General features: G+C 43.6%; 3 protein-coding genes and 2 pseudogenes across 4 annotated transcripts; 3 read left to right on the forward strand and 2 right to left on the reverse strand.

The window, feature by feature from the left end:
- Nucleotides 1-16,220: 16,220 nt before the first annotated feature.
- Nucleotides 16,221-19,984, reverse strand: LOC139385859 (2-acylglycerol O-acyltransferase 1-like). Of its 2 annotated transcripts, none has more exons than XM_071131130.1 (6): nt 19,628-19,984; nt 19,311-19,489; nt 18,425-18,629; nt 17,958-18,132; nt 17,156-17,355; nt 16,221-16,484 (listed from the first exon to the last, which is right to left on the reverse strand). In XM_071131130.1, the coding sequence occupies exons 1-6, from the start codon at nt 19,722-19,724 to the stop codon at nt 16,330-16,332; spliced, it is 1,011 nt and encodes a 336-aa protein (XP_070987231.1). In that variant the 5' UTR covers nt 19,725-19,984; the 3' UTR covers nt 16,221-16,329. The 2 variants fall into 2 exon arrangements, with proteins under 2 accessions (XP_070987231.1, XP_070987232.1); XM_071131131.1 differs by having other exon boundaries at nt 17,964-18,132; nt 19,628-19,969.
- A 6,984-nt stretch (nt 19,985-26,968) lies between these two features.
- On the forward strand, nt 26,969-41,259 carry LOC139385756 (phenylalanine--tRNA ligase beta subunit-like; annotated as a pseudogene).
- Nucleotides 41,260-43,400: 2,141 nt separating this feature from the next.
- LOC139385757 (sphingosine-1-phosphate phosphatase 2-like) lies at nt 43,401-62,240 on the reverse strand (annotated as a pseudogene).
- A 5,077-nt stretch (nt 62,241-67,317) lies between these two features.
- On the forward strand, nt 67,318-68,153 carry LOC139386087 (RING finger protein 228-like). Its single transcript, XM_071131509.1, has one exon. It carries the CDS (start codon nt 67,392-67,394, stop codon nt 68,136-68,138), a length of 747 nt encoding a protein of 248 aa, XP_070987610.1. The 5' UTR covers nt 67,318-67,391; the 3' UTR covers nt 68,139-68,153.
- Nucleotides 68,154-78,360: 10,207 nt separating this feature from the next.
- On the forward strand, nt 78,361-108,379 carry LOC139385531 (paired box protein Pax-3-like). The gene is made up of 9 exons (XM_071130659.1): nt 78,361-78,445; nt 79,170-79,405; nt 79,657-79,783; nt 80,266-80,409; nt 98,244-98,443; nt 100,809-100,974; nt 101,190-101,407; nt 106,618-106,905; nt 108,356-108,379. The coding sequence occupies exons 1-9, from the start codon at nt 78,361-78,363 to the stop codon at nt 108,371-108,373; spliced, it is 1,482 nt and encodes a 493-aa protein (XP_070986760.1). The 3' UTR covers nt 108,374-108,379.
- The last annotated feature ends 35,800 nt before the right edge of the window (nt 108,380-144,179 follow it).

Genomic DNA, 144,179 nt, shown 5'->3' on the forward strand with positions numbered 1-144,179 from the left:
TGCTTCCCAATTGCTGGTGCTTCTGTTTCTACATGCACTTAAAAAAAAATAAGTATTGATCCTCAATGTTTATATTATGTTCTCTTGTGTAATAGTTTCAATGATTTCAGTATGCGTTACACCTGTGCTGGTTGCCATCTCTTTAGTTTGAAGGCGTTTCCCCTGTGCTGGCCCAGGTGCTATTTAAGAGTGGCTGGCTCAGTGCTCTAGTTGTCTTGAGAGATGTTGGTACTCCCTATTTGATTTCTAGAAAAACACTCCTATGTCTTATCTTCACTGTTTTTGTTATGCTTCCTGTCTTCACATGGTGTGGATTTTAATTTTGTTTGTCTCTTATTGGTCAGATTTAGGTTCCAGTTGATGATGCTAGTCAACTTTCAGTGGACACTCCCATGAGTGTCTTTCAGAACCCCTCCTAAAACCACACCTGTTTCGTTTTGGTTGTTGTCAGTGACTCTTTATTAGTTCCCCCTTCTGTTTGAGTGAAATTATTTGGTTGTCTTGCTGGGGAATGTGACATTACACTCAGTGTAAATGTCCATTGGGATGTGGGCAGGGTAATTGTCTGTTGTTGACCCTGAGGACATGTGTATTTGCATATTGAATGAAGCCCAAATTGAGCAAGTTCCCTTTTATAAGTACTTGGGGATTTGCATTGACAACAAGCCCTCTTTAAGAACACATTGAAAACCTGACAAAATAGCTGAGAATTAAGATCGGTTTCTTTCATAGAAATAAATCCTGCCTCACTTTGTGAAGGAAGATTATTCAAGCAACGCTTCTCCCAGTACTTGATTATGGTGATATAATCTACATGCATGCAGAAGCCTCTGTTTTAAAATCTTGAGATTCACTCAGCACTGGGTTTTATCACTGGGGACCATTTTCGTACACATCACTGCATTTTGTATAGTTCTGTTGGCTGGGAGTCTGACTACCAAAATCTCCCATCATTGTCTACTTTTTCTATATAAAGCAGATCTTCAGACACCCACCACCTCAGCTCACAGAATAATTGGAGATCCAGCACTTTCAGACCCACTCTCTGGACTGGCTGGTTCTGGAGGTTCTGGGGTCTCAACTAACCTGGGGGGGAAATGCTTTTACTTTTTATGCCCCCAACTCATGGAATATCCTTCAGGCCACCTTGAAATTAGACTCAATGGTCTCCATTGGACAGTTTAGATCAAGTTCAAGGGAGGTGATGTGTGAGAGTTGTGTTTGTTTTCATTAATCTTTTTGTGTTTATTGTATTGATATTATTATCTTACACAACTTACTACACAATGTGTGTTCGTGTTCACAGGGCTCCCTTGGAAATGAGACCCTGGTCTTAATGGTGACCCACCCTGTATATAAATAGTGAAGAGAACAGGGCCCAAAATCGACCCCTGCGGCTCACCTTTCATAATATTGAGGAAACTAGATTGGTCGATAAGCACACAGTGTCCTGTCCGGTAGATAGTTCTTGAACCAATTGCAAGATACCTGATCTAGGCCTATTTCAGACAACCTTTGGACAAGTCATAAATGGTCAACCATATCAAAACGCCTTCGACAGTTCGATAAATAAGGCAGCACAATGACTTTTATGATCTAAACTACATAGCACATCACCTAAGACAAGTGTAGCTGCTGTTACAGTGCTATGTCCAGGTCTCAAACCAGATGGGTGCTCATTAAATATAGAATGAGAAGTTTAAAAAGTTTTAAACTGGGAGTTAGCCAGGGATTCTAAAACTTTGGCAAGGCAAGATAGCTTGGAAATTGGACAGTAGTTATCCTGTTGAGAAGGATCTCACCTTTGTGTAAGGGGAGGACCTGTTTCGTTTTTCAGAAACAATTATCAAGTAAATCATGTAGGTTAATGATTCTGCAATAAGTCAGCCCAAGTGGATTTTTTTTTACATTGATCTTCAACAAGGAATTTAGTACATTAGACATCAAATGTTTGAAATGAAAGTGAGGAACGTGTATCAGTGAATATATCATCACTGCAACCTGGCTCAAGGTGAGTAAAGAACTCCCTCTGCTGGAAACAGAGTTTTCAGAAGCTATTTTATCAAATAGGTGGCCAACTGAGGCAAAGTGGTTATTAAAAGCACCACAAATGTCCATCTTATCTGTTATGGGACAAGAGGCTGTCATAACCTGCTGGGGTAATGAGGGGTGGAGTTTTGTTCCAGAGATTTGACTACCTTCCAGAAGGCAGCTGGATTACCACCATTCTCAGATACTCAGTTCAATAAGTATGTCTGTTTCTCTCCTGAAGTTTCTCTTATAGTTCATGTGTGAATCAAATCAAATCAAGTTTTATTGGTCACATGCACATGGTTAGCAGATGTTAATGTGAGTGTAGCGAAATGCTTGTGCTTCTAGTTCCGACAGTGCAGTAATATCTAACAAGTAATCTAACAATTCCCCAACAAATACCTAATACACACAAATCTAAAGGGGTGAATGAGAATATGTACATGTAAGTACATGGATGAGCGATGGCCGAGCGGCATAGGCAAGGTGCAATAGATGGTATAAAATACAGTGTATCCATGTGATATGAGTAATGTAAGATATGTAAACATTTTTAAAGTTGCATTATTTAGAGTGCATTGTATAAAGTGACTGGTGATCCATTTATTAAAGTGGCCAGCGATTGGGTCTCCATGTAGGCAGCAGCCTCTGAGTTAGTGATTGCTGTTTAGCAGTCTGATGGCCTTGAGATAGAAGCTGTTTTTCAGTCTCTCTGTCCCAGCTATGATGCATCTGTACTGACTTCGCCTTCTGGATGGTAGCGGTGTGAATAGGCAGTGGCTCGGGTGGTTAATGTCCTTGATGATTTTTTTGGCTTTCCTGTGACATTGGGTGTTGTAGGTGTTATGGAGGGAAGGTAGTTTGCCCCCAGTGATGGAGAGCCTTGTGGTTGAGGGCGGTGCAGTTGCCGTACCAGGCTGTGATACAGCCCAATAGTATGCTCTCGATTGTGCATTTGTAAAAGTTTGTCAGGGCTTTCGATTGCTCTCGACTGTGCATCTGTAAAAGTTTGTCTGTGTGGGTGGACCATTTCAGTTTGTCTGTGATGTGTACGCTGAGGAACTTAAAACTTTCCACCTTCTTCCTTCGATCTGGATAGGCAGGTGCTCCCTCTGCCGTTTGCTGAAGTCCATGATTATCTCCTTTGTTTTGTTGACGTTGAGTGAGAGGTTGTTTTCCTGACACCACACTCCGAGCGCCCTCACCTTGTCCCTGTAGGCTGTCTCGTCGTTGTTGGTAATCAAGCCCACTACTGTTGTGTCGTCTGCAAACTTTATGATTGAGTTGAAGGAGTGCATGGCCACGCAGTCATGGGTGAACAGGGAGTACAGGAGGGGGCTGAGCAAGCACCCTTGTGGGGCCCCAGTGTTGAGGGTCAGTGAAGTGGAGATGTTGTTTCCTATCACCACCTGGGGGCGGCCCGTCAAAGTCCTGGATCCAGTTGCACAGAGCCGGGTTGAGACCCAGTCTCCAGCTTGATGATGAGCTTGAAGGGTTCTATCGTGTTGAATGTAGAGCTGTAGTCAATGTACAGCATTCTTACATAGGTATTCCTGTTGTCCAGATGGGATAGGACAGTGTGCAGTGTGATGGCAATTGCGTCGTCTGCGGACCTGTTGGGGCAGTATGTAAAATGAAGTGGGTCTAGGGTGGCCGGTAAGGTGGAGGTGATATGATCCTTGACTTGTCTCTCAAAGCACTTCATGATGACAGAAGTGAATGCTACGGGACAGTAGTTTAGTTCAGTTATCTTTGCCTTCTTGGGTACAGGAACAATGATAGCCATCTTGAAGTATGTGGGGACAACAGACTGTGTATAGTGAGTGATGGAATATGTCCGTAAACACACCGGCCAGCTGGTCTGCGCATGCGCTGAAGACGCGGCTAGAGATGCCGTCTGGGCCTGCAGCCCTGCGAGGGTTAACACGTTTAAATGTTTTACTCACGTCAGCCATGGAAAAGGAGGGGGGGGGGGGTGCAGTCCTTGTTAGCGGGCCGCGACAGTGGCACTGTATTATCCTCAAAGCGGGCAAAGAAGGTGTTTAGTTCGTCTGGAAGCGTGACGTCGGTGTCTGTTACATGGCTGGATTTCTTTTTGTGGTCCGTGATTTCCTGTAGACCCTGTCACATACGTCTCATGTCTGAGCCATTGAATTGCGACTCCACCTTATCCCTCTACTGGCATGTTGTTTATTTGATTGCCTTGCGGAGGGAATAACTACACTGTTTATATTCAGACATATTCCCAGACCTCTTTCCATGGTTAAATGCAGTGGATCGCACTTTCAGTTTTGCGAATGCCGCCATCCATCCACGGTTTCTGGTTAGGGTAGGTTTTAATAGTCACAGTGAGTACGATCTCCAATGCACTTCTTTATAAACGCACTCACCGAGTCAGCGTATTGGCTTTGTCGTTGTCATTGTTTTGGGTCGACTACTGGAATTAGATCCATTGTCTTGGGTGGTGGTCCGAATAGAGGATCCGCTTCGGGAAAGTCGTATTTCTGGTCGTAATGTTGGTAAGTTGACGTTACTCTTAGATCCAATAGTTCTTCCCTGCTGTATATATAATAAGACTTAAAATTTCATGGGGTAACAATGTAAGAAATAATACATAAAAAACTAAATACTGCATAGTTTCGAAGCAAGGCTACCATCTCTGTCGACGCCATACTGCATATATGTCAGAACTAGGGATTAGCTCTATCCTTTACCCCTAGTTTCCTGAACGGTGCATGCTTATCGGCAATAGAGTTGAGCAAAGAAGTAAAACAATTTAGGGCCTGATCCCATCTCCCATTCACACAATCCCAGATCAGACAAACATTGTTGCTCATTTAAATTCTTGTTATTTCTCTTTGTAATAATGCAACGGCGAGATTTAGGTAGCTTTGCATCTCTTATGCAGGCAACGGGACAGTGGTCACTTAACTCATTAGCAAAAATGACATTGGCTGTAAACTTATGATGGGCGTTAAAGAGTATAATTTTGGGGGCCTCCCGGGTGGCGCAGTGGTTAAGGGCGCTGTACTGCAGCGCCAGCTGTGCCATCAGAGTCCCTGGGTTCGCGCCCAGGCGACGCACAATTGGCCTAGCGTCGTCCGGGTTAGTCGGTCGGTAGGGATCTCCGGTAGGGATCGCGCACCAGCGACTCCTGTGGCGGGCAGGGCGCAGTGCGCGCTAGCCAAGGTTGCCAGGTGCACGGTGTTTCCTCCGACACATTGGTGTACTTCCGGGTTCCGGGTTGGATGCGCGCTGTGTTAAGAAGCAGTACGGCTGGTTGGGTTGTGTATCGGAGGACGCATGACATTCAACCTTCGTCTCTCCGGTGTTGTAGCAATGAGACAAGATAGTAGCTACTACAACAATTGGATACCACGAAATTGGGGAGAAAAAGGGGTAAAAAATAAATAAAATAAAAAATAAAAAAATAGTATAATTTTCAGGGTGTTTAAGGTTTGGGCGGGTCGGTTCAGTTATCAGCTGAGTTAGATTTGTTAAATGTCCATTGGGGTGGGGGCAGGGTAGAACAGATAGCTCACTAGCTCACTAGCTCACTGGCTATTCAGCAGACTTATTGTCTGGGGGTAGAAGCTATTTGCCAGTCTGTAAGTTTTAGCAATGCACTGCCCGCATCTGAATGAAGGAAGAGCGAGAACAGGCCGAGGCTGTATGGCTGTATCAAGATGGCAAGACTCAAGTATAGGGACCACGTGGAGGAGCAATTCATGGCTGATGATCTTCTTGGCCTTCCTGCGACACCTGGTTTTTGAAAGTGTGCACCCAATGGTGCGTTCGACCCTCTGCGGTCAGCGGCGGTGGAGCTGCTGTACCAGGCTGTGATGCAGCCCGAAAGTATGCTCTTGATGGTCCTCCTGTAGAACACTGCGAGGGCCCTCTGGGACAGGACACATTTCGCTGTTGCTGTCATGCCTTCTTCACCACGTGTCCGTGTGGTTTGACCATTTCAGCTCCTCTGAGATGTATACGCAGAGGAACTTTATATTATAAGGCGGTGTTGGTGTCCGTGAAGTGATTTGCAATTGTTAATTGCAGGCAACGGGACAGTGGTCACTTAACTCATTAGCAAAAATGACATTGGCTGTAAACCTATGATGGGCGTTAAAAAGTATAATTTTGGGGGCCTCCCGGGTGTTAAAAGCCCCTGCCAACCCGCTGAATTGCTCCTCCACGTGGTCCCTATACTTGAGTCTTGCCATCTTGATCCATCTGCATAGGTCGTATTTGTACTGTTCGACCATAAAATTGTCCTTGGTCACCTTGCCATGTTTATAAGCAACATCTCTCTCCTTCAGTTCCTGACAAGGCTCCCATTAATGTAGAGTTTTTGATTCTGATAAGTTTTGAAAGACACCACCGGCATCACATCATCCATGCATTTTTTTATGAATTCGATGACTTTGTCGGCGTATTCATTGAAGTTATCTCCAGAGGCGACTCGGAACGTATTCCAGTCCACGTAATCAAAATCTTTGAACATGAATTCTGAATGGTCAGACCAGCTTTGTACAGACCTGACCACCGGAACTTCCGTCTTCAGTCTCAGACGGGTAGGAGCAAAATTGAGTCATTGTGGAGTTTTGGTGTCGGCTTGACTCCCAGGCAACTTACTGAAGAAGCTAGCCCATGTTGTTCTGCCATCACCGGGAAGGTCGGGTGGAAGGTGAGTACCCAGCGATTCATATTCCAATAGTTCTACTCGGGTGTATGAAGTAATGCACAAAACAAATAGGGTAAGAACATTTTCAAAAGTAGAAACCTGCAATGTTTTGTAGGAGTTCGAGGCCATCTTAGCCTTCTAACGTCTCCTACGCGCCTGGTGAGAATTGTAGAGGGAAACAGAAAACACGTAGGCCTAAGTGTTCATGAGAGTCTTACCTTTCAGAAATGGTGTCATGGCTACTACGTGAGTGAAGAGCAAAATAATCTACTAGGCTCTACTGTAGCCTATATATGGTGCTCTGAAGATTTCCGAGTTGCGAGTTTCCAGTTGTTTTGAACCCGGCAATAACATGCTAGCAAAATGCTCTGACAGTCCTGCTAATAGATGAGCAAACTCGACTAATGACCCACTGGGCAAAAACTGGTTGAATCAAAAGCAAATTCCATGTCATTTCAACCAAAAACGTAAATGTGACTTTGAATCAACGTGAAAAACTTATTTAATTTGCACATTTGCACCCAATTTATAACCTAAATCCAATGACAGGATGACAATTTTTGTTGATTTCACATTAGTTGACAATTCAACCAAATGTAAATCAAAACTAAACATTGAACTGTGCCCATTGGGGAGCACTCACCTTAACTTAGCTAGCATTTCACAGCCTAATTGTAACCAAATATCCAAAGGGAGATTCAGTGGGGAAAAAATCGGACATTGATTGATTTACCAAGACATGTCCCCTGCTTGTCTCAAAGCAACGCGATGTCACTGTCCCAATCAAAAGTGTGCTAAAATGATCACCTAGTTGACAACACGCAACAATTGCTTAACATATTTTTTTTATAACGGTTGGTTGACTTTGGGAGTTTCACATAGCCCTAACCACGTCTCTATGAACTAACTAGCGGCGCGTTCAGTTGAGTATACATTTTTTTTACACCATTGCAGCAGCACAAAAGATTTAGGGCTGACCCAAAATCATTCTGTGCTAAAGCCCCGAAGCATGGTCCTGGTGATGTCCTATCGTCAATGATGTGTTGAATCAAATAATGCATCGAAGAGATGTTAAAGGCCCAATGCAGCCATTTGTATATTAATATCAAATCATTTCTGGATATTAAGTACCTTACTGTAATAAATGTCCATTAAAATGGGAGAGAATTGCTTTATAGCAAAACTATTTCTTAAGCAAGGATTTTGCTAGGACTGTCTGGGAGTGGTCCAAGTGGAAGGGAAACTGAAAACTTATTGGAGGTTTGAAACTCTTGTTATTGGTCTATTAACCAATTTACTACATGGTGATGTCACCATGGAAAGTCGAAACTCCAGCCTATGCAAACCTGCTGATTAGAAGGTCCGGTGTAGAGTGTATTTTCAACCAGCAACTATCAGGAAATAACACATATTTTTTTTAATCACACTTATACAGTGTTAGTTTAATCAGCTGTTGTACAATATGATACAAAACACAGGAAAAACAGAATTGTGACTGCACTGGGCCTTTAAAGGTGAAAGTAAAGAAAATATGTTATGAATAAATACATTACAAGAGGACAACTCGCAATCAGACAAAAATAGCTATGTATTTACACAAAATAAATAACATTTAGACTTTAAAACACAGTTATGCACATATCAGGCCTATAGCCTACATTAATTTATTCTCACATGTATAAATATATTAGCTTACTCAATCAATTCCCATTTTTGGGGAATTTAGTAATATCTTTGAGTAACCTATGACGTCTACACTTTCCACAGGAATCTGCATGGCCATGTCATGATCCACTGGGTCAAAGAGTGAAACACCCTCCATGTTTCTAAATGTTCAATCTCTTACAATGCAATGCAATGCTGATCTGATCCCATTTCCAATCCCTAATTAATGCCATTAAACAAAATCTCACAACACATTGCCTTCGATCTTACAACCTGTATGTAGTATTGTCTATTTATTATACAGATTTATGTCAATGGCATAGCAGGGGTTCATTTTAGCAGCATCCTCTCTGTGCAGTAGCTCAGCCGGTGTGGTCTAAATTTAACCCTAATGTCATGTGACATGAATGTCTATTTTAGCATTGCTGCCTGCTACTCACAGGCAGAGAGAAAGAGAGATTGGGAGTAGAGAGAAACCTGACACTCCCCACGACCACAGAGAGACTAGCACGCAAACATCACCCGTGCAGTCCTACAAGTGTTCTCTTGCTGCACCAAACACAACCATTTGTGCCACGAGGTCCCATAAGGTTAGCAGGAGGAAAGAGCTGGTCATGAATAGAGCCTGATATCAAATGATTTTCAACCAACTGTACAATATTTCCCTGCACTATATGCCTATGCCAGAGTATGTGAGCGGAGCGTGCACAATTTGTCTAGCCCCTTGCTTTAGCTACTGTCATGGAGGTCGCTAAATGATTTCATAAAGAAACTGATAAAACACACAGGTGCAAAATCATGGTGACTTACAAACAGGGATGGAGCCAGCGGAGTGTGATTGAGATGTCAATCAGCATCAAACTGCCAATCAGATGTCAGGGGTGTTCAGTGCCACCCCAAAATTCCATTCGCTACTGGCAGTTTGATGCTGATTGACATCTCATTTGCATCATCACCGGACCCCAGAGCAGTTCCCTACCTGAGGCTAGTCAGAGTCAGTGTGGTCAGACTTCAGAAAATATAAAAAACTATCGGCCTTTATCGAATCTTCCATTCCTCTCAAAATTTTAAGAAAAGGCTGTTGCGCAGCAACTCACTGCCTTCCTGAAGACAAACTATGTATACAAAATGCTTCAGTCTGGTTTTAGACCCCATCATAGCACTGAGACTGCACTTGTGAAGGTGGTAAATTACCTTTTAATGGCATCAGACCGAGGCTCTGCATCTGTCCTCGTGCTCCTAGACCTTAGTGCTGCTTTTGATACCATTGATCACCACATTCTTTTGGAGAGATTGGAAACCCAAATTGGTCTACACGGACAAGTTCTGGCCTGGTTTAGATCTTATCTGTCGGAAAGATATCAATTTGTCTCTGTGAATGGTTTGTCCTCTGACAAATCAACTGTAAATTTCAGTGTTCCTCAAGGTTCCGTTTTAGGACCACTATTGTTTTCACTATATATTTTACCTCTTGGGGATGTCATTCGAAAACATAATGTTAACTTTCACTGCTATGCAGATCACACACAGCTGTACATTTCAATGAAACATGGTGAAGCCCCAAAATTGCCCTCGCTAGAAGCATGTGTTTCAGACATAAGGAAGTGGATGGCTTTCTACTTTTAAACTCGGACAAAACAGAGATGCTTGTTCTAGGTCCCAAGAAACAAAGAGATCTTCTGTTGAATCTGACAATTAATCTTAATGGTTGTACAGTCGTCTCAAATAAAACTGTGAAGGACCTCGGCCTTACTCTGGACCCTGATCTCTCTTTTGAAGAACATATCAAGACCATTTCAAGGACAGCTTTTTTCCATCTACGTAACTGCAAAAATCAGAAACTTTCTGTCCAAAAATGATGCAGAAAAATTAATCCATACTTTTGTCACTTCTAGGTTAGACTACTGCAATGCTCTACTTTCCGGCTACCCGGATAAAGCACTAAATAAACTTCAGTTAGTGCTAAATACGGCTGCTAGAATCCTGACTAGAACCAACATTTTTTTATCATATTATTCCAGTGCTAGCCTCCCTACACTGGCTTCCTGTCAAAGCAAGGGCTGATTTCAAGGTTTTACTGCTAACCTACAAAGCATTACATGGGCTTGCTCCTACCTATCTTTCTGATTTGGTCCTGCCGTACATATCTACACGTACACTACGGTCACAAGACGCAGGCCTCCTAATTGTCCCTAGAATTTCTAAGCAAACAGCTGGAGGCAGGGCTTTCTCCTATAGAGCTCCATTTTTATGGAATGGTCTGCCTACCCATGTAAGAGATGCAAACTCGGTCTCAAACTTTAAGTCTTTACTGAAGACTCATCTCTTCAGTGGGTCATATGTTTGAGTGTAGTCTGGCTCAGGAGTGGGAAGGTGAACGGAAAGGCTCTGGAGCAACGAACCGCCCTTGCTGTCTCTGCCTGGCCGGTTCCCCTCTTTCCACTGGGATTCTCTGCCTCAAACCCTATTACAGGGCCTGAGTCACTGGCTTACTGGGGCTCTTTCATACCGTCCCTAGGAGGGGTGCGTCACTTGAGTGGGTTGAGTCACTGATGTGATCTTCCTGTCTGGGTTGGCGCCCCCCCCCCCCCTTGGGTTGTGCCGTGGCGGAGATCTTTGTGGGCTATACTCGGCCTTGTCTCAGGATGGTAAGTTGGTGGTTGAAGATATCCCTCTAATGGTGTGGGGGCTGTGCTTTGGCAAAGTGGGTGGGGTTATATCCTTCCTGTTTGGCCCTGTCCGGGGGTGTCCTCGGAGGACCTGAGCCCTAGGACCATGCCTCAGGACTACCTGACATGATGACTCCTTGCTGTCCCCAGTCCACCTGGCCGTGCTGTTGCTCCAGTTTCAACTGTTCTGCCTTATTATTATTTGACCATGCTGGTCATTTATGAACATTTGAACATCTTGGCCATGTTCTATTATGATCTCCACCCGGCACAGCCAGAAGAGGACTGGCCACCCCACATAACCTTGTTCCTCTCTAGGTTTCTTCCTAGGTTTTGGCCTTTCTAGGGAGTTTTTCCTAGCCACCGTGCTTCTACACCTTCATTGCTTGCTGTTTGGGGTTTTAGGCTGGGTTTCTGTACAGCACTTTGAGATATCAGCTGATGTACGAAGGGCTATATAAATACATTTGATTTGATTTCACAAGGACCAAGTCTACCACCACCAGGTCAGAGCATCTAGATGATTTTGTCAGATTAAGCATCACTTTAAAATGTTGGTTGTTAATTCATGTGTGTTCTTGTTTTGATGGCTGTGGCATTTTTATTGTGATTATACACTAATGGTTCTAATGTTATTTTAATGTAATAGATGTATCGAGGGATGACACAGAGACCTCTGACTCTGAGTAAGACAGTGAGCCAGAGCTGCCAGGAGAGGTCATCAAGCCCCTCCCAACTGCATCAAGGGATGACACAGAGACCTCTGGCTCTGAACAAGACAGTGAGCCAGAGCTGTCAGGAGGTGTCATCAAGCCCCTCCCAACTGCATCAAGCACCAGGTATGCTGTTCCAAAAGGAACCAATGGTAGGACAGGCCTATACCTTAAACTACACATTTTAGTTAGCAGCTGTTAGTATCTAATATTGTGGATCCACTAATTATACATTCCATAGAGATATGACACATTATTTAACGTGTTTTTCAGACATTTCAAGATCCAGAGAAGAGGGTCCTGTACAGCCGTGTTTGAAAACATTTCCCAGAACTCAGCATGGTACTAGGAAAGGGGTTTTCAACAGCTCCTGGTATAAGGACAATTCATGGCTTGAATATTAAGTAAGTCAAGATTTGACTTAGTTTTACCTGTAGGCATTTTTATCTGCCCAATACACCTGAATCTGCCTTCACATCACAGTCAGGTTTTTGTAACTGGAAAAAGGCACCGTCTAAAGATTCTGGGTTTAAGCTCCATTCGAAGGCAGAGCATCATATCAATGCTATGTATGCTTGGAATCAGCATAAAAGGGCTATTGACAGCAACTCATCAATGTTAGATGTCATAAATGAGGACCGGAAAAAGAAAGTGGAGGAAAACTACTTATATTAAAACAATTGCAGATGTGCTCCTATTAACTATCACTCAAAGTATAGCGCAGACAGGTCATCGAGAGTCTTATGACTCTCACAACAAGGGTCATTTTTTGACAATCTTAGAAGAAATAGCAAAGCATGACCCTCTCATAAAGAAAAGGATGAATGCATGTGGCAATGCTAAGTACACAAGCCACCAAATCCAGAACAAAGTTGTTGAGGGCTTAGCTGAGATGGTACTGTAATGCCTGTCGTCGGAAGGAGTGGACCAAAGCGCAGCGTGAAAAGTGTTCATGATTTTTTTATTATCAAAAAACAATCGAACAAAGTAACAAAACGAAAGCGAACAGTTCTGTCATAACAGAGACTAAACAGAAATAACTACCCACAAACACAGGTGGGAAAAGGGCTGCCTAAGTAAGATTAGAATGCCCACCCCAAATCACACCCTGACCTAACCAAATAGAGAAATAAAACGTCTCTCTAAGGTCAGGGCGTGACAGGTACAAAGTCAAATAATAAGAGAAGTAAAAGAAAGTGAAGTTTTTAGTGTAATTGCAGATTAAAGAAAATATTTAAAGAAAAGATGATAAATGTCTTCAGTTGTGAGGTTACAACGGGGCCGTCCACGAAAGCTTTTTACACTTTCAGTCAGCTGAAAGCTTATATGCAGAAGGTCTCACAAAAATGATAATTGATTGCCTTGAAAAACATGGTCTGGACTACAGAAATAATCTTGTGGGGCAAAGCTATGAGGTGCATCTGTCATGAGCGGAAAGCATTCTGGTGTGTCTGCATGGATTAAAAACAGTGCAAGATTTGCATTTTATGTGCACTGACATGCATTTTGCTTTAATTTGGTGCTGTAAAATCAGTGCCTGAGGAAGTTAACGTTTTTGCTCTCCTGCAGAAGCTTTATAACTTTGTATCTGGCTCGTACGTTCATCTCAAGTGGCTTGCAGTTCAGAAAGAGCTGTACCCACAGCAGCAGTCCAGGGAACTTATGGATGTAAGGTGGGCATGCAGGTACATAGCATGCCATAAGGATTCCTGCAGTTCTGAGAGTGCTTCAGGATATCACACTTGAAAATAGTGGTGATAGATCAGTGGAGGGAAGGGGCCTTCTTTCTCAGAGATTTACAATTCATAGGGGTTTTGGTTACCTTTTGTAAAGTGCTTGGTGATGCCAAATGTCTTTCTGACATGCTCCAATCAAGCTCTCTTGACCTAGCAAGGGCTGTGGATCTAGTAGGTGCTCTTACAGACACATTACAGGACTACAGAAGTGAGGGTTACATTGGATAACTATGGAATGGTGAGAGCTTCCAAAGAGCTGTCTTTTATCAGGTGCTTGACAGTCTCACAGCTGAGCCGCAGATGCGTTTTCAAAGAACATTTGCGAGATAATGCAAAGGGGTCCAGTCTCTCAACCCAAGAGAGAAAAGAGGAAGGGACAGACCGTCTACTCTCTTTGACTTTGTTGTGTTTCTAGAACCTTATAAAGAGGTATTCCATGACCTATTTCCACTTAGTAAGATTTCTGTTGTTACTCCAGTCAGCAGTGCTTCTTGCGAGAGAATCTTCTCAGCTTTATAACTGATTAAAACCCACATTAGGACAACAATGGTTGATGACAGGTTAAGTTACTTCAGAATTATCAGTGTTGAGTCAAGGAGGGCACGCACCCTCAACATGGATGAGTTTGTGAAACACTTTGCCAGTTCTCACCAGAACTGCAGAAATATGCTGTTTTAAAATCTACCTAGGATAATTTGGCACTTAGGCGGTCCCTCTGGTCATGATATAAACCTGCACTGTGTACTAGCTAGTACACTGACATTCTAAAATTATAAATCCAGGGTATCAAGGATATCATGTCACACATATTTAATTTGGTCTTTATTAGGCCAATTCCAAAACTTTTCTTTGCTATTAGTTAACATAATATATATGAGCATTAATAGTAAGTTTGTAATATTGATGGGCACCAACATTATTTTTGAAGTCTGTTTCTGCTTGATATCTGGTATGTCAAATTGCAGTGTTTTTTTGTAAATTTACTTTTTTGTAAATAAACTATGCAATTTATGTAACACACAAATGCATCTTATCTCCTTGGTGCTTGAGCTTTATTTTTGGGAAAATATTTAGGATGTTCAACACTTATAGATCCAGATGATATATTCATGAAAACAGAGTGACCCAAGTCTCTCCAGTATGTGTGTGTGTGTGTGTGTGTGTGTGAGTGTGTGTGTGTGAGTGAGTGAGTGAGTGTGTGTGTGTGAGTGAAATTGAGCTGCAGTTCCGAGGTAGAGACCCTGACTATTCATAGTATTTTAAATAATTCTAGTGAAGTAACCCTTTTGGACCACACTATCTGCCACATTGAAGAACTCTGGGTTAAGTGAATTATCACTTCTACCTCTAATCAGCAATCATATGATTCATTCATGCTCCTTAGATGCCAGGTTAGGGTTACACAATAATTTACTGTCATGGTCTATGGACACCCTGAAGTAGCCTTGGACACCCCCTGGCCACCCTGAAGTAGCCTTGGACACCCCCTGGCCACCCCATGTAGAAAACTCTAGTTACGCCACTGCTTGCAAAGATGAGGATCCAAGAGCAAGAGAAGGAGTGAGGTGAATCATAGTGGAATCTGAAAAGACACGTATCCCGAAAGCATGATGGTGTACTTATTACTACGTGCACATGCTAAACTAAAATCAATTAATGAGCTGGGTAGCTAATTAAGTGTGTCATTGTAGCAAAGTATTTATAAACTAAAAATCAGATCTCTTAAAAGTTTCTTTCATTTTTGTTATATTATCTATACAATAGGCAATAATTGATTTTGGCCCAATAGGTCTGGCATATTCCAACTTTCAAGGAGCTTTCTGTTTTTTAATTGGGTTATTTTGCCTAAAAACATTTAGGCCTGCCTATATATATTTTAAAAAGAATCTGCCTCCCTGCCAGCCTGGCATAAGTGGCCAAAAGGGTGTTTAGCATTCCCAGTGGCTCTGCAAGCATGGAGAGAGGATATTCTCCGCTGCTGGCCTGCACCATCACATGAGCCTAAAGACATAGACTGGCCAAACTCCTTTCTAAAAATGAATTCAAAGCCACTGAGACTAATAAAGTAAATCAGCCTATATGCCCAATTTATAGACTATAATGATTTAATACAACAAAATGTTTTTTAAATGCTGAGCATCCCTCCCAGCCTTGACTCCCTCCCAGCCTTGACTCCCTCCCAGCCTTGTGTGTTGCACTCGCAAATGCTTCACAATGTATTTCTTTGTACCCTATAGCCTTGAAATAATTGAAATAAAATAGCCTAAATAATACATTTTCGTTCCTTCTTAGACTCTTTGTCCGGCTCCTGACCTATTTAGAGTGTTTATATGTTGTTTAACATGACATGTAGCCTATTTGAAATGATTCTTATATTCACCTTTTCATTAAAATACTTTTCATTCAAGTCATGTGGTTTGGTTTCAATACTTCAAAACCAAATGGTAGGTCTAGGTAGTCACAAAAATAGATGGGTGTTGGCTAAATTGTGATTTTAATGAACGTGAAAGGGTTTTTAGAGAGCGGGTGGAAAGGAGATGGAGCACCAGAGCAGTGCGCAATGAGTGGGATTTCCAACGCTCAACTCAGCTGACCTACTCTGGGCCTATGGTGACTGTATAAGAGAGCAAAGGATGAGAGCGATGGCCGTTTGATTGTGTATATGGGTGTTCACTGTACATGTGTGCAAGAATGCACGTGTCCATTTCCCATGTGTGCTTTTGTGTATGTTTGCACTATGTTTGTTTGAAAGTCTGTATCAGTGTGTATTGATCAGGAGCTGGTTGAATGGTCCAATCCTACAGTGTAGTGCTATCTGACTTAATTTGGTCTGGTCAGGTGAAGATGAGGTGCTGGTGCTCTAGGATCCTGTACTCAGCCTTGTGCTGCTCAAACAGCTTAGCCAGCGCCTCCAGGTAACAGCCATGCAGCCTGTCTACCTCAGCTGATGAGGGGCTCACGTTCCTCTCCACCACTATGGGCTCTCCCACTGAGAAAGAGATGGAGGGAGGAAGGGAAGGAGGGAAAGATGGGCCAAGGGTAAATGGAGGGAGAGAGAGAGAGAGAGAGAGAGAGAGATAGGCAGTTGAGAAAGAGAGAGTAAAAATACAGATGGGGTTCAGTGAGAGCAGAAAATGAAAGGCAGAGGAATTACAGAATGTTCAAATGTAGTCACTCAGAGGAGGAACAGGAGAGAAAGGGGGAGAGAGATAAAGGAAGTGAAACAAAGGGCAAGACGGAGGACACATGAGTTTACAGCTCTAAGGTGATTTGATTGGCTGTAGCCCAGTGACCCTTCACTGTGGACGGCTCTGTTCCAGCTGGTCACGATGTCTTGGCTGACCCCAGCTGCGGCCACGGTTACAGTTACCCTTAACACAGTTAGCTATGAACCAGTTTACCAGTTTCCCATATATGTCGGCTGTTCTCCCTCTCCCCCAGTGAGCTTTTATTTTGCCATCTGGCTGATGACTAGCTAACTATAAGATTTCCTTCAATCAGAGCACTGTGACTGCACATTGTTTCTGAATGTTGTTTGTAAATAGTTTAAGGAATATGATTCCCCATAGACACAAATGGATCATATTTTAGTCTCTTATTCCTCGTCACCTCTCTCTTCCCATGACTTTCCACCCATATTGTCCCCCATCCCCCACTCACCAATGGTGTAGATGGGTTGTCTGAAGGGCATGAAGCCCAAGCTGTACTGGAAGACCCCCCGGGCGTGGAACAGAGGCAGGCTGAAGCCCAGGGTCTTCCTCATGCCCTCCTGGATGGTACGGACCAGGGAGCCCTTCGGGTTCTTCAGCTGATTAAACAGATCATTCTCCCCAAAGGAGAACACTGGCACCAGATGAGCCCTGCACACAGGACAAGGTGAGAGAACAAGTCAGAATTTTTTACCAGCGGCATAATTCCACTCTTGACCGCAACCTCATAATTTGATGTTTGTGGTTGTTTGCAAAATCAATGTGTTTCAATGTGATCTGATCCTTTTCAGGGTTTTTTTGCAAAAGAAATCTATGTTCCTGTCATTATTGCTCTCACACCAATCTATCTAAAGTGGAATGTAGAGCGGCTACCATAATCCTTCTGACCTGAGTGTATCCTAATTCTGTTTTTAACAACTAAATGCCCCGTCAAATGAGTGATTCTTTCAAATCTCTGAGCGGAGGACATACATCAGTTAATCATGCAGGTGTGTGTGTACTGTAATATTGCAGTGCTTTTCCTTTCATCTCAACACATGGGTCATTAAAAGCCCTGGGGTTAAGATTCATAGTTCACTTTATGGCCTACAGTACATTCAGTAATGGCCCTTATGGGGGAGATTTCAGTCAACATGAACATTTATAATACTTTATTTAAAACGAGATGGTTATAGATGATGAGTAGATTGACAGGAAATAAGCCAGGAAGGATGCATTTTTAAGTGTACAAGCAGACCCCAACAGAGACTCACCCACACCTGAGAGCAATCTTGACAAAGCCCTTCCTGTTGAGGGCCTCCAGGATGAGGCTCCCAGGCCTGGCCTCCAGGGACTCTGCCGTCCCGCCAATCACTATGATTGACACGTTGCCCCCTCCCTTCTGGCTCAACACATGTGTAAGACTCTTCTTGGAACAAGAAACAACCCCTTATGGGAGGTACAGCACAGTATACTTAGAACAAATTTGGCCAGGAAAAAACTTTCACAGGGCAGAGTTTATTTGAAAAATCTTACAATATCCACAATATGAAGAAAGAATTGTTGACAAACTAATACTGCACTACAGTGTGCGACACAATGTTTGGACCTCAAAATGCACTCCAGTATTTACCTAACCTTGAAAGCTCACTGATAGTGTTTAAATGAGAAAAAACAGAAGCATTGTGGTGGAATGCATCTGATGGCTATGGTTCATAAATACATCCCTAACAAGGTTCACCTGAGGACATAAGGTACTCCCGGAAGAATGGGAAGCCGAACCAGATGCCGAGGGTATGCAGATAAGGAGTCATTCCTGGATAGAGCTCTTGGAAACCTGTGTATTCTGTACAGAAATTGCCAAACGCTCCGGCTACCAGGATTCCGTGAGGATGGAACCCCATCAGGTAGTTCCTCTCTGGGTCTAGGTCACATGTCTTAATCAGCTGACCACAGACACAGACAAGACATGAACAGTGAGAGGACAAAGGATAAGACATAGGTTGAGTTCCTGCCTGACTAGATGCGCAGATGTTGCATTGCGTCATCCAATGGTCGTGTGCTACGTCATCGACTGTGCAGTCAGGCATCTGATGGTTATGTCATATGATGTGGTTAGCTGATATGTTAAATACCTATCCAGGCCTTGTAAGATCTGGCATACATCTGCAATGTAGTCGGGCAGGAACTCAATCTCAGAATGGGTGGATGTGACAGGGGCTGGGTCTTTAGCCATGGGATCACCATGATGTATTGGCCAATGACCACTTTACAATGGCTTTGACCTATTTGAGCTATTAATACACCAAAGGGCAGTGGATAAAGAGTGGGTAGGCAGTCATGAGACTGTCATGTAGGCAGTCATGAGACGTTTGAGACAAACGTCCTCAATTACATTTATCATTCAGTTAATAGGTGTTTGCATACAAATTGTGATATTATTAATTCAACATGGAATTCAATCAGTAATTCTGAGTGTCATTACACACAGGCTGAAGTCTAAATTATGCAAAGAATGGTGCAATAACCTATTACTGTTGATAATAATGAGGCTTGATATTAGTTGGCCTCCATGCATCATTAAATGCATAGGCTACACAATCAGAACACGTCATAAGCCTACTTACGTGGATGGGGAAATAGTCTCCAAAGTGTTTCCACACGGTCCAGTGGCGTACCCAGTCAGACCTGCGGCCCCCAGCCTGAGGTGTGTCCCAGTCCAGGTAGAGCCACAGGGCATACAGAGCAGCCACGTGCCAGTATCCATTCAACACGATCACAACATACACACAAAAACAAAACTGAGCTAGACAGACAGGACAAGATGGAAGTGAAGAAAAATATGGGCATCACATGAGTAAGCACTGATTTTAATTGACCCCAACCCTGGGCCACCATGGTTATGATTTGCTGAAGATGAGGTGTGCATAAGCCTACCAGTTACCTCCAAAGAGAAAGCAGAAGACCCATTGAAGAACTGCAGCTGTCTGTAAACATCGGTTGAATGGGATATTCAAAGGTGCAAGCTCTATCTTGACCATGTCTGCGGTTCTCACTCCCGGCTTCTAAAAGGTTCCGCAGTCTTGGGCACAGAGCAGGGGAAGGGTCACTATCTTATGCCCCTGTCCTTGTCAAAATCTTTTTATACTCAGCAGCTTTAACAAGGCGGTCATCCAAGTTCGTGGCATTTTGGCGAGACTTCATGCGCAGGACTATTCAAGAAAAATACAAATGATAGGCTATACTCATTTTTGTGTGCCTGGTCTCTTACCATACACTTGACTTTATCAACTTCCAAAACACTGCTCTAAATGGGCTGCTATATGATTGCATATCAGGCTTTCACCTACTCTTGTTTCTTTGTTCTAGCACCATCTTGTGGAAAATGTCATTGCCCATTTGATACATGAGGCATATTTGATCAAATATAAGTTTTGTAATGGTTAGGTTGTTACGAATGCACTGATATGCATGGCATTTCGGCAACTTACCCAAAATGACTTTACATTGGGGTTGTGCCGGTTGTCATATAGATAGTTGGAGGGCTCATCATGGATATTTTAGCATGGACATTGCCCTTGAGGGCTTCCACCGTTTTAAAGTAGTCAATTGGGTGGGGATTCCAATGAGTTGAGCGCCATCAGCCAATGAAGAAGAAGAAAATGGCCTACTTTAAAATGGATATAGCATCAATAGTGCTGCCCATGATGTCACAGATGCTATAATGGCACAGATACAAAGATGGGGGACACATATGGGACACATATTTACATTGCCAAAGCAAGTGAAATAGATCAACAAAAGTGAAATTAACAATCAGAAATGAACTGTAAACATTACACTCACAAAAGTTTCAAAAGAGTAGGGACATTTCCAATGTCATATTATGGCTTTATACAGTGTTGTAACAATGTGCAAATAGCTAAAGTACAAAAGGGAAAATAAATAAATATGTGTTGTATTTAAAATTGTGTTAGTACTTCAGTTGTTGCTCTTTTCTTGTGGCAACAGGTCACAAATCTTGCTGCTGTGATGACACACTATGGTATTTCACCCAGTAGATATGGCAGTTCACCAACATTGGATTTGTTTTCTAATTCTTTGTGGGTCTGTGTAATATGAGGGAAATATTTGTCTCTAATATGGTCATACATTTGGCTTGAGGTTAGGAAGTGTCTGAGCCCGGTGCCTCCCACCATTAGCTCTGACAAATTGAAAACCCTAGTCATTGACGACACCATTACCCGCAGTATTATACTTAAAAAGAATCAGCCAGTGATCATATATTGTATGATCCAGAAGGCAGGGCTACCGACATAAAGGTTCATCTGAAGATGGTGCTGGCTGTGGCTTAAACTGGCGAGTGTTGACTATATCGGGATATTGTTATTCACATCGTCACTAACGATGTTTGGATTAAACCATCAGCAACCTAGCTTCAGCATGTAATTTAGCTAGAAAGATGTGTTGGCATCGAGTAATTGTCTCTGGCCCCCTCCCAGTTAAGGGGAGTGATGAGCTCTACTGCTATGCCTTATCTTGGCCAGGTCGCAGTTGCAAATGAGAACTTGTTCTCAACTAGCCTACCTGGTTAAATAAAGGTGAAATAAAAAATAAATACAGCAGACTCAATCGCTGGTTTAAAAATGTTTTCTGAACCTCCCAAAAGATAGTGGAGGACTAAGCCTTGCCTGCTGAGGAGTGATAGATTCCATCCAAGCTTGAGGGGGGCTCTCCTCTTATCTATCAACGTAGACATGGCTCTAACGCTCCTAGCTTCAGTGGTAATAAATTATCAATATGGACACTTACAACGCTGCGCATTGGTCCTCCTCTTCTTCCACCAACAACGGCCGTTACAGAATCACCCACCACCAAAGGACCAAGCAGCGTGGTAACGGGCAGCATCAGCAGGAGCAGCGCTATAAGGAGGAATGGACATGGGGACACTCTGGACGGCAAGGGTTGCTACACATGGGAGGAGATCCTGGCTGGAAAGGATCGCCTCCCATGGGAACAGGTGGAGGCCGCCAGGAGAGCGGAGGCAGTAGGTAAAGGGAGCCAGCGCTTTGAGGGAACACGGCTGGCAAGGAAGCCCGAGAGGCAGCCCCAAAAACGGGGGTGCACACGGGGAGTGTGGCTAAGTCAGGTCGCCGCACTGGCCTGGCTACGGGGAGCAATCAGCCAGGTAAGGTTGGGCAGGCTCGGTGCTCGAGACCTCCAGTGCGCCTTCACGGTCCGGTCTATCCGGTGCCACCTTCATGCACCAGCCCTCCGGTGGCAGCCCCCCGCACCAGGCTGTCTCTCCGTCTCCTTCCTACAGGTGCTCCCGCCTGTCAGGCGCTGCCAGAGTCTCTGTCCAGTCCGGATCTGCCAGAGTCTCCCGTCTGTCCTGAGCTGCCAGAGTCTCCCGTCTGTCCTGAGCTGCCAGTCTCCCGTCTGTCCTGAGCTGCCAGAGTCTCCCGTCTGTCCTGAGCTGCCAGGGTCTCCCGTCTGTCCTGAGCTGCCAGGGTCTCCCGTCTGTCCTGAGCTGCCAGGGTCTCCCGTCTGTCCTGAGCTGCCAGAGTCACCCGTCAGTCAGAAGCTGCCGGAGCCGTCCGTCAGCCAGGAGCTAATGGAGCCGTCCGTCAGCCAGGAGCTGCCGGAGCCGCCCATCAGTCAGGAGCTGCCGGAATCACCCTTCTCTCCGGAGCTGCCAGAGCCGCCCGCCTGTCCGGTGCTGCCGGAGTCTCCCGTCCGTCCGGTGCTGTCGGAGTCTCCCGTCCGTCCGGTGCTGTCGGAGTCTCCCGTCCGTCCGGTGCTGCCGGAGTCTCCCGTCCATTCGGGACCTGTGGCTAGGGTCCCCAGTTCGAGGTCAGCGGCGCTCTTAAGAGGCCACGGAAGCAGGCTAAGAGACGGACAAGGACTATGGTGGAGTGGGGTCCACATCCCGTGCCAGAGCCACCACCGCGGACAGACTGTTTCGGCTGTGGCTATGGAACACCGATCTGTTCACAGGACATGCTACCCTGTCCCGGACCTGCTGTTTTTCAACCCTCTCTCTCCCTCCATCTCTGTCTCTACCGCACCTGCTGTCTCGACCTCTGAATACTCAGCTATGAAAAGCCAACTGACATTTACTCCTGAGGGAGTTGCACCCTCTACAACCACTGAGATGATTATTTGTTATTTGACCCTACTGGTCATTTATGAACGTTTGAACATCTTGAAGAACGATCTCGCCTTTAATTAACAATGAGCCAAGTGGATAAGAGTGTTGGTCCAGTAACTTAAAGGGTTCTGGTTTGAATCCCAGAGCCGGCATGGTGGAAAAATCTGCATTCTGCCCTTGAGCAAGGCAGTTAAGCCCCAAAAACAACTGCTCTCCAGGCATAGACATTGATTACAGGAAAATTATTTTGGCATTTGTTCAATTAGTCAATTGTTGACATAGTCCCAAAATGTTCTACTTGTCAGCAATCACGTTTTCAAGATATGTAACTTTCAAAATACAGAAATCATCCCGGTATGATGCAATTTACATCATATGATGCATAACGCAGCAACACATGATGCAAAATGCTCATACAGGGAGCCTGGTTCCTCTCTAGGTTTCTTCCTAGGTTCCTGCCTTTCTAGGGAGTTTTTCCTAGCCACAGTGCTTCTACATCTGCGTTGCTTGCTGTTTGGGATTTTAGGCTGGGTTTCTCTATCGCACTTTGCTAAATCTGCTGATGTAAAAAGGGCTTTATAAATACATTTGAAAGTTACATTTCTTGAAAACTTGTTTGCTGACAAGCAAAAGATTTTGGGACTATGTCAACAATGGACTAATGAAACAAATACCAAAAAATTGATTTGGGGTGAAGTTTTCCTTTGAGGCAGCCCCCACACCTATCCGATTCAGAGGGGTTGGTGTTGATTGACGTGTACTCTGAGCATACGCTGACCAACTGGCAAGTATCTTCACTGACATTTTCAACCTCTCCCTGTCTAAGTCTGTAATACCAACATGTTTCAAGCAGACCACTATAGTCCCTGTGCCCAAGAAGACTAAGGTAACCTGCCTAATTGACTACCGACACATAGCACTCACGTACGTAGCCAAGTGTTTTGAAAGGCTGGTCATAGCTCAAATCAAGATCATTATCCCAGAAACCCTAGACCCACTCCAATTTGCAAACCTCCCCAACAGATCCAGAGATGATGCCATCTCTATTGCACGCAACACTGGCCTTTCCCACCTGGACATAAGGAACACCTATGTGAGAATGCTATTCATTGACTGCAGCTCAGCGTTCAACACCATAGTGTCCTCAAAGCGCATCACTAAGCCAAGGACCCTGGGACTTAACACCTCCCTCTGCAACTGGATCCTGGAGTTCCTGACGGGCCAACCCCCAGGTGGTAAGGGTAGGTAACAACACATCCGCCACGCTGATCATCAACTTGGGGGACCCTCAGGGGTGCGTGCTCAGTCCCCTCCTGTACTCCCTGTTCACTCATGACTGCATGGTCAGGCATGACTCCAACACCATCATTAAGTTTGCAGATGACACAACAGTGGTAGGCCTGATCACCGACAATGTCGAGACAGCCTATAGGGAGGAGGTCAGAGATTGTGGACTACAGGAAAAGGAGGACCGAGCACGCCCCGATTCTCGTTGACGGGGCTGTATTGAAGCAGGTTGAGAGCTTCAAGTTCCTTGGTGTCCACATCATCAACAAACTAACATGGTCCAAGCACACCAAGACAGTTGTGAAGAGGGCACAACAAAACCTATTCCCCCTCAGCAGACTGAAAAGATTTGGTATGGGTCCTCAGATCCTCAAAAGGTTCTACAGTTGCACCATCGAGACTATTGCATCACTGCCTGGTGTGGCAACTGCTCGGATCTCTATACGAGATGGTGTCAGAGAAAGGCCCTAAAAATTGTCAAAGACTCCAGCCACCCTAGTCATAGACTGTTCTCTCTGCTACTGCAAGGCAAGCCGTACCGGAGCGCCAAGTCTAGGTCCAAGAGGCTTCTAAACAGCTTCTACCCACAAGCCATAAGACTCCTGAACATGCAATCAAATGGTTACCCAGACTATTTGCACTCCCCCCCACTCCCCTCTTTTACGCTGCTGCTACTCTGTGTTATTATCTATGCAAAGTCACTTTAATAACTCTACCTACATGTACATATTAGCCCAATTACCTCGACACTGGTGCCCCCGCATATTGACTCTGTACCGGTACCCCCTGTATATAGCATCGCTTTTGTTATTTTACTGCTGCTCTTTAATAATTTGTAACTTTTATTTGTTAGTCTTATACACTGCTCAAAAAAATAAAGGGACCACTTAAACAACACAATGTAACTCCAAGTCAATCACACTTCTGTGAAATCAAACTGTCCACTTAGGAAGCAACACTGATTGACAATACATTTCACATGCTGTTGTGCAAATGGAATAGACAACAGGTGGAAATTATAGGCAATTAGCAAGACACCCCCAATAAAGGAGTGGTTCTGCAGGTGGTGACCACAGACCACTTCTCAGTTCCTATGCTTCCTGGCTGATGTTTTGGTCACTTTTGAATGCTGGCGGTGCTTTCACTCTAATGGTGGCATGAGACTGAGTCTACAACCCACACAAGTGGCTCAGGTAGTGCAGCTCATCCAGGATGGCACATCAATGCGAGCTGTGGCAAGAAGGTTTGCTGTGTCTGTCAGCGTAGTGTCCAGAGCATGGAGGCGCTACCAGGAGACAGGCCAGTACATCAGGAGACGTGGAGGAGGCCGTAGGAGGGCAACAACCCATCAGCAGCCTTTGTGCAAGGAGGAGCAGGAGGAGCACTGCCAGAGCCCTGCAAAATGACCTCCAGCAGGCCACAAATGTGCATGTCTGCTCAAACGGTCAGAAACAGACTCCATGGGGGTGGTATGAGGGCCCAACGTCCACAGGTGGGGGTTGTGCTTACAGCCCAACACCGTGCAGGACGTTTGGCATTTGCCAGAGAACACCAAGATTGGCAAATTCGCCACTGGCGCCCTGTGCTCTTCACAGATGAAAGCAGGTTCACACTGAGCACGTGACAGACGTGACAGAGTCTGGAGACGCCGTGGAGAACGTTCTGCTGCTGCACAGCCCTCCATGTGCTCGCCAGAGGTAGCCTGACTGCCGTTAGGTACCGAGATGAGATCCTCAGACCCCTTGTGAGACCATATGCTGGTGCGGTTGGCCCTGGGTTCCTCCTAATGCAAGACAATGCTAGACCTCATGTGGCTGGAGTGTGTCAGCAGTTCCTGCAAGAGGAAGGCATTGATGCAATGGACTGGCCCGCTCGTTCCCCAGACCTGAATCCAATTGAGCACATAGGGGACATCATGTCTCGCTCCATCCACATACTGTCCAGGTCTGGGAGGAGATCCCTCAGGAGACCATCCGCCACCTCATCAGGAGCATGCCCAGGCGTTGTAGGGAGGTCATACAGGCACGTGGAGGCCACACACACTACTGAGCCTCATTTTGACTTGTTTTAAGGACATTACATCAAAGTTGGATCAGCCTGTAGTGTGGTTTTCCACTTTAATTTTGAGTGTGACTCCAAATCCAGACCTCCATGGGTTGATAAATGTGATTTTCATTGAACATTTTTGTGTGATTTTGTTGTCAGCACATTCAACTATGTAAAGAAAAAAGTTTCATTCATTCAGATCTAGGATGTGTTATTTTAGTGTTCCCTTTATTTTTTTGAGCAGTGTATATATATTTTTTTAATTGGGGGGGTTTATAAACTGTATTAATAAAAATGTGATTTGATTTGACTAGTTGGGATCTCAGAAATAAACAAGTGCAGACTGGGAAAAATGGTTTTGAACAGTCATCCAACTCTGAATTTCAATTTGGGAATTAGGGCCTCTTTCTTTAGCTCCAACTTTCCGACCTGAATGTCACTGACGTCATGATTTGACCTCTATTCTTCTGAGTTCTGAGTTAAAAAAAAAAAGTGTTCACTGTTGTCTTGAAAGCACCATAGGTATCGTCTTTCCCTTCCCACCTGGGACTGGTAGACCAATTATTGTGCGTTCACAATACAACAGTTCTACCCCGTTACACTTGGTATTTGATAGTCCAGTATGACTGTGAATAAACTATTTGAAATGGCCGTTTATGTTATTCGATACAAAATGCCACTTTTGGTAAGAGTAGTGCTTTACCAATAATTCAGACTGGCATTATCCCGGACAGCTTTACAGCCGGTTTCGAGGGGTCCTTCAGTCTTGGAGGAAAGATTTGCAGCTAGCGGTTAGCCGTGTTCAACATGCCGACTGTCAGTGTCAAAAGAGATCTTGTGTTCCATGCCTTGGGCAGAACATTCAGTAAGAAATGTTACTTACCATATCAATATCAAGTAATAGATATTCAGTAAACTTGACAATTAAACTAGTATGTTTCTGTGTTGTGTTTTCAGACCGAAGGAACGTTGCTATAGCTAGCTAGTTAGCGGCTGCATGTTTGAATGGATGGGATAATTAGCTAGCTTCAGCTAACAGTAACTGATGCCGTGGCAATAACAGCGTTTCGCTCATTTTGTGTGTTGTTTATCAACATATCACATATTTCATACACAACAACGGCATTTACTCAATTTCTACTGAATCGTGATTGACAACAGGATTTGATAGTGTTGACAGAACTTTATTTTTTTAATCAAAATACAGATCAACTATTTACATTCTTACATCAACATTATCAAAACAGAACGCAGGTATTAATGGGAAAATACTGGAACAAACAAAATATTTAAAAAATAAACAATTCTAGTGCAATTGTAATCACTGAAAAAATCTTATTGTAATGCTTTAAGAAAATATTATTCTTGTTATTGTTCACTAGGGTTAATGTTTTAATAAAATAGTTAAATTAAATTACATGTGTAATTTTGGTGTAGAACTTTTGAATTTTTGTTTGTGAATGAAGTATTTGGCAACCAGAATAAAATAAAAAAATACAATAATTTCAGTGGTTTTGTTATTGCAATAGTAACATATTATATCTTTCATGTCAAAAACATAGGTGGTGTTCATAATGGTAAATGAGTATTTTGCAAGGTTTTCCCAAAATTCGGACACAAATTTACATTCAAAGAACAAGTGAGACAGAATCTCACCTTATTTTTACAGAAAACGCATATCAATAGCCACATATTTGGATATCATAGATACAGTGCCTTGCGAAAGTATTCGGCCCCCTTGAACTTTGCAACCTTTTGCCACATTTCAGGCTTCAAACATAAAGATATAAAACTGTATTTTTTTGTGAAGAATCAACAACAAGTGAGACACAATCATGAAGTGGAACGACATTTATTGGATATTTCAAACTTTTTTAACAAATCAAAAACTTAAAAATTGGGCGTGCAAAATTATTCAGCCCCTTTACTTTCAGTGCAGCAAACTCTCTCCAGAAGTTCAGTGAGGATCTCTGAATGATCCAATGTTGACCTAAATGACTAATGATGATAAATACAATCCACCTGTGTGTAATCAAGTCTCTGTATAAATGCACCTGCACTGTGATAGTCTCAGAGGCCCGTTAAAAGCGCAGAGAGCATCATGAAGAACAAGGAACACACCAGGCAGGTCCGAGATACTGTTGTGAAGAAGTTTAAAGCCGGATTTGGATACAACAAGATTTCCCAAGCTTTAAACATCCCAAGGAGCACTGTGCAAGCGATAATATTGAAATGGAAGGAGTATCAGACCACTGCAAATCTACCAAGACCTGGCCGTCCCTCTAAACTTTCAGCTCATACAAGGAGAAGACTGATCAGAGATGCAGCCAAAAGGCCCATGATCACTCTGGATGAACTGCAGAGATCTACAGCTGAGGTGGGAGACTCTGTCCATAGGACAACAATCAGTCGTATATTGCACAAATCTGGCCTTTATGGAAGAGTGGCAAGAAGAAAGCCATTTCTTAAAGATATCCATAAAAAGTGTCGTTTAAAGTTTGCCACAAGCCACCTGGGAGACACACCAAACATGTGGAAGAAGGTGCTCTGGTCAGATGAAACCAAAATGGAACTTTTTGGCAACACTGCAAAACGTTATGTTTGGCGTAAAAGCAACACAGCTCATCACATTGAACACACCATCCCCACTGTCAAACATGGTGGTGGCAGCATCATGGTTTGGGCCTGCTTTTCTTCAGCAGGGACAGGGAAGATGGTTAAAATTGATGGGAAGATGGATGGAGCCAAATACAGGACCATTCTGGAAGAAAACCTGATGGAGTCTGCAAAAGACCTGAGACTGGGACGGAGATTTGTCTTCCAACAAGACAATGATCCAAAAGCAAAATCTACAATGGAATGGTTCAAAAATAAACATATCCAGGTGTTAGAATGGCCAAGTCAAAGTCCAGACCTGAATCCAATCGAGAATCTGTGGAAAGAACTGAAAACTGCTGTTCACAAATGCTCTCCATCCAACCTCACTGAGCTCAAGCTGTTTTGCAAGGAGGAATGGGAAAAAAATTCAGTCTCTCGATGTGCAAAACTGATAGAGACATACCCCAAGCGACTTACAGCTGTAATCGCAGCAAAAGGTGGCGCTACAAAGTATTAACTTAAGGGGGCTGAATAATTTTGCACGCCCAATTTTTCAGTTTTTGATTTGTTAAAAAAGTTTGAAATATCCAATAAATGTCGTTCCACTTCATGATTGTGTCCCACTTGTTGTTGATTCTTCACAAAAAAATACAGTTTTATATCTTTGTTTGAAGCCTGAAATGTGGCAAAAGGTCGCAAAGTTCAAGGGGGCCGAATACTTTCGCAAGGCACTGTAACTATATCTATTGTAAAATTTTGAAGTGCACTTCCTTAACTTTGTTTGGTATACAATATTTGTATGGCCTTAACCATGCATTTTTCCAGACAATGTCAGGAATAAGCATGTTCCAGAAAAACTTTCCTCTCAGTGTAAGTTGGTTTTGTGAATGAAGAATTTGTCTATTTATTACAACAAGATCTCTCAAGTAAGCCCACGCCTTCCAATCTGAGTTCTGGATAAACTTTGTGATCATTACCAAAACTAAGATGAGTTTTCATTAGTGTAGTTAGACCACTGGGAACGACTTTGATCACAGAAATAAACTCTCTGAAAGGTATTGGAAATTCTTTCAATATTATAAATTGTTCATACGTGAGAATATTACCCTTGTTGTCAAAAACATCAAGAACAAAGTCAATATTCCTCTCATGCCAGCTGGGGTAGAACAATTACTTATTCCTTACAGTTATGTCTGAATTATTCCACAAAAGAGCTTTATGAGGAGAAAAACTGTGCAGAAAACATTTTCCAGGCCATTAAAGCTTGTTGGTGAAACCTTGCCAATTTAGCAGGTAATCTTTCAGGAATATAATTACATTTCAGTAAAAATTGAAGACCTCCCAACTTATTAAACGCATTATTTGTAATTAAATACCATATTGATTCAATATTGATCAAGCATCTTTTCAACCAGTTTATCTTGAAAGTGTTATTTATATCAACAAAATCCAACACTTCTAGACCGCCTTCAGCTTTTTTGTTAGAAAGGACTGACTTTTTTTAGTTTGTGAGACTTATCTGGAAAATCAAGTCAAGAAAGGTCTTATTGATCTCTTTACAGAATTTAGAGATCAGGATTTACATATAACGATAATGAGGGGTACACAAAATGAGACAGTCCCTCTGCCTTGGACAGAAGTACTCTCCCAATTATAGAAAGATGTCTTTGTAGCCAATTATTAAATATATTTTTGGTTCTTTTAATTTTAAGAAAAAATTAAAATGTTGTCTAAGTGTTTTTTTGACAGATGTATTCCTAAATATTTAACACAGTCCTTTACAGGAATATTTTATATTTCTTTATCAAATAAACATAAGATTTCACATTTAGAAACATTCAGTTTTAATCCTTATGCGATAGAAAATGCAGTTATAGTATTAAGGGCATGGGCGACCTGGTCTTTGTCTCTTAAGAAAAGAGTAGTATCATCAGCCAGTTTGGAAATTTTGATTTCTTTGTTAAAAATGATTAAGCCATACAAATTTGCATTATTCAGAATATCTAGAGATAGAAGTTCCACAACCAAAATGAATAAAAATGGCGAAATTGGGCATCCCTGACGTACACTTCTGTTGATACTGAATCTTTTGGAAGTATTAAGGTTTAGTAACACAGAACTATTTATATATTTGTAAAACATGCAAATTACTTCGATAAAAGTTTCACCAAATCCAAAATGTTTAAGAGACCTAAAGATAAATTAATGTTCAATTGTGTCAAAGGCTTTACAGAAGTCCAGAAATAGGACAACCGCATCGGAGTCAATTGTATCTGAATAATCTTCAAGGTCCAAGATTAAACGAATGTTAGAGCTTATGTGATGGCCCTTCATAAATCCTGTTTGAGTCTCATTTATAATGGTATCTATTCCTTTCTTTAATCTTTTGGGATAAACCAGAGCAATCCATTTGTAATCAATATTTAATAAAGTAATTGGTCTCCAATCAGTCGTGAGAGAAGGGTCTTTATCAGGCTTCGGAATCAATGAAATAAGGCCCTGTTTCATAGTGGAGACTATTTCCCCACTTTTAACTTTTTATGGATGCAGGGGCACTATTGAGTAGCTTGGATGAAAGGTGCCCAGAGTCAACGGCCTGCTCCTCAGTCCCAGATGCTAATATATGCATATTATTAATAGTATTGGATAGAAAACACTCTGAAGTTTCTAAAACTGTTTGAGTATAACATAACTCATATGGCAGGCTGAGAATAAATCTGAGAATAAATCCAAACAGGAAGTGGAAAATCTGAGGTTGGTCGATTTTCAACCCAGCCCCTATTGAACACACAGTGGGATATGGATAAAGTTGCACTTCCTAGGGCTTCCACTAGATGTCAACCGTCTTTAGAAACTTGAATGAGGCTTCTACTGTGTTGTGGAGCCGGATGTGAGCTCTTTGAGTCAGTGGTCTGGCAGAGAGCCAGGTCCTGGTCACGCGCGTTTCATGGCTTCTCTACAGACAAAGGAATTCTCTGGTTGGAACTTTATTGAAGATTTATGATAACAACATCCTAAAGATTGATTCTATACTTAGTTTGACAAGTTTCTTCTACCTGTAATATAACTTTTTGAATTTTTTGTCCGACGTTCGGATGGACCTGCACGAGCGTTTGGATTTGTGTACTAATCAAGCATTTATTGTGGAACTAGGATTCCTGGGAGTGCATTCTGATGAAGATCGTCAAAGGTAAGGGAATATTTATCATGTGATTTCTGATTTCTGTTGACTCCAACATGGAGGATAATTGTATTTATTTTCTGAGTGTCTCAGATTATTGCATGGTTTGCTTTTTACGTAAAGTTGTTTTGAAATCTGACACAGCGGTTGCATTAAGGAGAGGAAAATCTATATTTCCATGTCTAACAATTATATTTATTGATAGCCCTAAGAAGTTTTAATGCAATCTTCTTCTAGTAACTCCCAAAACTGCCTATAGAATTCAACTGACAAGCCATCAGGACCAGGTGAGTTCCCTTTTTTCATTGAATTCAGAGCCTCTCTAATTCCTTCAATTGACACAGGTGAATCGCAAACTGAGTGGAAATCATCCTCAATTAAAGAGACACAATTCTGAATATGGCAAACGTTGTTTTCACAACCATCTTCCTGAAATTGAGAGCTGTAAAGGTTTTCATAAAAATAATTGACAAATGATATTGTAATGGGATCTTTGCATAAAACATTGTTAATTTTGAGTGCAGTTACAGATTTTATTTTGTAGTTTCTCTTTTCAAGTGCAAAAAAGTAACTAACTAGTGTTTCTTACCCCCTCTTCAATCCATTTTGCTCTTGACCTTACAAAGGCACCCTTTGCCAGATCCGTGTAAAGCTGTTCTAATTCTAGTTGTAAAGAAAGTGTTGACAGAACTGATGCTTGTTATTTCACGACGATTGCATAATTTCCCAGTCCAGACCTGCTACTGACTGACCACCACATAGCTACGTCCATTTAACTAGTAAAATATAACTAAATTGAGAATGGAGGTGTAACCAAAATACATGCATTGTTCCAACAGATATTAAAATGTTATTCTCCTCTCCTTTCTTTCAGCTGATGAAGAATTTGATGAGTTGTGTTTTGAGTTTGGGCTGGAGCTTGATGAGATTGTGAGTTGAAGACTGAGCCTCAACCATATCCACTTGTTTGTGTGATAACCAATTTTGTATTTTCGGGCTAACCATCCTCCTTCTAACCCTGTCCTTCAGACCTCAGAGAAGAACGTCATCCGTCGTGAGCAGGGGAACACTAAGGCAGAGGGGGCATCTGATGTGATTCTGTATAAGATTGATGTCCCAGCTAACCGCTATGATCTGCTGTGTCTGGAAGGACTGGTCAGGGGCCTGCAGGTCTTCAAGCAAAAGTATGTAAACACATCTATATGGAAAATTGTGTGCTTAAACATGACTCTTACATTGCCAAAGTACTTCAGCTTGTGCTGCTTTATCGTGTGTGTTGTCTTCAGCCGTGTATTGACTTCTCCATGTGTGTTCGCACTCCAGGATGGAAGCACCTCGCTACAGGCGTGTGAGTCCAGCCAACGGAGAGCCTCAGAGGCTGGTCATCACAGAGGAGGTGGGTGGATAACACGGACAGGTTCTCTGTTTAATGATAGGCAGAGTGTTTGGTGTTCAGAGGAGGTGTGTGGAAATCATGGACCACACCCTCAGTTTAATGGCCTGGGTTCTGGGCAGAGTGTTAGGGTTGTTTAGTTTGGTCATCACAGAGGAGGGTGGGGGTGGAAAACATGGACTTTTAGTTTAATGGCCTGGGTTCTGGGCAGAGTGTTAGGGTTGGTTCATACGTCTTATAATGAATGAACCACCACTGAAGTCCTTTTGTGACAAGATTCATTAAGGTATTGAACTGTTGATGAATGCCTCTACATTTGTAGAGGCTGTGCAAAGGAGGCTTTGTGTCAAGTGTTGGAAGTAAGGGAGTGGAATTTTAGAGATGAATGAGAGAATCCTGACTCAGAGTGTGGGTGTGCCTGACGCAGACGGCTGCTGTGCGACCCCACGCTGTGGCTGCAGTCTTGAGGAACATCACCTTCACACTGGAACGCTACGACAGCTTTATTGAACTACAGGAGAAACTCCATCAGAACGTCTGTAGGTTAGTCAGACACCTAACACATCTCTCTACCTTCACAGAAAAAAATATATAATTCCCACACATCAGTTTGACCAACTCAGTGGCCTTGAGGTTAATGTCCGCCCTGAGATTGGAAAGTTGGTGGTTCTGTCCTCAGTCTAATCTTACCATAGACTTTGATGCCTCTATACTTGGCATTCAGCATTAAGGAGATGTCCAGCAGGTGTACATGTATATAAAACTGCCGTATGCTACAGAAATGGGAGATCGGCTCATAAGGCCAGGAGCCTTTCTGGCTGGACAAGGCTTACTTACGCACACCATTTTACCTCTGCATATTTATTGTCAACGTTTTGGTCAGATAACTTTTTTCAATACCATGTCTCATACTTCAGTGATGGCTTTCAGTGTGTTCTTCTCTGGGAGTCTCTGAGATGTGTTGTTGTCTCAGGGGAAGTTGCGACTAGTCTGTGCTCTGTAGGAAAAGGACTCTGATTGCCATCGGCACCCATGATCTGGACACCATTTCAGGCCCCTTCACCTACACAGCCAAACCACCTGGTGACATCCGCTTCAAACCTCTCAACCAGGCAAAGTAGTACACCGCACAGGAACTCGTGAGCCTCTACAAGGTGAGCAGGGATTGGCAACAAAGATTATGAGCTTCTGTAAAATGAGTTGTGATTGGTTATGGCTAGAGATCTTTTACTTCTGTCATCCTATTTTTCAATTTCTTTGTATTTCTCCCTCTCAGACACACAGCCACTTGCGACACTATCTGCACATCATTGAAGACGAGGCTGTATATCCTGTCATCTATGACAGCAACGACATTGTACTGTCTATGCCTCCAATCATCAATGGTGAGGACACACACATATAACCAGAGGTTACATGCCAAACTATAAACCTAGTGGACTTCCAATATTGATTAACCCATCGTATGCTGTAGATGCTGTTCTAACAGTCTGTTGTTTTTTTAGGGGACCATTCCAAAATCTCCTTGAATACAAAGAATGTTTTTATCGAGTGCACAGCCACTGATTTTACCAAGGCAAAAATCGTGTTGGACATGATGGTGACAATGTTCTGCGAGTATTGTGAGGAGCCTTTCACGTGAGTCCAGGCAACAGCTGTTTAGATTTCTATCACTGAAATGAAATAACTAATAGCTGAACCTAATGCATTTTTGTGTGTAAAATAAGACCATGAATTAGTGGAAATGATAGTGATAAGAATTTCCTTTGCCCGGCCCCACTTTAAAATACTCCTCTTGAACAATGTTCTGTTCTCTCTCAGGGTAGAGGTGGTTGAGGTGGTGTACCCAGTGGGTTAACTGCCTGTTCAGGGGCAGAACGACAGATTTGTATGGCCTGAATGAACAATTATATGATTGGATGGACAACATGTCAGTTCATACTGCAAAAGCTTTCATTGGTTGAAAGACGTCCTCCGGAAGTGGTCATAATTACCATGTATGTCTATGAAAGCGGGTGAGTCCTACACGCCCCCTAGGTTTTGTATTGAAGTCAATGTAGCCAGAGGAGGACGGAAGCTAACTGTCCTCCGGCTACACCATGGTGCTAGCCCAGACAGTGCTGTTGAAGTTACTGTAGACCTTCATTGCAAAACAGTGTGTTTTAATCAATTATTTGGTGACATATGAATATATTTAGGGTAGTTTTATCTAAAAAGGATAGCCTTTTTAATGTTTCACTATTTTTATTTTTTAAATTTCACTGAGGAGGATGGTCCTCCCCTTACATTGTACATATTTAGCAGACACTCTTATCCAGAGCGACTTGCATGAGAATTATGGTTAAGTGCCTTGCTCAATGACATTTTTTTTACCTAGTCTGTTCAGGGATTCGAACCAGCAACCTTTCAGTTACTGACCTAATGCTCTTAGCCGCTAGGATACCTGCCGCTGTTTGTTTGTAATGGTTTGTTTGTCTCCAGTGAGTCGACTGAGCACATCGCCTAGCTGTTAACCAAGATGTGCTTGCGCTCAGAGGTCACAAGCGACGGCGAACAAATCGAGGTGGAGATCCCGCCCACGCGCTCTGAAGTCATCCACGCCTGTGACATCATGGAGGACGCCGCCATGGCGTACGGTTTCAACAATATTACCCGCACCACGCCGCGCACCTATACCGTAGCCAGTCAGGTGAGGGTATTCTTCAGCAGGTTATTCAGGAGTGAAGTTGATTGGTTGTTGACTGGAGCTGCTGGTTGGGTGGTATTGTTTTCTATCTAATGACTGTTGTGTTTTTAGCTCCCACTGAGTAAGCTGTCAGAGCTGCTGAGACAGGACCTGGCTGCTGCTGGATTCACAGAGGCCCTCACCTTCGCCCTGGTAATGACACCTCACTCTCTCTACCTTTTGTGGACTCCAGGAAGAGTAGCTTCTGAAAAAGCTAATGGGGATCCAAATAATAAACATGCACACACATTTTCATGTGTTGTATCTGTCTTCCTGTGCAGTGTTCTCAGAAGGACATAGCTGACAAGCTGTTGAAGAACATCTCAGAGACCAGAGCATGTCACATCTCCAACCCCAAGACAGCTGAGTTCCAGGTGGACCACCATTACTGTGGATTAATCATGTCTCTATGATAACATTATAAACTGCCCCCCTTTAGTCTCTGAATGATTTCTTATGATTGGTATAAATTACAGAAATGATCAAGTAAAACAGTTGAATGGATTCTATCACCCCCTGTTGATGTGAGTGTTTACTATAAAAGAGAGTGCTGTGTGACTGGGTGGGTTGGTCAGCGGCTGGTGGTGGTGTTAACAGCAGTGCTCGTCTTCTCCACCAGGTGGCGCGCACCACCCTGCTGTCAGGCCTGCTGAAGACTGTGGCTGCCAACAGGAAGATGCCTCTGCCTCTGAGGCTGTTTGAGATTTCAGACGTGGTGCTCAAGGATGAAACCAAAGGTGTGTTTGTGTGTGGGTGTGACCCAAGTATTCATCATGTAGTGTATTCACGGATATGTGTAGAAATAATGTCATTGTATGCCTGCCTTTCTAATTTCTTTAGTAGGACAAACATGAATGTACATACTGATTCCCTCATACTCAAGTAGACACTGTCATTATCAGTTTTTAAAGACATCCCAATGGCCAAGTTGTCCTCTGCTCTCCCAATCAGACGTGGGGGCCAGGAACAACCGTTGTCTGTGTGCTGTCTACTACAACAAGAGTCCTGGGTTTGAGGTGATCCACGGCCTGATGGACAGGGTCATGCAGCTGCTGGAGTCCAACCAGGCCAGGGCAATGGCTACCACATCCAGGCTGCCGACGGTAAGACAACCAGGGAGCCATCTCACTAGTTTAAACTGGACTCTCTCTGACTCACTCATTCGTGTCTCCTGCCACAATCAGACATGGGGGAAATCGATGGCCTCAAGTACCACAGAGAGAGAGAGGGATGAGGAGGTTGCAAAGAGGGAGAGCAGGGGCGCGGAGGACAGAGAGAGACTTGGAACTCAGGGGATAGAGAGGGAGCGTAAGAGCATGTAATTTCAGCAGGGGGAGTCAGACTGCACGTGAGTCACGTCTGCTGCTGCAGTACCCCTGTCTGAGTTTACAGGGAGATAGACTGGCACATCCATGGGTATTTAGACTGCCTGAAACAAACACACTTACACAGCTACAAAAAAAACACTTCAACTGTTACATTTACACGACTAGCAAACTATTATGCAGACCAGACACACAACGCGCATGCAAAAAAAGATGTGCTCCTCATGTCCGTGTGACCTTAACCCCATTACAGGGTCATGATCTTCTGCAGGACCTCCCGCAATGTTACCCTATGGGAGGAGGGAGGGAGTCTTAAGGAGCAGATGCCCATGTTTCACTTAACTGTCAAATTCAGCCCTTCCCATTCACTGTTAAAGGCATGCTTGACTGTCTGGTTAGTGTTGACCTTGGCTCAGAGAGAATGAATCTGAGAGGGTTTTCAGGGTTGGTGGAATAGGTTGTCACTTGTCAGGCTGGCTGGCTTGAACTTAGCTATTAGTGTACCATTTTTAAAGACTGGTTGTCATGGTGCTGCCCTGCTTTCGAAGAGACACACAATGTAGAGTGCTTTCTGTTGCTAGTTAGGAGTTAGCATCTGAACGGTGAGCTAAAGAGTACATTAGCTTTTAGGAGCAAAGCAACGTGGGAAGAAGTGAAGCACCTTGGAGAAGAGAACAGAACAGCATAGGAACGGAACATGTCTGTGGAAGTGGAGTCATAGCAACCCTGAGCCTAGATGGGCTCCTTGAACAGGCTCTAAACAGTCATTGTTTTAGAAAACCTTGTCAGTGAGCTGTCTCTCACATCAAATCAAATGTTATGTCACATGTGCCAAATACAACCTTATAGTGAAATGCTTACTTACAAGCTCTTAACCAACAATGCAGTTTTAAGAAAATACATTTTTAAAAAGTATGAGAGAATAATAACAAATGATTAAAGAGCAGCAGTAAATAACAATAGTGGGGCTATATACAGGGTGTACTGGTACAGAGTCAATGTGGAGGCTATATACAGGGTGTACTGGTACAGAGTCAATGTGGAGGCTATATACAGGGTGTACTGGTACAGAGTCAATGTGGAGGCTATATACAGGGGGTACCGGTACAGGTGGAGGCTATATACAGGGTAGGCTATATACAGGGGGTACCAGTACAGAGTCAATGGTACAGAGTCAATGTGGAGGCTATATACAGGGGGTACTGGTACAGTACTATATACAGGGGGTACCAGTACAGAGTCAATGTGGAGGCTATATACAGGGGGTACTGGTACAGTCAATGTGGAGGCTATATACAGGGGGTACCGGTACAGAGTCAATGTGGAGGCTATATACAGGGGGTACCAGTACAGAGTCAATGTGGAGGCTATATACAGGGTGTACTGGTACAGAGTCAGGGTGTCTGGTACAGAGTCAATGTGGAGGCTATATACAGTGTACTGGTACAGTGTCAATGAGGCTATATACAGGGTGGAGGCTATATACAGGTACCAGGGGGTACCGTACAGTGTCAATGTGGAGGCTATATACAGGGGGTACCAGTACTATATACAGAGTCAATGTGGAGGCTATATACAGGGGGCACCGGTGTCGTGGTAATATGTACAAGTAGGTAGAGTTATTAAAGTGACTAACTATTCCACATATCTGAGAATAGTTATGTTTAATTATCTCTTGAGTCTCTCTCGTCTGTGTGGAAACATTTATTCAGAGACTACACTTTTGATGTTTATTTTCACTGGACCACTGAGAAGCCTCATCACCTGTCCTTCCTTCCCACCCCCCTCTTCGCTTTCCCCACTTTCAGATTCCACCTTCTTCCCTGGTCGCTGTGCTGAGATCTTTGCATGCGGGAAGAGCATAGGACGCCTAGGGGTCCTTCACCCTAGTGTCATCAACCACTTTGAGCTCACCATGCCATGCTCCGCCCTGGATATCGACATCGAGCCCTTCCTGTAATGTCACACCCAGACACACACCGAACTTGTAAGACCACCAAACTCATCAACCAACACAGGTTAATTTACTCATGCTCAGTCCATCCCAACACAGGTGTTCCCAGCTCCAGCAGAGTACGGCCCAACCCTCTCCAGCGGAACTCACGTTTTCACGCAAATCTCCCATTGACATCACACTGAAAGCTTGAGATATGAGTGCAAAAGTTAGGATTCGGACCCAAATTAATTGTTCAGTTGATATCATGCATGGTATTTCTGTTGGACAAATGTACATCAGTGTATGAAGTAACCATAGAAACTTTTGGCTGGTACAGTGCATTCGGAAAGTATTGACCTCTTGACCTTGTCCACATTTTGTTACGTTACAGCCTTTTTCTTAAATGGATTCCATAGTTTTTTTAAGGAAATATGTAAATGTGATAAGTATTCAGACCCTTTACTAAGAACTTTGTTGAAGCACTTTTGTCAGCGATTACAGCCTCAAGTCTTCTTGGGTATGATGCTACAAGCTTGGCACACCTGCATTTGGGGAGTTTCTCTAATTATTCTCTGCAGATCCTCTCAAGCTCTCAGGTTGGCTGGGGAGCGTCACTGCACAGCTATTTTCAGGTCTCTCCAGAGATGTTCGATTGGGTTTCAGTCCGGGCTCTGGCTGGGACACTCAAGAACATTCAAAGACTTGTCCTGAAGCCACTCCTACGTTGTCTTGGCTGTGTGCTTAGGAATGTTTGCCCCTGTCTGAGGTCCTGAGCGCTCTGGAGCAGGTTATCATCAAGGATCTTTCTGTACTTTGCTCCGTTCATCTTTCCCTTGAAATACTATTCTCCCAGTCCCTGCTGCTGAAATACATCCCCACAGCATGATGCTGCCACCACCATGCTTCACCGTAGGGATAGTGCCAGGTTTCCTTCAGACGTGATGCTTGGCATGCAGGCCAAATAGTTCAATCAGCCCGAAGAATCTTGTTTCTGAGGGTCTTTAAGTGCCTTTTGGCAAACTCAAAGCGGGCTGTCATGTGCCTTTTACTGAGGAGTGGCTTCTGTCTGGCCACTCTACCATAAAGGCCTGATTGGTGGAGTGCTGCAGAGATGGTTGTCCTTCTGGAAGGTTCTCCCATCTCCCCAGAGGAGCTTTGTCAGATTGACCATTGGGTTCTTGGTCACCTCCTTGACCAAGGCCCTTCATTCCTGATTGCTCAATTTGGCAAGGTGGCCAGCTCTAGGAAGAGCACCTTCTTGGTGGTTCCAAACGTCTTCTATTTTATAATGATGTAGGCCACTGTGTTCTTGGACCTTCAATGCTGCAGACATTTTTTTCCCAGATCTGTGTCTCGACACAATCCTGACTCGGAGCTCTACGGACAACTCCTTCGACCTCATGGCTTGGTTTTTGCTCTGACATGCACTGTCAAATGTGGGATTTTATATAGACAGGTTTGTGCCTTTCCAAATCATGTCCAATCAATTGGATTTACCACAGGTGGACACCAATCAAGTTGTAGAAACATCTCAAGGATGATCAATGGAAACAGGATGCACCTGAGCTCTATTTCGAGTCTCGTAGCAAAAGGTCTGAAGTTATTTCATTTTTTTTTAGTATACATTTTCTAAAAACCTGTTTTCGCTTTGTCATTATGGGGTATTGTGTGTAGATTGAGGGGATTTTAAAAAACAAATCCATTTTAGAATAAGGCTGTAATGTAACAAAATGTGGGAAAAGGAAAGAGGTCTGAATATTTTCAGAAGGCGCTGTACATAGTGTGGCTGTATTTTTATCTCCATGGTAATTAAAATGTACATGAGACATTAGCCTGTGAATTCACTGCAGCGCTGTATTTCTGAATTCACTGCAGTCCTGTTTCACATGAGCTTTTAACCCATATACTGTACCATTAAAAGACATTGCTCTGAGCAATCATTTCAATTCCTGTCATTTACATTAAAGATTTGTCTTATACAGCATATAAGCCTATTGCACTGTGAGTGTAAATAACAGGGTCTTTAAGTGCCACAGATGTGGTTCAACAGGTTTCATTGTTTATTTTTGACTTACATGGTCTTGTTAGGTGGGCGAATGCTCTTGGGCGGAGGTTCATCTACTTCATGGAAGATACAACAGGACAAACTCTGACATGCAGTACTGTAATTATGCAGGTGTTGCTTAGGTATGGTTGTGGTAGTGAGAGGAAGGAGGTATCAAGAACTTACAAAAGTGAAAGGATAAAACGGGCAAATAACATGTTGCAAATAAAATTGGTGTAATTCAGAATTTTAAAATGTGTCTTGTCTTTCAAAGTTACACAATGTGTGAAATACAGAATCGATGTATAAAATGTACAAATGTCACAAATATACAAGGCACATTTACTTGTTAGGATCCTGTCATCATTCATGTTATATAGTAACAGCATTGGGTCATAGCGGTCCCAGTACTATGAACAGTCTATTGACCAGAATAGAGTGGACCAGGCCTATGAATGTACAGTGGGGCAAAAAAGTATTTAGTCAGCCACCAATTGTGCAAGTTCTCCCACTTAAAAAGATGAGAGAGGCCTGTCATTTTCATCATAGGTACACTTCAACTATGACAGACAAAATTAGGGAAAAAAATCCAGAAGATCGCATTGTAGGATTTTTTATGAATTTATTTGCAAATTATGGTGGAAAATAAGTATTTGGTCACCTACAAACAAGCAATATTTCTGGCTCTCACAGACGTGTAACTTCTTCTTTAAGAGGCTCCTCTGTCCTCCACTCGTTACCTGTATTAATGGCACCTGTTTGAACTTGTTATCAGTATAAAAGACACCTGTCCACAACCTCAAATAGTCACACTCCAAACTCCACTATGGCCAAGACCAAAGAGCTGTCAAAGGACACCAGAAACAAAATTGTAGACCTGCACCAGGCTGGGAAGACTGAATCTGCAATAGGTAAGCAGCTCGGTTTGAAGAAATCAACTATGGGAGCAATTATTAGGAAATGGAAGACATACAAGACCACTGATAATCTCCCTCGATCTGGGGCTCCACGCAAGATCTCACCCCGTGGGGTCAAAATGATCACAAGAACAGTGAGCAAAAATCCCAGAACCACATGGGGACCTAGTGAATGACCTGCAGAGAGCTGGGACCAAAGTAACAAAGCCTACCATCAGTAACACACTATGCTGCCAGGGACTCAAATCCTGCAGTGCAAGACATGTCCCCCTGCTTAAGCCAGTACATGTCCAGGCCCGTCTGAAGTTTGCTAGAGAGCATTTGGATGATCCAGAAGAAGATTGGGAGAATGTCATATGGTCAGATGAAACCAAAATCAAACTTTTTGGTAAAATCTCAACTCGTCGTGTTTGGAGGACAAAGAATGCTGAGTTGCATCCAAAGAACACCATACCTCCTGTGAAGCATGGAGGTGGAAACATCATGCTTTGGGGCTGTTTTTCTGCAAAGGGACCAGGACGATTGATCCGTGTAAAGGAAAGAATGAATGGGGCCATGTATCGTGAGATTTTGAGTGAAAACCTCCTTCCATCAGCAAGGGCATTGAAGATGAAACGTGGCTGGGTCTTTCAGCATGACAATGATCCCAAACACACCGCCCGGGCAACGAAGGAGTGGCTTCGTAAGAAGCATCTCAAGGTCCTGGAGTGGCCTAGCCAGTCTCCAGATCTCAACCCCATAGAAAATCTTTGGAGGGAGTTGAAAGTCTGTGTTGCCCACCAAAACATCACTGCTCTAGAGGAGATCTGCATGGAGGAATGGGCCAAAATACCAGCAACAGTGTGTGAAAACCTTGTGAAGACTTACAGAAAACGTTTGACCTCTGTCATTGCCAACAAAGGGTATATAACAAAGTATTGAGATGAACTTTTGTTATTGACCAAATACTTATTTTCCACCATCATCTACAAATAAATTCATTAAAAATCCTACAATGTGATTTTCTGGATTTTTTTTTCTCATTTTGTCTGTCATAGTTGAAGTGTACCTATGATGAAAATTACAGGCCTCTCACATCTTTTTAAGTGGGAGAAGTTGCACAATTGGTGGCTGACTAAATACTTTTTTGCCCCACTGTATAGGTGGTGAATTTATACGGCACCTCAATCTCCTTCCTTCTCCTGGCGTCTGTCTTTGACTGACAGTCCATAGCAGGAGCACAGCACCCACAGACTGGCTGTCTTCACCATCTGTCGAGTCGCCACCAACGCCACAACACCCACCACAAAGCGGCGCTGCCCAGGGGTAAGCAACCCAGTGTCAGTGCTGGCAGGGGTACGGGTAGCACCCCCTGGGGCTCAAACGTCACCCCCAGCCTCTCATTCACCCAGTAGCTCACAGAACAGCCAGCACTCACCCCCAGGATGGTGGTGTAATGGTCCAGCTCGGGTTAGGTGTAGCTCAGGAAAGAAGGCCAGTACCAATGCCCTGAGTGGGGAGGTGAGCTGGAGCCGGTCAAATGTTTCCCAGTATGGATAGGTGACCACTATCAATGTGGCTGAGATTAAAGCACCACAGATCACATCCTGAAACCTGCAGGGAGGGGAAGTGTATATTTTGTACATGTATTTGATACATTTTTGTAACTGCTTAGACAGACATTCATAGTAGTTTGAAGGGTGATGTGGTCTTTATGGTGATGAAGTGCTAGTCTGAGTCAGAGGAGGCTGGTGTGAGGAGCTATAGGAGACAGGTTCATTGTAATGGCTGGAATGGAATTAATGGAACAGAGTCATACATTTGGTTTCCAAATGTTTGATACCGTTCCATTTATTTCATTCCAGCCATTACAATGAGCCCGTCCTCCTATAGCCCCTCCCACCACCCTCCTCTGGTCTGAGTGTTGCTCTGGAACCTCTATCTCAATTTTACAGGTCATAATGAACTACTTATTCTTATGTAATGGCATGATGAATGTCAAAGTGAAAGGCAGGTCCCCCTAGCTAACAGTGCCAGCCAGACATACAGTATGAATAATAAATACTGCATTGGGTCTGAATGTTTTATACAGTACTTTATATAGTACTGTCGGGGCAGAGCAGAGGAAGAGACTCACCAGATCAGTACATGCCTGTGTACAGATGCCTCAGACACACCTACACAGACGACACCACCGCCACAAGCAGACCCACTTCAAACTGGAACTGTGGACAGAATATATAGGTACACACACAAATCACACTCAGACGTGGCTACACACACTACTACAAAATACACAACTATCTGATGAGACGTTCTCTGATACTTTGATAAATTTGCTTTATTTATTTTATTTTACCTTTATTTAACCAGGTAGGCAAGTTGAGAACAAGTTCTCATTTACAATTGCGACCTGGCCAAGATAAAGCAAAGCAGTTCGACAGATACAACGACACAGAGTTACACATGGAGTAAAACAAACATACAGTCAATAATACAGTATAAACAAGTCTATATACAATGTGAGCAAATGAGGTGAGAAGGGAGGTAAAGGCAAAAAAGGCCATGGTGGCAAGGTAAATACAATATAGCAAGTAAAACACTGGAATGGTAGATTTGCAATGGGAGAATGTGCAAAGTAGAAATAAAAATAATGGGGGTGCAAAGGAGCAAAATAAATAAATAAATAAAATACAGTAGGGAAAGAGGTAGTTGTTTGGGCTAAATTATAGGTGGGCTATGTACAGGTACAGTAATCTGTGAGCTGCTCTGACAGTTGGTGCTTAAAGCTAGTGAGGGAGATAAGTGTTTCCAGTTTCAGAGATTTTTGTAGTTCGTTCCAGTCATTGGCAGCAGAGAACTGGAAGGAGAGGCGGCCAAAGAAAGAATTGGTTTTGGGGGTGACTAGAGAGATATACCTGCTGGTTTTTAGCGTGTGCGCCTTACAGGCGTGTGCTACAGGTGGGAGATGCAATGGTGACCAGCGAGCTGAGATAAGGGGGGACTTTACCTAGCAGGGTCTTGTAGATGACATGGAGCCAGTGGGTTTGGCGATGAGTATGAAGCGAGGGCCAGCCAACGAGAGCGTACAAGTCGCAATGGTGGGTAGTATATGGGGCTTTGGTGACAAAACGGATTGCACTGTGATAGACTGCATCCAATTTGTTGAGTAGGGTATTGGAGGCTATTTTGTAAATGACATCGCCAAAGTCATGGTCAGTTTTACAAGGGTATGTTTGGCAGCATGAGTGAAGGATGCTTTGTTGCGAAATAAGAAGCCAATTCTAGATTTAACTTTGGATTGGAGATGTTTGATATGGGTCTGGAAGGAGAGTTTACAGTCTAACCAGACACCTAAGTATTTGTAGTTGTCCACGTATTCTAAGTCAGAGCCGTCCAGAGTAGTGATGTTGGACAGGCGGGTAGGTGCAGGTAGCGATCGGTTGAAGAGCATGCATTTAGTTTTACTTGTATTTAAGAGCAATTGGAGGCCACGGAAGGAGAGTTGTATGGCATTGAAGCTTGCCTGGAGGGTTGTTAACACAGTGCCCAAAGAAGGGCCGGAAGTATACAGAATGGTGTCGTCTGCGTAGAGGTGGATCAGAGACTCACCAGCAGCAAGAGCGACCTCATTGATGTATACAGAGAAGAGAGTCGGTCCAAGAATTGAACCCTGTGGCACCCCCATAGAGACTGCCAGAGGTCCGGACAACAGACCCTCCGATTTCACACACTGAACTCTATCAGAGAAGTACAGTGCCTTGCGAAAGTATTCGGCCCCCTTGAACTTTGCGACCTTTTGCCACATTTCAGGCTTCAAACATAAAGATATAAAACTGTATTTTTTTTGAAGAATCAACAACAAGTGGGACACAATCATGAAGTGGAACGACATTTATTGGATATTTCAAACTTTTTTAACAAATCAAAAACTGAAAAATTGGGCGTGCAAAATTATTCAGCCCCTTTACTTTCAGTGCAGCAAACTCTCTCCAGAAGTTCAGTGAGGATCTCTGAATGATCCAATGTTGAACTAAATGACTAATGATGATAAATACAATCCACCTGTGTGTAATCAAGTCTCTGTATAAATGCACCTGCACTGTGATAGTCTCAGAGGTCCGTTAAAAGCGCAGAGAGCATCAGGGTCGGCAGGGTAGCCTAGTGGTTAGAGTGTTGGACTAGTAACCGGAAGGTTGCGAGTTCAAACCCCCGAGCTGACAAGGTACAAATCTGTCGTTCTGCCCCTGAACAGGCAGTTAACCCACCGTTCCCAGGCCGTCATTGAAAATAAGAATTTGTTCTTAACTGACTTGCCTGGTTAAATAAAGGTTAAATAAAAAAAATAAAAATAAATGAAGAACAAGGAACACACCAGGCAGGTCCGAGATACTGTTGTGAAGAAGTTTAAAGCCGGATTTGGATACAAAAAGATTTCCCAAGCTTTAAACATCCCAAGGAGCACTGTGCAAGCGATAATATTGAAATGGAAGGAGTATCAGACCACTGCAAATCTACCAAGACCTGGCCGTCCCTCTAAACTTTCAGCTCATTCAAGGAGAAGACTGATCAGAGATGCAGCCAAGAGGCCCATGATCACTCTGGATGAACTGCAGAGATCTACAGCTGAGGTGGGAGACTCTGTCCATAGGACAACAATCAGTCGTATATTGCACAAATCTGGCCTTTATGGAAGAGTGGCAAGAAGATATCCATAAAAAGTGTCGTTTAAAGTTTGCCACAAGCCACCTGGGAGACACACCAAACATGTGGAAGAAAGTGCTCTGGTCAGATTAAACCAAAATTGAACTTTTTGGCAACAATGCAAGACCTTATGTTTGGCGTAAAAGCAACACAGCTGAACACACCATCCCCACTGTCAAACATGGTGGTGGTAGCATCATGGTTTGGGCCTGCTTTTCTTCAGCAGGGACAGGGAAGATGGTTAAAATTGATGGGAAGATGGATGGAGCCAAATACAGGACCATTCTGGAAGAAAGCCTGATGGAGTCTGCAAAAGACCTGAGACTGGGACGGAGATTTGTCTTCCAACAAGACAATGATCCAAAACATAAAGCAAAATCTACAATGGAATGGTTCAAAAATAAACATATCCAGGTGTTAGAATGGCCAAGTCAAAGTCCAGACCTGAATCCAATCGAGAATCTGTGGAAAGAACTGAAAACTGCTGTTCACAAATGCTCTCCATCCAACCTCACTGAGCTCGAGCTGTTTTGCAAGGAGGAATGGGAAAAAATGTTAGTCTCTCGATGTGCAAAACTGATAGAGACATACCCCAAGCGACTTACCGCTGTAATCGCAGCAAAAGGTGGCGCTACAAAGTATTAACTTAAGGGGGCTGAATAATTTTGCACGCCCAATTTTTCAGTTTTTGATTTGTTAAAAAAGTTTGAAATATCCAATAAATGTGGTTCCACTTCATGATTGTGTCCCACTTGTTGTTGATTCTTCACAAAAAAATACAGTTTTATATATTTATGTTTGAAGCCTGAAATGTGGCAAAAGGTCGCAAAGTTCAAGGGGGCCGAATACTTTCACAAGGCACTGTAGTTGGTGAACCAGGCGAGGCAATCATTTGAGAAACCAAGGCTGTTGAGTCTGCCGATGAGGATGTGGTGATTGACAGAGTCGAAAGCCTTGGCCAGATCAATGAATACGGCTGCACAGTAATGTTTCTTATCGATGGCGGTTAAGATATCGTTTAGGACCTTGAGCGTGGCTGAGGTGCACCCATGACCAGCTCTGAAACCAGATAAATAAGGGATACAATCTGAAAACCTGCGTTTGGGACTGTCAGACTGATGGTGTAACCAAGAAATTCTCAACATTCTTCCGTACAGAGTCGGAACGTGCTTAATCCAGCTAGCCAATAGGAGGGAAATGGAAATATTGTTTATACACCTATCCAATTCCTCCAGATCTACACAGCTCTAGGGGTGGGGGTTGTTTCTGGGCAGGGCCATGCTCTTATCTTCCACTTTGTGCTCACCTTTTCTCTTTTCCTCTCTGTCTATCCTTTTCCTCTTGTTGATATTTGTCCTCCATTAGTCAGTCCTCCATTAGTCAGTCCTCCATTAGTCAGTCCTCCATTAGTCAGTCCCCCATTAGTCAGTCCCCCATTAGTCAGTCCTCCATTAGTCAGTCCTCCATTAGTCAGTCCCCCATTAGTCAGTCCTCCATTAGTCAGTCCTCCATTAGTCAGTCCTCCATTAGTCAGTCCCCCATTAGTCAGTCCCCCATTAGTCAGTCCTCCATTAGTCAGTCCTCCATTAGTCAGTCCCCCATTAGTCAGTCCCCCATTAGTCAGTCCCCCATTAGTCAGTCCCCCATTAGTCAGTCCCCCATTAGTCAGTCCTCCATTAGTCAGTCCCCCATTAGTCAGTCCCCCATTAGTCAGTCCCCCATTAGTCAGTCCCCCATTAGTCAGTCCTCCATTAGTCAGTCCCCCATTAGTCAGTCCCCCATTAGTCAGTCCCCCATTAGTCAGTCCTCCATTAGTCAGTCCTCCATTAGTCAGTCCTCCATTAGTCAGTCCCCCATTAGTCAGTCCCCCATTAGTCAGTCCCCCATTAGTCAGTCCTCCATTAGTCAGTCCTCCATTAGTCAGTCCTCCATTAGTCAGTCCCCCATTAGTCAGTCCTCCATTAGTCAGTCCTCCATTAGTCAGTCCTCCATTAGTCAGTCCTCCATTAGTCAGTCCCCCATTAGTCAGTCCTCCATTAGTCAGTCCTCCATTAGTCAGTCCTCCATTAGTCGTCCTCCATTAGTCAGTCCTCCATTAGTCAGTCCTCCATTAGTCAGTCCTCCATTAGTCAGTCCTCCATTAGTCAGTCCTCCATTAGTCGTCCTCCATTAGTCAGTCCTCCATTAGTCAGTCCTCCATTAGTCAGTCCCCCTAAGACAATCTGTCATCCATCTATTCTGCCACTTTGACATATGGACTGTCTTAAAGTCATCTTTTTACTCATGTCTGTCCATCTCCCTCCTTTAATATAATTTACCTATGTCTTTTTGTTTCTCTCCATTTCAATGACAGTGAAGCAAGCCCATGTCATGTAAATTAATTGACCTCCTTTTCCCTCCCTCCCTCCTCCTCCTCTCTTTCCTGTGTCTGTTCCTTCCCCTTGTAGCTAGGGGGGCCTTTCAAAAGAAGTTAATGAAGAGAGGACTCTGAATGGACACAAAGGATGCTGGGATGGAGGGGCCACTGTGATTGACTGTCCTGACCTTTCACCCCTCGACCTAAGAGATTGCCTCAGGCCATTCAGACCACTGCACATCTATAGCTATGTGCCCTCTCAGAGACATAAACTAAGTCGCCGCTGCACCAGACCACTATAGCTATGTGCTTTCTTTGATTCTCAGAAACAATGTCACCACATGCATAGATATGCATGCTCTCTCAGAAACAATGTCACCACTGAAGCACACTACCACTGTATCTGAGGCTGGTGCACACAACCACTATCTGAGGCTGGTGTTTGAGTAGCTGATTGATTGTGTGTGTGAGAGGGAGAGAGATTGACAGTCATTTACTCTATAGTCAATCAGGGGAACAAACAGCAGCTGTGTGGGTGTGTCTGAAGGTGACTGATGGTGACTGGCCATCACAGAAATGTTCCATATGCACAAAAAGCTTATTTCTCTCAAATTTTGTCCACAAATGTGTTTACCTCCCTTTTAGTGAGCATTTCTCCTTTGCCAAGATAATCCATCCACCTGTCAGGTGCGGCATATCAAGAAGCTGATTATACAGCACGATACTTACACAGGTGCACCTTGAAGACGGGACAATAAAAGGTCACTTTTAAAATGTGCAGTTCTGTCACACAACACAATGCTAAAGATGTCTCAAGTTTTGAGGGTGAGTGCAATTGGCATGCTGACTGCAAGAATGTCAATCAGAGCTGTTACCAGAGAATTGAATGTACATTTCTCTAACATAAGCCACCTCCAAAGTCCTTTTACAGAATTTGGCATTACGTCCAACCGGCCTCACAACCGCAGACCACATGTAACCACGCCAGCTCAGGACCGCCACATCCAGCTTCTTCACCTGCAGGATCATCTGAGGAGGGGTGTGGGGGTACTGAGGGCTATTTCTGTCTGTAATAAAGCCCTTTTGTGGGGAAAAACTCCTTCTGATTGGCCACTTTGACATATGGACTGTCTTAAAGTCATATTTTTACTGACCTCCCCTGCTGGCTCCCCAGCACCCCTGCCCAGTCATGTGAAATCCATAGATTAGGGCCTAATAAACTGATTTCCTTACATGAACTGTAACTATCTTATCTTTGAAATTGTTGCATGTTGCATTTATATTTTTGTTCAGTATATATAAAACTATGTGGCACGAAACTCCATGTTTACTTCTATGGTTCTGTACAGGCCTTGTCCCAGGGAAGGGTGCAAGCGATGAGTCTCCCCCAAGACTGAGTAGCAGAAGCTTGGCAGGGGACCCAAGGGGCTCAAGACGCTGCATGGGCCTCACCTGAACCCTGTAAGCCACACTGAGGAGGAGGGTGAAGATGGTGGTGGCGGCCATGGCGTGGGTGGTGGGAAGGCCATACACAATGTCCACACGCTTCTCCAGCTAAACCACCGGGGGCGATAGAGGGCGAGGCCGCTTCAGCACAGCCTTCTGCGCCTGGCTGATGTACATCACCATCTGGAGAAGATAAGGAAAAGAGGTGAGGCAGAGAAGAGAAGGGTAAGTCTTTCAAAAAGGGCTTTACTAATACATTTGATTGGTTGGAACTCGGTACACTTTTACTGTGCAAAGAATAAATGAAAAACATTCTAATGTATGAAGCTAACCAGATTGTTCAATGCTCCATTAAGAATGGCCACACAGTATGCTATAAATAAGTAATCATTCAGTCTGTAGTAACCAGTTTGCAAGAAGATGCAAGGCACACTTCTATAAAAGGAGCACAGTCTGCAGTTGCTCAGTAACACAATCTACTGTAAGAATCAAATACATCCATGAGCTGCTGACACAGTGTCTTCAGTTGATGCTGACTGTGTACCCCTACAGTAACACAGACACGCTCCACAGAACTCAGGTTCTGACACAATGGTTGTGAAACAACTGATATTTTAGTGATACAGCAGAGAGTTTGTGCAGAAAAACAATGTATCACAAATGCATTGTACATCAGTAGCAAAACCTGCCAGGCCAGGGATGTGCGCCAATCAGTACACACTGACTGTCTACTACACATCCTTAGGAGACGGCGCTAGTGCGACACGGGGGCTGACCCTCCACCCAGGTTAGAGTTGTATTTAGCTCTGCCTGTTATATTTAGAGAGAGAGAGAGAGATGGGGGAGGAAAGAGTGTGCAAGCTACAGAAAGAAAGAGGTGGTACCATGATTCTTCCTACTGACAAGATGGGGAGACTATAGTCATTGAGTGTTTGAGTAACCATGGTCCATGAGAGAGAGAACTGCCTATAGGCTCTTATCCTCATGGTTAGCATAGCAACCAGAGTTTATAGACTGAAAGTGAAAAGAAGAGGGAGGTAGGAAAGACAGTCACTATCTCTAGCAATCAGCCACAGACACGGGCATCATTTACTCTGCCTCCACCCCAATGAACATGTATTTATTCATCACTGCTATAGTTATGATGTATATAGTGCTATTTATATTGTTGTTTTTTATGACCATTTGTATTTTTATTTCACTTAGTCCTGCATGTTGGAGCTCAGCCTAAGATTTTCACTGTACCCTGCAATCACAACTGCAACCCTGTACATGTGACTATTAAACACTTTGAATCTGACATAGCGTACCCTGCTCGTTACCAGCCAACCAATCATATCAATCCCACTGGTACTGTCCTCAGATCAACCTATACAGTGGGCCGTCACATTAGGCTCTTTGTGTGGGCCACATCAAAGGACTGACCAGGCTCCATCACATGAAGACATGAGTTAAAGATGGTGCAGGTCATAAACAGATAGTAGCAGCACAGAGTTAGCTGAATGAATGAGAGTATTGATCAGGCCGAGTGTCGCTCTGGACTTTGATCTGTCAACATGGGAGGGTGGTGGGTTGGGGAGGAATGGACTGTTCCTGCAACAAGATCTCATATTTTCCCATCGAAATGTGATATATTATGGACGCATTCATTCTGCATGGTTACAGTAGCAATTCCGTGTGGTTACAGGGTTAAAACAGAAACAACTCAAAGGTTAAGACTTTAGGCATTCATTAAGAGTGGTTAAGGTTAGGGCTACGGTTTGGTGAAGGCTTAAAACAAAATAATAAAAAACAACATTGTTGGTTTGTTTTCTGATTAAGTAATAAATGCTGGTTTAAGTCCTGTCAATACAGCATGCTTTAGGAAGAGGACCAGAGTGGACAGGCTCAGTCTCTAATTCCGTGACATTCGTTATGATCATTAAGAAAAGCCATGTGTTACCATGGCAACCGATGTTACCCTGTAATTAAGGTGCGTGTTGTGCTAAATGACAGGAGTGTGTGTGCATGTGTGAGGGGACAGCGTGAACCCTAGAAAACACCAGCTTCACAATAAGAGAGGGCTTTACAACCGCAGAGCTGTTTGCCCTAAGGGCAGTCAGACCAAATGGTTCCCATAGAGAGAGAACCTCAAAGCAATGACCAGGTCAATAAAACAGGCAGACCAGACTAGAGATCAACTTAGGTTGCAATGTCTAACTACACTCTAGAGAGTAACTCTGTGTGTGACTGTGTGTGCGCGTGCGAGGTGTCTAGGTGTTCAGAGTTCACTGCCCAAACCGTTCCTTCCCTGGGGCAGAACATGGGCAGGTTATTCAAAGAGCACACACCTTGTGCTGGAGGAGAGGAAACAAACTTACTGTCACTCACTGTCAGAGAGTGTGTGTGTGTTTGAGCTTCATGAACTAGAACTAGATGCAGGAACGTGTATGATCTATGAGTATAAACTATTAATTATTAGATTGTTTATAACTCAGTAATAGTTGATACAATGGTTGAAATTGTGTGATTGTTAATAGGTGCTTGCCAAATAGTGAGTAATTTAGAGACCCTCTTGTTCTGTCCTTTTACCCTGTAGCACCAGTCAACCTGGCCCCATGTGGTCCTTGTGGCCTGGGGACATTGTGATGTCAGGACCAGGTCAGAAAGGGGTAAGGGGGGTCAGAGAGGGGTAAGGGGTCAGAGGTGGTGAAGGAGAAGAAGAGCATTATTGTTGCACGCTCTCTCTCTCTCTTTCACATATGATAAAACATACTATTGTATGGGATGTTCAATCTGGTCTTCATACCATCATGGCCAGCCAATCATCCCCAGCTTACAATTGGCTCATTCATCCCTCCTCCACTCCCCTTAACTATTCCCCAGGTCGTTGCTGTAAATGAGAATGTGTTCTCAGTCAACTTACCTGGTAAAATATGTTCCAATTCCAGCAAAGCATCAGTCTGTGACCACCAAGGCACACGCAGATCTGGCATACCATATCTGACTTATGGTGTGGGTATTTCTTATGGTGTGGGTATTTCCAACAGTTTAACATGTCTTTCCTGTAATGAAACCACAGGTATGAATTGAATAGGTAGCAGGGGAAGAGAGAGAAAAGATGGATGGGTTGAAGAGCAGAGAAGAATCTCTTTTTGCAACCACAGGTGAGTTACGGTCCAGATGTTGACGAGACGTCTGCAGTGGAAGGGGTCCAGGTTCCAGTGTAAGCAAGGCGGGAAGGTGAAGACCTCGTGACCCAGCCCAGCTGACACCAGGAACAGGAAGTATAGCAGCCGATTCCTCCTCTCATACGGCGGCCTAGCAGACAGCTGTGGGGGGTACAGAGTTAGGACCTTGCATATTCGAAGAGGAGTAGTCTCTAGACCAGGGATCATCAACTAGATTGAGCCGCAAGCCAATTTTTTCTTGAGCGGATGGTCAGGGGTCTGGAACATAATAAGACTGCAAATTGACCGCAAGAAGCCTAAACAGATATAATATTTGACTAAAACAATCATTTCAAACCTTGATTACATGTGGGGACAGTGTCTTGACTCTTCGTGGTCATTCAAAATCCCACTTATTGTAAGAGTAGGGGTGTTCACCCCGGTGTCATGGCTAAATTCCCAACCTGGCCACATTCCATCACTGCCACCTAATCATCCCCTTCCTTCCTAATTGGCATATATCACTCCTCACCTCTCCACCTGATAGCTGATGTGTGGTGAGCGTTCTGGCACAAAAATGGTCGCAGTGCATTACCCAGGTGGGTGCTACACATTGATGGTGAATGAGTTGAGTTTCCCCCTTACTATGTAAAGCGCTTGAGTACCTTAGTTGGTAGAAAAACGCTGTATAAATCCAATCAATTATTATTATTATTTCTATACGATCACGTATCTCTATATTATGTGTGGGGATACTTGGGAACACATTCAAATCACTTGGAGCTGATTTCATGGTGTTTTTACACTATTTTATGTCCAATAATTAAATATTAGAATTGTTTTTTTTGCTCAGAAACCCCCCCGAGGGCCAAACTGCTGACTGCCAGTTGGAAAACCCTGCTCTACACAGACAGGTTGCCTCCCACAATATAAGATCTGCGATATCTGATACTAGAAGATGAGGGAAACGTTACTGATTACAGTAAACTTTTTTGCCACTCATTCACAGTGTAAAAGCACAGTAGCCTACAGCATAATAACAAAAAGGAGGCTCATTGCAGGTCATTGTCATTCCTATAGTTTTCACTCTTCTGTAACCATATCCTGACCAAGATAACTACTTGTAGCCTCAAATGAACATTTAGTGAGATCAACTACAGTATTTGTATATGGTCTTTTCTACTCGTGTAGAAATAATAGACCACGGAGTATTGTTATCAGTTCCAGCCTTTGGACAGCTTTGTCAGTTGCAAAGTATTTTATCTCATGAGTCACATGGACATGAAACGCAATTACTTCTGATTTTAATTTAGAAAAAATATTTTGTCTTTTGGAAAATAATTTGACCAAACATGTTTTAAGCACTGCCATTTCTGGTAGTCCCCATCAGGACATCCAATGTGTGATGGTAGGAAAAGAGAAACAGAACCATGTGCGGCACATCCAGTTGTGACAAGTGTTGTAAAGTACTTAAGTAAAAACACTTTAAAGTACAACTTCAGTATTTTTGGGCGGTATCTGTACTTTACTATTTATATTTTGGACAACTTTTACTCCACTACATTCCTAAAGAAAGTTTCCCTGACACCCAAAAGTACTCATTACATTTTGAATGCTTAGCAGGACAGGAAAATGGTGTAATTCACACACTTAAAAGAGAGAATCCCTGGTCATCCCTACTGCATCTGATCTGGCAGACTCACTAAACACAAATGCTTTGTTTGTAAATTATGTCTGAGTGTTGGAGTGTGCCCCTGGCTATCTGTAAAAATAAAAAAAAACTTTTAAAGAAAGAACATTGGTCTGGTTTGCTTAATATAAGGAATTTGAAATGATTCATACTTTTAGCTTAACTTTTCATACTTAAGTATATTTAAAACCAAATACTTTTACTCAAGTAGGACTTTACTGGGTGACTTTCACTTGAGTCATTTTTTATTAATGTATCTTTACTTTTACTCAAGTATGAAAATTGGGTACTTTTTCCACCACTGGTTGTGACATGATCCTCATCTGCGCCAGCCAAAAAGCCATCAACAGTCCTCATCAGGCTGGAACGGCTGTTGATACTGAATGTCTGTTGTATCTAAGTTTAAAGTAGCCTAAACTAAACAATAGGCTAACTGCTCAAGTCAGGTTATAGACTATGTAATGTTCCATTTGAATACCCTAACAAACACGGATGTTGGGTTGTTTATTTAGGCTAGCGCATGAGTTTCAAGTTTGAGGAAGCTTACAATTTATCGTTCCATTTCTACAAATCTGCATACCAGTTAGGATTTTCATGTGCACATTTTCATTTAAATAATATTTTATTTTCTCAAAATCATTGTGACTTGTTAATCATACAAATCTGAATTAATCAAAAAGTTACAATTCAACAAATGCGAAAGCACACTGTGATTCATTGGCAGCTAAAGAAATTAGTGTATGCATGAAACTCAGCGATGGCCTGCCTATAGGCCAATGCAGCAGTAGGCCTATCATTTCCATTGTCGACTAAGTAAAAATACATAAGTGTAGAAAATATCCTGATGAAAATGACGGTTCTTTCAATCACATTCATCTCTCAACTCCACCCATCAGCCTCCCTTTCTTTCTGTCTTGACATTAACTATTGCTAGTGAAGTGCAACATTGTATCAAATCAATCAATGATTGGGTCCAGCCTGAAGCTGTCACTCTAGCATACTTGCAACATTGTATCAAATTGACTATTCCGGGCCCTGGAGTTTCCCCATCCCAGTGAGCTCAGGACAGACAGCTGTTTTGGGGAAAAGTGTTCATGTATTTCATGATGTTTCCACTGGATATATCAGATCATGATATTTGCTATTTCACACTGAGGCTTGATGAGTATCCATGTGTTGGAAAGGTTTTTCAAATACTGTTAAATAAACAGACTTTGTTGACTTGTGAGGTGAAGAAAACATTTCTGGGAAGGTCAGCTTATTAGTGGTGGACCTGTTGAGTTAAGACAATCAGAAATCAGACATCCCAAAATGGGCACTTTCCAATTTTGCTCACAGCAGGCAAGGGATACTCTTAGAAATTTGGCTGTCCCCATAGGAGAACCCTTTTTTGTTCCATGTAGAACCCTATTGGGAACCATTTTCACAGAGGGTTCTACATGGTACCCAAAATAGTTCTCCCTGCAACCAAAAATGATTCTACTTGGACCCAAAAAGGGTTCTCCTATGGGGACACCCGAATAACCCTTTTTTCTAAGAGTGTAGGTCTACTTCTATGCGTAATTAGGCCCGCACGCTCCCTCAACATTAACAGGACAGAGAAACCAGACATGCTCATTGCTCACATGGAGCACTCCAAACAGAAGACATTGTCAAAACTCATACATTATGGTTATGAAATAAACCAAAAATGTGTTTCTCACAAGTGTAGCAGGTTTTGAAATCTGTAAAAACAGTTTCCACTCTGAGAATGGTAAATGACTGTAATTAATACATGCATTGAAATAAATTAATGTAACCAAATTATGGGGATTAATGGTACATTTACTACTGGTGACAAAGAATACCAGTCAAAGGTTTGGACACACCTACTCATTCAAGGGTTTTTCTTTATTAGTACTATTTTCTACATTGTAGAATAAAAATGAAGACATCAAAACTATAAAATAACACATATGGAATCATGTTGTAACCAGTGTTAAACAAATCAAATTTGATTTTATATATTGGAGATTCTATGGCATTCTGCATTAGCGTCGAACAGCCCCCGTGATATGCAACTTTTCAGGAAAGTTAGAAACCAATATACACAGGCAGTTAGAAAAGCCAAGGCTAGCTTTTTCAAGCAGAAATTTGCTTCCTGCAACACAAACTCAAAAAAGTTCTGGGACACTGTAAAGTCCATGGAGAATAAAAACACCTCCTCCCAGCTGCCCCCTGCACCCCCCACAGCAACTCTCCCAGTCAGCTGATGTTCTGAAAGAGCTACAAAATCTGGACCCCTGCCAATCAGCCAGGCTAGACAATCTGGACCCTTTCTTTCTAAAAGTATCTGCCGAAATTGTTGCCTAGGTGTCAATACCTAGGTGTCTGATTAGACTGTAAACTCTCCTTCCAGACTCACATTAAGCATCTCCAATCCAAAATTAAATCTAGAATAGGCTTCCTGTTTCGCAACAAAGCATCCTTCACTCTTGCTGCCAAACATACCCTTGTAAAACTGACCATCCTACCAATCCTTGACTTTGGCGATGTCATTTACAAAATAGCCTCCAATACCCTACTCAATAAATTGGATGCAGTCTATCACAGTGCAATCGGTTTTGTCACCAAAGCCCCATATACTACCCACCACTGCGACCTGTACGCTCTCGTTAGCTGGCCCTCGCTTCATACTCGTCACCAAACCCACTGGCTCCAGGTCATCAACAAGACCCTGCTAGGTAAAGTCCACCCTTATCTCAGCTCGCTGGTCACCATAGCAGCACCCACCTGTAGCACACGCCCCAGCAGGTATATCTCTCTGGTTACCCCCAAAACCAATTCTTCCTTTGGCCACCTCTCCTTCCAGTTCTCTGCTGCCAATGACTGAAACGAACTACAAAAATCTCTGAAACTGGAAACACTTCTCACTCACTAGCTTTAAGCACCAGATGTCAGAGCAGCTCACAGATTACTGCACCTGTACATAGCCCATCTATAATTTAGCCCAAACAACTACCTCTTTCCCTACCTTATTTATTTTGCTCCTTTGCGCCCCATTATTTCTCTCTACTTTGCACATTCTTCCACTGCAAATCAACCATTCCAGTGTTTTAATTGCTATATTGTATTCACTTCGCCAACATGGCCTTTTTTTGCCTTTACCTCCCTTATCTCACCTCACTTGCTCACATTGTATATAGACTTATTTTTTTACTGTATTATTGACTGTATGTTTGTTTTTACTCCATGTGTAACTCTGTGTTGTTGTATGTGTCTAATTGCTTTACTTTATCTTGGCCAGGTCGCAAATGTAAATGAGAACCTGTTCTCAACTTGCCTACCTGGTTAAATAAACGTGAAATAAAATAAATAAAAATTCTTCAAAGTAGCGACCCTTTGCCTTGATGACAGCTTTACATACTCTTGGCATTCTCTCAACCAGCTTCATGAGGTTGTCAACTGGAATGCATCTCAATTAACAGGTGTGCCTTGTTAAAAGTACATTTTTGGAATTTCTTTCCTTCTTAATGCGTGTGAGCCAATCAGTTGTGTTGTGACAAGGTAGGGGTGAAATACAGAAGATAGCCCGATTTTGTAAAATACATATTATGCCAAGAACAGCTCAAATAAACAAAGAGAAATGACAGTATATCATTACTTTAAGACATGGTCAGTCAATCCAGAAAATTTCAGGAACTTTGAAAGTTTCTTCAAGCGCTATGATGAAACTGGCTCTCATGAGGACCGCCACAGGAAAGAAAGACACAGAGTTACCTCTGCTGCAGAGGATAAGTTCATTAGAGTTACCAGCCTCAGAAATCGGCAATTAACTGCACCTCAGATTGCAGCCCAAATAAATGCTTCACAGATTTCAAGTAACATACACATCTCAACATCAACTGTTCAGAAGAGACTGCGTGAATCAGGCCTTCATGGTTGAATTTCTGCAGAGACACCACTACTAAAGGACACCAATAAGAAGAAGAAACTTGCTTGGGCCATGAACCACGTGCAATGGACATTGGACAGGTGGAAATTTGTCCTTTGGTATGATGAGTCCAAATTTGAGATTTTTGTATCCAACCCCTGTGTCTTTGTGAGACACAGAGTAGGGGAACGGATGATCTCCGCATGTGTGGTTCCCACCATGAAACATGGAGGAAGAGATGTGATGGTGCGGGGATGCTTTGCTAGTGACACTGTCAGTGATTTATTTAGAATTCATGGCACACTTAACCAGCATGACTGCCACACAATTCTGCAGCAATACGCCATCCCATCTAGTTTGCGCTTAGTGTGACTACCATTTGTTTTTCAAGAGGACAATGACTTAAAACACACCCCCGGGCTGTGTAAGGGCTATTTGACCAAGGAGAGTGATAGAGTGCTGCATCATCTGACCTCAACCCAGTTGAGATGGTTTGGAATGAGTTGGACCGCAGAGTGAAGGAACAGCAGGCAACAAGTGCACAGCATATGTGGAACTCCTTCAAGACTGTTGGAAATGCATTCCTTATGAAGCTGGTTGAGAGAATGCCAAGAGTGTGCAAAGCTGTCATCAAGGCAAAGGGTGGCTACTTTGAAGAATCTCAAATATAAAAAAACATTTTTATTTGTTTAACACTTTGGTTACAACATGATTCCATGTGTTATTTCATAGTTTTGATGTCTTCACTATTTTTCTACAATGTAGAAAATAGTACAAATAAAGAAAAACCCTTGAATGAGTAGGTGTGTCCAAACGTTTGACTGGTACTGTATGTAAATGAGGAATTTATAACAAAATAAACAATCCAAGTGCAAACAATTCATGCAATGAAACAATGAATGCACAATAATTGGTGGTAGACAGGTAAGGCATTCTGGAGAGACACGCCTATATCTTCACCACGCACCCCTCCCCTTCTACTTGTCTCAACATTTTAAGTTATACTCAAGGCACATTATCTTCACACGTATTTTTGATGCTTTTCACTGACAGCCGCAACTTGATAATCAGCCAGGCCTACTGCCACGCGCCCTGCCCAAATTGGAATAGCCTATGCATTTTTGATTTATAACAATCCACAGCTATTTTTTTTAAAGAAGCTGATGATCCTCTGTAGCTAAGTCATGCTCTCTGGTGAAGTATTTTGAATGATTTAATTAATTTCTCTATAGACAGGTGTAAATATTTAATGTTGTATTTCAAATTACTTTAAACCTAAACCTATTTAAACCTTATTCAAAAAGTAGGCTACCTTTGCACGTTCGGCCAAAATATTTCCAGCATCTGAACAGTACACTGTGTACCTGCCAACTTTCCTTCAATTCCCATGGCTGAAATTATCTCACTGGAGAAAGCATCCAAGAGAGTGAAACAGCACCCATTTGTCTTACATGATGTAGCCCCAGCCAGGTCACCCGTGATTACAAGTCAGTATTGGACGTCCATCCATGTCAGGAGATGACGTGGAAACCGGCCACTAACACCTTCAGTGAACATGAACACCTTCAAGTAGGTTTCAGGCAGATGGGCGTAAGCATCTGCCAAAGGTTGCATGTCCAACGTTTTAGAAATTTTGGTGTAAAGCCTATCCCAAACCTTACCCCTTCGGAGTTAATGCTTACCCTTAAGATTTTGGAGATAATGACTAAACTTAACCTTAAACACTTTGGAACAAATTATAAATTTGAGAAACATGGATGAACGTCTAATTCTGTCATAGTCCATGTATCTGATGTGTTTTGGCCGAAAAGAGTATGAGATGCCATACTTTTTTTGATCAGACAGCATCAGATACATGGGCTACACATACTGAGACAGAAGGGAGATGTTTTGCTCACTCGGATGCTTCATCTGAGATTGATGTGTCTTTCTGTCGGTGAACATCTCAGCCAAATAAATGACCAATATTTAAATATTTGATTTGGTTGGGAAAGGAGGGCTGCCCAGGCACCCTAATGCCTGCCATGGGAAGGTAGCCTATAGCCCACTGGGCACAGACATCAATTCACATTTGGTTGAGTTGTCATAGGCTATGTAATGTCCCATTTGAATACATAATTTGCCTTACATTGATGACTTTATGCCAATCCACTTTTTTCCAAGTTGATTCAACATCATCACATTGACTGTTTTGGTTGAAATTACTTGGAAACAACGCCGATTAAACCAGTTTTAACCCAGTGGGAGCTTACTTTCTTCTGTTTCTCCAACTCAAAAACTCATTCAAATATCATAGAAAACTTTACACTTACAACATTGTATTGAGTTTCCTTGTGTTTGTAATTTGAGTTGCTGTCCTGTTCATTGGTAATAGTGTGCCCATTACTGCACCGGAGTCAAGCAAGTGTCAGGTGCGTCCGCATCCCAGAGCAGGGTCTCCCACAGAGGGTGCGCCCAGTTTCCGTTCTGATTGGCGGCGGCGATGGGGAACAGACCCCATGCCCTCTGGAACTTGGCCACAAGCTCCAGACCAGATATTTAAGCAGTTTGTTTGTGCCTACCAGTCTATTCTCATACAGTAGCCTATGAGGTGTATGAGAATAGACTGGCAGGTACAGACTCCGACAGAGTATGTTAGCGACCCTGAGCATCCCACAGAGGTGTGCAGGTGCGGGATAAGCCAGGAGCACCGAGCTGTCAAAGCCAGACGTGTTCATGTATTTATTTACCCCTTTTCTCCCCAATTTCGTGGTATCCAATTGGGAGTTACAGTCTTGTCTTATCACTGAAACTCCCTTACGGACTCGGAAAAGGCGAAGTTCAAGAGCCGTGCGTCCTCCGAAACACAACCTAAACAAGCCATACTGCTTCTTGACACAATGCCCACTTAACCCGGAAGCCAGCCACACCAATGTGTTGGAGGAAACACAGTACACCTGGCGATTGTGTCAGCGTGCACTGCACCCGGCCCGCCACAGGAGTCGCTAGTGCGCGATGGGACAAGGACATCCCTGCTGGCCAAACCCTCCCTTAACCCGGATGACACCCCATGGCCGCCCCATGGGTCTCCTGACCTTTAGACTAGGTGATACGATCAGCCACTGTTTTTAAAACCCTTGTTACAACCTGGCTCAAGATTATAACAAACAATGGGAAACCACACACGGAGTAAAGGAATAACAACATTAATTCATTCCATAAATAAAGTAAACACTCAACAATAATCAGATGAGGCATGGAGGTGAGTAAATTAGGTCTCAACTGCCAAAGACACAACGAAACAACCAAAGGTATGCATGGAGAGAGGAATCTCTTGCTGAACGGGGAAACAGTGCCTTTATGCCACTGCAGAGCTTTCACAGGTGTGCCCAATCAGCACTGACGACCTTCCCAGCTGTGCCCACCAGTCGTACTCCGCCCACTAATCTCCTGCAGGAAGTAAGCACAACAAAACCCAGTAGACAGAGTAGGGAGGGGCCATCACACCCTTATATTTACTTTTTAAAATATTGGTAACGTATTCTAATAGGTTTATGCTAATCGGCCTATAACTGAGATGACAATGTAGTCTATGTTTATATGCAGGGTGGGTGTGAATCTTAACTTGTTTTAGTCTTTTATTTTTTTTTAAACATATAGCCTAATAAGGCCAAATGGGGTTAAGGCTATGCTTACATGCCTTTATTCAATAAATGATATTGAACATGAAGACTTAATGGGTCTAATAAAATATATAGTCTAAGTCGGAAGTTTACATAAACGAGTTTTAATGACTCCAACCTAAGTGTTTCAACCACTCCACAAATGTATTGTTAACAAACTGTAGTTTTGGCAAGTCGGTTAGGACATCTACTTTGTGCATGACACAAGTAATTTTTCCAGCAATTGTTTACAGACAGATTATTTCACTTATAATTCACTGTATCATAATTCCAGAGGGTCAAAAGTTTACATGCACTAAATTGACTGTGCCTTTAAACAGCTTGGAACATTCCAGAAAATTATGTCATGGCTTTGGAAGCTTCTAATAGGCTAATTGACATCATTTGAATCAATTGGAGGTGTACCTGTGGATGTATTTCAAGGCCTACCTTCAAACTCAGTGTCTCTTTGCTTGACATCATGGAAAAATCAAAAGAAATCAGCCAAGACCTCAGAAAAGGAATTGTAGACCTCCACAAGTTCTGGTTCATCCTTGGGAACAAATATCAAAATGCCTGAAGGTACCACGTTCATCTGTACAAACAATAGTACACAAGTATAAACACCATGGGACCACGCAGCCGTCATACTGCTCAGGAAGGAGACGCGTTCTGTCTCCTAGAGATGAACGCACTTTGGTGCGAGAAGTGCAAATCAATCCCAGAACAACAGCAAAGGACCTTGTGAAGATGCTGGAGGAAACAGGCACAAAAATATCTATATCCACAGTAAAACGAGTCCTATATCAACATAACCAGAAAGGCCGCTCAGCAAGGAAGAAGCCACTGCTCCAAAACTACCATAAAAAAAGCCAGACTATGGTTTGCAACTGCAAATGGGGACAAAGATCATACTTTTTGGAGAAATGTCGTCTGGTCTGATGAAACAAAAATAGAACTGTTTGGCCATAATGACCATTGTTATGTTTGAAGGAAAAGGGGGAGGCTTGCAAGCCAAAGAGCACCATCTCAACCGTGAAGCACGGGGGTGGCAGCATCATGTTGTGGGGGTGCTTTGCTGCAGGAGGGACTGGTGCACTTAACAAAATAGATGGCATCATGAGGTTGGAAAATTATGTCGATATATTGAAGCAACATCTCAAGACATCAGTCAGGATGTTAAAGCTTGACCCCAAGCATGCTTCCAAAGTTGTGGCAAAATGGCTTAAGGACAACAAAGTCAAGGTATTGGAGTGGCCATCACATAGCCCTGACCTCAATCCCATAGAACATTTGTGGGCAGAACTGAAAAAGCGTGTGTGAGCAAAGAGGCCTACAAACCTGACTCAGTTACACCAGCTCTGTCAGGAGGAATGGTCCAAAATTCACCCAACTTATTGTGGGAAGCTTGTGGAAGGCTACCTGAAACGTTTGACCCAAGTTAAACAATTTAAAGGCAATGCTACCAAATACGAATTGAGTGTATGTAAACTTCTGACCCACTGGGAATGTGCTGAAATAAATAAAAGCTGAAATAAATAATTATCTCTACTATTATTCTGACATTTCACATTCTTAAAATAAAGTAGTGATCCTAACTGACCTAAGACAGGGAATTTTTACTCTGATTAAATGTCAGGAATTGTGACAAACTGAGTTTAAATGTATTTGGCTAAGGTGTAAGTAAACTCCTGACTTCAACTGTATTTACTTTAGACATACAAAATAATAAGACAATTAGGCTTAGTCTACAATATTCCCAAAACTGGATATGCTGCAAGGTGCAAATTGCCTTTGTCCGTTTAGGTTATAGGCCAACCGAATATTATAATATCCCTTTGAGACCCGAAAAAAAAGTATTGGATTCGTTATTTATTTTTTACATAAGTGTTTGGGGTGAGAGAAAAAAACATGTTACCAAGAAACAAAAATACATCGTTTTTTCTATTTTATTTTAAGTGCAAAATTGTCCCCTTTAGTTTTCATTAGGACACTAAATATTTTTACATCAGTTTCTATAACCCAGAGGCGCAACATCGCGAGACTTCAGGGAACGCTGGTGAAATACGACCAAACAGACTTGGCCAGGGTTTGAGAATCAATGAGAGAAGCAAACAATTCTTCCTTAGTTGTTCATTTTCTAAAAATGTAAAGGCACAACCTAGATTCGAGCCAATGTTTTAAGTAGTTTAACTTTAACGTCGTTAAAGTGACACGTTTTCATTTTCATCAAAAACAACTTTATATTAGAGTACCTTTGATTTGACGACCTAAACATGCGCAGTTTGGCGCGAGACGACCGTTAGAACTGATGAAAGCTGCCTTTCAAACTCATGAAAGACCTTTGTCCACTCACCCTCGCTTGATGCCCTTGGGGAAATCTCCGCGGCCATATTTGTCGTCGGTCCAAATGATTAGCCAAGCAAGGGAGGTTTGCAACGTAGGCCCCTCAGCCCTCGTTTTTAATAGAGTTTGCGAGTGTACAACTATGTTCACTTCAGGGCCTGAAACGCCCCATAATTCAATTCGCGATGATTGTACGTCTGCAAAGAAAAGTCCGCCAAAACTTGAATGTCAATATTGAGTCAACATACAAGTGTAAGTTAAAACGAATGTAAATAAATTAGAAATTGTGCTACGAATGCACAAACACTTCTCGTAAAAGTAATGATGTTTTTGTTTGGTTAGCTTTTGGAAATTGTAGAAATAAAATATTTTCCTTCAGAAGTAGCTAGGCAGGCTAGCGTTAGTTAGGTAATTAATTTGCTAGCTATCATACAGTACGCGTATATTAATAATTATATAGTTAATATAAGTACTTAACATAATTGACGGTAGTGCATATAAAGCACCCACAAGCTACTGGTGTATGCCGGTGGATGAAAACACAATTGTCGCGGGATGAACGAATGACAATTTTCCGGGCAAGGGCGGTCCATTTAAAATGAATTCCTTCCTCCCTCGACCCTTGTCCTGCAAGTGTAAACAGACGTCATGACACGTCATCAGAAGTGTCCACTTAATTTGAGGGCTGAGTGGAGAGTGTTTGGAATGCAACCGAATTGTTTCTACGCAAGAGCTTTGCTAGCCAACGTTGTCACGACATTGCCTACAAGTGTGATCAGTGTATCTTCATACTGTACTGCCTTTGATTACAGTCAATGGGTAGCCAGTAGGCTGAAAAACGTAGTTGCGGCATCCGGGTGTCCACTACAGAGGATATTTCTTGATAAACTCATATTTAGCTCATATTTAATGTGAAAATGTTTTACACAGTCCTGACAACTCACTAAACTATTCCTGTATATTTACTTAGGCCTACTAGAAACAGTTTGAATATAAAACTCATAAAAATTATAAATAATAATTAGGCTACACACACTTATTTTCAAATGTGCTAATTTTGATGGAAGACATTTTTGTTTAGAACCAGGAAGATGAAGTTGTCAAGGTCACACACCCACACCTGATATCACTGAAAAGCAGGACTGAATACAGTGTCTTTCTTGTATGGCCTCAGAGATACGGACCAAGAACTGATGTACACTAGAGAGGACAACAATTAATTGCTGGGTCTCAGGAGGATATCAAACAAAACAGTATGAACACAGTTCATGTCACAGGGGGACCAATATGAAACTTTGACTTTTTGACAAAGTCTATCGTGTAAACTCGAAATGTTTTGATTTAATTATGGCACATTTCTTCTGTCTGGCATGATGGCAACGGACCTTGTTATCTCTACATCTCCTCTCGGTCTAATTCCCAGAGAGGACTGAAAACGGTGTCTATTGGCCTCTCCTTTCAACCCGAGCGGTTTCCACCAACCGATAGGAAAGATAACAACCATGAACTGTGTGTCAATAGCCGCCTCACTGTCTCCTCTCAATGCGGGTTGAGCACAGATCACTCCGGCGGTAACCAACCCTCGCATCGAAGAGTCGTCACGAGCATTACATCACCGATTCCACACCCGAAGCGTAAAATGAGACCCATGTATTTTTAACCAGCGGATATGAACACTGATGATGAGGGGATACAACTGGATTTTCATTTTTTGACGTCGTGGGGATTATACAAATATATCAACAATTTCAACGTCGGCTATACAATTCATCAGAGAGATGATGGCGTTTTTATGAACGGGGGATAGACGAACACCGTCATCAGCATCACTGCCTCTCGGCTCCTTTGTGTTCGTAGAGAATGTGATCCGCGAAAGATGACATGGCAGAGGTAGATTCAGCATCCAGTGGAGCAGAACACCCGAGCAGCCTGGAGACAGCATTCCCGTACGAGGAGTATGAATGCAAAATATGTTACAATTATTTCGACCTTGACCGTCGCGCGCCCAAGATTTTAGAATGCTTGCACACATTTTGCGAGGAGTGCCTGAACACTCTCCATCTCCGCGAGGAGCGTCCATGGCGCATCAGCTGCCCTATATGTCGCCACAGGACACCCGTACCGGACTATCGGATACAAAACCTACCCAATAATACCAAGGTAACGGAGGATTTCCCCTTGTACATTGACTCTGATCCTCTGCCTCAGGATGCTTTGCCCCTCTACCCTCCCCGGTTGCACCCCGCACTCGTCGCCCTCAGGCGCGAGGAGGCATCGGGGGCGTCCACGAGCCAAGCTACCCCCTCCACTACCTTGTCCACTGCCACTACCCTTTCCCAGGACTCGGTGCGCTATGGAAGCTGTCAGAGCTGCAAGCGGGTTGCCCTTACTACGGGCTGTGTGTGCGTGATCTTCTCCTTTCTGTCCATGCTGGTTCTGCTCTTCATGGGCCTGATCTTCGTGCACAGTCACAGCAGCCCGCCCTCGCCCGCGGGACCCATCTGCCTGTCGGTGGCCAGCATCCTGGCCATGTTCTCGGTGGTCGTCACGTGGCTGATCTGCTGGTTAAAATATAGACCCGATCACGAGACAGGACGCTCATCTGGAACGAATAGGCGGAACGCCTGATGATGAAGATGAAGATGATCATGTTGATAATGGGATGTGTGTGATTTATGTATATACTGCTGTATACTAGCATAATGTCCCTCCCTTCCTTTACTTGTTTAGAAATATACATTGTCCAGAATGGCCTTTTAACAGTAGGATATAGCAAACACCATATAAAGGCCTTCACCTGCTCACTGAGCAGTAAGCCTACAGTAAGTAGCCTACCATTTGATAAATGCATAAATGCACTTGTATGCCTACCTATGGTAGGCTCATATGATGATAGGTAACCTTGCCTGAGACCTAGATTAACTGCCTGTTGCTCCCAGACTAGACTGGTTGAATGCACAGAGTTGAGGACCAGGGTTTGATACCAGTTTCCTGAAAAGTATACACTACCCACTATGCCTCTCACTATCAAAACCTGTCCTTGAGTAGTCACTAATATACACTACATGATAAAAAAAATTGACACCTGCCCGTCAAACATCTCATTTCAAAACCATGGGCATTAATATGGAGTTGGTCCCCCTTTACTGCCTCCACTCTACTGGGAAGGCTTTCTCGATGTTGGAACATTGCTGCGGGGACTTGCTTCCATTCAGCCACAAGAGCATTACTGAGGTTGGAACTGATGTTGGGTGATTAGGCCTGGCTCACAGTCGGCGTTCCAAGTCATCCCAAAGCTGTTCGATGGGGTTGAGGTCAGGGCTCTGTGCAGGCCAGTCAAGTTTTTCCACACCAATCTCGACAAACCATTTCTCTATGGACCTCATTTTGTGCACAGGGGCATTGTCATGCTGAAACAGGAAAGGGCCTTCCACAAACTGCTGCCACAACGTTGGAAACACAGAATCGTGTAGAATGTCATTGTATGCTGCATCCGCCAAACCCAGATTCGTCTGTCGGATTGCCAAATGGTGAAGCGTGATTCATCACTCCAGGGAATGCATTTCCACTGCTTCAGAGTTCAATGGTGGCGGGTTTTACACCACTCCAGCCAACGCTTGGCATTGCTCATTGTGATCTTAGACTTGTGTGCGGCTGCCCGGCCATGGAAACCCATTTCATGAAGCTCCCGACAAACAGTTATTGTGCTGACTTTGCTTCCAGAGGCCGTTAGGAACTCGGTTGTGAGTGTTGCAACCAAGGACAGATGATTTTTACACGCTAAGCGCTTCAGCACTCGCTGGTCCCGTTCTGTGAGCTTGTGTGTCCTACCACTTCGCGGATGAGCCGCTGTTGTTTCTAGACGCTTCTACGACACAATAACAGCACTTACAGTTGACCGGGGCAGCTCTAGCAGGGTAGAAATTTGACGAACTGACTTGTTGGAAAGTTGGCATCCTATGACAGTGCCACGTTAAAAGTCACTGAGCTGTTCAGTAAGGCCATTCTACTGCCAATGTATGTCTATGGAGATTGCATGGCTGTGTGCTCGATTTTTATACACCTGTCAGCAATGGGTGTGGCTGAAATAGCCAAATCCACTCATTTGTCCACATACTTTTGTATACATAGTGTATGTAATTGAGAAATCACTAACGTAAGATATGTCAATAGTACAGTATCTGCTATACAGTGATTTGACGGTGATGTGAAGATAGGGAGAGGTGTCATTACCGGTATTTAAACTGACATGGTGTTTAGGTTACCAAGAGTAGGTCTAGAGAACAGGTACCTGCTCAATTCCTATTTCAAAAGTTTACCGGTTGTAGGCCTACTGTACACTTGTGTACATTTCTCTGGCCTTTCTGCTGCCTGTGTCATCGGATCATTATCATCTGCCTGTCAACTGATCATCACCAACATTTTGACAGACAGGAAAGGTGAAAGTAAGGTTCTTTTCCACCATATTTCTTTCAGTCTTGTTATCAATCACTTCAGATCATTGATGAGCTTCTTGAAGAAGGGAGGAGGCATTTCCTCCGTTTTCTAATGATACGTTGAAATTCGTAACATATTACATTTGGATTTATAACAAATTGGATTTGTAACATATCACATGAATTGCAAAATTTGTATGATATCATTCAAATTGCAAAATTCATAACATAATCACACAAAATAGATGACGTAGTAGGCTGCACAAAAAATGGGGAACCGTTTTGGCTACTGAGCACTACCTTCAACACTACTGGCTGAAAATATAGTAAAACTCTGGACTGAGTCTTGAATTGCCATGTGCTTGAAAGGCTTCCAAAGCAAATGGATTTCTCTAGTCTGTTGCCTGTATGGTCGGTGATCATCAGGGGGCAGATGGAGAGAGTTGCCGTGAGGATGGCACAGTTTTTGCCTTGCCTATGGAACTAAGAGACTAAAATGAGAAGGATTGGATTTGTCAATATTAGTCAGTAAACCAGGGGTATTGAAATCAGGGCCTTGGAAGTCTACCGTGCTGCACTGGTTCCGCTATAACCAGGGACTGACTGATTCAGACCAGCACATCATGATGAGTGGACTCTCTGTCCAATCAATGATATAAATCAATCACTTAACTACCATAGACGGATAAATAATCCCAACAGCACTACTTAAAACCACAAGGCTTAGATTTATACAGCCCTGAATCTATTTCATTTTGTATTTACTTTATACTGTATGTGCTCTGTGTGGAACAGACTCTGTTGTCTCCTGTCTCTTGGGTCCTCATCTTACAGACACGCCTTTAAGGATTCACATAAAAATATGTACATTTGAGAAGGCTGGGATATACAGAGAGTTATATATAAGCACTTACTGCCCTAACACATTTACTTTAACATTGCCTCACAATCAAATATGATTATGGACCTGGCCTCTAAAGATGGCCATGCCTGCTTCAATCAACCTGTCACTCCCGTGTCACTCCTCTGTCACTCCCCTGTCAGACTGTCAGTATAACCGTTAGAAGAAGAAGCACTTTCACCCTCTTATTTGACACAAGTAATATATATATATACTGTATTTTGACTATTATTGTATTCATTAATGATTAATAAAAAGGTGATGTTTTTGAGTTTGTTCATTGTTGTTAAGGTACTAAAATGTATTTGCACAGATAAATGTTACGTATGTGCTGTTTAACACAGTTCAGTAATAAAGAAAACATTACAATGTTTATGTGCAATGATTCTTTCTCTTAAAACTTTGAAATGAGATATATTGATGATGGGCATGTCAGTAGACAATACTTAAAGGGATACTTTGGGATTTTTAAAAATGGTATCCACATGTTCATCTCTCTGGGGAAGTAGATAACAGGCCTCATTGCCAAAATCCCGAACTATCCCTTTAAGAACTGCCAATTAATTGTTGACGTTTGAATTATCATGGATGCAACAAGCCATAGAATAGTCCTTGGAAGAAGAGAGCAGTAACTCACTGCCCACAGACGCCTAGTCTCAGAAATCCCAGACCTAGGGCAACAGCATGCTGGAACATTGGTTACATTGTCGGAGGCAACCCATCTGTCTGGACTAACAGACACCCTCTGGTGATAGATACAACGTAGACTACTAGACTAGAAAAAAGGTTCCAAAAGGGTTTTTCGGATGGACTCATAGGAGAACCTTCCATTTAGAACCATATTGGGTTGCAGTCATTGGTTTCATGTAGAACCCTCTTTGGAAATGGCCGAATAAACCGAATAAATCTTGTAGGTTATAGATAGCACCTTTTTTTAATGCATACGGTCATTTTGACACTACTGTTTTTGAAACTTCTGTCTTCCTGAGTTTAATTGTCTGCAGAGTAAATTAACACTAAAAAATCCTCTCTTCACCCCTCTCCGGGCCCAGGTGTATACTCTAAAGGTATCTGTATGTGAACAATGCATAAGGACTTCAATCAATCAATCAATCAAATTTATTTATAGAGCCCTTTTTACATCAGTCGACTTGCCATATCTGTATTCCTGTTGAAACAGAAACTTCCTTTGCGGTTGGAAAAACGTCATGATTAGGGTTATCAGGGTCAACCCCCTCTCTGCCCAGGATGAGAAGAATACAGCTGCACGTTCAGGGTCATTACACATTATGTCATATCTTCCACCAACAGGCAATCCACATGGCTTGTAACAACCGTGGTTTGAGTAACCTTCTATTCTGCTTGGGTTGGATGGTAGGTAGACAGATGAGAAAGGCCTTTCCACATAAGCAAGTCAGGTATTGGGTTGCTTTGGTTCTGAGGCTGAGCCCAGCCCCGGCCATGCACCATGACCCCTTGTTCCCCCAAGGAAGGAAGGAAGGAAGGAAGGAAGGAAGGAAGGAAGGAAGGAAGGAAGGAAGGAAGGAAGGAAGGGAGGGAGGGAGAGAGAGAGAGAGTGTTTGGGTGCACTGCTGGGAGATTCACCTTAAGGCAGGTCTCGTGGGCCGAGGAGCCATGGTGAGCTCTGGCTGGGGAAGGGGAGGAAGGGATAGGTTCACCTGGAGGGCACCTCTACCACCACCTCCTGGTTAAGGAGAGAGAGACCAGGAGGATCAGGGGAAGGGAGGGAGTTAACTGAGCTTTATTCATTCTCCCCTTCCCTTGTTTTCCTTCCATTATTCTTATATTTTCCATAATTTTCTAAGGGCAATTGAATTGTCTAGGCCTTTATGCAAGGATGAAAATGTGGTAGTATATGCGGCCCTGATCCAGAAGTTTGACAGCCCTGTGTTACAGGATGCGGTGATAACATCTCAAAAGTTGTGTCATTGCTATAGCCCCCTCCCTCTCTTACCAACCAACTATTCATTCATGGCTCACATTTTTGATTAAACATAATTTGCTTTCCCATATCTCCACTTGTCAGGGCAAACATGTTTTCACTCATTTAATCATTCGAACATGATCCTTGTGCGTTCAATGGTTGAACACAGAACCATAAATAGCTATCAATATAGCCTTTGGTTGAACATAATTACAACATCCCCAAATTCCAACATTTAGCAGCATGACAAACCAATTATGTGATAACTCATAATATGGTGTTACTTTATATTTAATTTAAACATTTATATCATGATAAACACTAAAACATTTAGAGACATAGTTAGGCATATTTTTATAGAACTTTGTTTTATAGCCATCTCGGAGGTTAGTCTTCTAGTTAGCCTCCATGCATTACTTAATTCGATTATTGATCTATAGCATTCATTTAAAAAAATATTGGACAAATAAGTGTTTATAGATTTGACTCTAACTCTGTAACTAATCTACAACTAATATACTTCTCATCAAGCGAAATTTCTGACTGAATGACTGAATTTCATCCCCGGTAATGGATTAGACACGGCGATTCTGTGTTGCTTTCAAGAAGGCGGAGGTATGCATCATCGCTCTCTGTTTTCCTTCGTTCCATTCGTTTTTTTAGGGTACAATATCCAGTTTCAATAAGTACAATGACCCCTGAAATCGTCACGTTAGTAAATTTAAGATGAATGTTTTTCCAGAATGTCCAAGAGGGATGACACTATTAGGTGTAAAGTAAAAAATCTTGTCCTTTCACTAAAATGTGAGTGTCTGGGTTATGGTAACATGACGTTTGATGTTCTTAAACTAAAATATTTAGATTTAGGAAAATTGTCATAATAAAATAACTTGCCAGAAATAATCTTTATGCAGCCCGTCAAAGCCGTCCATAAACGACATCATCATCAATGTTATAATTATATTCTTTACAAGTATGTTCTCACCAGAAACGTCATATTGTCATGTGGCAATATACATTTTCATCCCATCGAATTAATCTGTAAAATTGGTAGATTAAATAAATAGGCTTTTTAGGGAAATATAAAAGCAGTACATGAATGACTATAAATATTTTTTCCAACACTATTTCACAATTTCCCGTGTTCAAATAGGCTATTTAAATGTCAAGGGAATTGACAAAAATAACATTACTTTTATTGAATTGGCTTCCTCCTAATGGTTGAATGACAATAATCTGCTCCTTAACACGTGAAAGGACCCTCGTTTTCCCTACGCATTTTCTCTACCGCGCGCAACTATTGTCCACGCGCGTTCTAACAGAAAGACAACATTTAAGTTGTATTTTCAAAGGTACAAAATAGGCTAATGTTAATTGACTAAATCTAAAGCCAGTGGGATACATATTTTCTGCGTAAATAAGAGAAGTCTGATACGTTCGATCTCTCTGCTTTTCTCGGTGGTGACCTCACCGGGTTGGAGAGGTGGAGGTAAAGACAAAAGACTTGGAACATCAGGTGCGTCTGATACTTCCAACTAGTTGCTGTTGTCTTAAGGTGCGTAATGTGGAGTGTGAATTCGTTCAAATACCATTACAATGGCATACATTTCAGAGTAACATTTTGTCATTAGAAAAAACTAAACAATCCTCAAAAGAGGGAGTAGCATGGAGAGGGAGTAGCATGGAGAGGGAGTAGCATGTCTTCAACATCAATTTGGTCAAACCTATTCTGTAGTTGCGATTAGCAAGGCTACTGGCGCTAGCAGCAAGCATAGGCATGTCTGTGCTATTGGTATTATGTAATGTAGGCTATCACGGAGGCCCTAATAAAAGTCAATTTAGCCTGTACATGTGCATATGCCCTCAGGTCCCGTGTCAAAAGTTCAGCTGTTGCCACGATGGGCGAGATAATACAGTTATAGTGCACCTCGGCACCTGGATGGGTAACGACCTCTGTGCTTCTGTGTATGACATATGCGCCCCACGCGCAAGCACCACTTTATGGAGAGAATAACATGTCAAATGGGGTGAAAATGCGTGGTATTTGGGACGACACACAAAGAAAATCAAATGCTTACAAAACAATCAATTATAGGCCTACATTATTAACCAAATCGACGAAGAGAGTATTTACAGTATATACACTGAACAAAAATATAAACACAACATGTAGAGTGTTAGTCCCATGTTTCATGAGCTGAAATAAAAAAAGCCCAGAAATTTTCCATATGCACAAAAAGCTTATTTCTCTCAAATTTAGTGCACAAATTTGTTACTATCCCTGTTAGTGAGCATTCCTCCATTGTCAAGATAATCCATCCACCTGACAGGTGTGGCATATCAAGAAGCTTGGTCATTACACATGTGCACCTTGTGCTGGGACAATAAAGGCCACTTTAAAATGTGCAGTTTGTCACAACACAAGGCCAAAGAAGTTTTGAGGGAGTGTGCAGTTGCCATGCTGACTGCAGGAATGTCCACCAGAGCTGTTGCCAGAGAATTTAATGTTAATTTCTCTACCATAAGCTTCCTCCAACGTTGTTTTAGAGAATTTGGCAGTACTGTAATAAAGCCCTTTTGTGGGGAAAAACTCCTTCTGAGTGGCTGGGCCTGGCTCCCCAGGCCCACTCGTGGCTGCGCCCCTGCCAAGTCATGTAAAATCCATAGATTAGGGCCAAATGAATTTATTTCAATTGGCTGATTTCCTGTTATGAACTGTAACTCAGTAAAATCTTTTAAATTGTTCCATGTTGCATTTCTATTTTTGTTCGGTATATATACAAAAGTATGTGGACACCCCTTCAAATAAGTGGATTCAGCTATTTCAGCCACACCCATAGCTGACAGGGGTATAAAATGTAGCACACAGCCATGCAATCTCCACAGTAAGACATTGGCAGTAGAATGGTCTTGCTGAAGAGCTCAGTGACTTTCAACGTGGCACCGTCATAGGATGCCACCTTTCCGACATGTCAGTTCATCAAATTTCTACCCTGCTAGAACCTCCCCAGGCAACTGTAAGTGCTGTTATCGTGAAGTGGAAACGTCTAGGAGCAACAACGGCTCAGCCCAAAAGTGGTAGACCACAAAAGCTCACAGAATGGAACCGGCGAGTGCTGAAGCGCTTAACGTGTAAAAATTGCCTGTCCTTAGCTGCAACACTCACTATCAAGTTCAAAACTGCCTCTGGAAGCAACATCAGCACAAAAACGTTTTGTTGTAAGCTTAATGAAATAGGTTTCCATGGCCGAGCAGCCGCACACAAGCCTAAGTTCACTATGCGCAATGCCAAGCGTCGGCTGGAGTGGTGTTAAGCTCGCCGCCATAGGACTCTGGAGCAGTAGAAATGCGTTCAATTGCTCCAGAGCGATGATTCACGCTTCACCATCTGTCATCCGACGGAGGAATCTGGGTTTGGTGGATGCCAGGACAATGCTACCTGCCTGAATGCATAGTGTCAACTGTATAGTTTGGTGGAGGAGGAATAATGGTCTGGGGCTGTTTTCCATGGTTCAGGCTAGGCCCCTTAGTTCCAGTGAAGGGAAATCTTAACGCTACAGCAGACAATGACAATCTAGACAATTCTGTGTTTTCAACTTTGTGGCATCAGTTTGAGGAAGGCCCTTTCCTGTTTCAACATGAGATTGTTGTGGAATAACTTGACTGGCCTGCACAGGTGTCCACATACTTATGGTCATGTAGTGTATGCAGGGTTTAAAATGGTATGTGTATGTTACATATTGAATTTGAAAATATCAGCCAAAAATAAGGCCATGGGATTAATATATGACAAAAACATTACAGTTTACTACAAAATCATCCAAATACCTTTACCATTCAAAAGTGATTGGATCATTACTCTATATACTGTTGGGACTAAATAAATCAAATCTAAAGCAAACATGCAGCTAACCAAGTAAAAATGAGCTCCTTTAAATGGACAGTGGAGGGAAGTGGGGTTTTGTCTGAATTTAAAGGTGGGGAATGAACCTCTGCTTCTTTGATTGATAAGGAAGCTCTAAAGAGCATGGCTGCTTTCACTTCTTCTACGATGCCCTGCACTGCAGCCAAACATTCAAAAGAAAACAGGCTATGTGAACACTGCCCACAAAATGAGGTGAAAACTCAGCTACACTTCCTAACCTCATGCCAAATGTATGACCTTATTAGAGACACATATTTCCCTCAGATTACACAAACCCACAAAGAATTTGAAAACATATCCAATTTTAATAAACTCCCAAATCTATTGGGTGAAATACCACAGTGGGCCATCACAGCAGCAAGAGTTGTGACCTGTTACCACAAGAAAAGGGCAACCAGTGAAGAACTCTCTGTACTCTCTTTTGTACTATTTGTACATCATTATAATGCTAGACATAAACATAATTACATTTTATTAAATATATATTCATTTGAAGCTCTTGTGATTGTAATGTTTACTGTAAATGTTTTACTGTTTATTTCACTTTTGTTTGTTATATTTCACTTGCTTTGGCAATGTAAACATATGTTTTCTATGCCAGTAAAGCCATTTGAATTGAATTGAGGAAGAAAGAGAGAGAGAGAAAGAGAGGGACTGCAATGCCCCTTCCTTGTGAGATTGCCTATAGGGATACTACGTGTCTTTAAAACTCGCAAGGCAACTAAAAATAAATGCCCAACAACACAATAGTTACGTCTGTCAGCAGAGCAGACGTTCTTTACCGCTCTCCTGGCGTCGTACCCTGCTGGGGCGCGAGTCCCGGTCTGACGGCTCTCCTATTGGTAGTGCGCAATCTAAAAGCGACAATAAATTCCTCGAGGTGCACTAACTTTTGCAGCATTTGTGTTATCTTCAGGCCCTACGAAAAAATACCTTCAATTAAACACTGTTGTATGTTGAGTGACTAATCAAAACGGCAACATTAAAAACTACAGGCATGGTACATGTAATCGAACTTATGACCTGAGTTGATGTCACATCTGTCAAGAAGATGATTAAAGACGCTTCCTCAGTCCTGTCCCAAGCAACGCCTCTGACAACAACTCTGAGGAAGAAAGTTTCCTGCACCGTAAGCCAATCATTACGCACGCCCAAGAGCCGGTCTCCCTCCTCTAAACCAATCACAGAGCCTGGATCACTGATGGGAAAGAAGGGCAGCACAACTAATAACTGTTCCTTTGGGTTTTGACCATCTTCCCTCACTCTGAACGTCTGTCAACAACAGCGACAACAACATCACTTGCATGATTATTGATGACATCGCAGATTCCCTCACGTATCCAAGTGCCTCTCGACTGGTGAAAGATCAACGCATAGGCGCACTCTTCAGAAGTCTACCTCAAGTTTTCCTGGTTTGGTAACTTGGGCTCTTTTCTTCGGGAGGCGGGAGTGTTTTTTAAAAATCTCCCTGGATGCTGGTTCCTGTCTAGTCCTGTGGCTACCCTATCAAGGCTAACCTTCCACGAATTGGAATACAGGGCATTTTTACTCATAATTTCTCCCAGTGGTCAAGCTCCATCGTCGGAAGCTCCCTGTTCTCCTCTCTGGCGGGAGGTTAGTTGAAGGCGTAGGGTTGTGGAGGTATGACTGCGTTGGCAGGGGCAATACCAAGGATGATGCGCCCCATGCTGGCTCAGAACTACCCACACAGTGGCTTCCCACTGGAAGGTAAAATCAAAAGTCGAAACAACTTTTTGAGCACTGCTTGTGGGACGATTTGGGCTTCGATGCATAATAATTAAGGAGTGATTATTAATATAGGATATTCTGTAGCCTTAACCCCCTCCCCCCTAAACATAAACTTGGTCATATCCAATTGTAAATACATTTTTTATAAAACTTTGGGATTGACACGCAAAATTGAGAAGTAACAAATTACAATGTAATGTTCTTTTCATGTTTCATTTTTCAAAGTTATTTTCATTTCGGTTATTGGATGCAAAGTGGATTGAACGGTTATCGTCATCTTTATCATATGTTTTTTTTGTAGTCATTATTGACACCTTTTTATATTTATCTATTTGTTTGCAGTGGACTAGTAATTAAAGTATTAATTTAATAATCTCTTAATCTCTGAAAACAAGTAATTTGTTTATTTACAGAAGATTTACAGGGTCATGTAAATAGGCTATACACCTCGCTATTTTAAATAATTAGATACAGTATCATTACTTAAAGCAACTTTTAAGGAATTTCATTGTTACCAAACCTTTCATTTTAAACTACTTTTATTTTTTATTAGGCTATTATGTAAAAAAAAAAAAAACATTATTTATAGTAGCCTTGTGGTGTTATTAGTAGCCTATGATGGAAAACAATGTTAGTTGTTGTAGGCCTATAGTTTATAATCATGAAGCATTCTGGTGACCATTTTGTGTTTTCTTTTACTCAGTTTCAACCCCGTTAGGCCAAGGTAGAATGAACCAGCTCGGGGGAGTTTTCATAAATGGCAGACCTTTGCCCAACCATATCCGCCATAAGATCGTCGAAATGGCCCACCATGGCATCAGGCCATGCGTAATCTCCCGTCAGCTTCGCGTCTCTCACGGTTGCGTTTCCAAAATCCTCTGCCGGTACCAGGAAACCGGCTCCATCCGTCCCGGGGCCATCGGGGGAAGCAAACCCAAGGTGAGGGAGCACGAGCAGTTCTATCGCTGGTGAAATTGTTGAGTTTTGTATTGTCATGCATTTTATTATTCTCTTAAGTATTTTCTTGAGGTATGACATGTTGGGTTAAAATTGAACAAGCTACAGGTTGGGAAAGCATGTAAGAGGCCTATATTGTGTTGCTGAGTGTAAGTAGACAGTGTAAGTAGATATGAGCTGTTTATTATGCTTTAATTAATTAACGATGATATGATTTCTCGTTTCCTTAGCAGGGGACGACACCTGATGTTGAGAAGAGAATAGAGGAGTACAAGCGTGACAACCCGGGTATGTTTAGCTGGGAGATTCGGGATAAATTACTGATGGATGGGATATGTGACCGGAACACCGTTCCATCAGGTAAAAGGAAACATCTGCATTCTGTCATAATTGTTGCCCATTTAAATGGGCGCAATCTTCACCTGCAGCCATAGATTGTTCATCATCATCATGGTCATCATCATCACCGTCTTATTTATGATAATGGAACTAATGTATTTTCTTTCTCAATAACCACATTTTACCACAATAATAAACCGTTTACTCTCTGAAAACAAAAACGTTAACACCTGCTGAAAATTATGGCTGGGGGAAATAATAACTGCTATAACGTAACTGCCAAATTAATTTTAAGTTAAGATAAAATCATTAAAAAATATTGCAAAGTCAATCGATTTTTTTAATGTTACATATGTTGATATCAAGTTAGATTTATTTGATGCTTTATCACGGTAGATTAGAAGAACAAATGAAAGCAAGTGAATGCAGATTGTTTAACTTTTATTTAGACATTTCTAGTTTATTATTTATTAATCAGTGCTCTGTAATTTCTTATACCACAGTGAGCTCTATCAGTCGCATCATGAGGAGTAAATTCGGAGGGAAGGGAGATGATGATGATGATGAAGATGAAATCGAGAAAAAGGAATTAGAAGAACACGAACGGCGGGCCAAACACAGCATCGAGGGCATCTTAGGAGACCGATGTGAGTGCAATCATAAATAAATTGTACATGTTCTCTCTTCTATAGGCAACTTGCGTGAGGCAGTTACTTGTTGCGTAAGGGGGAGGCCCTTCATACACAGAACTAAATGCTTCTGTGCACTTTCATGTCCTTTGAAACGGTGAGAAAACTTCTCGTTTATTCAAAACTAAACAAAGATGGACAGAAAAAGGTTTTCATCTTGTTTTGTGTAAACTTCTTGGTTTTCTGACTCGGTGTTATAGGCTAGGCCTACATTTTCACAATGGGAGTCACCACTCCTTACGGGTTGCCATTCATTTTTAGACTGTGAGGTAGATAGGCCTAGTCTGTCTTTAACTCTAAAACTGTTGTTGTTTCCGATGAAGTGAAAGCACAAGGAGAGTGTCTTCCTTTGTCAACAGTCATAAAGTGCACTGGATTGTTTTGAATTCTTACAGACCATATCTCTCCTGCTAATGCTTGTCCCATGAGGCGTTACGATAATTCAAACAGCAGGTGATGACTTTTGTGGTAAAGGGAGGATTGCCCCTTTGTTTGTTTGTTTGTGTGTGTGTGTGTGTGTGTGTGTGTGTGTGTGTGTGTGTGTGTGTGTGTGTGTGTGTGTGTGTGTGTGTGTGTGTGTGTGTGTGTGTGTGTGTGTGAGTGAGTGAGTGAGTGAGTGAGTGAGTGAGTGAGTGAGTGAGGAGAGGGAAAGATAATTTACATTTTAATTAAGTGAACGAATGTGTAACCACGGGTACTTGCACGAAGTGGGAAACCCACACGATATTTGTCTGTGCATATTCTACTTCTGCTACATATTTGTATTTCATTGTTCATGGTAGGACACTTCGCTTATATATAGGCTAGCCTTTACCTTGTAGGTTTATTGTAGGTATATGCTTACTGTTTTATAACGTCTTTATCAGACTAATAACATTGTTATTAGGCCTATACATGCATTTTAATCGAGATACACATATCCCCGTTGTAATGTTTGAGGAAATACCCCTTATCAAAAGTATATCAAAAAGAACCAACAATTTTTTCAACCCCTAATTGCCAAGATGTATTTTAAACAAAGAAATCTCATAACATCCCATTTTACGTTTCCTACAATTTATTATGAACGAATTCGCAGGCCTATTCCATCTCAACGCAGCTGCTCTTTCTCTACTGTAAATGCAGGCACAGTAAAATAAATTATAGAAAAAGACAGGGAGTTGGAGGAGACAAAACGTCCCAAATGAGTTGATCAAACATTTGTATAACAGTTCCACCCCTCACAAAGCCAGGCCTCGAGCACACAATCGGACATTTGAGGATGAACTTGGGAGACAAAGGCGCGAGAGTCCATTGAGATTTACGCTTCGGTTACGCGTGGACAAAGCCTGGCTTCGCAGCAGCTTGGTCGCCATAAAAGAAGGCAACCTGTTTATAATTCAGTCAGAAAGGGAGAAGGAGCTTTGCAACAAAAGGCAGAGAAAATACATTATGAGACCGCAATGAAGGATGAATTATTCAGGTCCGCCAATAGCCGCTGCTCGGGCTAGGTCTAGAGACTGTTCACCATGGAGAAATGGCCGTTTTCACCTACAAAATGTTTCTTTTGGAGTCTTTTTAGGTCGTCTAAAGAAGCCGACTGCCATTCAGAACCTCTCAAGCCCTCTTTCACACACACACACACACACACACACACACACACACACACACACACACACACACACACACACACACACACACACACACACACACACACACACACACACACACACACACACACACACACACACACACACACACACACACACACACCTATAGTGTATAGGCCTAACTGGTATTTAAACAAAATACTTTGAAATCAGCTTAATACGCTTATTTAATGGCGAGGTGAATTAAACTTCTTGATAATGTGTTACTTTTAATTTTGGACATACAGAACATTGCGGACATAATGGTTTACGAAAATACCAACTTTTTGTGTATTATGTGCACTCAGATTATACATTTTGTGCACACACATATTTTACACAATGTTTAAAAGTTATAGTTTTTTTGTTGATGCTTCGGGTTCATGCTTTCAACACTTTTATATTAGCCTTTTAGTTAATGTCACTTAATAATTATTTAGGCATGTTACAAATTCCAGTTCCACAAGATAAGAAATTATAGTTTCTGTGTAGCAGGCTCATATCAACGGCTTTGACCAAATATTATATCTCATAAAATGACAAATATTTTCCTAAATATATGCATAGGCTACTTTATGATTATTAATAATTTAATTCATAGGCCTAATATATAAATATATATTTTTTATTTTACAAGTACAAATTGTGGCACAATATATTTTCTTACCAATACAGGCCTGATGATATACATGTACAATTGGCTAGTTACATGTCCCTCTGCATGGTCTATTATTAAGCCTTTGATGCCCTATTCTTTCCCTTTTAAACATTAATAATGTCTTCTAAATGAGTTGATATTGTGCTATGTCACATTTAATGATCGAGGGAGTGTATCAAGGACTCCTTTGGTGAATGGGGACCAATGTTCTCCCCCGAGAGGCGCTTGGCCTCGAGCGGCGGTCACAATGGAACTCGCCACTCGTCATGCGCACTGCTGCAATACTCACCCATCATGCTCTCACCCCCCTGCGTTCTCAAAATCTCTTCAAGCGGATTAAATTGAGCCTTTTATTTCATTTTACTTTCATCCAGAGAGCGAACCCGCCCCTCTCCCTTGGTTTCCTTCTCTTTCTCTCCATGCCTGCGGCGCACATTCGTTTAATATCTATGGTTCATCTTCAGGAGTGCAACCGCTAACAAAAGGAAGTCAGTTTGTTGTAGAAAGGTCCCTAAAATTAAATTATCCGTTAAATCATTGACCCATCTGATATTTGTCTTTATATGGTTGCCAATGCATGTCACATTGTTTTATTAAATCCAAAATGAAGGGTATAAATTAATATTAATAAGCCTAAAATAGTATCCGTTTCCTTAGAAAGGTTGTGCTGTGTCCAAATGCTCATTCGGGCTCGCTTTACCTCAGTCGGTTTACTATCCTATTTCCATTCGTATCGGTCAAGTGTACATTTTACCCTAAGGGCTAACTAAAAATGTAAAAATAAAAATAAAAATGAACTTTGCCACGATAATGCTTTGACTTGAAAGGGGCACAGTTGATTTTTGCACTAATATCAGATAACTCAAACTAATGCATGGTTTATGCTATTATGCGTAGGTAATGAGAGTTAAAATGAGCGCACGCTTCAAATTGGTTGGTGTTTGGTCCTGAGGACTAAGCTATTGTGGCGCTCTAGAGAGTGCCTTGTATGGGTAGAGTGACGCCATTAACGTCAAATCTCGACTTTTTTTTTAACGATGTGTAGTTTTTTCGAGACCTGTGGCGTCCACTATTTTCGTGCGTTTTTTTCTGTCTGGTCTCATTTGGAATGCTGTTTTTTTCAGCCGCAATTACAATCTGAAAATTACTTTTTTACAGCTAAACGGGTCAAACATTGATGAAGTCGATGTTTGTTGAGACCATTGTTGTGCGAGGGCCGTTCAGAATTCATTGTCGTTTCTCTTAAGCGTCCACATCAACTGCGGCTTGTTTGGATTTATTTGTCTGTGGAAAAAGACAACTGAAATTATTTCGGAAATTTCAAGCTCGCTCAGTTGCAGCCTCGTGCACCACAGTGCCTAAAATGATGCGCAAGTATATCATCACGTGCCAACTGTGTTTGGAATAAGGGCTGGTGCAGTTGGTTAAGTGGACAGTAGGGCAGGCTATCTTTCTCAATTCATGTGTCAGAGAAAATACTTTCAACTTAGAATTACAATAGTTGAACACATTATGCCACTCTTTAGAAAATAGCTTTCCAAATGTCCAGTCAGTGCCCAAGTCTCACTAAATGCCTCCTGTGCATATTTGCTATTTTGGCACAGTTCCTACATAACCATTAGCAGGGGGTTCAATATAGTAGTTTCTCTGCCTTCCAGAATCTAAAAGGCTAACATTGAGTTAATTAACCCTAGAAATGGAGCTAATGATTGATAATGTACAAGACGCCCTCCCCTCTCTCCTCCTCTCTCATATTTCCAGTGTATCTTCTTAACCTTACTTGGCTAATTAAAATGACCCTGAATAACACTGATGATACATACAGAGGAGCCTTGTTGGCCCAGCACATTTCCATTTAATCTCGGACACACACAAAAATCCCCATCTGAAAGACAAACAGTCAAAGGGGGATAACTTTATTTTGTGAAAGGGACTCCTGGAAAGGGCTAATTGAATAAGTCTGGGATCTTTGAAAACCTGCCATGGTGAGCGCAGTCATCGTGTCATAATTAGGTTTATTGAGGCACATTCCGCCAATCTGCTGCCATTCTCCCAGCCTCATTGTGCCCAGAGCCAGGCCAATAGCTGCAGGACAAAAGGGAATCAAGAGCTGACAATACATGAAAGGGCCAAAAGATTTAGCTGCTTTTGTAACAGAAACTGAGCAGGACTTTTGTTTGTGTAAATAAAGTTGACGAACTGCCCGCTACTCAGGCTGGAGCATCTATACAATTTGATATGTGGGCACACACTGGATTAGTGCCAGGAGGAGAGAGGAGGAGAGGGAGAGAGGAGGAGAGGAGGAGAGGGAGAGAGGAGGAGTGGGAGAGATGATGAGAGGAGGAGAGGGAGTGAGGAGGAGAGGGAGAGAGGAGGAGTGGGAGAGATGATGAGAGGAGGAGAGGGAGAGAGGAAGAGAGGAGGAGAGGGAGAGAGGAGGAGAGGGAGAGAGGATGAGAGGAGTGGGAGAGAGGAAGAGAGGAGGAGAGGGAGAGAGGAGGAGAGGGAGAGAGGATGAGAGGAGTGGGAGAGAGGAAGAGAGGAGGAGAGGGAGAGAGGAAGAGAGGAGGAGAGGAGGAGAGGGGGAGAGGATGAGAGGAGTGGGAGAGAGGAAGAGAGGAGGAGAGGGAGAGAGGAAGAGAGGAGGAGAGGGAGAGAGGATGAGAGGAGTGGGAGAGAGGAAGAGAGGAGGAGAGGGAGAGAGAAGGAGAGGGAGCAGGGGGGGGGGTGCTGGAAAGAGAGTGAATGGGGAAGAGAGAAGGGAGAGGGGGGTAAAAGAAAATTGTTTGAGAGATTATTAGGGGCTAGGTTTGTGTATTTAGTGTGTGAGTGTTTGCAGATTTATGTTCTGCATGGCTTCTGATGTTGGATTTGTGATGTTCATCATTGTCTTACAGTGGCACTGGAAGAGGATTTGCTAAGAGGCATTGAAGTTGGAAACACAATACACACTATACTGTAGCATAGATCCATGGTCAAGTTCCCATATCACATTCTCATATACATCATAATGTTCCAGGTCTTATGTTGTAAGGTGTTAAAGGTGCTGCCTACTGAAAATCAGTTATCTTCATGGATTCAGTTACACTCCGAAGGCACATTCCAAATAATGGCTGATGCCTGCGTTTGCTCCCGAGTGGTGCAGCGGTCTAAGGGACTGCATCTCAGTGCAAGAGGCATCACTACAGTCCCTGGTTCGAATCCAGGCTTTATCACATCCAGCTGTGGTTGTGAGTCCCATAGGGCGGCGCACAATTGGCCCAGTGTCATCTGGGTTTAGGCCGTCATTGTAAATAAGAATTTATTCTTAACTGACTTGCATTGTTAAATAAAAGTTCAATGTTACTGAATCTTTCACACAAGTCATGCATTGATATTTTTGAGTGAAAGTTTGAGTTGTATGTGCAGTTAGGGAACAGAACAATTAGATTATAGGGAAACTCAGTAAGATGACTTAATGGATTCCACTCATGGCACATTCCATGTATACTCTTAAATAGACTTCACACTTTAGTTATTCTCTGTGATTTTCACCTTGTAAACAAGATCTCACAATTAAAATATCCAGCAGCAGATGATTCATACCAAGGGTGCAACTTTGGTTTTAGAAGTGTGTGCGTGTGTGTGTGTGGGGGGGGGGGGGGGGGACATAATATACAGTACCAGTCAAAAGTTTGGACACAACTACTCCTTCTGGGTGTTTTATTTATTTTTTTAAACTATTTTTAAAAGTGAAGACATCAACACTATGAAATAACACATATGGAATCATTTAGTAGCCGAAAAAGGGTTAAACAAATGTATTTCAATTAACAGGTGTGCCTTGTTAAAAGTTAAATTGTGGAATTTCTTTCCTTCTTAATGCGTTTGAGCCAATCAGTTGTGTTGTGACAAGGTAGGGGTGGTATACAGAAGATAGCCCTATTTGGTAAAACACCAAGTCCATATTATGGCAAGAACAGCTTAAATAAGCAAAGAGAAATGACAGTCCATCATTACTTTAAGACATGAAGGTCAGTCAATCTGGAAAATTTCAAGAACTTTGAAAGTTTCTTCAAGTGCAGTCTCAAAATCCATCAAGCGCTATGATGTAACTGGCTCTCATGAGGACTGCCACAGGAAAGGAAGACCCAGAGTTACCTCTGCTGCAGAGGATAAGTTCATTATAGAGTTAACTGCACCTCAGATTGCAGCCCAAATAAATGCTTCACAGAGTTCAAGTAACAGACACATCTCAACATCCACTGTTCAGAGGAGACTGCGTGAATCAGGCCTTCATGGTCAAATTGCTACAGCAAAACCACTACTAAGGACACCAATAAGAAGAAGAGACTTGCGTGGGCCAAGAAACATGAGCAATGGACATTAGACCGGTGGAAATCTGTCCTTTTGTCTGATGACTCCAAATTTGAGATTTTTGGTTCCAACTGCAGTGTCTTTGTGAGACTCCAAATAAGTGAACGGATGATTGCCGTATGTATGGTTCACACTGTGAAGTATGGAGGAGGAGGTGTGATGGTGTGGGGATGGTTTGCTGGTGACACTGTCTGTGATTTATTTAGAATTCAAGGTACACTTAACCAGCATGGTTACCACAGTGATATGCCATCCCATCTGGTTTGTGCTTAGTGGGTCTATCATTTGTTTTTCAAGAGGACAATGATATAAAACACATCTCCAGCCTGTGTAAGGGCTATTTGACCAAGAAGGAGAGTGACAATCACCGACCTCAACCCAATTGAGATGGTATGAGATGAGTTGGACAACAAGTGCTCAGTAAGTGCTCAGCATATGTGGGAACTCCTTCAAGACTGCTGGAAAAGCATTCCTTACAAAGCTGGTTGAGAGAATGCCAAGAGTGTGCAAAGCTGTTGTCAAGGCAAAGGGTGGCTACTTTGAGGAATATAAAATATATTTGATTTGTATAACACTTTTTTGGTTACTACATGATTCCATATGTGTTATTTCATAGTTTTGATGTCTTCACTATTATTCTACAATGTAGAAAATAGTAAAAATAAAGAAAAAACCTTGAATGAGTAGGTGTGTCCAAACTTTTGACTGGTACTGTATATATATATATTTTTTATCCAGTCAGATAAACACTCCAAACAGTCTACCCGACCGCTCGGAGGCGTCCACATGGTCCTAAAGCACACCATTTCCTAATTTAGTATCACATTCCAATGATAAAACTGGGGGCAGAAAAATGCAATTTCAGAATGTGTGTGGGGTGGGGTGGTGGGGTGGGGGGGTATGTCCCCCCATCCCCAGTGAAAGTTGCGCCCCTGATTCATACATTCATGAAGGTGGCTCATTAAAGACAGTTATAGAAAACATGACAACCTTGGCATCTTCGGTTCTTACATCTTGTGTTCTATACGAGAAGCTGTAAATAATAGTAATTTCTGGAACGTTAACGGTTGTTGCTATGCTCTCTAGCAACGATCAAAGTAGGGTGAAGAAACTATTTGGAAATGTACATATGTGTGTGTGTCTGGAACATTAAAATTATTTGAGTGTTGAGTGCTTGTTGATTGTTTGTTGTTATAAAGCTTAGAGCTTCAGAGAAACAGAGTTAGACTGGGTCTATATAGAGCTAGACTGGGTCTATATAGAGCTAGACTGAGGTAATATAGAGTTAGACTGAGGTTGTATGGAGTTAGACTCAGACTATACAAAGCTAGACTGAGGTTATGTAGAGTCACACTCAGACTATACAAAGTTAGACTGAGGCTATATAGAGCAAAATGGCGACATGACCATCTGAAGACTGATATTCCCTGTCAGTCTGAGGAATGTGTCACTCAGTGTGTCCCTGGGCACGAGGGCGCAGGGTGCAAGGGGGAGCACCAAATCACTCTCACTAACCCTCGCCTCGGGCTCTCTCTGTTCTTCTCCTCTCCTCCTCTCCTCTCCTCTCCTCCCCTGCTCCTCCGCCTCGCATAATTTTTTTATAATGCCGTGCATGATGACAATCCAAGCATAAAAACATAGTTATCTGCAGATGAATGGGGGCTCTATGCTTCATTAAAGCCTCTTTCTCCTTTCACACCCCTATTGTGACCCTCTGATATCAATTCAAAGGGCAATTAATGAATGCAGGCCAACTTTGAAGTGGGGGTGATTGGAGAAGGGGTTCGGGGCTCGGGGCTTCCTCCTTCAGCCCCTTCAACCTCTCGCACACCCCCTTCACCCGTGATGGACTTGCCACATTCAGCCGAGTGCTCCAAAAGACGGTTTGAAGTGAGTGAAAGAGTGAAAGGCCTGCGAAGGTCAAGGAGAATGGCTGCCATAGAATATGGCCTTTCTTTATCTAATGGAAGTATCCACCAAACACAACGGCTAGAGAAAAAGAGAGAGAGAAGGAAGGGGGTGAGAGGTTGTTTTTACAAGTGTGTGTGAGTGTGTGTGCATGTGCAGAGGAGCGATTGGGGGTGTCAAAGCTATGGAATGCAGTGGCTGAATAAGGAAAGGCAGACAGGGAGTTGTTAATCACTTGACTGAGGTAAGGGTATAAGGCTCTGGACAGGGCAGGGGAAGGGATATAAGGTTCTGGACAGGGCAGGGGAAGGGATATAAGGCTCTGGACAGGGCAGGGGTAGGGATATAACGCTCTGGACAGGGCAGGGGAAGGGATATAAGGCTCTGGACAGGGCAGGGGAAGGGATATAAGGCTCTGGACAGGGCAGGGGAAGGGATATAAGGCTCTGGACAGGGCAGGGGAAGGGGTATAAGGCTCTGGACAGGGCAGGGGAAGGGATATAAGGCTCTGGACAGGGCAGGGGAAGGGATATAAGGTTCTGGACAGGGCAGGGGAAGGGATATACAGTTCTGGACAGGGCAGGGGAAGGGATATAAGGCTCTGGACAGGGCAGGGGTAGGGATATAAGGCTCTGGACAGGGCAGGGGTAGGGATATAAGGTTCTGGACAGGGCAGGGGAAGGGATATAAGGCTCTGGACAGGGCAGGGTTAGGGGTATACGGCTCTGGACAGGGCAGGGGAAGGGAAATAAGGCTCTGGACAGGGCAGGGTTAGGGGTATATGGCTCTGGACAGGGCAGGGTTAGGGGTATATGGCTCTGGACAGGGCAGGGCAAGCTGGGAGGGAGGGAGTTAATCTTGCTCTCAATAGTAGAACCTAGAAATGGCAATATAAGTTTTTTTTTATTGTAAGGAACTATAACTTGTTGTTACTATACGAGTACCATGTTATTAACATTTAATTACATGCCATAGTGTAAAATGCTACCTACAGTCAAAGATGACAAGAGCTTAGCTGTTTTTGACCTTTTAAAATTTAATGGACTTCGTAAAAGAGAGTCATATTGAGTTAACTCCCCAGTGGTCAGTCAGTGCCGAGCTCTCTTTTCCTGTCAGACCAGGCTAAGTGGGGTCAGATGTCAACGTAAGGTCATTCTCCATCATCCCTACAGGAAACAGGGTTACAATCATGCTTGGGTCAACATGACAGGTAATAGCTTCCTGTTGTCCCGCCACAGCACAGACTCTCATAACTCTCATTGCTGTCTAAAGGTTTTGTCTCTAGAGGTTTTCTGTCTAGAGGTTTTATGTCTAGAGGTTTTCTGTCTAGAGGTTTTCTCTCTAGAGGTTTTCTGTCTAGAGGTTTTCTCTCTAGAGGTTTTCTGTCTAGAGGTTTTCTCTCTAGAGGTTTTCTCTCTAGAGGTTTTCTGTCTAGAGGTTTTCTCTCTAGAGGTTTTCTGTCTAGAGGTTTTCTCTCTAGAGGTTTTCTGTCTAGAGGTTTTCTCTCTAGAGGTTTTCTGTCTAGAGGTTTTCTCTCTAGAGGTTTTCTCTCTAGAGGTTTTCTGTCTAGAGGTTTTCTCTCTAGAGGTTTTCTGTCTAGAGGTTTTCTCTCTAGAGGTTTTCTCTCTAGAGGTTTTCTGTCTAGAGGTTTTCTGTCTAGAGGTTTTCTGTATAGAGGTTTTCTGTCTAGAGGTTTTCTGTCTAGAGGTTTTCTCTCTAGAGGTTTTCTCTCTAGAGGTTTTCTGTCTAGAGGTTTTCTGTCTAGAGGTTTCCTTTAGAGGTCTTTATCATTTGAGGAGAGCTCGGTCGCTTTGTCTTATTCAGTCTTTCTTTTCCTGAAGCTTGATGAGGTTATGATTTATTAGTTATTCTTTCTCTCACCACATCATCTCTTTCTCAAGCAAGCACACAAACACACACACACACACACACACACACACACACACACACACACACACACACACACACACACACACACACACACACACACACACACACACACACACACACACACACACACACACACACACACACACGCACACACCCTCGTTGACAGTGCAGACAAACACACAGCGCTCTTCACACACTCTCAATTACAAGGCAGCTGTAGAGGTCGGGGCTCCTCCTTAGCAAGTCAAGTGAGCACCCCCCATCTCCTTTAACAACATGGTAGAGGCGCAGATGGGCCCATAAGCTGTCAGTTAACTATTATCCTTCAGTCCTTCAGGCATCTGCCCAGTCTTCTATGTACTGTTTAATGCAGTTGGGCAGTCACTTAGTCCCCCGGCCCCTGAAAAGGACCAGCGTCACTCCCCGCCCAAATAAATGCTTCATTTGTCTCCTCTGCCTTTTGTTTTGTTTCAGAGGGGGGCACATGTCACTGGCTCAGTTACCCTCTTCATTTACCAACCACCCCAAGAGAACTTCCATAGCAGTACCCGCAGTCCGTCCAGTAACCCCCATGAGAAGGCTGTAAACAGAAACCCATATGGTCAGCCACACCACACACCCACCATGCCCAAAATGTAGCTCCATACACTCCATCTCTCTGCGGACATTTTAAAGCCTTTTTGTCCCCACTCGAAGTCCCCACAAAACCATGCCGTACGATTTCCAGGAGCACAGTCTATTTCAGTTAAATCCTCTTTTCTTTACCCTGGAATGAAGGGAGTCTCTCAGGTTGTTTTGGCTCTGGCTGCTATGTGCTGTGTGCCTCTCAGGTTGTTTTGGCTCTGACTGCTATGTGCTGTGTGCCTCTCAGGTTGTTTTGGCTCTGGCTGCTATGGGCTGTGTGCCTCTCAGGTTGTTTTGGCTCTGGCTGCTATGTGCTGTGTGCCTCTCAGGTTGTTTTGGCTCTGTCTGCAATGTGCTGTGTGCCTCAGGTTGTTTTGGCTCTGACTGCTATGTGCTGTGTGCCTCAGGTTGTTTTGGCTCTGACTGCTATGTGCTGTGTGCCTCAGGTTGTTTTGGCTCAGGCTGCTGTGTGCCTCTCAGGTTGTTTTGGCTCAGGCTGCTGTGTGCCTCTCAGGTTGTTTTGGCTCAGGCTGCTGTGTGCTGTGTGCCTCTCAGGTTGTTTTGGCTCTGTCTGCAATGTGCTGTGTGCCTCAGGTTGTTTTGGCTCTGTCTGCAATGTGCTGTGTGCCTCAGGTTGTTTTGGCTCTGGCTGCTTTGTGCTGTGTGCCTCTCAGGTTGTTTTGGCTCAGGCTGCTGTGTGCCTCTCAGGTTGTTTTGGCTCTGGCTGCTATGTGCTGTGTGCCTCTCAGGTTGTTTTGGCTCTGTCTGCAATGTGCTGTGTGCCTCAGGTTGTTTTGGCTCTGGCTGCTTTGTGCTGTGTGCCTCTCAGGTTGTTTTGGCTCAGGCTACTGTGTGCCTCTCAGGTTGTTTTGGCTCAGGCTGCTGTGTGCCTCTCAGGTTGTTTTGGCTCAGGCTGCTGTGTGCCTCTCAGGAATACAGTTTGGTTAAATTAAACAGTTTTCTTTTCTCTGCTACTCCCCTTCTCTCTGTGGCTTAAAGCAGCAATGCTCCGGCTCCCTGGCAGGCCCAGCCGAAGCCAGGCTTCTTCACTGGGTCTCTGACATTCAGATACTGTAGCTTTACCCTTTTAAGGATTGCACTGTGTCTTTTGGGGTTTTACAAACTGGCAAGCTTACGGGTCCAATCCCACACATACTGTAAACCCACTCCACCCACAGCTGAGGTGAAGTGAAAATACATGGAAAAGTAAGTTTGAATGTTTAGCTAGAGTATGAATAAAACATTTTAAAATACAGTTTATGTATACATAAAGAGAGATATGTGGGATTGGGTGGATAATTGGATTGCAAAGGCTATTCAGCAGTGCCAAATAAAAGCAATGAGATCCATGGATAGGAGGCAACGGGCGGCGCCTGGGACTAACGGGGCACTCAGAGACCACAGGTTTACAGAACAGCTGTAAAGGATCTGATTTTCTCTTCCTTCCCTCACTTCACTGCTATGTGCTGAGTTTACTAGCTCGGAAAAATAAGCACATTCATCCTGTTATACAATTTTGTTTTGTTTTACATGGAACTATTCTTAACTCAGGAGTAATAATGACCAAAGTAGTATCAGGGGGAAATGGTCAACTCATTGCTGTGTGCTCAGGCTGTAAATATCTTGAATGGATCTTTTCATTGTACGCATTTGTTTGTGCGTCTAATGTGTGAAATAGAGAATATCTATGTCAAAATTAGAATGTGCTGAAAACGCAGCAAGTACATGAGTTTATGTGTGTGTGTATGAGTGAGTGTGTGTGTGTGTGTGTGTGTGTGTGTGTGTGTGTGTGTGTGTGTGTGTGTGTGTGTGTGTGTGTGTGTGTGTGTGTGTGTGTGTGTGTGTGTGTGTGTGTGTGTGTGTGTGTGTGAGAGAGTGAGTGAGTGAGTGAGTGAGTGAGTGAGTGAGTGAGTGTATGAGTGAGTGAGATATGAGTGAGTGTGTGAGTATGAGTGAGTGTGTGAGTATATGAGTGAGGGAGTGTGTGTGTATCTCCACTCCACCAGATTTGCCATAGGGCTGACAAGGCTCATTAACCTAGAAGCAGAAGGATGGTCTATGTAATGCTTTGTCAATCCCAATTTTCACAGTCTACAGAAGCCTAGGCGCCTGTGTGTGTGTGTGTGTTTGTGTGTGTGGGTTGCTCTGCGCCAGGGTACCGAGAGTAATGGGAGTTAGCGGGTGGCAGGGAAGGTGTGCTTTCTGCCCTATCACCAGGTAGACTTTTGTCACTTCAACCCCCTACTGTGTGTGCCACGCCACTTGGTGACACAACTCTCTCTCTCTCTCCCTCTCTCTCTCGCTCGCTCGCTCTCTTTCTTTCTCTCTCTCTCCCTCTACTCTCTCTACTCTCTCTCCCTATCTCTCTCTGTAAGACCCACACTATCTCTCTCACAAACACACTGACACACACAACAACAACAACATCAACAACACAAATGCATAGTCATAGAAAGCTGGTGGTGGTAGCCTACATTTGAATAAGAGAACAACAAAGGCCTCCTCCTTCCTCTACCCCTCAGGTACTCCCATGGTCCCCCCCAGGCTGGAGTGGAAGGTTTTGGGGAGCCCCCCCCCAGCTGTGCCCCCCCCCCCTCGCCACTCTCTGGCCCTCTTTGTGCCCCCCGTTGCCCCGTGGGGCAGGTGACAGGCCCCTCTGTGCGGGCCGAGGCAGCCATGACGGATTCCACAGATGGAGCGTGCAAATCGCCAGCAAAGACCTCAGACTTAGAGCAACAAAGAGAGAGAAAGAGAGAAATATGGGGAAGAGAAAGAGAGAGACAGAGTAGGCAGAGAGAGAGATGGGGACGAGGAGAGGGAGACAAAGAGTATGTGAGAGAAAGAGATGGGTGAGAAAGGGAGCTAGGGAGCGAGGTCTAGGTGGTGTTTAGTTAAAGAGAGTCTCTCTGAAAGGAGTGTTCTAAGTTGGTCGGTGACCAACTTCATTCATATAGTTCAACTAGATTAATGTCCCTGAATAGTTTTGTCACATGAGAGTATATCAAGACGTGACTGCAGACCTCCAAGAGGCCATAATGAGACTCTGGTTGAAAGACAATGTTCCCTAGGATCCCCAAAGCAGACGGATCATAACCGATAGGTAATTCCAAAGTAATTAGGGATTTTTCCAACGACTCGGCATTCCCAGAATCTAAATCCCTGTGAAATTCTTTGGAACGCTGTTGCATTCTGGTAACTGTGGGGAAACTAAGCATTCCCTATGGGCCTCCAGGAGCTGGAGCTACAAAGGCTCCTCTCTGTTTTTCACCAGCAATCCTGTTTTGAATAATGCCCCCCACTCCAACTCCTCCACACCTCAAATTCCTACCCCACCAGCCACTACCACCACCACCTAAAAATTCTCCACCCACCCCTTGGTCTCTCTATATAATACGTCTTTGCATTTGTTGTTTGGTTAGTGATGTGGCTTGAAGATGTTTAGAAGTCAGGAAGTAAAATAATTGTTCTACTGGAAGCTCACAGTGAATGACTCATTAGGCACTTGGAGGTAGTAAAGTTGCAGTTTTCCTTCTTGATTCATTGTAATGGTCTTAACCACGACCGGCAGCCATTTTACATCTTGGTTCTGTTTAGTGTGGATGGCAGCAGCTGAGAGGCCTGTGTGAGTGTGAGTCGCTGTAAACAGAAAAAGAACATTCTGATAAAATGAAAAATAGAATAATCTTCCCAAATACCCAAAGGAAACGTCTCTCCCTACCCTTTCTCTTTCTCTCTCTCCCTTCCTCACATTGTTTAATGTTTCTTTACCAATTTGCTCTTAATGCATCCTAAGTTGGCTCCCATTGTCATTGGTGTTGAGAAGGGAAAGGGTTGAGGGGGGAGTGGATCAGTTTCACATGAGGAACCTCAAGCTATTTGGATTTTCTTGTATTTTCTTGTTGCTTCTGATGGGGACTAATACAGTGTTGCACAAAAACTCCCCCTCCGCTCCAGGGAATTCATTAAGCGTAACACAAAGTCGGTGCGCCAGCCTCAATGAACTTCTGTTCTGAAGTAGCTAAAGGCCTACTAGAACTGCCTGGTAGGAAACCAGCCCATATGCTTCAGAACAGAGTATACAGTAGTATTAAAACTGATCTTACTTTAACTTGAATAGTAGACATACAAAAGCTGTATTATCACACTAACTCAATCAAGCTGAAACTTCCACTCAGTGGCCACCTCAATGTCTGACTGTGTGTGTGTGTGTGTGTGTGTGTGTGTGTGTGTGTGTGTGTGTGTGTGTGTGTGTGTGTGTGTGTGTGTGTGTGTGTGTGTGTGTGTGTGTGTGTGTGTGTGTGTGTGTGCATGTGCGTGTGCGTGTCTGTACAAAGTAGAGCTGGGATGATAAACCGAAAATGATCGACACCGACTCATCATGATAAGTAGCCTATACTGGAGAAATGTGAAATTTGAAATGAAACAAGTTTGAAAATATGGGTGATTGTTAATGGGACAATTGATGGTACAACCATCAAACTAGTAGTTTAAAGGCAGAGGGCAGTCAAAAACTAGATTTGTCTGTGCTTTAAATACACTACATGACCAAAAGATCAGAACTCTGTGCAGGCCAATCAAGTTATTCCACACCGATCTTGAAAAATAATTTCTGTATGGACCTCGCTTTGTGCACGGGGGCATTGTCATGCTGAAAGAAAGTGTGAAAAACAGCCCCAGACCATTATTCCTCCTCTCCCAAACTTTATTGTTGACACAATGCATTGGGGCAGGTATCCACCAAACCAAGAATCGTCCATCGGACTGCCAGATGGTGAAGCGTGATTCATCACTCCAGAGAACGCCTTTCCACTGCTCCAGAGTCCAATGGTGGTGAGCTTTACAGCACTCCAGCCGACGCTTGGCATTGCGCATGGTGATCTTAGGCTTGTGTGCGGCTGCTCATCGAACAGTTATTGTGCTGACGTTGCTTCCAGAGGCAGTTTGGAACTCGGTAGTGAGTTTTGCAACTGAGGACAGGCGATTTTTACGCACTTCAGCACTCAGCAGTCCCATTCTGTGAGCTTGTGTGGCCTACCACTTCACGGCTGAGCCGTTGTTGCTCTTTTCCACTTCACAATAACTGCACTTCCAGTTGACCGGAGCAGCCCTAGCAGGGCAGAAATCTGATGAACTGACTAGTTGCAAAGCGTCATATGACGGTGCCATGTTGAAAGTCACTGAGCTCTTCAGTAAGGTCATTCTACTGCCAATGTTTGTCTATGGAGATTGCATGGCGGTGTGCTCGATTTTATACACCTGTGTAAAATATAAATGTAAAATCAACCTGTTTTGAAAAGACCACCTGATATTTCAGCCTGTTTTGATGGGATGAAGTTTTGGCCTGCCCGGTGACATCACCAGGAGGTAAAGTAGTTAATAGACCAATAAAAAAGAGAGTTCCTAACCTCTCTGCCAATAACAGATAGTTTCCCCCTCCCCACTCAGACCCTCCGCCCCAGATAGTCCTAAGAAGCCATTTTTGTTTATTTTTGATCATTTTAATTGAAAACAATCACGGTAAGGTACTTAATTGTTACCAAGAAGTTATTTGATTTTGAGGGGAAAACGGCTGCACTGGAAATGTAAAGGATAATTTAAAAAACTGTGGTGCACATTCATGTTATGAACGTATCATTATATTTATCAATATTGCATAAATTCAGGGAATTCATTGCAATAAGTGTTTTTGTCCATATCACACAGCTCTAGTACAAATGTGTGCTTATGTGTGTGCTCATGTGCACATAGACAGGGACACTGAGGTGCAGAGTAAAGCTGGGCGTTGGACACACAATGGCCTGTGGTCACCCTGGTCTGAGGAGAGTCTCTGATCTCTGGGTCTCCTTGGCCTTGGGTCTGTCTGGCTGGCTGGCTTGGCCCTGCCCTAGGTTACCACTGTGTTACTACTGGGCCGCAGCTTTAGAGAGCCTCTCCAATTCACTGCCTCTTCTGCTGAATTGGCTCTTAAAGGGCCGGCGTTTCTCTCTGAGCAAACAAGACCATCATGCACCTGCATAGGGGGTATATGGGGGGGGGGGGGCTGCCCTGTCCCTCGCTCAATCCCCAACTGCTACTGGGGCTCCAGAAAGACTGCAACTGTAGACAATGCTGGTTCCCCCCTACACTCTCTCTTTCCATCACTGACCTCCCCCTTTCCCCCCTTAAAAAACGAATGATCTCTGGATCCAAATTAGGCCTTTGTGTGGCGCTTAGTCCTCTCAATCCCACTGTCGCTGCGCCTCGGGAACCTTGTCCTGTGGGATTATTTATAAAATCACACAGAATTCTCCTCTGAATGGAAGTCTTTTGGTGCACAAGACAAGAGGGAACATTGGGAGGAATGGGGGGTATTGGGAGGGTGTTGGTGGCCCCTCCTCTGAAGAGATTTATGTAAACAGATAGCAGGGAAAAGGGAAAGTAAACAAGTTCACACTTCAAGTGGATGGATGGATTTATACTTCTGTTCTTCACTCTCACTATGTTACTACTCCTCTTTTTCTTGAGGACTTTCCCTTTTGGCCTCCATTAATTATATTTGATCACTATAGTCAGGAGAATGAGAAACTTAAGATATGTTTTGTAAGACTTGAAGTATCTTTTAAACTTTTATTTAACCAGTCGAGTCAATTAAGAAGGAAAAACGTCAGTAACTGTTACCTGTGATAATGACATAGTACTAACTAACACCATGAAAGGCCTAACTGAGCACCTCTTGTCTGTTGGAGCAGCAAGCCACTCAGATGAGGGGTCGGACGTGGAGTCAGAACCGGACCTGCCTCTGAAGAGGAAGCAGCGCCGCAGTAGAACCACCTTCACGGCCGAACAGCTGGATGAGCTGGAGAGAGCCTTCGAACGAACACACTACCCTGACATCTACACGAGGGAAGAGCTTGCTCAGAGGGCCAAACTCACGGAGGCCAGAGTACAGGTAGACTACACACACATCACACACACACATTCTTTGTCTCACATCACACACAGGGATGCGCAAGTATACACGCACACATTCCTGGCCTTCCCCTTCATCCTGTGTTCCCAGGGGTCCAATCTGCAGGGCCAGCTCTGATCTACGGCCCAGAAAATTCCCCACAACAGCTCCCATATGGAGGCTGTACCGGGCCCAGCATGGGGCTATTACATATGGAATCAGCATGAGTACCGCCAGTCACACACACTGACTCTCAGCAGCAGCAGAAGGAGGCCTGTTCAGTTAAATGTTCATTTAGAAATTTGGATGGGTTCATTTATCCACTATGTCCCTGTGAATGAATCAGCCAGCCACTCGTGATACAAGTCAGTATTTGACATACATCCATGTCTGAGGAGGTCAGGAGATGACGTGGAAACCGGCCACTATGAGCAGCAGTGAGCGCTGTAAGTTTGGGCTATGCTAGGGCGTTGAGGACGGGGAGACGGATAAGTGTAAGCATCTGCCTCTGATTCCAAAGGTTGGAAGTTTGAATCCAGCGATAGAAAGTTGTTTTTGAGATGTGTGTTTTAAGCCTATCCCAAACCTTAACCCTAACCTTAACCATTCTGAGTTAATGCCTAAACTTAACCCTTACCTTAAAAATGAGGCGTTAATGCTTAAACTTCATCTATTTGTGATTTTGGGTGACTCTATGGCTTTGGAACATAAATGAAATAAGACCATCAGAGATAGTTTATAGTTAGTGGAATATATACTGGAGGAAACCATGTAAAATAGTGTTGTGTTGCTATGGCCAAGTCCATGTTTAATGATGTTCTGGTGGTGGGCCATGAGATGTGGAGATAGTGAAGGCCTTGTTGGCTGCAGCCAGGAGTCACATGGGCTGGTCTGGAGAGGAACACATGACCCCCCCCCCCCCCCCACACACACACACAAAGAGATGATGTCACAGTGTGGTCCACACAAATGGGAGATCACTATGTGACTTCTAACTATAGCTAAGGGCAGTACACACACACTAATGCAAATGCACAAGCACACACACACATGATACATAGAAAGCAGATTATTTTAAAAAACGCAGTCAGACAAAAACAGAGATTGACTCATAGAGAGAGGTATACACATATGCACAAATAACAGTCATTAACCATTCATATGCAGTACCAGTCAAAAGTGTGAACACACCTACTCATTCATCCCAGATGGGATGGCGTATCACTGTGGTAGCCATGCTGGTTAAGTGTGCCTTGAATTCTAAATAAATCACAGACAGTGTCACCAGCTAAGCACCCCCACACCATCACACCTCCTCCTCCATGCTTCACGGTGGGAACCACACATTTGGAGATCATCCGTTCCCCTACTCTGTGTCTCACAAAGACACAGGGGTTGGAACCAAGAATTTCAAATTTGGACTCATCAGACCATAGGACAGATTTCCACCGGTCTAATGTCCAATGCTCATGTTTCTTGGCCCATGCAAGTCTCTTCTTATTGGTGTCCTTTAGTAGTGGTTTCGCTGCAGCAATTCAACCATGAAGGCCTGATTCACGCAGTCTCCTCTGAACAGTTGATGTTGAGATGTGTCTGTTACTTGAACTCTGTGAAGCATTTATTTGGGCTGCAATCTGAGGTGCAGTTAACTGCCTATTTCTGAGGCTGGTAACTCTAACAAACTTATCCTCTGCAGCAGAGGTAACTCTGGGTTTTCCATTTCTGTGGCGGTCCTCATGAGAGCCAGTTTCATCATAGCGCTTGATGGTTTTTGCAACTGCACTTGAAGAAACTTTCAAAGTTCTTGAAATGTTCCTGGATTGACTGACCTTCATGTCCTAAAGTAATGATGGACTGTCGTTTCTCTTTGCTTATTTGAGCTGTTCTTGCCATAATATGGACTTGGTCCTTTACCTAATAGGGTTATCTTCTGTATTTCACCCCTACCTTGTCACAACACAACTGATTGTCTCAAACGCATTAAGAAGGAAAGAAATTCCACAAATTAACTTTTAACAAGGCACACCTGTTAATTGAATTGCATTCCAGGTGACTACCTCAAGAAGCTGGTTGAGAGAATGCCAACAGTGTGCAAAGCTGTCATCAAGGCAAATGGTGGCTACTTTGAAGAATCACAAATATAAAATATATTTTGATTTGTTTAACACTTTTTTTGTTACTACAAATAACATGTGTAATTTCATAGTTTTGATGTCTTCACTATTTTTCTACAATGTAGAAAATAGTAAAAATAAAGAAAAACTCTTGAATGAGTAGGTGTGTCCAAACCTTTGACTGGTTCTGTAAGTGGTAATGAATGTTTAAGACAATGTAAGATCTCATGTCTTATATCCTCTTTCCCCAGGTGTGGTTCAGTAACAGAAGAGCCCGGTGGAGGAAGCAGGCTGGAGCTAGTCAGCTCATGGCCTTCAATCACCTGATCCCTGGGGGCTTCCCGCCCTCTGCCATGTCCAGTCTCTCACCTTATCAGCTGTCTGACAGCCCGTATCCCCCTACATCCATATCACAAGGTTTGGACACTATAAACAAGGCCACATGCTGAACATCCTGTTTGTTTCAGATATACAACTATTGCTCTCAGGGTTCAGACCCTAGAGTTTGATTAACAAAGTCATGTAATATTAAATATTGACTGCTTCAAGTTGGCTACAATGTAATAATCTGTCAATTGAGAGACAATATGTCTAAATGGAACTTTCTTCCTTTCTATTTGTCCTTCCCTTAGCGGTGTCGGAGCAGCCCAGCACCCTGCATCGGCCCCAGCCCCTGCCCCCCTCCTCAGGCCACCACCAGAGCTCAGGTGGGGGAGGGCAGGATGTGGGGTCGGCCTACTGCCTGGCCACTGGACGCCACGGCTTCTCAGGCTACTCGGACAACTTTGTCACGTCAGGAGGCCCTCCCAACTCCCAGAACCCATCCAACAGCAATGGCCTCTCTTCCCAGGTGAGTCCAGCAGAGTTATCTATCTACACACAGACACACACACAGACACACACAGAAACAGAGTTCACACTCTTATCTATGCCGGGAGGTGGGTGTGAGGTGGAGGAGGGTGTGAGGTCAAATCAAATTGAATTTGTTATATGAGCCGAATACAACAGGTAGACCTTACCATGAAATGCTGACTTACAAGCTCTTAACCAACAATTCAGTTTTAAGAAAAATAAGAGTGAAGAAAAAATATTTACTAAATAAAGAAAAGTAAAAAATAAAAGAGCAACAATACAATAATGTGGCCATGTACAGGGGGTACCGGTCCCTGAGTCAATGTGCAGGCGTACAAGTTAGTCGAGGTAATTGAGGTAATATGTACATGTAGATAGTGGTAAAGTGACTATGCATAGATAATAAACAACGAGTAGCAGCATAGTAAAAAAAAGGGGGGTGGGGTCAATGCAGGTAGTCTGGGTAGCCATTTGATTAGCTGTTCTGCAGTGTTGTGGCTTTGGGGTAGAAGCTGTTAAGAAGCCTTTTGGACCTAGACTTGGCGCTCTGGTACCGCTTGCAATGCCGTAGTAGAGAGAACAGGGCTTTTAGGGCCTTCCTCTGACACTGCCTGATATAGAACTCCTTGATGTCAGGAAGCTTGCAGTCAGAGGCCGAGCAGTTGTCATACCAGGAGGTGATGCAACCAGTTGTTCTCAATGGTGCAGCTGTAGAACTTTTTGAGGATCTGAGGACCCATGCCAAATCTTTTCAGTCTCCTGAGGAGGAATAGGCATTGTTGTACCCTCTTCACGACTGTCTTGGTGTGTTTGAACCATGATAGTTTGTTGGTGACACCAAGGCTCCACTACAGCCCCGTCGATGAGAATGGGGGCGTGCTTGGCTCTACTTTTCCTGTTGTCCACAATAATCTCCTTGTTCTTGATCACATTGAGGGAGAGGTTGTTGTCCTGGCACCACACTGCCAGGTCTCTGACTTCCTCCCTATAGGCTCTCTCATTGTTGTCGGTGATCAGGCCTACCTCCGCTGTGTCGTCGGCAAACTTGATGATGGTGTTTGATCGTGCTTGGCCACACAGTCATGAGTGAACAGGGAGTGCAGGAGGGGACTAGGCACGTACCCCTGAGGGGCCCCCATGTTGAGGATCAGCGTGGCAGATGTGTTATTGCCTACCCTTACCACCTGGGGGCGGCCCATAAGGAAGTCCAGGATCCAGTTGCAGAGGGTCCTTAGCTTAATGATGAGCTTTGAGGGCAATATGGTGTTGAACGCTGAGCTGTAGCCAATGAACAGCATTCTCACATAGTTGTTCCTTTTGTCCAGGTGGGAAAGGGCAGTGTTGAGTGCAATAGAGATTGTGTCCTTCTGTTGGGGTGGTATGCAATTTGGAATGGGTCTTGGGTTTCTGGGATGATGGTGTTGATGTGAGCCATGACCAGCTTTTGAAAGCACTTCATTGCTACAGACATGAGTGCAACGGGTCGGTAGTCATTTAGGCAGGTTGCCTTGGTGTTCTTGGCCACAGGGACTATGGTGGTCTACTTGAAACATGTAGGTATTACAGACTCGGCCAGGGAGAGGTTGAAAATGTCAGTGAAGACACTTGCCAGTTGATCAGCGCATGCTCGGAGTACACCTCCTAGTAATCCATCTGGCCCTGCGGCCTTGTGAATGTCGACCTGTTTAAAGGTCTTACTCATATCGGCTATGGCGAGCGTGATCACACAGTCGTCCGGAACAGCTGCTTCAGTGTTGCTTGCCTCGAATCACACATAGAAGTTGTTTAGCTTGTCTGGTAGGCTTGTGTCACTGAGTAGTCTCTGAGTGTGCGGCTCTCCTTTATTTTCAGGCTTGTGTCACTGGGCAGCTTGCGGCTGGTCTTCCCTTTATGGTCAGTAATAGTTTGCAAGCCCTGCCACATCCGACGAGTGTCGGAGCTGGTGTAGTAGGATTCAATCTTAGTCCTGTATTGACGCTTTGCCTGTTTGATGGTTCATCTGAGGGCATAGCAGGATTTTTTATAAGCGTCCGGATTATAGTCCCGCTCCTTGAAAGTGGCATCCGGGGTGGCAGGTAGGCTAGTGGTTAGAGCGTTGGGCCAGTAACCGAAAGGTTGCTGGATCGAATCCTGAAGCTGACAAGGTAAAAATCTGTCATTCTGCCCCTGAACAAGGCAGTTAACCCACTGTTCCCCGGTAGGCCGTCATTGTAAATAAGAATTTGTTCTTAACTGACTTGCTTAGTTAAATAAAGGTTTATAAAAATAAAAAAATCTCTTCCATTTAGCCCAGCTCAGATGTGATGTGGTGGAGGGTGTGAGGTGGAGTGAAAGGACTTGAAAAGGACAGAGGAAGGACACGGAGGAGGACAAATGAGGAGAAGATGAGACAAATGAAAACTGAAAAGACAATTATGGCCAATTATACAGGGATGAGGCTTATCGTCCCTTTACCTAAACATTAAAGGCTGTCCTAACAGGCAGAAAATGAGATTTCAGCTGCTCAAAGTCAGACCGCTCAGACAATACAGCACAGGGTTTACACACGCGCACACACTCACACACACACTCACACACATACGCACACACACACATATGCACACGCACGTACACACACACACGCACACACGCGCACTCGCACGCACGCACACGCGCACTCACACGCACACGCACGCACACGCACGCACTCACTCACACACACACGCACGCACACACACGCACACAGTGCTTCGGGGTCACTTTAGAGAGTGTGACTGACAATATGGACATGAAGGATGACTGACTGGAGAGGCTGACATGGAAACATTACATTTACACAGGTCACATGTTGGGAAAGAAAACATTTAGAAATGTTTCATATTATTGATGAACGTTTAAAATAGTTATTGGTCATTTGTAAGACATTTATTTGGTTCAGTTTAATATACTGAACTGTGTTCAATTTATCTAAATGACAATGAATAGGCTAAGTCATAAGGAGGGGAGATATCGTCTATCAAAGAACATGTATGGTAGTCTAATATTTTCAGACAATATTCAGTGTTTTTCTGTAGCAGTAGGGCAAATATACTTTTGCTTCCAGTCTCACCGTCATCACCTCTAACTCGTCCCACAGTTTAGCCCATCAACACATCCATAATATCCTTGCACTTTGGAAGAGTAATCAATCAAGGTTCCAGTGTCCAAATTGATTGCTACCGAATATTTAATGAATTGAATTATGTGTGTAATTTATGTAGATTACTTCCTATGTTTTGTTACATATATCATTGGTGCAGGCTATCTACATTTTCTTGGTACGAGTGTGGAATGTTGTTTAAATTATGAGTTGACTTAAATTGGATGGGTATTTCATTGATATAGATGGTTATGAAGACTGCACATCGAAGATCAACTAGGCCTACTCTATTTAGAAACTACAAATAAGATGGATGGATCATTATTATTTGCATGCAAGATAACTTTTGCTGCATGTTGGCGCAACACACAACACCTCTTATCCCCCCCTCTCTCTGATAAATGGGGTGCCTGACCCCCAGATGTTTTCCATTTGTAAGGAACACACCCCGACTTCTGCAAGGGTGTTTGTCAAGATTCCACTGACAGGGCTTCTGTATGACAACCATCATGTATGTTTGAGAGTGTGTATTTTAAGGTGCATGGGAAACTACCCCTCCCTGAATCTCTGTTGAGACTTTGTTTATCTACACTTTCGTCTCTTACGCAGTCCATATGCAGCTACCTTGGGCAATCAGGGAAACACACACACACACACACACACATATACTGCACATAAACCGTTAAGCCTCCAGGGAGGCTTCTCATGATTGCATTCTTACAATGTTTGTCTCCACATTCCTCAGTATGAAAGTCAAGTCCTCATTTATTTGAATATACAGTATATTGTAAGAGAGAGCAGGAATGTCCTGTATGTCTCAGACTTCCCCCATTCCGACATTCTTCCCTGGCTCTCCTCTGCTGTCCGGCTCTTCCTGGACACGCTGATTTGGGGCCGCTGGACACAGCAATGTTCCAACACAGAAAAACGTTGATGAAGCCCAGCCAGGAGCCACGTCACGCTAAAGAGACAAGGAGAGACGAAAGAGAAAGAGGGAGAGAGAGAGAGAGAGGGCGTTTTTAGAAAGCTGTAGTTTCTTGTAGAGGTCGACCGCACCAATCGTCCATATACTTCTTCTGTTTAAACAGAGTGTTCCAAAACGCAGGTCATTTTTGGGGGAAATGTTATTTGGGTCGAGAAACACAACTCCCCTCTCAAAATCAACATGGGCTCCTCTGTCCCCTGCCTGGGAAATGACTTAAGCGGGACCATCTGTGTGTGTGGATGTAGAATAATATGTCACTTATAGGGCCAGAAGAGCCCAAAGTGCAGCGTACCTGCTTTTCATTAGGACATGGACAGAGGCTAGAGGTCTCTGTTTAGAGGGTTTTGATGCATTTAGAGGTAGGGAGGTTTAAAGTGGTCACGTTGGGTTGGGATATATCTTTTCAGTGAGATGATCTTGAGTCACAGCAATTATCTGTTTATTAGACACTTTTGTTGAACTTGTTCTCATCCATCCAGTTAAAGTTAGTGAGGGTTTGTTATCGGCTCGTTCTGTCTGAACCTCCTTTACAACAATACCCTACGGCTCTTTTCCGTCCTTCGCTCGCCAAGAAATATTCCCCCAAATTCAATTATCGGGTGGCTAATCAACAACAGGTCAAAGCCTAGCCTGTTTCTCTGTCTGCAGCTTGTCTGCTGTAGTCCAAAGGGTTTTCTCTCTGCTTCTAAAGGTCTACTACCTTATCTGTGTCAGGACATCTTTGGTGATAAGTCTTTATCTCATCCTATGCTTTTTGGAGCGGCGGCAGGCGGGAATTTCCAAATAAGTGGAGTAGAGTTTCTGAGACAAATTGGTTGATTATTCCTCTGTGGTGCTATCGCTGCCTGTCTGGGAAGGCCTGGTGGAAGTGTTTTGATGTCAGTGGAGAGGAACTTCCTGTCTGATTTAGGCTGTGCTACTATATGTTATGGATGGGGGTTGGGCGTAGTGTTTGGAATGTTACATAACACAATGCTGTGCCAAAGCCTCTGATAGGACTACACCACCTGTTCTCACAAGTTCCAAAATCACTTAACCACCTATCTGAATGGAATGTCAATAACGTCACTGTAACGGCAATAACACTCTTTCTCCCTCTCTCCAGGTGATGGGTCTGTTGAACCCAGGCGGGGTGCCCCACCAGCCCCAGAGTGACTACGCCCTCTCCCCCCTGACAGGAGGCCTGGAGCCCCCCGGGGGCATGGGGGCCAGCTGCTCCCAGCGTCTGGAGCATCTCAAGGGTCTGGAGGGCCTGTCCAGTGTCCCCAACATCCCCAGTCTCCCCTCGCTGCCCAACTCCCAGTCCTACTGCCCGTCCTCCTACAGCGCTCCTGCCTACAGCGTGGACCCTGTGGCCTCCTACCAGTATGGGCAGTACCACGGACAAAGTAAGGTCAATATCTCTCACTTTTATTACCACTTAAACACTTAGGAAGATCTCTCTCCAATCATATCAACTGTAGCCGCCTTGAGTTTTCACTGCTCTTAAGTCTACCACGCCAAAATATTTACAAAGGACAAATGTGTTGATAGGACTCTATCAGTGTTCATATGACGTTTTTCCATCCAACAAAAACAGCAGGGTTTCAGACAGGAAGAGTTGTTTGATCTTATCTCTGAAGTAATGCTGACTATATTGGATCATATCTGTCCTTTGGTATACTGTAGCTCACGTCATGTCACCACGCCTCGCCTCGCCTGTCAGCAATTGTTACTTCCTGTCAAACAGCACTAATAGTATAAGATAGTGTCTCCTGGAACGTTTTCTTATGGGAGGCTTGTTTAACTGTGAGTAGGCCCTTCAGTTCACATTAACATTACACTAAGGTTAACTCTGACATCAAACAAACGTTCATGTAACTCTCAAAAACCGATGTCATCCACATGCGTTCAAAAGTGATTAGAGCACCCTGTAGTTTTCAATTTCCCTCTGTGGGGGGTGACCTGCACGGGTCACCCAATCAGGCCAGTCCCTCGACCTCGCAGCAACCTCGCCCTTCAAAGCAAAGGCACCAGTCCATGTAGCTGACTGCTACGGCTTTATAAAGCACTGCAGGTATCGAGTGAATATTTAACCTAATATCCGAGAGAAAGAAATGCCTAATGAAATATCTTGAAGAGATTTCTAAGTGGACAGAAAAGACACACACACACACACACACACACACACACACACACACACACACACACACACACACACACACACACACACACACACACACACACACACACACACACACACACACACACACACACACACACACACACACACACACATCAGAGGGACTGCATCTTGATGTCATTAATCACAGAGACTGGATACCCGTGTGCAGTTAGGTCTGTAGAATGGGAAAAGGGATTTTCTGGGGGGTGGAAGGATCCTAATATCCTCTGGCAGGGAGCAATTAGAAACAGGTGTGTGGTGTGGGCCTGCTGAGGTCAGCTGGGGAAACAGTATTGATCCCTGTCCCAGATTCACTGGTACTGGGCCTCTAGTGTCGAGCCTAACCCAGCCCTTACCCAATCTTAATGGGACTGATATCAAGTCTGCCCACTTCACCTTTCTATACACACACACACACACACACACACACACACACACACACACACACACACACACACACACACACACACACACACACACACACACACACACACACACACACACACACACACACACACACACACACACACACACACACACACAGCTGCACTGTGAGACTGATCACCGTGATAGTGCTGCTCCCATGGTTCAAACCCTCTTTATCTCTGTCAGTGATCATCAGTCTTTATTTTTAATTGAGGTTAACTTGTAACTTAGTTAATTCTGTTTTTCCTTTTAGGTGCCCTTCATTATCTGAGACCTGAGATCACCTGAGGATCTGCCCATCTAAGGACCCCCCCCCCCCCCCCCCTCCACCTCTGGCCCAGCCCAGTCTCCACCTCCAGCCCAGTCTCCACCTCCGGCCCAACCCAGTCTCCACCTCCACCTCCGGCCCAACCCAGTCTCCACCTCCGGCCCAGCCCAGCCCAGTCTCCACCACCACCTCTGGCCCAGCCTAGTCTCCACCTCCAGCCCAGTCTCCACCTCCGGCCCAGCCCAGTCTCCACCTCCATCTCTGGCCCATCCCAGTCTCCACCTCCACCTCTGGCCCAACCCAGTCTCCACCTCCGGCCCAGCCCAGTCTCCTCCTCCGGCCAAGCCCAGTCTCCACCTCCGGCCCAGCCCAGCCCAGTCTCCACCACCACCTCTGGCCCAGCCCAGTCTCCACCACCACCTCTGGCCCAACCCAGTCTCCACCTCCATCTCTGGCCCATCCCAGTCTCCACCTCCACCTCTGGCCCAACCCAGTCTCCACCACCACCCTCCTCCGGCCAAGCCCAGTCTCCACCTCCGGCCCAGCCCAGCCCAGTCTCCACCTCCACCTCTGGCCCAACCCAGTCTCCACCACCACCTCTGGCCCAACCCAGTCTCCACCTCCACCTCTGGCCCAACCCAGTCTCCACCTCCGGCCCGGCCAAGTCTCCTCCTCCGGCCAAGCCCAGTCTCCTCCTCCGGCCAAGCCCAGTCTCCAACTCCGGCCCAGCCCAGTCTCCACCTCCACCTCCAGCCTAGTCTCGGTTGAGGGACATGTGTACTGTACTGTATATGTTGAGACTGAGGGGGCTCTTCAAGTAATCAGGACCAAAAGCTTCCTCCACTATCCCTGGCTACCTATTTCTTCACCCAGGCACTTCCACTCAACAATGATCGGTTCCTTCAGGCTTGATGAAAGTAATGGAAGAGAGACTAAAGTTAAAGGACATTGATAGAGAGGAATTTAAGGCCCAAACAATGAAACACATGAACTTAGATGAATGTCCGTTGATGACTGACAGAGATGCCACTGGGTACATTCCCTTGGCTGTGATGTGGTCTACCCCACACTGGGCGCCAACTATGACCAGGAAAACCGTGGAAGACTAATCCACACAGACCCACAGCACAGCCCAGGAGTGGAGGCCCGGTTGGGGTAAGACATCCTTAAGTCAGGCCTGTGGAAGAGCACAACCAGACTGTATAGTAACAGACTCACTAGTGGCTTTAGAGCTGTGAACCTGTTTACATGTTTGTCGTAGGGCCAAAGGAATACAGATTCATTCTATTTATCTCTGAATGAAAGCTACTTGAGGGAAAAAATAACAGGCTTTTATTTGACGTTGCATTTATTTGATATGTTTTGTTCCAGAAGATTCCTTCCCACACAAAGAGTGAAAAGAACACAACATTCCAGCCATAGACTGAGGAACAAACAAACAAACAAACAAGGAAATGTGTAGAAAATAAACATGTCAATCAAAGAAAGAGGAAGCTTGGGGACATCATCATAAACAGACCTGTAATGTATACTACAGCTGTTCCGTTCCCTTCATTATGTTAAATGCTCATTGTTCTAAAACTTTGCATTGGACTCTCACTGTGTTCTGTTGATAACTCTGATCTCTTGTAGCTTTACAAGTATCAGGGGTGACTTTGGGGAAAGTCCCAGGTGAAGGAGGAGGGTGAAGGAGGGGGGATTCAGGGGTTCTGATGGGTGACAGGGCTGATCCATCCTCATAGAGGCCTATTAGGGCACGTCTCACGACCAAGAGACACATGAGAAACCAGGACCACCTCACCACAGACCAACCCAGCTGACCAGAAGTGCAACATCATGTACCTCAGAGTCAACGATGCCATCAAACAGATGAAACAAAAAGATCTTGTGTCTTAAGAACTTTCTGTAAAACATTTGAATCATGTTTGAGTCATTGGTTATTACATGTGCCTACGTAGGCTTCGAGGTCCAAAACAAAGAAACAACAACATTGTCAGTACGGCTATGACAGCAAAGCCACAGGGAAAGGTGGGATGCACATTGTGAACCATTGAAGTCATTCCAAGCCCATGTGGAGCAGATTGATTCAAGGGGAAAAAAAAGAAGTAAACAAAAGAAACTTATGAAGAATTATAAAGCCAAATTATTTCATACATTTTTTTGCTTGTGTCTTTTTGTTTCTCTTGTTGCAAAAACCGAAAGATCAATAGTGTGTTGTTTTACATCATTTCCTTATTTATTCTCTCTAAAGTATCTAAACAATTCTGCAACATTATTCTTAAACTTTCTGCAACGTTTTCGTCAAATTACTACATCACATACCTTCTAGGAACACTGTGTCCGTCTGTTCACTAAATGGTAGCTGGATGTCTCAACAGATCAAAGGTTGCCACAAGCACTCAGCGCTCAATTGTACATTTGTCTGTAACAGAAAGAAAAGTGTTTTTTCTTTCCAATGGTTTCTTTCATTTTTATATATTTTTTGTATTATTTGACAGAATGATATGGTGCAATGTCTTGTGTACAAGCTCAGTATTATTACTATTTATAATAAAAAATGAAAATACAATGACTAAAAATAGTTTTCATTTTATTGAAAGTTACACTGTAATTTCAAGGTAATTTTGGTCTCAATGCAATCTTTGTGTATGAAATGTTTGTCATCAATGTGCAGTAAATAATTGACAGTGATTCATCGCAATATAAAATACAAAAGAATAGAGAGACAAGCGTGTAGTTTTCAAATAAACGTATTTAAACCCCTAAGCCCTGTGTAAAAATAGAACCGTAAAGAGAGGTTCCTGACATGGAGTTGGACTTGAACACAACAGCCTTTCTTAGAAACAGTACTCAAGACATTCAAACATCTGCACCATCTATTAATGCCTACGGGCACTCTACTGTAACAAACACACGTCTGTTTCACAAATTCTAAATGAGAACAACCCTCAGAGCGTTTGGACAAACAGAACACCCTCCTCCCCCTCACTCTTCACCCTCGCTGCCCCTTACCGCTCTCAGGCCTTGGTCATACACACAGGGTCTGTGTGTGTGTGTGTGTGTGTGTGTGCGCGCCACCCTGAGGATATTAGCCCTAATTAAAACACTGGTCTGATTAATCGAGTCTCGTCTCAGCCCTTGGAGGGAATACACACTTTATAAATAGAGATGTCAACAGAAATGTTTACCCACTTTGGATCAATCATACAGCTGACATTTTTATTGTTGAATACGAAATAATTGGGCCAATATGAGGACACAAACGTAAACTTCCGCACACACACACACTCCCATAAACACACAATCCAATATACAATCCTGTACAGTATCGCCAGAAAGACTGTTTGCTTTCCTAATCAGGCAGTACCATTTAAGATGAAGACAAATCGCTGTCGTTGGAAAAGTCCCAAGCAAAGCTGCGAACACAGAAATGAGTTTTACTAATGTACCCTCCTCGTGAACTGAATACACCCCAGAGTCTACTTAAAACCCAAACTAGTTGAATGAATTGTACAACATGTAATGAAAGGAAAGAGATACAGACAAAGAGAGGTATATAACATTCTTATTTAGCCATTTGGTTGCACTATGAGTTGTGAGCAGTGCGTATGGCCATGTTAGTGGTTACCAGGGGCCCTCTGTATCCCTCTGTCTGTTCCATAGGGTTACACTTTGAACCTACACTAACCCCCATCAGCATGTGATCTGGTAACTCACTTCACAGACATTCACCCCCCCTGGGTCATGTGAGCTAACATGACCTAGAGATCACACTGGCAGCTGCCTCTGTCACTCCGAATCGATGTGTGTGTGTTTGTGCTTTTGCTTCTGAGTTTGTGTGTATGTACAACTACAGTATTAGTGTGTTTCCGGGAGTGTATTCCTGCATTATACTATATTATACTATAACTATGTGTATAAATAAGTTGTGTATAACATCTCTGTTGTCATGTTCTTGTCTATGAGGTAAAGCTGCGGATGTGTTTGGGTGTTGTTTTTAATCCTCAGCAGCAACCCCCCTGTCCAGGCACTTAACCTCTGACCCTTCCACTGGTGCAGACCTGGACTTTCCTCATTCCTCTCACACGCTAAGGACAACTTAACCCCACAACCCCCAGGATATTAATGCATCGAAAAACAGTGTGAGAGAGAGAGGGAAGGATACAGAGAAGAGAGGAACAGACAGCTGAAACTGAAGCCTTGTTTATACCTGGGGATAACATGCGCAACAAGCTCTCACAGTCTCACGTTAGAATTAGACATTCATCCATGTTTCTAAAGCGTCAAAATTCGAAGTTGTTCCAAACATCACATTTTGAAATCTTAAGGTTAGGCATTATTAACTCCGAATGGTTAAAGTAAAGGTTAAGGTTTGGGTTAGTCTTAAAAATATATCTATAAAAAACTATTTTCTATCGCTGGATGCGAACATGCAACCTTTGGGCACGTCCTCAGACATGGATGGACGATGAATACTGACTCGTACCACGGTGACCTGGCTGGACATGCTTCTTTTGTTCTGATCTTATGCACATTCTGATTCTGCCCATATTGGAGCTGATGCATCTACACATGGTAGTAAAATTTGTCTCTTATCCATCCACTGTGTGACCAGATATCCTCAGGGTATGCAAATAATTTTACAGATATTGTAAGATACATAGTGATGCCATAAGTCAATGGCGTAATTTAAATGGTTACACTGTCCAGATCCTTCTACATTCGTAAGATATCCAGACACAATGAGTGTCTGACCATCTCTGGAGGTGGTCCAGGAAGATCTGATTACAGTCAGATGCCAATGTGTCTTTTAATCGTCTACACCTGTCTAAAAATTAGAATGTGGACAAGACCAGTACAAAGATTCTGTCTTTTCCACATTCTAATTTTTAGACAGGTGTAGACGATTAAAAGACACATTGGCATCTGACTGTAATCAGATGTTAGAACCAGGTATAAGTGACGCTTGAGAGACCAAGACAGAGGAGAGAGAGAGAAGGGGAGAAAGAAGGAAAGAGAGACAGAGTGAGAAGGGGGGAGGACCAGCCAGTAAAAAAATAAGAGGCGGAGAGACACCCTATCCTCTGTTTTATGATATACTATTACTACCACGACAGAGCTCTGAAAGAGAAAGAGATTCTGGATGAGGTATCCCAGCAGTACATCAGAGACTGCATGTGAGTTATTTGATCCAGGCTGTTACAGCTGGGCTCGCTGGCTGGCTGTCTGATGGGATGGACGGCAGGCTGCTTTGATGAGGCAGTACGTTGGCTTAGGGTAGGCAGGCAGGCAGAGATGTTTTGACAGTTGTGGAGCCAGGCAAAATATCAATCTGCTGGATTGGGGTTTGCCTTGGTTCATTCCTTGTTTCATACATTGTACCAGAACCCTCCTCTCACGACCATAACAGTGTGTGTGCATGTATGTGCGTTTGCGTGTTTTTGCTTGACGTATGTTTGGAAAAAAGACAGTGGATTGGAGCAAACCTGGACAGAAAATTGTTATACTTTGTATTTATTTTGAAAAAACTACTTTTTAAATACTTGAGGTTGTTGAATATAGTTTATATAGTTTCAACTAAAAGGCAACTATTTTCTTTGATATTCAAATACAGGTCTCAGAAAACCAAATAATATTTGAAGGTATTTGAATATATGTGAGTTATTTGAAAATCCCCAAATATGTATTTGATGGCTGCAAAATATTTGATGAAGAACAAAAAACTACAATAGTTTGTTGAATTAATCTAGATACAGCATATGATCATTAGCACATGGTTTGGAGGGCTCTTAGATATGAATCTTAATTATAGCCTATAGCCTAGAATGAAATACACGAGGGACATGGAATCACAACAACATTAGACTAAACCACTTTTGAAGCTTCAAAATGACTAATAAATATATTTTAATAAATAAGTGACATAAGGTAATGCAGTAACACTTGAAATCAAGTTATTCTACATGTGTAGTAACTTAGTGATTATTAAAATAACAATGTTGTTACATAGGACTTTGGAAATGTCTTTATAATGACCTAATAACAGAATTGTTACATAAGTGGAATAAGGAAGTCACTATTCCTCTTGTGTACAGTAGTTCATTCTATGAAATTAAAATGCAATTGCCAAAGTATAAAGTATAATGCTAATAAAATTATGCTCCAAAAGTTATTACACTTTTATTACACCGGCTGTCACGTTGGTCATAACGAGGGGACCAAGGCGCAGCGTGAGATGGATACATCTTTATTTAAACAAAGAACACTAAACAAAATAACAAAACGAACGTGAAGCTATAAACACGAGTGCTGACATGCAACTACACATAGACAATAACCCACAAAACCAAAATGGAAATCGCAACCTAAATAGGATCCCCAATCAGAGACAACGATAAACAGCAATTCAGACCACCATAGACCTACATTTACCTAGACAAACCAAAACCCCATAGATGTACAAAAAAACCTAGACAAGACAAAAACACATACCACCCTCGTCACAACCTGACCTAACCAAAATAATAAAGAAAACAACGAGAACTAAGGTCAGGGCGTGACACTGGCACAAGAACAGTTTAATGTTCAGCGTTACTGAGAATGCTAACAGTAACAAAATATGGCTATTAAATGTAGAAAGGAAACTACACTGGGAAAAAAACATAAATGCAACACAAGTTACTGAGTTACAGTTCATATAAGGAAATTAGTCAATTTAAATAAATTAATGAGGCTCTATTGGAATAGTATAGGAGATTGTGTGTGCTCTAATCATTCCATTTCTATCTTCAACATGCAGTTCTAGATACAGCCCTGTCATTAGCTGAAGGCAGCCAATCCAATAGTTTCTCAAAAGTAGTCACTTCCTGGGGTCTGTATTCAACTAATGGCAGGGCATACTGTTTTTTTTTTTGGGGGGGGGGGGGGGGGTCTGTATTTAAATAGTCTTAGTCACCTTAAAATGTACTATTTGTTCCCCTGGAAAATGTGTTACTTTCCACAAAGCAGAGTTAAAACTATAGTTATCCCAGGCTGGAATGTGGTGACACATGAAGGGGAGGGACTTCTGAAGATGAGGTGGGGGTAGGGTGTGGGTACGAAGCAAATAGATACCAAAACAAGAGTAACATGACTACAAGAAAACAAAGAATCCCCCTCACGTCATGCACGCTGGCCATGTTTTTTCTGAAAACTCACCCCAGGATGATCACATGTCCCCAATGCTCTCATTCTGTGGGCATCAATATTTTTTTCCGTAGAGTGGGTGGCAACTGGGGTCTAGAAAGCTTCAGTCTTTGTTTAATGCAATGAAATCAGTGTAATGATGACACCACATGACCAAAACAAAGCTGGAGAACATGTGTTATCTAGGGAGAGCTGACCGAACACAACAAGTAATCATTTACACTTCCACCCACAAATACTGTAAAAAAAAAAGTAGAAATAGACATGTTTTTTCTTACTCCATGGCCTTAAATCTAATCAAGTTGTATTTGTCACATGTCACCTTACAGTGAAATGATTACTTACAAGCCCTTAACCAACAATGCTTTATTAAGTAAAAATGTAATAAAAAAAAATAAAAGTAACTTAATAATTAAACAGCAGCAGGGTGTTAACTGCAAGGCTACAGTGCCTTGCGAAAGTATTCGGCCCCCTTGAACTTTGCGACCTTTTGCCACATTTCAGGCTTCAAACATAAAGATATAAAACTATATTTTTTTGTGAAGAATCAACAACAAGTGGGACACAATCATGAAGTGGAACGACATTTATTGGATATTTCAAACTTTTTTAACAAATCAAAAACTGAAAAATTGGGCGTGCAAAATTATTCAGCCCCCTTAAGTTAATACTTTGTAGCGCCACCTTTTGCTGCGATTACAGCTGTAAGTTGCTTGGGGTATGTCTCTATCAGTTTTGCACATCGAGAGACTGAAATGTTTTCCCATTCCTCCTTGCAAAACAGCTCGAGCTCAGTGAGGTTGGATGGAGAGCATTTGTGAACAGCAGTTTTCAGTTCTTTCCACAGATTCTCGATTGGATTCAGGTCTGGACTTTGACTTGGCCATTCTAACACCTGGATATGTTTATTTTTGAACCATTCCATTGTAGATTTTGCTTTATGTTTTGGATCATTGTCTTGTTGGAAGACAAATCTCCGTCCCAGTCTCAGGTCTTTTGCAGACTCCATCAGGTTTTCTTCCAGAATGGTCCTGTATTTGGCTCCATCCATCTTCCCATCAATTTTAACCATCTTCCCTGTCCCTGCTGAAGAAAAGCAGGCCCAAACCATGATGCTGCCACCACCATGTTTGACAGTGGGGATGGTGTGTTCAGTGTGATGAGCTGTGTTGCTTTTACGCCAAACATAACGTTTTGCATTGTTGCCAAAAAGTTCCATTTTGGTTTCATCTGACCAGAGCACCTTCTTCCACATGTTTGGTGTGTCTCACAGGTGGCTTGTGGCAAACTTTAAACAACACTTTTTATGGATATCTTTAAGAAATGGCTTTCTTCTTGCCACTCTTCCATAAAGGCCAGATTTGTGCAATATACGACTGATTGTTGTCCTATGGACAGAGTCTCCCACCTCAGCTGTAGATCTCTGCAGTTCATCCAGAGTGATCATGGGCCTCTTGGCTGCATCTCTGATCAGTCTTCTCCTTGTATGAGCTGAAAGTTTAGAGGGACGGCCAGGTCTTGGTAGATTTGCAGTGGTCTGATACTCCTTCCATTTCAATATTATCGCTTGCACAGTGCTCCTTGGGATGTTTAAAGCTTGGGAAATCTTTTTGTATCCAAATCCGGCTTTAAACTTCTTCACAACAGTATCTCGGACCTGCCTGGTGTGTTCCTTGTTCTTCATGACGCTCTCTGCGCTTTTAACGGACCTCTGAGACTATCACAGTGCAGGTGCATTTATACGGAGACTTGATTACACACAGGTGGATTGTATTTATCATCATTAGTCATTTAGGTCAACATTGGATCATTCAGAGATCCTCACTGAACTTCTGGAGAGAGTTTGCTGCACTGAAAGTAAAGGGGCTGAATAATTTTGCACGCCCAATTTTTCAGTTTTTGATTTGTTAAAAAAGTTTGAAATATCCAATAAATGTCATTCCACTTCATGGTTATGTCCCACTTGTTGTTGATTCTTCACAAAAACTACAGTTTTATATCTTTATGTTTGAAGCCTGAAATGTGGCAAAAGGTCGCAAATTTCAAGGGGGCCGAATACTTTCACAAGGCACTGTAAATACAGGGAGTCCCGGTACAGAGTCGTTTGTGGAGGCTATATACAGGGGGTACCGGTACAGAGTCAATGTGCGGGGGCACCGGTTAGTCAAGGTAATTGAGGTAATATGTACATGTAGGTAGAGTTATTAAAGTGACTATGCATAGATAATAAACAGAGAGTAGCAGCAGCGTAAAATAGGGGTCTGGGTAGCCCTTTGATTAGCTGTTCAGGAGTCTTATGGTTTGGGGGTAGAAGCTGTTAAGAAGCACTTTGGACCTTGACTTTAGCAGAGAGAACAGTCTTTGACTAGGGTGGCTGGAGTCTTTGACAATTTTTAGGTCCTTCCTCTGACACCGCCTGATATAGAGGTCTTGGATGGCAGGAAGGTTGGCCCCAGTGATGTACTGAGCCGTACGCACTACCCTCTGTAGTGCCTTGCGGTCGGAGACCGAGCAGTTGCTATACCAGGCATTGATGCAACCAGTCAGGATGCTCTCGATGGTGCAGCTGTAGAACCTTTTGAGGATCTGAGGACCCACGCCAAATCTCTTTAGTCTCCGAATGAGGGAATAGGCTTTGTCGTGCCACTCTTCACTACCGTCTTAGTGTGTTTGGACCATGATAGTTTGTTGGTGATGTGGACACCAGGGAACTTGAAGCTCTCAACCTGTTCCACTACAACCCGGCGATGAGAATGGTGGCGTGCACGGGCCTCCTTTTCCTGTAGTCCACAATCATCTTCTTTGTCTTGATCACATTGAGGGAGAGGTTGTTGTCTTGGCACCACACGACCAGGTCTCTGACCTCCTCCCTATGGTCTCGTTGTTGTCGGTGATCAGGCCTACCACTGTAGTGTCACTGGCAAACTTGATGAGAGTGTTGGCGTCGTGCCTGGTCATGCAGTCATGAGTGAACAGGGAGTACAGGAGTGGACTGAGCATGCACCACTGAGGGGCCTCCGTGTTGAGGATCAGTGTGGCGGATGTGTTCTTCCCTACCCTTACCACCTGGGGGCAGCCCATAAGGAAGTCCAGGATCCAGTTGCAGAGGGAGGTGTTTAGTCCCAGGGTCCTTAGCTTAGGGATGAGCTTTGAGGGCACTATGATGTTCACCGCTGAGCTGTAGTCAATGAACAGCATTCTCACATAGGTGTTCCTTTTGTCCAGGTGGGTAAGGGCAGTGTTGAGTGCAATAGAGATTGCATCATCTGTGGATCTGTTGGGGCGGTATGTAAATTGCAGTGGGTCTAGGGTTTCTGGGATAATGGTGTTTATGTGAGCCATGACCAGCCTTTCAAAGCACTTCATGGCTACAGACATGAGTGCTATGGGTCGGTAGTCATTTAGGCAAGTTACCTTAGTGTCATTGGGAACAGGGACTATGGTGGTCTGCTTGAAACATGTTGGTATTACAGACTCAGTCAGGGAGAGGTTGAAAATGTCAGTGAAGACACTTGCCAGTTGGTCAGCGCATGCTCGGAATACACGTCCTGGTAATCCATCTGGCCTATCCACAGGGGTACTAGGACCCTGGGGGTACTTGGCCTATCCACAGGGGTACTAGGACCCTGGGGGTACTTGGCCTATCCACAGGGGTACTAGGACACTGGGGTTACTTGGCCTATCCACAGGGGTACTAGGACCCTGGGGGTACTTGGCCTATCCACAGGGGTACTAGGACCCTGGGGGTACATGGCCTATCCACAGGGGTACTAGGACCCTGGGGGTACTTGGCCTATCCACAGGGGTACTAGGACCCTGGGGGTACATGGCCTATCCACAGGGGTACTAGGACCCTGGGGGTACTTGGCCTATCCACAGGGGTACTAGGACCCTGGGGGTACTTGGCCTATCTACAGGGAGTACTAGAACCCTGGGGGTACATGGCCTATCCACAGGGGTACTAGGACCCTGGGGGTACTTGGCCTATCCACAGGGGTACTAGGACCCTGGGGGTACTTGGCCTATCCACAGGGGGTACTAGAACCCTGGTGGTACTTTGCCTATCCACAGGGGTACTAGAACCCTGGGGGTACTTGGCCTATCCACAGGGAGTACTAGAACCCTGGGAGTACATGGCCTATCCACAGGGGGTACTTGGCCTATCCACAGGGGGTAGTAGAACCCTTGGGGTACTTGGCCTATCCACAGGGGTACTAGGACCCTGGGGGTACTTGGCCTATCCACAGGGGTACTAGGACCCTGGGGGACTTGGCCTATCCACAGGGAGTACAAGAACCCTGGGGGTACATGGCCTATCCACAGGGGGTACTAGGACCCTGGGGGTACATGGCCTATCCACAGGGTGTACTAGAACCCTGGGGGTACTTGGCCTATCCACAGGGGGTACTAGGACCATGGGGGTACTTGGCCTAACCACAGGGGGTACTAGGACCCTGGGGGTACTTGGCCTATCCACAGGGGGTACAAGAACCCTGGTGGTACATGGCCTATCCACAGGGGGTACTAGAGAAGACTCATGATACCATAGGCTAACTGGTAGAATGCACATGAGTGGGTACTTCAGGGGTACTCTGGGCAGAGCTAATTTCAGTTGGTGGTACAGCAAGCAAAAAAGGTTGAGAATCACTGGTCTAGATGACTGAGAGGTGAAGTTGTGTGCGTGTTTTATGGTGTAGCCATAACACATTCAAGGCATGGGGCAACATCCGGCAGTATTTCAATAGCCTTGAGGTTATGCTGAAAACCTCAAACTATTTCCCATGATAGAAAAGTGGAGATGAGAGGAGCGAGAGGAAGTGAAGGATGTGAATGATTGAGACTCAAGAGACAAACAGAGATAAAGAGAAACATACTGAACAAGGAAGAGAGGTTGGATATGAAACATTTCTGGAAATAGATCAGTGAGAGACAGACAGAGGGACTGGATACACAGTAGGTATGGGACGACATAGTGACAGAGGGACTGGATACACAGTAGGTCTGGGACGACATAGTGGTATGAGTGAGAGAGACAGACAGAGGGACTGGATACACAGTAGGTCTGGGACGACATAGTGGTATGAGTGAGAGAGACAGACAGAGGGACTGGATACACAGTAGGTCTGGGACGACATAGTGGTATGAGTGAGAGAGACAGACAGAGGGACTGGATACACAGTAGGTCTAGGACGACATAGTGATATGAGTGAGAGAGACAGACAGAGGGACTGGATACACAGTAGGTCTAGGACATGACATAGTGATATGAGTGAGAGAGACAGACAGAGGGACTGGATACACAGTAGGTCTAGGACATGACATAGTGGTATGAGTGAGAGAGACAGACAGAGGGACTGGATACACAGTAGGTCTAGGACGACATAGTGATATGAGTGAGAGAGACAGACAGAGGGACTGGATACACAGTAGGTCTAGGACATGACATAGTGGTATGAGTGAGAGAGACAGACAGAGGGACTGGATACACAGTAGGTCTAGGACATGACATAGTGGTATGAGTGAGAGAGACAGACAGAGGGACTGAATACAAGGTAGGTCTAGGACATGACATAGTGGTATGAGTGAGAGAGACAGACAGAGGGACTGAATACAGAGTAGGTCTGGGACGACATAGTGGTATGAGTGAGAGAGATAGACAGAGGGACTGGATACACAGTAGGTCTAGGACATGACATAGTGATATGAGTGAGAGAGATAGACAGAGGGACTGGATACACAGTAGGTCTAGGACATTACATAGTGATATGAGTATGAGAGACAGACAGAGGGATTGGATACACAGTAGGTCTAGGACATGACATAGTGGTATGAGTGAGAGAGGCAGACAGAGGGTTTCTTTGGAAGGTAGGGGGAGACAGCCAGATGAATAGGGACTTTGAGAGCTGTGGGGAGAGACAGAGGGAGAGTCTGGGAAGGTATGTGGGTGAAAGGAGAGAGAGAGGTTTTGGGAGGTATGTAATGCAAAATGGTTGAAGTGGAATACCAGCTGAGGCCGAGCAGGCCCATGAATCAGGCTGAAGCACCATGAAGTAACAGACATCACAGGAGCCAGATGTGCCTGCTGTGAGACCCCAGTAATGGAACACACACACACTTCAAAATGTATACAATTAGTCTACAATATGGATCATAATGATTTAGAATTATTTATTATTTAGGCTTATAGGAAGCAGTAATGCCATCTAATATTACAATTTAATTTATACTAATGAGTTTTGAAGAGAGGAATAGATCATAAGAGTATCTATGTAAAATCGTATAATTTGTCAGTAAATAGACCAATCAAAGACGAAATGTTCTCTAAATAAGCATCAAGCAATATGGTAATTGCCCGCATTTTATCTTCACATCAATTTGGCCTCGTTACTGTTTCATTGGGCCTTAAAGTGAGAGCTGTGTGGCGCAATAAATCGTTTGCCTAAGCACAGCATCCCTGTCGACTAGAGAGAGATACGTCATTTTAGACTGTGACTGATTTCAACCAGTGACTGAACCCATATGATCCTAGTTTACGACCCACAAAAAATTAAGCGAAAAAACGTACTTCACTTTTTGGAGTTAGATAATTATTGAATTGAACTTGATGGCTTGTCGACCAGAAAGTCGTTGACTGAAAACACCACACGTTTTTTTCTTTGCCCTGGCCAGCGATCTGCAGTTTCAGTGTCTCAGCAAAAAGTAAGAAAGACTACTGGCAGGAAGCCTGCACATTAGCAACGTTACCTATATACGATCTGTGTTGTTTGCTGGGTAATTTCGTAGTTAAATGAAAATAGAAAAGAAAAGAAATAGAAAAGTCATATATTCCATAGTATTTTGTGGGCCTACCTTAGAAAAAAAGTTATTTGGTGTGGGCAACAAACTGGTATCCCAGTAAATGTCGGAACCCTATAGGTTTAATGTGGTATAAATTATTACATAAAGCTACCTTGAATAAATTATAACCACATTGAGTTTTATTCAATATTTGTTGTTAGTTTTTGATATTTAGATATCCAGCTTTCACGAGGACATATCATTGGGGAAAATCATTTTGACCAGACTCGCATTGAAAAAATACCAATGGAATAATTTCCGTCAGTCTGTGCAGCTACTCACTTCAGTTATGTTCAGAATCATTTTCAAATAGCTTATTGAATTAATGATACAAAACGAAATTCCACTGCTTCATTTGATTTTTCTCGTCCATAAATAAAAACATGAGAATGTTTGATCACATCATGAGAAACAGGCTTATATGCATACAGCTATTTTAAATACATTTCGAAAATTGCTGCACCTTATTGAAAAAAACTTTACAAAATATGGCCTAATATTTCCATGTATGTCCATTATTTCCCCTACGCCACATTGGGCATCTAACACAGTCCAGAGAGGCTAACCCTCTTCCTTCACTGAAACAAAAACTCTGTGGTCTCTGACCCTAAACTCTTACCAAATGTAGCCAACATAGGTGTATGTTGGCTACATCCCTTCACGGTTAATTATATCAGGTTTCCTTAGAACGTCCCTACCCTAACCCCTCACCTTAACTCTTACCTTAACTATAACCCTTATTAACCCTTACCTTAACCGTTTTACTTTTACATTTCAATGGGGTGACGTACGGGTTTGGATGTCCCAAGGATCCGTTTAGACTTAAGCATCTCTTCAATCATTGAGGATATGTATTTCCATTGTTAGAGGGTCATCTCGGCTATCTTTTCAATATAATGGATCATCTTAGTCAAAGGCGATGAGACAATTCGCGACTAAACACTGACCTCTACTGACATGCTTGAGTTACTACACAACTACCTTTCATTTCCAGTCAGTGGCTATGTCCGAAATGTGGCTTGACTACTACTTAAACTTATCGTACTCAATGGCGATTTTAGCATGTAAATCTTTGTGGGGCAAAACAATAAAAAGTGTCATGCATACCAGCAAAGCCACAACACATGAATTGCACTATAACGGTGACAAACAGTGCCCACAAAATGTTAGGGCCTGCCTAAAGCTGTCCCAACAGCAGAGTCCCAACACCTGTCCTAACACCTTACCACTGCTCCCCTGGCTATCACTGGAGCCTTGTCTGGCAGCGAAACAGTTCATTCAGCCTCATTTACTGCCTTTAAAAAAAAAACATAGCTGATATGGCTGACTTGCTTAAACAAATGTGGTTTCTACTGACAATTGAGATGTACAAACTATGGCATAAGGGACAACAAGCAGATAAGAGGCAATCCGTAATTTTGATTAAGACATTCATGAGCGAGCTAGGACACACTTTTGAAATGTACAGCAACAGAATTCAGAACATGGGCCATTCTGACAGTGTTCTCCCTGTACACCAAGTCAGAACTATAGGATAAATAAAGGGGAATGTAATTACTTTTTTAAATTAATTTTATTTCACCTTTATTTATCCAGGTAGGCAAGTTGAGAACAAGTTCTCATTTGCAACTGCGACCTGGCCAAGATAAAGCAAAGCAGTTCGACACATACAACAACACAGAGTTACACATGGAATAAACAAAACATACAGTCAATAATACAGTAGAAAAAGTCTATATACAGTACGTGCAAATGAGGTAGGAGAAGGGAGGTCAGGCAATAAATAGGCCATGGTGGTGAAGTAATTACAATATAGCAGTTAAACACTGGAATGGTAGATGTGCAGAAGATGAATGTGCAAGTAGAGATACTGGGGTGCAAAGGAGCAAGATAAATAAATAAATACAGTATGGGGATGAGGTAGTTGGTGGGCTATTTAGAGGTGCAGTGATCTGTGATCTGCTCTGACAGCTGGTGCTTAAAGCCAGTGAGGGAGATATGAGTCTCCAGCCTCAGTGTTTTTTTGCAGTTCGTTCCAGTCATTGGCAGCAGAGAACTGTAAGGAAAGGTGGCCAAAGGAAGAATTGGCTTTGTGGGTGACCAGTGAGATATACCTGCTGGAGCGCGTGCTACGGGTGGGTGCTGCTATGGTGACCAATGAGCTGAGATAAGGTGGGGCTTTACCTAGCAGAGACTTGTAGATGACCTGGAGCCAGTGGGTTTGGCGACGAGTATGAAGCGAGGGCCAGCCAACGAGAGCGTACAGGTCGCAGTGGTGGGTAGTATATGGATGGTGACAAAATGGATGGCACTGTGATAGACTGCATCCAATTTGTTGAGTAGAGTGTTGGAGGCTATTTTGTAAATGACATTCCTGAAGTCAAGGATCTGTAGGATGGTCAGTTTTATGAGGGTATGTTTGGCAGCATGAGTGAAGGATGCTTTGTTGCGAAACAGGAAGCCGATTCTAGATTTAATTTTGTATTGGAGATGCTTAATGTGAGTCTGGAAGGAAAGTTTACAGTCTAACCAGACACGTAGGTATTTGTAGTCGTCCACATATTCTAAGTCAGAACCATCCAGAGTAGTGATGCTGGACTGGCGGGCATGTGCTGGCAGTGATCGGTTGAAGAGCATGCATTTAGTTTAACTTGCATTTAAGAGCAGTTGGAGGCCACGGAAGGCGAGTTGTATGGCATTGAAGCTCGTCTGGAGGTTATTTAACACAGTGTCCAAAGAAGGGCCAGAAGTATACAGAATGGTGTCGTCTGTGTAGAGGTGGATCAGAGAATCACCAGCAGCAAGAGCGACATCATTGATGTATACTGTCGTGGCAGAATCAGAATTATTTAGGTAACATTCATAAATAAATGTTTTATTTATTTTATTTTATGCTTATGTGAGATATGTCATTAGAATGTCTATTTTTGGATAATACTGTTGGCCGGTTGCAGTTATCTGTTCTCTGTCAGGGTTCAGTTGCTTGGGCCGAAGAGAGGGGAGAGGTCAAGCTTGTCTTCATATGTAAACATATCTTTTAAACCATGTTCAGGGATGATTGAGGGGGAACCAATTATCTCTTGGCTCCACAATGTCTGTGTGCCAGTCAGTGTGTCTCCGTGAGCTTGTCCAGAAGGAGTGTCTAAAATGACAATTGATATATATCCTAATGTCTTGGTACTATGTTGTACCAAGAACGAGGAGTAGAACCTCGTTTTAGGAGAGCAAACTGAACGATAATTTATAGCTAATGCTGTCTGGCTATGGAATACTCCTCTCTCAACTAAAGTCTTCCATTGTAATATTCCTAAGATCTGTTATTCGTCATGTGAGTTGAGAGGGGTGTGTCTTGGATATAAATGATACTAAGAACTGTTTTGTAAGCACTCTCAGAGAATTCATTTATAGACACTGAATTGATCTGAGAGTCACAGGGTTGTGATGGAGCTCATATAATTAAAGATGGACTTTATGATAACTCTGACTTGTGTGTGGTTTGCTCTCATGATTTGGTAAACACAGGAAATGTCCACTACAATACAGAGAAGAGAGTCGGCCCGAGAATTAAACCTTGTGGCACCCCCATAGAGACTGCCAGAGGTCCGGACAACAGGCCGTCCGATTTGACGTAGACTGCTGAGATCTTCAGGTCGTAGCTCTGGAAAGTGTATTTTCCCAGTCGCAGCTCGTTTTTCCCCAGTTCCCAGTTGTTTTGAACTCACTAAAATCTGATTTTGCAGATCCGAGTTCCCAGTTGTTTTGAACTCACTAAAATCTAATTTTGCAGATCCGAGTTCCCAGTTGTTTTGAACTCACTAAAATCTGATTTTGCAGATCCGAGTTCCCAGTTGTTTTGAACTCACTAAAATCTGATTTTGCAGATCCGAGTTCCCAGTTGTTTTGAACTCACTAAAATCTGATTTTGCAGATCCGAGCTAACAGTTGTTTTGAACTCACTAAAATCTGATTTTGCAGATCCGATTTCCCAGATGTTTTGAACTCACTAAAATCTGATTTTGCAGATCCGAGCTAACAGTTGTTTTGAACTCACTAAAATCTGATTTTGCAGATCCGAGTTCCCAGTTGTTTTGAACTCACTAAAATCTGATTTTGCAGATCCGAGCTAACAGTTGTTTTGAACTCACTAAAATCTGATTTTGCAGATCCGAGCTAACAGTTGTTTTGAACTCACTAAAATCTGATTTTGCAGATCCGAGCTAACAGTTGTTTTGTTAGCGGCACAAATCATGCTTCATTGACAGCATAGCCAATGTTGAATGTTTATAATTTTAACCTTGGAAAAGAGACCCTTAATCTTAGACTTGGGACCCCACAGCCACTCCACTGAATAGCAGGCTAATGATGGCTTTGCAATGCTTGCAGTTAGCCACTGATTCCTTCCAAACCACTCATTGTTGAATTCGCGATTTCCATCTTGTTGTGTAATGTTTATGTCCAATGGCAGATGAGCACCGATACGTTTTATCTATAATTTCTCTTCATATTATAATGATTAAAAATGATTAGCCAGTAGATTGTCGACTTAACTCTGTGTTGTGTGTGCGTTGTTTGTGATTGATTGAGACTATAGACGTGTACTTCGGAGATCAGGTTGTTTTAATGAATCAGAATTCTCTCTCTGCATCTGCATCCAAAAGAATATACAAAACATTTGTTGAGCACAAATATGTTCTCCCAATTGTCACCTCTTTCCACGACATAGACACACAATACAAAGGACTGGGATCAGTCGAGGAGCTAGCCATCTCACATACAATACCGTAGCTAGCTAAGCATGTTGAATTCAGAATGTTAATACCATCCTAAAAAGTACAATTGCATCTGGACAAGACCATCCACTTATGAGTAACCTCTAAGTATACCACATTATTCATGAACAAAACACTGTGTCATGACTTTGTGCTTAAAGGAATGTCACTTTTCTGAAGCCAACAGAAAAAGTGTGCCTAACTCGAGCACACAGGATAAAACACAAGTACACACTCCCCTACTCATAACATGCTATATTAATACATGAACGTGGTGAAATTCACAAAGTATTTTAACAACTGGTACACTAGCTAAGATTTTGAAAGTATGACGTTAACATGATCAGTCCAATCAAAGCTACGGTAGACATAACGTGATTTGACGTAATTGTATCTATGACCAATGACCTTGAGCCTTCTTGGATGGGCACTTCTAATGTAACTCTATGGCAGCACCCAAGGGGCTTGAATTTTCGAGCTGGACCCTTAGACTTGGCAGTGACTTAGTGTCCCAATGAGTGACAGAACACTGAGCCAATCACGGCACAACGTATTTTCTGTTGGCTGCCCCACCACCACAGAAAGCACTGAGCTGGGCTGAAACACCTGCATTTTGGAGCTGCCTTACTCAAGAAAACAAAAAAGAGACCATGTTTGTATGTGGCTTTCTCAATTATATATATATTTTTTTACATTGTTTGCAAACTGATATGTGACACGTATCAATGCCAAAATAACATGCAAAACAGGCAAGCCCAAAATTGTATTTTGATTTTGCAAAATATGTAGGGCTCAAAACGTGTACTACATACTAATTTAGAATGTACTGTTTGGTAAAAACGAATGTAGAAAGCAACAAATAACAGCATCTTACTGAGACTGCTTCATCTAACGCGTAATTGCGTTAGATGATTCCTGCCATTCGTTCATTTTGGAACGAGTCCCCTCAGTTGATCAGCTGTTGTCAGACATGTAGGTTTCGAAATACGATTATTTTCCTCAGTAGTGTGCAGCGAATTCTACTATATGAAAATCTGAAATGAGAATGACATCGTGGCATTTAAACCATATTACATGTAGGAAATTTCACATAGGCCTACTATAAAGCATTCTTTTTTGGCATACTATTAACAACAAGTAGCCGACGCGTATTCAGACACTGCCAATTTCTTTGCACATCTAATGTATAACCACTAGGTGGGAGTAAAAGACAGCATATCATCCAGAGGCCCTCTACTTCACGCTCAACCTCCCAATGTGAGAATAACCTCAGATTCTCCTCAAAGGCAGATAGATGGCAGTTATGAGTTTAGTTTATGCTGTTTTATCTCCCATAAGGTATGGATACTGCAGTGAATGGTATATAGTGTTATGGTCTGTGTTGTATGATATGGAGTTGTCAAAGAAATTTTAAAAAGCCAGTCCCTCCCAGCTGCCATTCTCTCTTTCGCTCCTCTCCTCCCCCACCTCACCCCCAATCATCTCAGCCTGAACCTGTGTGTTGTTCTCTCTTTCTCCTCTTCTCTTCCATCGTTCCCTGCCTAGACTACTAATACCTGGTTGTTCCTCATTAAAATGTCCTGTTTGACTTGGGCCATCTGTGCCAACCGGTGCTCTTCCTGCCAGCCGTCTGATGTTGATGAGCTCTCAGACAGACGGCTGGCCACTGGTTGGTTGATCTTCACCCACCGCCCGACAGACATAAAAGGGCTTTTTGCTTTGTAGTTTTGGGGGGGAAAGATGTGTTCTGTTAGTCTGTAAAGCTTACATTCCAAGTCCCAACCCTGTCCCGTCGTTTCGTGCTGTCGGGTAAGTTGGAGACGTGCCTGTGATTCAGACGTCTTGCTTACCTTGTGAGATGTGATACGTACACACCTGTGTTGAGAAGTAAACAAAGACATGATCACAAACCAGGGGTGTACACTCATTCCATGGAGGGCCGAGTGTCTGCGGGTTTTAGTTTTTTCCTTTCTATTAAGACCTAGACAACCAGGTGAGGGGAGTTCCTTACTAATTAGTACCCTTAATTCATCATTACAAGGGTGGAGCAAAACACTTGGCCCTCCGTGGAATGTGATATAAACCATGGAGGCATGGTTCATGTGAGAGCTAAGCATACTGTAATACAGGGAGTGGGGGGCAGCACTTTAAACACTGTAATGGTTGGAACTCCATCATGAATAGCCTCTTAAGGCCTAAAGCTTTAAGCCACACTGCTGGTGCCCCACAGAAACATAGAACTGAATAAATGATTTACTTTCTCCCTCTTCACTCTCACTCTTCTCCTCCCTCAATCTCCCCTTTTTACTCCCCTGAACTTTCCTACCCATTCTATCTCTCCATTTTTATCCTGTAGTCCTTTTGCCTCCATCTCTCTTCCACTCCATTTGTCTCCCTTACCCCCATTTTATCCCCCTTTACTCTCCTACCCTTTCTTTTCTCCCTCCCTTTATCTCCCGTTAAATCTTCCTCTGTCTGTGTGTTGTGGCCAGTGGTGACCCAGTTTAGTTGAGGTGGTGTACAGGCATCTTTCTGCGTGTTTAAAATTGTGTCTGGGCTAAGGCTGGGGCTCCCCTCCTCTCTCATCTGCTCTCATGTCCCACAGTGCTATGTTTAAGGTAAATATTGTTATCGCCCTGCTGATCACAAGGACTGCTGGGACAGCACCTCCCCCTGCAGGATGAAATATTAAAATGCCTTCCTCCTATTTCTGTCTCTCTCTCTCTCCTTTATGCAACCTCCCAATATTTTACTAAAACTATCTATGTATCCTTCACTCCCCTCCTCTCTCTCCATAGTTCTCTGTCTCTCCTTCACCCCTCTGTCCCTCCTTCTCTCCCTCTCACCTGTCTCCTTCATAGTCCTTTCTCTCCTCCTCCCCTTTCTCTCTCCTTTACTCCCCCTACTCTCTCTCCTTCATAGTCCTCTGTCTCACCTTTACCCATTTCTCCCTCCTTTTCTCACTCTCCTTCATAGTCCTCTGTCTCACTGTCACCCCTCTCTCTACTGCCCCTCTGTTCTCCTGGTCAAATGTATTTATATAGCCCTTCTTACATCAGCTGATATATCAAAGTGCTGTACGGAAACCCAGCCTAAAACCCCAAACAGCAAGCAATGCAGGTGTAGAAGCCCGGTGGCCAGGAAAAACTCCCTATAAAGGCCAAAACCTAGGAAGAAACCTAGAGAGGAACCAGGCTAAGAAGGGTGGCCAGTCCTCTTCTGGCTGTGCCGGGTGGATATTATAACAGAACATGGCCAAGATGTTCAAATGTTCATAAATGACAAGCATGGTCAAATAATAATAATCACAGTAGTTGTCGAGGGTGCAACAGGTCAGCACCTCAGTAGTAAATGTCAGTTGGTTTTTCATAGCCGATTATTGAGATTATCTCTACCGCTCCTGTCTCTAGAGAGTTGAAAACAGCAGGTCTGGGACAGGTAGCACGTTTGGTGAACAGGTCAGGGTTCCATAGCCGCAGGCAGAACAGTTGAACCTGGAACAGAAGCACGGCCAGGTGGACTGGGGACAGCAAGGAGTCATCATGCCAGGTAGTCCCGAGGCATGGTCCTAGGGCTCAGGTCCTCCGAGAGAGAGGAAGAGAGAATTAGAGAGAGCATACTTAAATTCACACAGGACACCGAATAAGACAGGAGAAATACTCCAGATATAACAGACTGACCCTAGCCCCCCGATACATAAACTACTGCAGCATAAATGCTGGAGGCTGAGACAGGAGTGGTCAGGTGACACTGTGGCCCCATCTGATGATACCCCCGGACAGGGCCAAACAGGCAGGATATAACCCCACCCACTTTGCCAAAGCACAGCCCCCACACCACTAGAGGGATATCTTCAACCACCAACTTACCATCCTGAGACAAGGCCGAGTATAGCCCACAAAAATCTCCGCCACGGCACAACCCAAGGTAGGGAGCCAACCCAGACAGGAAAACCACGTCAGCGACTCAACCCACTCAAGTGACGCACCCCTCCTAGGGACGGCATGGAAGAGCACCAGTAAGCCAGTGACTCAGCCCCTGTAATAGGGTTAGAGGCAGAGAATCGCAGTGGAGGGAGGGGAACCGGCCAGGCAGACACAGCAAGGGCGGTTCGTTGATCCAGTGCCTTTCCGTTCACCTTCACACTCCTGGGCCAGACTACACTCAATCACATGACCCACTGAAGAGACGAGTCTTCAGTAAAGACTTAAAGGTTGAGACCGAGTCTGCGTCTCTCACATGGGTAGGCAGATCATTCCATAAAAATGGAGCTCTATAGGAGAAAGCCCTGCCTCCAGCTGTTTGCTTAGAAATTCTAGGGACAGTTAGGAGGACTGTGTCTTGTGACCGTAGCGTATGTGTACATGATGGAACGTACCGGCAAGCACTTGTGGAGGCTCAACCAATTCAGGTCCTTGAGCCTGTTGTCCAGACCCCGCGCCTGCACTCCCTCCCAGACCACTGCCGAGATGCCCACTACAGGCGCCGGACTCCCTGCCTGTCTGACCTCCTTGTACAGGTGCCTGTGATCTAAACCTACTCGGGCAACTTCAACCTCAGGGTGCGCACGCAGCCACTTGGCCGCATGACCAAAGTGCCACGGCAGCTGTTCCGCCCGAGGACCTGTGTTAGACCACACCATTACGCTTCTCGCCTGATACGACAAGAACACCCGCAGGAGGTAACCGGACGGGTGTATCACTGGGTGAGCAAGCTCCGTTAACAAGAAAGAAACAAAAATTGCGTCCAGCTTGAGGGGGAGATGTGGTACCTCCCGATGGGACAGAGCATGCGTGCCCTGGCGACCCACTCGTACCTGCCACCCCACATGAACTGAAACACAAGCCTCACTAGAGGCCTCCTCAGACAAGCCGGCAATGGGTAGATGTACGCCAAATACAAAAGAGACGGCAACACATCCACCTTTAGGACCAGGACCTTGCCCATAAAATACAAATACCTAGCCTTCCACATTGCTAGCTTCCTCTGTACCACTGCGATACCCATGTTCCAGTTTAGCGTCGCTGAGCCGGAGGTCTCAAAATGGACCCCGAGAATCCTCAGGGACCCCTCACAGAGAGATAACCCCCCGGGCACATCCGTTCTACCGCGCCATCTTCCGAAAAACTTAATGGAAGACTTTGCATGGTTCAGAACCGCTCCCGACGCTCGGGTGAAATCCCCAATGATGGCAAGGGACCTTGTCAGGCACGAGTCCTTGCACAGCAGCAAGGAAGTGTCGTAGGCGTACTGCGTCATCTTAACACGCAGCCCACCACTTCCAGGGATCAACAAGCCTTCCACCCCTGTGTCTGCCCTAATGGCAGCCCCCAGAGGCTCCGTGTACAGAACGAAGAGGAGAGCCAAGAGTGGACACCCCTGCCTGACCCCAGACGAGAGGTCAAAAACGTCACCCAAGTGACTATTTACACTAACTCGGCACTCCGCTCCGACATATAATGTACGAATCCATCCTATGAACTTCTCCCCAAATCCTAATCGACCTAACACTCTGAATAGAAAATATCTATTCACGCGATCAAAGGCTTTCGCTTGATCTAGCGCCGCTACCATTAAAGGTAGGCCTCTATCTTCAACCCAAGCGATGGAGTCCCTGATTAACTGTAGGTTCCATCTAATAGAGCGGCCCTCTACCCCGCACGTCTGATCCTCATGGACGACGTAGGGGAGGGCTGTGCGCAACCGGTCTGCTAAAACCTTTGCAAGTAGCTTGTAATCTACACACAGCATGGTCAACGGCCGCCAGTTACCAAGGTCTGTTACTTCCCCCTTCTTATATAAAAGTGACAGCACACCAACTGCCATTGATCCCCCCGGGACCCCCGTCTCAAGGATGGCCTTCAAGACTTCGAGGACCACTGGTCCAAGTATACCCCAAAACTTGAGATAAAACTCAGCCGGCAGCCCATCCATCCCAGGCACCTTCCAAACCTCTTCTAGTGAGATCTGGGCCTCCATCACTTCTCTAATGTCCTCCGGCAACCACCTGGACAAGTGTTCTAAAAACACATTTCCCTGCTCTACATCTATTTCCCTTTCCTTAAATAAACCTTGGAAATGATCAGTTGTCACCCTGACCATTTCCTCTGGTTTTGTAACTATACTACCATTTCCTTCCCTAACTCCATGCATTACCTTCCTACTCTGTCTGGCCCTAACTGACTTAAAGAACATAGCAGAACAAGTCTCATTGTGTTCTAGAAAGCCACTATGTGAACGCTCCAGGAAAGCTCGAGCCTTCCGCTCCTGCAACTCCCTGAGCTGCACCTTAAGGGTTGCGGATCTCTCCCAGTCAAACGACCCACCGAGGTTGCCTGCCTCGTACTCGAGTTCAATTAACCTTTGGATATGATCCACCTCCCTCCTCTCCTCCCTTTTTTTCCTCTTGCAATACCCTTTTATAAAAGCCCTAATCCTTACCTTAACTAATTCCCACCACTCTAACACCCCCTTGCACATGGACCTGAGGCCTTCAAGCCTCCAAAAGAAACAAAAAAAAACAAACAAAAGCCTGCTCCTCCAGCACATCCCGATCTAACTTCCAGTACCCCCTACCAAAGAGGCAGACTGGCGACCCCACCTGCAGGAGCACCCCGTCGTGATCCGAAAAGAAAACAGGCAACAGCCGCCCAGACAACTTACACAAAGACCTGGGTACAAAAATATAGTCGAGCCTCCGCGCAACCCCCCTGGAGTTGCGCCATGTAGGACCGGCCATTTTCGGAGTAGTGTGCAGGCCACCATCAACCAGACCATGGCAAGCCATTAGCCCGGTGATGGCGCCTGCACTGCTATCCCCCCCTATTCCTAAATCTGTATTAAAATCCCCCCCTATCACTAATTTCCTATTTGTGACACACAGGGGCGCCAGACAGTCCACCATCTCCCTCCTGTCTGCCACCACCTGTGGCCCATACACCACCACTAATCTAAATTTACAATCCCTTATCGTGACATCCACCCCCATAACCCTCCCCTGCATCATCACAAAAGAATCCTCCACTTTTACATCCCTGTGCCCACACAAAATCCCTACCCCCGATGAGTGCTCCCCCCCAATACCCCAAACCGACTCCCCCTTGTCCCACTCCTTCTTAAACCTACTAACATCCCCTCCATCCCTCAGGTGAACCTCCTGTAAAAAACAAAAATCAAACCCCACACCCTCCAAATAACTAAATACAGCCCTCCTCTTAACATAATCCCTTAAACCCCTTACATTTAAACTAACAAAAGTAAAATTAGACCCCATGAAAGAATAAAATAAAAACATGTAATACACTCAAATACTAAACCCAGACAGAAAAAAAACAAAAACAGGAGACTCACCCGATGCTCCCCTGCTCCATATCTACCGGTGATAACACCATCCGTACTCCCGATGTCCCCCCCTCTTCCTCCATCTCACCAACCCAGGATGCAGGAATAGTGTTTGGCTCCGGGGTGCCCTGCACCCTGGGTCTACCCCCACACTCCTCCCCCTCCCCAGCGCTGCAGCTGGTTTGGAAAAAAATAGGGGAGGCTGAGTCCCCAAACAAAAAACTCCCCACCTCCTCCTGTACCCAGTCCTGGGCCTTGTTAGGTGTGTCCCCACCCAACAGAAGTTGAGGGCCTGGGGAAACCAGCAGCAACCCAGAGGTTTCTCCCACCCCCATCGCTCTCTTGGCCATCCCCTCCCTCTCACTGTCGGCCAATCGCACCCTCCTCTTCATTCTCTTCTTTGGTGATGGCGGCAGTGGAGAGATACCACTCTCCCCCCCCACCAGCTCCTCCACCATACCCTTCATCTCTTCCACCAGAGCCTTGGTCTGATGCCATTAAAAGGTCATTTACCACCTTCACAAGTGCAGTCTCGGTACTATGATGGTGTCTAAAACCAGACTGAAGCATTTCGTATACATAGTTTGTCTTCAGGAAGGCAGTGAGTTGCTGTGCAACAGCCTTTTCTAACATTTTAGAGAGGAATGGGAGATTCGATATAGGCCAATAGTTTTTTATATTTTCTGGGTCAAGGTTTGGCTGTTTCAAGAGAGGCTTTATTACTGCCACTTTCAGTGAGTTTTGTACACATCCGGTGGATAGAGAGCCGTTTATTATGTTCAACATAGGAGGGCCAAGCACAGGAAGCAGCTCTTTCAGTAGTTTAGTTGGAATAGGTTCCAGTATGCAGCTTGAAGGTTTAGAGGCCATGATTATTTTCATCATTGTGTCAAGTGATATAGTACCAAAACACTTGAGTGTCTCCCTTGATCTTAGGTCCTGGCAGAGTTGTGCAGACTCAGGACAACTGAGCTTTGGAGGAATACGCAGATTTAAAGAGGAGTCCATCATTTGCTTTCTAATGATCATGATCTTTTCCTCAAAGAAGTTAATGAATTTATCACTGCTGAAGTGAAAGCCATCCTCTCTTGGGGAATGCTGCTTTTTAGTTAGCTTTGCGACAGTATCATAAATAATTTTAGGATTGTTCTTATTTTCCTCAATTGAGTTGGAAAAATAGGATGATCGAGCAGCAGTGAGGACTCTTCGATACTGCACGGTACTGTCTTTCCAAGCTAGTCAGAAGACTTCCAGTTTGGTGTGGCGCCATTTCCATTCAAATTTTCTGGAAGTTTGCTTCAGAGCTTGGGTAATTTCTGTATACCAGGGAGCTAGTTTCTTATGATAAATGTTTTTAGGGGTGCAACTGTGTCTAGGGTATTGCACAAGGTTAAATTGAGTTCCTCAATTAGGTGGTTAACAGATTTTTGTCCTCTGACGTCCTTGGGTAGGTCTATGTTGGTCTACTCTGTTCTCCTGCTACAGTTTATGTTGGACTACTCTGTTCTCCTAGTACTGTTAATGTTGGACTACTCTGTTATCCTGCTACAGTTAATGTTGGTCTACTCTGTTCTCCTGCTACTGTTAATGTTGGACTACTCTGTTCTCCTGCTACAGTTAATATTGGGCTACTCTGTTCTCCTGCTACTGTTAATGCTGGTCTACTCTGTTCTCCTGTTACAGTTAATGTTGGTCTACTCTGTTCTCCTGCTACAGTTTATGTTGGACTACTCTGTTCTCCTAGTACTGTTAATGTTGGACTACTCTGTTATCCTGCTACAGTTAATGTTGGTCTACTCTGTTCTCCTGCTACTGTTAATGTTGGACTACTCTGTTCTCCTGCTACAGTTAATATTGGGCTACTCTGTTCTCCTGCTACTGTTAATGCTGGTCTACTCTGTTCTCCTGTTACAGTTAATGTTGGTCTACTCTGTTCTCCTGCTACAGTTAATGTTGGTCTACTCTGTTCTCCTGTTACAGTTAATGTTGGTCTACTCTGTTCTCCTGTTACAGTTAATGTTGGTCTACTCTTTTCTCCTGTTACATTTAATGTTGGTCTACTCTGTTCTCCTGTTACAGATAATGTTGGTCTACTCTGTTCTCCTGTTACAGTTAATGTTGGTCTACTCTGTTCTCCTGTTACAGTTAATGTTGGTCTACTCTGCTCTCCTGTTACATATAATGTTGGTCTACTCTGTTCTCCTGTTACAGTTAATGTTGGTCTACTCTGTTCTCCTGTTACAGTTAATGTTGGTCTACTCTGTTCTCCTGTTACAGATAATGTTGGTCTACTCTGTTCTCCTGTTACAGTTAATGTTGGTCTACTCTGTTCTCCTGTTACAGTTAATGTTGGTCTACTCTGTTCTCCTGTTACAGATAATGTTGGTCTACTCTGTTCTCCTGTTACAGTTAATATTGGGCTACTCTGTTCTCCTGCTACTGTTAATGCTGGTCTACTCTGTTCTCCTGTTACAGTTAATGTTGGTCTACTCTGTTCTCCTGCTACAGTTAATGTTGGTCTACTCTGTTCTCCTGTTACAGTTAATGTTGGTCTACTCTGTTCTCCTGTTACAGTTAATGTTGGTCTACTCTTTTCTCCTGTTACATTTAATGTTGGTCTACTCTGTTCTCCTGTTACAGATAATGTTGGTCTACTCTGTTCTCCTGTTACAGTTAATGTTGGTCTACTCTGTTCTCCTGTTACAGTTAATGTTGGTCTACTCTGCTCTCCTGTTACATATAATGTTGGTCTACTCTGTTCTCCTGTTACAGTTAATGTTGGTCTACTCTGTTCTCCTGTTACAGTTAATGTTGGTCTACTCTGTTCTCCTGTTACAGATAATGTTGGTCTACTCTGTTCTCCTGTTACAGTTAATGTTGGTCTACTCTGTTCTCCTGCTACTGTTAATGTTGAACTACTCTGTTCTCCTGTTACAGTTAATGTTGGTCTACTCTGTTCTCCTGTTACAGTTAATGTTGGTCTACTCTGTTCTCCTGTTACAGTTAATGTTGGTCTACTCTGTTCTCCTGTTACAGATAATGTTGGTCTACTCTGTTCTCCTGTTACAGTTAATGTTGGTCTACTCTGTTCTCCTGCTACTGTTAATGTTGGACTACTCTGTTCTCCTGTTACAGTTAATGTTGGTCTACTCTGTTCTCCTGCTACTGTTAATGTTGGACTACTCTGTTCTCCTGTTACAGCTAATGTTGGTCTACTCTGTTATCCTGTTACAGATAATGTTGGTCTACTCTGTTCTCCTGTTACAGTTAATGTTGGTCTACTCTGTTCTCCTGTTACAGTTAATCTTGGTCTACTCTGTTCTCCTGCTACAGCTAATCTTGGTCTACTCTGTTCTCCTGTTACAGTTAATGTTGGTCTACTCTGTTCTCCTGCTACAGTTAATGTTGGCCTACTCTGTTCTCCTGCTACTGTTAATGTTGGACTACTCTGTTCTCCTGTTACAGTTAATGTTGGTCTACTCTGTTCTCCTGCTACAGTTAATGTTGGTCTACTCTGTTCTCCTGTTACAGTTAATGTTGGTCTACTCAGTTCTCCTGCTACTGTTAATGTTGGACTACTCTGTTCTCCTGTTACAGTTAATGTTGGTCTACTCAGTTCTCCTGCTACAGTTAATGTTGGTCTACTCTGTTCTCCTGTTACAGTTAATGTTGGTCTACTCAGTTCTCCTGCTACTGTTAATGTTGGACTACTCTGTTCTCCTGTTACAGTTAATGTTCGACTACTCTGTTCTCCTGTTACAGTTAATGTTGGTCTACTCTGTTCTCCTGTTACAGATAATGTTGGTCTACTCTGTTCTCCTGTTACAGTTAATGTTGGTCTACTCTGTTCTCCTGTTACAGTTAATGTTGGTCTACTCTGTTCTCCTGCTACTGTTAATGTTGGACTACTCTGTTCTCCTGCTACTGTTAATGTTGGACTACTATGTTCTCCTGTTACAGTTAATGTTGGTCTACTCTGTTCTCCTGTTACAGTTAATGTTGGTCTACTCTGTTCTCCTGCTACTGTTAATGTTGGACTACTCTGTTCTCCTGCTACAGTTAATATTGGGCTACTCTGTTCTCCTGCTACAGTTAATGTTGGTCTACTCTGTTCTCCTGCTACTGTTAATGTTGGACTACTCTGTTCTCCTGCTACTGTTAATGTTGGACTACTATGTTCTCCTGTTACAGTTAATGTTGGTCTACTCTGTTCTCCTGTTACAGTTAATGTTGGTCTACTCTGTTCTCCTGCTACTGTTAATGTTGGACTACTCTGTTCTCCTGCTACAGTTAATATTGGGCTACTCTGTTCTCCTGCTACAGTTAATGTTGGTCTACTCTGTTCTCCTGCTACTGTTAATGTTGGACTACTCTGTTCTCCTGCTACTGTTAATGTTGGACTACTATGTTCTCCTGTTACAGTTAATGTTGGTCTACTCTGTTCTCCTGCTACTGTTAATGTTGGACTACTCTGTTCTCCTGCTACTGTTAATGTTGGACTACTATGTTTTCCTGTTACAGTTAATGTTGGTCTACTCTGTTCTCCTGTTACAGTTAATGTTGGTCTACTCTGTTCTCCTGTTACAGTTAATGTTGGTCTACTCTGTTCTCCTGTTACAGTTAATGTTGGTCTACTCTGCTCTGTGTTTATATGTGTATGTACTTCACAATATGACTTTGTTGATGATGTGTGTGTGTGTTTTCCTAGTGATCCCTTGAGCTCTTTTTCAGTTATATCCAGCCATCCTGGAATGAGTTTCCAGTTGTATTAGTTGTATGTACAGGATACACATGGTATACACTAGCCAACAAAATGCTTACTTGAGGGTTCCTTCTCTACAATGCAACAACAATAAGAAATACATTATAAGAATATGAACATAAAGTAAATGGCTCAGTAGAATAAAATAAACATTTTAGCATCAGAATAATACAGGAATTCACTATTTATTGTCCAATATCTACACATGTATCAGAGAAACGGGGGATTGGGCTCAGAATTGTTTAATTGTGCAGTATTTGCAATAGTAAATAAGAGTCTGGTAGCAGTCATTGTGTGTGTGTGTGTGTGTGTGTGTGTGTGTGTGTGTGTGTGTGTGTGTGTGTGTGTGTGTGTGTGTGTGTGTGTGTGCGCGTGTGTGCATGTGTAATAAGGTGCAGAGAATCAGAGCAGGTGGTCAGTCCAGTTCAAGTGTTCAGCAGGCTAATGGCTTGTAGATACCAACAGGCTCAGAGACAGTTTCTATCAGACCTTATGCCCCTATACCATCTTCCCGATTGTAAGTGAGTGAACAGCTCGTGGCTGGGGTGTGTGGGGTCCTAGACGATGCTGTGGGGTCTTCCTCAGGCACTGTTTTCAGTAGATGTCCTGGATGGGTGGGAGCACGTTCCCAGTGATGTACTGGGACGTCTTCACCACACGCTGCAGGGCCTTGAGTAATTCCCGTACCAGGCCGTGATGCAACCGGTCAGGACTCTCTCGATTGTGTAGCATTATTATTCGGAGAGGCCCCCGGGTGGCATGCCAAATTTCTTCAGCAGCCTTGACAAGAGTGGTGGTGGTGTTGTTGCTTAATATCAAGTCCTCGGTGATGTGGAACCCAAGGAACTCAAAACTGCTGACTCTCTCTAGTGCAGTCCTGTTGATGTGGACCGGGGCGTGTTCCCTCCTATGCTTCCTGAAGTCAACAATCAACACCAAGAGAGAGAGAGACTGGGAGAGAGAGAGAGACAAGCCAACACTCAAGAGAGAGAGAGACTGTGAGAGAGGAGAGAGACTGGGAGAGAAGACAGAGGGAGGAGAAGAGAGAGAGACTGGGAGAGAGAAGAGAGACTGGGAGAGATAAGAGAGACTGGGAGAGAGGACAGAGGGAGGAGAGAGACTGGGAGAGAGAGAGACAGAGACTGGGAGAGAGGGGAGAGACTGGGAGATAGGACAGCGGGAGAACAGATAGAGAGACTGGGAAAGAGGAGAGAGAGAGGAGAGAATGGGAGAGGACAGAGGGAGGAGAGGAGAGAGACTGGGAGAGAGGAGAGGGAGCGAGACTGGGAGAGAGGACAGAGGGAGGAGAGGAGAGAGAGACTGGGAGAGAGAGACTGGGAGAGAGAGAGGGAGACTAGGACAGAGAACAGAGGTAGGAGAGGAGAGGGAGACTGGGATAGAGAGAGGGAGACTGGGTGAGAGGACAGAGGGAGGAGAGGAGAGAGAGACTGGGAGAGAGAGAGGGAGACTAGGAGAGAGGACAGAGGGAGGAGAGGAGAGGGAGACTGGGAGAGAGAGAGGGAGACTGGGAGAGAGGACAGAGAGAGGAGAGGAGAGAGAGACTGGGAGAGAGAGAGGGAGACTGGGAGAGAGGAGAGAGACTTGGATAGAGGAGAGTGACTGGGATAGAGGACAGAGCGAGGAGAGAGACTGGGAGAGAGCAGAGGAGAGAGACTGGGAGAGAGGGAGGAGAGGATAGAGACTGGGCTAGAGGAGAGGGGGAGGAGAGCAGAGAAACTGGAAGAGAGGAGAGAGGGAGGAGAGAGACTGGGATAGAGGAGAGGGGGAGGAGAGCAGAGAGACGAGGAGAAAGGGAGGAGCGAGAGACTGGGATAGAGGAGAGGGAGAGGAGAGAGGCTGGGATAGAGGAGAGGGAGAGGAGAGAGGCTGGGATAGAGGAGAGGGAGAGGAGAGAGACGAAGAGAGTGGGAGGAGAGAGAGACTGGGATAGAGGGAGAGGAGAGAGACTGGGATAGAGGAGAGAGACTAGGAGAGGGGAGATGAGGAGAGAGGTTCAGTTTATTAATTCGACCATTTAAAAAACAAGCACACATAAAATTTGAAAAAGCTGTACATGCTCATAAATAAAATCATTGAGGATAACACACAATAAAGGACTTATTTCCCTTATGGTCCTTAAGATAAGACTGCTAGGCAAGATCGAACATGGTTGAACACAGTATGACAGCGAGGTAATAAAGCATAAAAACAAAGAAGAAGAACAACATCTATCTCATCATTGCAGTTACATCATATGGTACATTCATATGGGTGCAGAAGACAAACAGATTTTTATTTATTTTTAAAGCTGCCCAGAGAGGATGTTGTTGTTATGGGCAACTCATTCCTCTCTGAGGCTCCAGTATACAAGACAGTACCTTTCCCATCATATACTCCTGTATAAGCACACGTTAGCAACACCTGATCTGGTGCTGTGATTGTGGTCATCCCTAACATGTGGAAAGTAATCAGTTAGATATCTGGGTGCAGAACCATAAATACTCCAGTTAACCAAATCCAGTCTAATCTGGGACACCCTAGCCTCAACAGGCAGCCAGTTGAGATTCTGAAAGCAGCTCCTGCCTATGTGAGTACGTGGACTCACCTTCAATACTAGCCTGATCAGCTTATTCTGGGCTATCTGGAGCTTCACCTTCATAAACTGTGATAAGCCCCCAAACCAGGAAGTACAAGCATAGTCAAAATGGCATTGAATGAGGGCAGTGGCTTCTTGGACTTTTTAGCCAAAAACGTAGTCCTGACATTAACTTTCCCTAGCACTTTAGTGGCCATGCTCACATCTCCCAAGCTTCCATCGTGGATGCATCCCAGGGAGTTAACAGAGATTTTAGTAGTCAGCTAGGCAGCTCTGTGCTAAGTACGCTCTCCAACAGTTTTACTTTAGTGAGACATCAGAAGTGTGGAGTCATCTGCATAAAGGAAAAGTCAACAAGAACATCATCTTTCATAGTGTTTATATACAGTAAAAACAGTAGAGGCCCAAGCACGCTCCCTGAGGAACGCCACAACTCATTGGTTTTGCCTGAGACAGTGAACCATTATTAACCTCTAACACTTGCTCTCTACCTGACAAATACAACTTTACCCAGCCTAGAGGCTGGGAGAGAGGAGAGAGGGAGGAGAAAGAGACACTGGGAGAGAGGACAGAGGGATGAGAGAGAGAACCAGCCGACCCTTCCTTCTCTCCTCTATGAATATTTGATGGGGGATGACTAAAGCCAGGACGGTGAACTCTGAACGAGTGTGACAGCTGCAACTGCTCAGAGAAGAGAGGGTTATGGCGGAGACCAGCAACAGGAAGAGCAGGGGGATTTGGGGAATAACAGAACATACAGTACACAGACCTGCAGACTAAACATGGTTTTCATCCTGGCTGAACACATAGAGAGAGAGAGTAATGATAATCTGTGATAGTGTTGGGGTTGGCGGAAGACAGGGAAACAGCAGCCTATGGTTCTATGTTACTACAGCCTTAAACAAACAAACATACGCTCACACAGACAAGCTGACACACAAGCTTTCATACACACATGCAGACACACACACACAAGCACGCCTCAAATGGGCACATTGAAATATTGATGGAGGCTCTTTCCTTGGCTTGATGAAAAATCACCCTGTGATAAATGTTTCATCGGTCATGATGCATCACCTCCCATTTCTAAAGGATATAGCAACAGCTGAGGATACACAAACACAGAATGTCTGAGAGAAGAGAAAGATGCTGAAAGAGAGGAAAGATGCATTTATGTCTCTGACAGAGCTTTATCTCTGTCTCTCCCTTGCTCTCTCTGTCCTTCTCTCTCCTCTGCTAGTTATAAACATATTACATGTGATTGTTGTTTAGGTACAGTGGTTCTTCCTTTAAAAGTTGCGTCGTACTGCAGCTCACCTTCCGCGGTGCCGCAGAATTCTATGGCACGTTATTTAAGTGTCAGTCATTGTTGCCATTAATGCTAGTTAGTGCTAGTTTGACCACCAGAGGGCGTCTTTGAGAAGCGTTTGACTGTTTTTAATATGGACTGTACTAGAGAATTTAAAACCTTTTTTGTAAGAACATAGTATATGGGATTGATTTGAAGAAATGTTGCTTAATTACTTTGATTAAATATTATGGTGTTTCTATTCCAAGAAAAAAAATACCCTCAGGGGTTCCTTTAGGGAAGTATGTCACTGTACAACGTGACCATTCGGGAGTAGATTTATCAAGATCAGTCCCCATGCTTGTCTCAGAGCAGTGCGAAACGATGCTGAAATAGTTGACCACACGTGGGTAGGCTATTGCTTCAAATCCTATTATAACAATTAGATGATTTTGGGAGTTTCAGTAAGCAACAATTTGTTGCCTTCATTAGCCTACTTTATTCCAATATTTCTGTTATTCTGTGATATTTATTCCCATAGTAATTTGTTATTGATCCATCCATATGTGGTTAGAAAACAATGCATTTGGTGTATTGTCCTGCTGATAGCCCATCAAGGTTGGAAGACTTCTTTTGTAAAATACTATTAGACTTGGGGATTATGGTCATGGACAGTGCTATTCGCAAACACTATCATCCGATACCTGTGTTACGAATGAAAGCCCAGGAAACTGATCAGGTACAGTAGGCTACAATACTGTACTGTAGGCCTGATAATGCCAAAAATAATGCTTAAATAAATCTACTGCTGGTCTTTACTGTCTGCTGCACATTTGACATTGTATTCCATTTCCAGCAGGACTATTCAAGCCACCGATGGATGAAGATGATGAGCGATCGGCAAAGGCCTTCTGGAGTCCCAAGCATCCCCTCAAACTCCATGTGTGGGGGGCAATGTCTCGCCAGGGACCAGGCCCATATTAGATGTTTGATGATAAGTTTAGCTATTTACAAAGCAAAAGGTACATCAA

Source organism: Oncorhynchus clarkii, chromosome 27, assembly GCF_045791955.1.
Source record: "Oncorhynchus clarkii lewisi isolate Uvic-CL-2024 chromosome 27, UVic_Ocla_1.0, whole genome shotgun sequence".
Classification (NCBI taxonomy): Eukaryota; Metazoa; Chordata; class Actinopteri; order Salmoniformes; family Salmonidae; genus Oncorhynchus; species Oncorhynchus clarkii.

Excerpts from the sequence above, each read along its gene's own strand:
- LOC139385859 (XM_071131130.1), bottom strand. The coding sequence starts at position 19,724 with ATGGTCAAGATAGAGCTTGCACCTTTGAATATCCCATTCAACCGATGT. Across the intron at positions 19,490-19,627 it reads CTTCTGCTTTCTCTTTGGAG|CTCAGTTTTGTTTTTGTGTG; the intron begins GTAACTGGTAGG and ends CTGTCTGTCTAG. Across the intron at positions 17,356-17,957 it reads AAGATTGCTCTCAGGTGTGG|GGCTCATCTGGTGCCAGTGT; the intron begins GTGAGTCTCTGT and ends TCCTGTGTGCAG.
- LOC139386087 (XM_071131509.1), top strand. The coding sequence starts at position 67,392 with ATGGCAGAGGTAGATTCAGCATCCAGTGGAGCAGAACACCCGAGCAGC.
- LOC139385531 (XM_071130659.1), top strand. The coding sequence starts at position 78,361 with ATGACTGCGTTGGCAGGGGCAATACCAAGGATGATGCGCCCCATGCTG. Across the intron at positions 79,406-79,656 it reads TCGGGGGAAGCAAACCCAAG|GGGACGACACCTGATGTTGA; the intron begins GTGAGGGAGCAC and ends TTTCCTTAGCAG. Across the intron at positions 100,975-101,189 it reads CCCTACATCCATATCACAAG|CGGTGTCGGAGCAGCCCAGC; the intron begins GTTTGGACACTA and ends TCCTTCCCTTAG.